The 144,179-nt window shown below is 41.7% G+C and overlaps 3 long non-coding RNA genes across 6 annotated transcripts; 2 read left to right on the top strand and 1 right to left on the bottom strand.

Moving 5' to 3' along the window:
• Positions 1 to 34,287: 34,287 nt before the first annotated feature.
• Positions 34,288 to 39,929, bottom strand: LOC141994381 (uncharacterized). Its single transcript, XR_012641114.1, has 3 exons — positions 39,857 to 39,929; positions 34,904 to 35,014; positions 34,288 to 34,621 (listed from the first exon to the last, which is right to left on the bottom strand). It is a non-coding gene; the product is annotated as an uncharacterized LOC141994381 (long non-coding RNA).
• Positions 39,930 to 60,645: 20,716 nt separating this feature from the next.
• LOC141994837 (uncharacterized) lies at positions 60,646 to 62,069 on the top strand. Its single transcript, XR_012641212.1, has 3 exons — positions 60,646 to 60,716; positions 61,452 to 61,491; positions 61,911 to 62,069. It is a non-coding gene; the product is annotated as an uncharacterized LOC141994837 (long non-coding RNA).
• Positions 62,070 to 62,232: 163 nt separating this feature from the next.
• LOC141994836 (uncharacterized) lies at positions 62,233 to 106,394 on the top strand. Of its 4 annotated transcripts, XR_012641211.1 has the most exons (5): positions 62,233 to 62,419; positions 99,521 to 99,651; positions 103,487 to 103,610; positions 104,798 to 104,924; positions 105,016 to 106,394. It is a non-coding gene; the product is annotated as an uncharacterized LOC141994836 (long non-coding RNA). The 4 variants fall into 4 exon arrangements; XR_012641208.1 differs by having other exon boundaries at positions 62,238 to 62,419; positions 104,798 to 106,393; XR_012641209.1 differs by lacking the exon at positions 62,233 to 62,419 and adding an exon at positions 62,430 to 62,653 and having other exon boundaries at positions 104,798 to 106,394.
• Positions 106,395 to 144,179: the final 37,785 nt, after the last annotated feature.

Below are 144,179 nucleotides of genomic sequence, written 5' to 3'. Positions count from 1 at the left end.
GTTTTTCCATGTGATTGGATTGTGATAAATGCCAGGGAAACCAGGTCACTTATTCACCTGATAGAAAACATTACACCCATCTTTTTTTTTTGAGGAGTTTGGGTAGAAGGATGAGGATTTAAAGTACATGGGAAGATGATGGTTAGCTATGTGGCAGCTGTTATGATTGTGATGGCTGGCTGTGATGAATAAGCATCAATATTTCAAAGGTGAAAGATACATTTTTCATATATTTGATGATTTTTATGCCTTGCCCACTTTTTTTTAGAAGCCTGGAGAACATAGGATGGCTGAATGAAATATATTTATTTATTTGGATTTTTTCAAAGACCTGCACAATGATCCTGTGACATGTGTTCTCTATTTTACACATGAGGAATTTGAGGCACGGCTCTTAAATGACGTGTCCAAGGCTACGCAATGAGTCAGTGTCAGAGATAAGCTTAGAACTCTGCAGTTCCTTATTATACAATCTCTTGAACTATCCACTAGACAGAGCATAATGCTGGGTATCAAGGAATGCAAGGGTTCTAATCCCAACTCTGCTGTTGAGTCACAGTGTAGCCTTGGACAAGTCACTTAACCTCTAGGAGTGAAATGAGGCTTAGGATATGTCTGCACTGCAATAAATGACCCACAGCATGGCTGTGGCTGGCCCGAGTCAGCTGACTTGGGCTCATGGGGTTTGGTCTGAGGGACTATAAAATTGCAGTGTAGATGTTCGAGCTCAGGCTGGAGCCTCGGCTCTGAGACTCTGCTAGGGGAGGGTCTCGGAGGCTAGGGTTTAGCCTGAGTCCGAACGTCCACATTGCTATTTTTATCCCTGCAACCTGAGCCCGAGTCAGTTGATCAGGACTTTGAGACTAGTGCCGCAGGTTTTCTATTGCAGTGAAGACATCCCTGTAGAGGAAATGTGCAAGGTGTGTATGCCCCTGCCTCTCTGAGTGGAACATAGTGATGGGTTTTCTGCAAACATGCTTGCAGTATTCTGATGTGAAAAAGACGAAAAATCACAATACATGAAAATGTGAGATTGCTTCCCGGAAGCCACTGTTTGCACTCACTTTGAAAAATGGCCCCATAAGTCACAGTTTGGTAAATTCCCTTAAGTGAAAGTTGTTCCAACAATCATTTTATTATTTAATGCTTCTTTGAGTTTTAAACAACTAGTTTTCAAAAAACAATGTAAGCTGGATTGCAGTATTCTTGCCTTTCGTTTACCTTTGGGGAGCTAATGCATTGTGTGTGTGTCTGGAGAGACCAGAGAGCCTACTTAGCATCCTCCCTAGTGGGGCCACTGAAAGAAAAGAGAATGTTTTGTTAAGTGGTACATAAATGGCAGAAATAAATTGGGGGGTCATTCAGTACCGAGGGTACAATATTAGCCTAAATGGTTGGAGTCAAATATTTCTGTAAGATGTGAGCGGGTGATCAGCCACTCATAGAGGCGTATAAGGAAAAGAACAGGAGACAAAAGGCTGAAATAAATTAGCCTGAAAGTAAAGCAAGTGAAGGAAATACACAATTGAAACCTGGGTAATTGGAGAGAGGTCCTTTGAATTGTCTGCTGCTCGCTATTCTCAGAGACATGGTGCCACTCTATTATTATTTGTGTCTCGCACTCTGTAGTCCCAGTCCAGCACAACACTTACTCACATGTTTAATCCCATCGACTTCCAAAGGGCTGTACGCAAGCCCAGGAAGTTGCCTGCATGTATGAGCTTGCAAGATCAGGATGTAGGTTTGTGTCTAAACTCATGCGATTGCTTCTGCGCACTTGGCTGTTTTGGGCCTGAACACCCATTCCGTCTATGTTCTAAGCATCCCTGGAAGTTAATGGGAGTTCGGGCCAGTCAAGTAGGGCACAATGGACTCCATTCTGAGCAGTCTCATGGTAGCAGTTGTATTTCTTTCGAGGGGGTATCTCAAAGTAGAGAATGCGCCTTTCCCTTTTCTAACTCCAGGACGCAATCTGACTCCAGCCAGGAGAAAGTAACATCTGGGAGACTTTCACACCTCTTCTTGAGCGGGGAGCCTTGGCTGGGCCTGGGGGGATTTATCTTGCCAATCTTATTCTCTTCAGTAGGGCAGCAGGCGAGGCCTGAGCTGCTTACAGCGCCAGTGGAGACAATGCTGCCAGACAGACGAGCCTCATGCTCAAGCTCAGCTATTTATCAGGGCTGGGTTGAAATTCTGGTGTGATATTTACACTCCAGTGCCACGTCATGCACAGTGTGAGCTGCTTTGTGCAGGGGTAGAATGCCCTGTCAAGATGCCCCTGTCTCTATCCTAGTCTGGCTGGGATATGTCATATCGTTCCCCTCCTCCTGTTTAACAGCTAACCTCCCTCCACTGTGTTCCCAGCTGAGCATCTTCCACCAAACACACACTAGTCTGGACATGCTCCATCTTCTCGCCTCATGTGGTGTGGCAGAACAGTCTGGGGAAGTGGATGAGGGATGGCTCACATTACAGAGAGAAGGCTAATTAAGGGTGGTTGTGCAGGGGGCTCTCAGTTTTCTTGACCTGGCCTTAGTTGTATTACAAACACCCAGCGATTTCAGCGATGATTCTCACCTTTAGGAGTCTATGCCCTGGACAGAGCTGAAAGCTTTTTCCATTACATCATATCAGAAGAGTAAATTTGTCTTGTTCTAGGACACATTTTCTGTTTGATCTTAATAAAAAGTGCAGTTAAAAACGAACAATTGTTTTCCAAAGAAAAATTCTTCCGTTCAGTTTGACATCCACTTGAAATGCAGCCCCCACCTCATGCTCGTCATTCCTTACCTACCAATTATATAGAGTCATTTAAGCAAAACCCATTATGTATTCCTAAAATGAATAGATCAGCTCTGTGCATCTATGAAACAGTCCATTGATATGGACATAATTAGATTTTTATCCATTTCAGCTAGGTGCAACCATTTCATTATAACTGACCTGGATTAGTTTCTATGTGTCTCCCTCATTAAAATCTACAGCACCTGTGCTAATGGGTTTTGTTTCTATCAAGATATCATAAGGCCTGGCATAGCGGCATATTCTCCAAGCGAACTGAGAACAGAGACAAATACTCCATTTTATTACCATCTGACAGAGACATAATGATTGCTGAGAAACTCATTACCAATGTATTATGCAATGATTTCACTTGAAATCCTTGCCATGCTGCAGCCCAGCAGCAGTAGGCTTCTTGGGAGTGTTTGAGTTTATTTGTTTGAACAGAGAGATTAGCCCCTTCATACCAGTTCTGTGCTCAATATAAATTTTATTTGTTGTTCTGATTAGGCATTGTCCTTGCTTTTGCAAGGTATCTGACTGCCTGAGGGTGCATTTCATGGTGGGATCATGCAATTTATATAGCCAGCCTTATATATCACTGATGTTTATTCACACACATGTACCCCTTGCAAGGATGTGCAAAAAGCACGGGGGTAAAAATGGTCAGAATTATTATCTTTCTCTGTACATTCTCTTCACCATCAAATTCTCCTCCCAGCGCAGTGTGCCACTTAGCCTACGTCTCCACTGGTGGGTGAGAGGGGCAGCATGTTCTTAACTCGGGTTAAAATAGCAATGAAGAGATGGTAACTTGCCTTTTAACTCAGGCTGTCAGCTCGAGTTCAGTGCCAAGGGTCGCCCTGTACTTGACCTGCTAACCCAAGTTAAAAGCCTTGTCTTCGCTGCTGGTTTAACCCGAGTTAAGAACACACCTTTTTTTTTTTTTTTTGCAGTGAAGATAAACCCGTGTTTTTTTCAAATCCCACCTCAGAACTGACTCAGAGCCCAGAGACATCAATTCCTTTCAATGCAAACCACCATGGCTGAAATGAATAGAAAGAAGTTTTCAGCTGGTAGGCTGTTTCACCAGCCCAGGAAGAGAAATAAATATCATGCCCAAGAACTTTTAAGGCACACAAATACATAACTAACGTAAACAAAGCAATTCCACTGACAACTGGGGGGGCGCGGAAAAGAGGACACACCTTTTCTCTCTGCACTTTGGGTCCGGCTTCCATTTCCTTATATATCACTAACCCTTACCAAGATGATGCTTCTCCTGATCACAGACACCCTAATGTAGGATATTCTCATCCTTAGTGTCTGTGTGTGTGTGTGGCGAGAGAGATTCTGCAGCTCTTACTCCTATGAAGTAGTATTTATTCACATGAGTAACCAACATTATTTTCAGCTGTGGGCTGCTCCTTGGCCTGTGGGAAATGAGTTTGATGGTCTCTGTGGAGAAACATCCATATCACGTAGACCATTTGTTTTCACTAATGGCATCTAAGCACTTTCAAAACTTAAATTAACATCAAGCTCGTTTCAATGAAGTTGTGATCTAGAAATGAGAGCTGTGAAAATCTCTACCAGCTCCATCTTCAAACGATGGGATGCAAATGTTTGCCAGCATTTTTCCAGGTGGGAAAATGATAATGAGCAATTGATAAAATAACCGACGTGTGCCTGAAAACAATCATGAAGCTTTTTCAGTGTTCAGTGGTTGATCATGTAAGTAATTTAGACTTATTGTGTCACGGAGTTGTAAACATATTTCACGTAGGAAAGCTCCTAGTATACAGAGCAGACTTGAGCCATATGGCGCATATGTCAAAAAGAGAAAAGGAGGTAAACCGCTCAATATGTAGAGTTAACAGATTGACTTCTAATTAAGATCAGATGGTCCCTACAATGAATCAAATACCCTAGAAGCCTATTATAAGTTGCCTAATCTTGGGTATAAAGTTGCTATATAGCCAGATTTCTCCACTAGCTCACAGTCAGTGGGGTTTCACTGATGTGAATGAATGCTGAATTTATCCCTTCGTCGACAGTGGGCGAAAGGTTTGGGGGTAGGATGCAAATCTATCTAGTGTTCTGAACATTGTGGTTTTGAACTTGGCAGGCTCAAATGTGATGAGGTCTCAGTGAAATGGCTTTTATACTGTGATATCACTCTGGCAAAGCTTTGCTGGCACTCAGAAAAGACTCAACGTGCCAGCCAAAGATGCTGGCATTTTGGAGATTGGCTCCCTGGAGCATGGAAGGCAAGAAAGGGCCAGGAAGAGCTTTGTGTTGTAGGAGCCAGTTCTGAGTACAGAAAAGGTCCTCACCTGGCTGCTCCGCTCTTGCCGTATGCTCTCCATCCCAGGGTTGGAGGTTCTAGCAGGCTGTGTGGCATTTCAGCCTAGTTCAGGCTGCTTAGTGTCTACTCTAATTGCTCTGGAAAGTGTTGTATATTGCTTTAAAAAGAGGTGTCTTGTGACTAAGTCAGTGGTGGTCTGCAGAATAAGATACTGGGAGACCCAAGCAGTGGTAGGTCAGGGAGATGGGGCCAAAAGAGTATTATTCCCTTACAAAGGGGCTTGTAGGAGAACCACTGGACTAAAAAGATGTAACTATTGATTATTATCCCCAATAATTTTCACACATAAAAGAAACATTATGTTGATCATGTTGACTAGAAAGAAATAAGGTCACTGCACAAAGAGGCTTTGGAGCATAGCTCAGTGGTTGATGTTGCAGAGGATTATGCTTTAAATAAGTCCAGGGATCATTATGGCAAAAAATATTCCACACCATTCACTTTTAGGTAAACATGCTGCTGTAACTCAGTTTAATAGGAGGGGATGTCTCTCTTCAAAACCCGTCTTATACATTGTTGCATACTAATAATAGTTCCTGCTATTTATTTCTATCCCACAGAGTGATTGAAAATGAGACAGTTAATCCCAGAAGCTTTCTGCGGTATAATTATTAAATACAATACATCAAACCCCAAACTGAGTAGCCACATAGAATCTTATTTTGGAAACATTTTCTGTGTGTTTGATGCTTCCTTATGGAGTAGGAGGTGGGAACTAAAACTTTTTAACATTATAAAAGGGAAAAAGAATAAGAATCCATGTGGTAGAAGGATGTCCAGGGAAGAGAAGTGAGAATAACTAGATGTGTTGCAAGCTATATAAACATAGGAATTGCTTGCCAGATCAGAGCAAGTATCCATCTTCTTCATCCTGTCCCTGATAGTGGCCAATACTAGATGCTTCAGAGGAAGGAGCAAGAAACCAAACAGAGGATAATTATGGAATTAACATACCCTTAGAAGAAGTCTCTTTCCAGCATCATGAGTTAGGGGGTGGTCTATGCCCTAAAGCACTTAGAGCTTATGCCCTAAAGCAAGAGTGCGTCTTGAAAAAAATGAAGCAAAAACAACTTTCCTATCAAATGTGATTATGGATGTCCTCGTTATCCATAGATATATCTAAGCTTTTTAATGGAACCCTCTATATTCTTGGCCTCAGTGATATCTTGGGGTGATGTGTTTCACAAGTTAATTATGTTTTGGGTAAAAGTACTTCCTCTGATCAATTTTAATTTTGTTGTCTTTTAATCTAAGTGGCTGTCCCCTTGTTTTAGTATAATGAGTTTTTGTATCTCCTTCTCAGTGAGTACCTATATTGGGGAATCTCTGATACAATATACCGATAACCTGAAAAGGTGAAGGACCGTGTACACTGTGAAACATGAGCTTGATTCAGTGATGTCAATGGCTTCAGTTGGCTTTGGAACTGTGAAAAATTTGTAATAAGATGAAGCTGGTTTGGGGCCTTCAGAATGAAAGGCAATATATCCAGTATTACTATTGTGCAATGATATGAGATTACAATTCGGTTTATTATTATAGTGCAGGTGGCTATAAGTTATAGAACATATTTCCTTTTGAGGCTAACAGATCTTTCAAAAATGCCATAAGAATTCTTCAGTGGGTTTCCACTAGTTTCTGTTGGGTCCTACTGCTGTGTTTTAGTAATCCTAGGGACCAGTAGACTATTAGACTTTTTGCTCAGTTCCAAAGCCAAGCTGCCAACCTTAAATAGCAGGAACCATTTGCAAATTTTCAATGGGAGTTTCCACTAGGGATAAGTGTACACATAAGGTGTTCCTTTTATGTTCCAAAAGACACCATTCTGTACAACATTATTGTGTGTGTGTGTGTGTGTGTGTGTGTGTGTGTGTGTGTGTTTAAACGATCTCTCCATAGTTTATAATATGCTTTTAGGGACTCCAAAAAATAAAATCTCCCTCCCACCATGCTTTGTCCATCTGTCAGTTTCCCTCATGTTTCTAACTGAGCTGGAAATGAATGTGGCTTTCTGTGCTCACTCCTTTGTTTGCATTCCATTATCTGTGATGTTGGTACAGCTCTGAAAATAGTGTTTGATAGTTAATTTCTGCTGCAGAGCCATCAGACGGAGCACAAGAGTAAACAGTGTTCAGATGCATAGTGCAATATACTGTGCATAAACATTGGCTATAACTAGGCTTTTTACCAGAGTTTTCAGCGATCACATAATTTAAAAAAAGGTACTTTCTCCCTGTGTCTCCTCTCTTTTGTCTCCTTTGTATAGGGGTTGTGAAAAGTGCCGGACTGACCGAGAATTATGTCCTCCACCCCACAGCACAGGTAGGGATAGTGCAAACTCCCCCTTTGCCAATGTGCCTTACCTCTGAACTGGTCAAATCACTTCTAAAGGCCAGAGGACAGTTCAGTCTCCATGCCTATTCAGGTCCTTGTCTTGTCAACTGCGGCAGCCGCCAAGTGATGGCATTTGTGGTGGCTGGCTTTAGTGATGTGGACACTTGTGCAATTGGAAGTAATGGGTATGTCTACACTGCAGTTGGGGTTTGTGATTGCAGCACCTATAGATTTGCCCACACTAGTTTTGATCCAGTTAGATAAGAATACCACAGAGGTGTTTCGATCTCCAGGTCTGTCTCCACCAGATTCTAAAAAAATATAAACTGGGTAAAATGTTGGCTGTCATCAAACTGAACCTCTACACTATTCCCTTGAAGTAAGACCCTGATTTTTCAGTTTGTTTATGTTGTAAATGTACACAGTATTGCAAGGCCCAAACATTCAAAAATCACAAATCAGGCCCCACAAACGTGAGATTGGCTTAAAAGATTTTCAGAAGATACATGCTGGTTGTATTTTTCAAGCTTATCTCCATAACTGTGAGGGCTGGAGGTTTATTTTTCTTTCTTTAAGAATGAGAGCTAAAGTTCTCATATTCACATGACTCCAAGAGCTGGCACTTTAAGTAAAACACCTAATGTTCAAAATAAAATCTTGGGAACTGGCCACACTACACCTGTCAAAATACCAAAGCATAAATATCCCACAAGATATATGATTTTTATTATATAATATTATCATTATTACTTTATAATTTCTGAAGGCTACCACAATATGCTTGGTGAAATACACAAGTAATGGCACTTTACGCTTACACATTCACAAAACAGCAGTTTGGCATTAGAAACCTTAATAACTGGAATAAAAACAAGCAAACATTTAATTACATTTTTCTCAGCGTGAACTGCGTGATAAACTGTGTTAAATTAACTAAGCAACATGGTCAAGTCAATGTGAGAGTAAATTTATTGCGTGTTCCAGGCTTCTAAGACAACTAATTTGGGAATGAAATAGAGTGTTTTGCCTTAATACAATATGTTGTTCAACATCAAAAGACGCCAGAGTGGAGATGGTAATAAAAAAAAAAAATCCCATTTATGTGTAGCATAGCAAAGCTGTTCACTAAATTTAATGCAGCGCTTATGTCGTCATTTTCATCTCCCCATCAATCTTCTTCAATCTTTCTCTGTCCATTGCTATTGCTAGATATATGCCTCATCGTGTCTTACTAGTTTGTTTGTATCCAAAGTTATCTCTAGCCATGATTTGTAAGGACTTGTCTTCACACAAAAGTTGCAGTGGTTTGACTAAAATCACTTTTAAAATTGACTTAAACTCATACAAGCTAGGACACTCTTAAATTTGTTGAACCCTGGCTTGTATCTTACGTTGTCAAGGAAAAGTGGTATAAGTCAGGTTTAGGCTGAATAAAGAGTGTCTACGTGGAGGATTACGCTGGTTTAACTACGTCACAATTAAAAACACACTCTAAAACCCCACGAAAACCCTGGTGCAATTCGGTGTCTATCAGGTCCGAGTCCTTTACTACTGGATTGAAAAACTCAGTATTTTGACTCCCATCATGTTGACTTCAGTTTTTGAGTTAGAAACTGGCCTTGACATAGAAGTACCACCAGTCGGTGAAATTGTGCTTTTTACTTTTTGTTGGGCACTAGACTCACTGGTGGAATGTACTCCCTCTTGTTTCGGAAGACAGTTTGGTTCTAGTGTGTAAGTAATGGTGCTTATGTGTCAGGCAGACAATAAGGATTTTTGGGGTGTAATCCAAAGCACTTTTAAGTCAGTTGAAAGGCTCCCATTCACTTCAGCGGACATTGGATTGAGCCCGAAATCCTTTTCTCTGTCCTGTAGTCGTAAAGGACCCGAGACAAGCTGAAGAAGTGTCTCTCTCCTGTGCAAAAGGTGAGGAACGGAAGATGGAAAGTAGTGCCCACAATTCCTCTGTGCTGTCTAGCTCTGTTATATGGGTTGGTGCATCTGTGACTTTCTGGATCCATGGGCCATTCTCTGCTACGAGAAGAATGCAATAGCTGCTGGAGATAGTGCAGAGCTAAGGCTGCTGTAGGAGTGAGTCAGCTGCTTGGGTGGAAAGACTCCTTGTCTGGTCTGCACTCTCAGAGATCCCCAGACAGACTGGCCACTTGGACTGGGAAGTGTAGTCTAAGACGGGGCCCTATGATGTTATAGCAGTTGCTGATAGTGAAAGCTATAGGCCCCTATTCTGCAATTGCATCAGCACAGACCACCTTGTGGGGGCCTATGTGGAGCCCACTCACACAGATCCAGCTGTAGGATCAAGGTGATAGTTAGCTGTGTTCAATCTTCCTCTACAAAGCCATCTCACATTTGTGTAGACTCTGTTACTGTGGATTTTAGACACACACATGCGCACACACACACACACCCTCATTCTGCAAGGAGAAGTAGTTTGTATTAAGTGTGAACCCAAGGAAACACCTTTATGATTTACTACAGTTCTGCTTAAAGTTTCATTTTAGCCTTGAAGAAACTCACCCCAGGATTCACCCTGTGCAAGAGCCTGGAGCTTCAGGAGCAGTTTTCGTGGAGTGAGCTGATCCAGGCAGAGGTGCTGTCAAGGTTCCTCCCCCACTCTGAACGCTAGGGTACAGATGTGGGGACCTGCATGAAAACCTCCTAAGCTTATCTTTACCAGCTTAGGTCAAAAAGTTCCCCAAGGTACAAAATATTCCACCCTTTGTCCTTGGATTGGCCGCTACCACCACCAAACAAATACTGGTTACTGGGGAAGAGCTGTATGGAAACGTCTTTCCCCCCAAATACTTCCCAAAACCTTGCACCCCACTTCCTGCATAAGGTTTGGTAAAAAGCCTCACCAATTTGCCTAGGTGACTACAGACCCAGACCCTTGGATCTTAAGAACAATGAACAATCCTCCCAACACTTGCACCTCCCCCCCTTTCCTGGGAAATGTTGGATAAAAAGCCTCACCAATTTGCATAGGTGACCACAGACCCAAACCCTTGGATCTGAGAACAATGAAAAAGCATTCAGTTTTCTTACAAGAAGACTTTTAATAGAAATAGGAGTAAATAGAAGTAAAGAAATCCCCTCTGTAAAATCAGGATAGTAGATACCTTACAGGGTAATTAGATTCAAAACATAGAGAATCCCTCTAGACAAAAACTTAAGTTACAAAGAAGATACACAGACAGAAATAGTTATTCTATTCAGCACAATTCTTTTCTCAGCCATTTAAAGAAATCATAATCTAACACGTACCTAGCTAGATTACTTACTAAAAGTTCTAAGACTCCATTCCTGGTCTATCCCCGGCAAAGACAGAATATAGACAGACACACAGACCCTTTGTTTCTCTCCCTCCTCCCAGCTTTTGAAAGTATCTTGTCTCCTCATTGGTCATTTTGGTCAGGTGCCAGCGAGGTTACCTTTAGCTTCTTAACCCTTTGAGGTGAGAGGAGTTTTCCTCTGGCCAGGAGGGATTTTAAAGGGGTTTACCCTTCCCTTTATATTTATGACAGGTGCATTAACTCAGTGGGCTTGAATATTCAGGACAAGATGGTCTTGGCTGAACATCAGGCATTTCTGTAACAATACTATGAATTTCCCAACTGATACCAAGTTACCCACAAAAAAGAACAAGGAGAAAAGGTTATTTCACGTTCTATTCTTTCATCTTCCAAGTGCCTAAGCCGTGTCATCAATTATCAAGTGCTTGATCCCTGCACAGAGCTGCGGTGGAAGTAGTTTTGACTTTTACTGTCAGATGGACTCACTTATCTCCAGCTAGGGATTCAAAAGGGTAAGAGCATTTCTGTGGGCCCAGGAAACTAGTGTGTGGGATGAGGAGGAGACTGCTGGAAGGAAAACACTAAAACCAGCTAGGGCTGGGGAGAAAGATTCTGTTTGGTTGTCATTTCAGTTTCCAAAAGAGCCAGTCCCCAGAAAGGGGATACATTTGGCCTATCAAAGTGGGACTCAATTCTTAGCCCCGGGATGGGTCACTTCGCTGCTGCAGAGAAATCTGTGGGAAGAGTAAACGTGGTGTAGCCAGTTCTACACTGCTGCTCTCACTGCATATGGTGTGGAGAGAGATGGGACTGGAGTGCATTACATATTGCCCAATCCTCTACCAATGCAGCAATCCCTATTGGACTGCTGCAGCCAGTGTAGCATAGAGCAGCCTAAGGTCTGCTCTAAATTATAGTGGAGGCAGTTTCTCTCCTCCATGGCCCCAGGATCTGGATGATGCAGAAAGATAGCTTACAGCCACCTCACCTAGTCACCTTAGCTATGCTGACCAACTGGCCCAGAGCATGGATGCTTTATGAGGATGGGAACTCCATCTGTTTACAGCAATAGGGTCCCTATTGTGCCAAAACTGAGGCATGAAGAGTTAAGTGATGTGCACAGTAAGCCTGTAACCGAGTTAGGATTAGAACTTGAACCTTCTTGGTTTGTCCTCCTGTGCTCACTGCACTATTAGCTTTTGTAAAAGGGACCTGCTCATTCTTATGCAGGGCCATCTTCACTCCATCACACCAGTAACGTCACTGCAACTTGGGTTTAAGTGGCCAATTTCTTAAAAGCTGCTACAGTCTTTAGGCTCCTAATGATGCCTAAAACATGAAGTGAATTCCTATTCGGTGAGATTGAAACAAAAATAAAAGAAGATGGAACAGAAAATATATCAAAGCTTTCTCCAGACTGTTTTTCTTGTCTTTTCATGGGTGAATTACTATCAAGAAAGCTATGTATCCATGGAGATATGCACTATTATTATGATAACTGGAGGGGGCTTCCTGGTGAGGAGCTAATAACCATATCCTATGTTGATTAGACTCCCAGGTTGAAAGCTCTCTCTCCATCCCCCCAGCCCTGTGATGCTCACCCTCCACAGGAGCTCTGCCAATTACTGGGGTGGGAGGGCTTGGAGGAAAAGGGAGATCTTGCTTTCCACAGCACCATCCCCTGCAGTGTGTCTGGATTTCCAAGTGGAAATCCACATCGGAGATAATAGAGCTGGGATCAGTGTTTACCTCCCACCTGGTTCCATCTGCTGCAGCTACTCAGTGTAACCTTGCCAATGACAACCTGGCTCCTGCTGCAGCTGCACTGCCCAGGTGATAGAGAGGGGGCAATGAAGCAGAGGCCATACCTGCATGATGGCTCCCGGCTCCATATGGAACGGTGTCCTCTTCAGGTAGCTCCCCATGATCTATGAGGTTTGGAGCGGCATAGCGTCCAAAAATAGCAGTCACTGTAGCTCCTTCCACCATTAGGGACTGTGTAGAGAAAATACCAAGAGTGAAATATGTGAGAGCTTTCCCTCCCCTTCACCCGTGCTATGAGAGGGGGAAATCTGAACCACAGTTGCCCTGGGAAAAAGAGCCTGGCTGGCTTGTGCATGTGGACGGGCAAATGGAGGAGGAGGCAGGTTGGAGGCCCAGTAGAAGCATGTTCAATTCTTGTAGATCACTTCTTTATTCAACAGACCCATTGTCCTGCCCTGTTGGGGGAGCTTTTAAAATTCCCTCATGTGTTTTGGTGTTTTTTGGGATTTGCTGAAGGGCGTCAAGGCTGATATGGCATTTTTGTTGGTGGCAACCCATTAAACATTTCCGAGTACCAGAGCTCATAAATGCAAATTTATGATTTCGGCCAATCGGAGAAGAGAGATTTTCATGCTGAGCATATGGTTGCTCAACAATATGATTAAGAAAAATACTGCATTCTGAGTGGCTGGCCGCAACATTTTAGTCAGAGCATGGGGTTTTGCATAACTGTGCAATGATTATACAGAGTGCAGGAAATCCTATTTTCTGAGTTATCCATCAGTAACAGTACAGCATCTCCAGATTCTGATTGGCTGAGCCAGTCTATTTTAGTGTAATTCAAAAAAGCCACACTCTGTGGCCAATCAGAATGCTCCTTCATTTAAAATTATTTGATATGAGATAAAAAAAATGCACGGTTATTCATTATCATCTTGTTTCTGTTCTAGGTAATTGATTTTTGCATTGTTGGTCTGCTCCTCTCCCTATGTTAGTGAAATTTAATTGACAATAAAAGCAGGGAGAATTAAAGAGATTTTAATCAGTCAGACCACAGTATCTGTTTTAAAAGGAAAACTGGAGTAATAGTAAAATAGGCTAGTATATAGTCTTCCTTATCCATGTTGCTATTCATTACTGAACTGATGAAAATGCCTACTTTGCATTTTTAATCATACAATTGCTTTTTAAAAAATATTTTAAAAATAAAAATCTTCCTAGGAATTTTTATGGTCAAGGTGGTCAATAAATGTTGTTTGCCTTCCAGCTGTGCTCTCAACTTTACCCAGAAGCCAACGCTATGTATAAAGAGTAGTAGTAATCTGGGGCCTGATCTAAAACCCATTGATGTCTGTAGTAAGACTCCCAGAGGCTTCAAAGGCTTTAGATCAAACCTCTTTGGACTCTTAATGTAGAAAAGCATTCCTATTCAGAAAAGCTCGTAAGTAGGTACTTTAATTTTTAAGCTCATGTTTAAATATTTTCCTGAATCAGGGCCTTAGTGCATAAAACCTGCACGGTCTAAAAGTGACGGTTATGGTTCACGATAAAATGCTTGTAAAATTAACCATGAATTATTTTTCTTTTGAAATTCTATCAGGTTTTTTTTTAATGTTAATAAATGTGCTTTATGAATATAGGCCCCTTTTGTGACCTTCATCATCATCTTGCTATCTCTAAATTCCTGCCGGGTGCTTTGAAACAACAAATGAGTTCACCTTGACGTTCTCTAGCCACATTGCTAGGAAATACAATCTCCTCATTTTAACCAAAGGTACTGAACAATTCTCATACAGTTTAAGCTTTTCTTATAGTGCAAAGCAAATAGGGATTTAAAATGACATGTTTATTGTCCCCTCTTCTTTTCCGGAATTTGCAACAACAAATAAAATCGGATGATCATGTTAAATGGCTTTGTTGAAGAAGTGAAACAGAAATTTGCTGGAAGATCTGAGCATCTGCAATTTACTACGCACTGTATAGTGGAGAACTCAAATACAAAGACATGCCAGAGACTCCATGAAGTCTGCTAGGACCTTTGCTAGAGCTAGTATGTGGAAGGTTCTTAAGCCCAGCTCCCCAAAGGTATTTAGGCACCCAACTCCCACAATAGAAGTTAGGCACCTAAGTACCTTTGCGTATCTGGGCTTTAGATGCTACAACAATAGTCATCATTATAATCTCCACAACCTGGTGGGTGGGTAGGTTTCTAGCAGTGAGAAAACAGAAGCTTTAAAGAAATGTGTTTCTAACGCTATTTTGTTCTCTCCTTTCTTTTTGTGTGATGTGCGGATGGACAAACTGCGTTAGAGACAGCAAGAACCTTTCCAAAACTTGACTGCCCCTGAACGGCTCCTTTTGTGAGGTAGGAAACACTTGGTGACATGTTTGGGTCATCTCTTCCCACCCCCACCGGTGATCCACAATCCCACGTGCTGTGAATATATTCACAGGAGGTATTCAGCTCCTTGTAGTGTGGGGCCTACAACAGACATTCTTGCACATTGCCTTTTTTTTTTTTTTTTTGAGTTAGTGTCCTTAGACATGTGTTGCAGCCAATTTTAGGTTTGACATAAGAAGTTATGTTCTCTTTGTCATCATGTCTAGGTCATAGTTCAATGCTTTGCTCACTATGGGCCTGATCCAACTCCACCGAAGTTAATGGGGGACTTTCCACCGACTTCGCTGGACTGTGGATTAGCTCTCCTGTGTGTACGTTTAGTAAATCACTTTGCACGGCTTTGAGACTATCACCGCATGGGTATAATTATGCTCATTCTAAATTTCCACCTCAGTTAAACACAGCTGGGATTTTGCAAAGCAGGAATGTAAATGGTCTTGTCCCAAATATGAAATCAAACAACTATTCTTTCTGCCCTTGCGCACAGGCTGCTGATGGACTGGAATGCAGGTTCTTTCTATCAGGCTTTCTGCCTTCACATGGAAGGTTATTTACTCTGTCATGTGATTCTGGTAGGTTTTGTTAAAGGGATACTATCTACTTGAAAATCATATTTAGAGCTAAAAAGGATTGGGCTGCCCAAGTAATACCAAAGATGGTATAAATAAAAGTGATTAGAGAGAGATTTATTTCCAGTATGTTTCCTTCAAACATTTGACTTCATCACGTTCTATATTGTCAGTATCACTGTTATGAGTATGGTCAGTTGCATTTTCTGGCTCCAAAACTAGCGTGATCACATCCTCACTTGCATGCGTTGCTTGCAGGGAGCTCGTCCGGAAGGAAGCAGAAGAGCACCACAGAATTTTTTTAAACCAGTGTTTTCCCCTCAAATATCGAGATATACTGTATAAAGAGGGCTCTGCCAGAAAACTGAAGTTTTTGAATTTGTCACTGTTGAAAAAATTAAGTAGGCAGTGCCCCTTTAAGAATGACTGACTGTTTTATAAATACACTTCCTTTGGACTGTTTGCGTTTTGGACTAATTGTGCAACTAGCTCTCCCAATATGGGTGTGCGCTGTGGCCTGCGCTATCTCAGGATCCCAAGCTTACCACAGGACGTGGAGAGAGAAAATAACAGTCCAAGGAGAGCCAGCAAATTGAATAGAGGGTGTTTTATCTCAACCCAGGCAAAAAACCCCGTAAATGGGGAAACATAGGCAATTACATAAGAGTGAAAGAAAAACAAGCTAATACTCTGCAAAGAAGGAAACTAACTATTCTCCCAGAGAGCAAGGGGAGCAAAGAGATCCAGTCCAACCTACATCTCTGTCAACATACCCCCAGCTAATGAACCTGTCACTCATGTGATATTCCCTTTAAAGATTTCTGGGTTGGATAATTCCCCAGCACCAGGTTTGAAGGTAGTGGCCCTTGTATGCCTCCAACCGTCTCGCTTTTTCCGTCTCATTCCTGTCCTGTTTCCGGACTCAATACTTTGAAAAATTTGCTGTAGGTTGACGGTGACCCATTCATCTCGAGCAGCAGCTTTCTGCAAGGCTGAGGGCTAGTCCTGATGTGAAGTCAGCGCACATCACTTGGAGCTACGGCTATTGCTCTGAAGCGTAAGAGTGAGTAGATCAGTAGAGTGGTATGGGTTTCTTTGCTGCTTTAAAGCACCATAAAGCAGACCCAAGACAGCAGGATTGGGAGCCAGGGAGGCGGCAGGACAAAGAGAGGTGTAAATTTGTACATGCAAATCCTCCGGCATTTATGCTGTTTGGAATGATCCCTGGGGGGAGCTAGATGATACTTTATTGCCAGGCATGTTATGGTGAAAAAGTTCAGGCTGCATGATTAATGAAAGACAAGTAGGTGGCATTTGCCAAAAACCCTCTGAGGAATTATTATTTATAATAATACTTAGCTCTTCGATGGCACTTTTCCTCAATAGATCTCAATGCACTTTATAAAGGAGGTTAGTATAATTCATCCACATTATAAAGAGGGGGAAACTGAGGCACAGTGAAATGAAGTGACCTGCTCAAAGCCGCCCAGCAAGTCAGGAGCAGAGCCAGGACAGAACCTGTGTCTGCTGAGTCAGTTCATTAGGCCACACTGCTCTGAAAAGAAAACAGAGGGTTTGTCCATATGTTGCCTTAGTCCAGGCTAGAGGGGTGTAAATTCTAGTGTGCACTAGCACTGCACACTAACTGGCCGTGTGGACCATGCTGGCGTGCACCAAAAGTTCCCTAGAGCATGGTAATGTAGTCCAGTTTCAAACAGCACTCTATTAACGTGCACTAGGCCAGTTCTAGTGCACACCAGCAGAGTCTCACAGGCCAGTTAGTGCCTGAAAAAGCTCGTGCACCCTAGAATTTACACCTGTCTGGTGCAGATGAATTCAAGATGTAGACAAGTCCACAGCGTAAATCCAATCCTCAGGCACTGGGTTTCTAACTGGATTAAAATGGTTTCACCTTTCAACCTGAGACCTTTCCAATGGGCTTTATTCAGCCAAGCCTCTGTCAGAGCCTTTGGCGATTTTGGCTGAGATTTTAGACTTGTGTTCAGAAGCTTTCAAAACATCCAAAGGGCCAGTATCTCTGCTTGCTATATTGGCATTTAACATTTCCATGTGTCTTCATCATTCTTGCCCTTCCTTGCTTTTCTTCGTTCCCTTTCAGCTTGTGGATGTGGAATAATCAGAGCAGTTGTCATTTGAACTCGGGGTGATAGTTTCACGAAAGCTGATCCAGCTGTAAATGCATTAACTTTTCGTAAGAGCACTGAATTCCAGGTAAATTTGCTCACCCTTCCCCAAGGGAGATGAGACAGCCAGCATTCTTCTGGCACCCAGTTTGACTCCAGATTAGTACAAATGTATACAAAGCTGTTTGACATCCCTGTCACTGGGCAGCCTGAGCAGAAAGAAAAAAATGGAACATGAGGACATAAATGGCAAAGCACTTCACTCTGTTGCAGCCACGCATTCCTTCTGTGCCTCTTCCTCATTCCTGCACCCACAACATGGCAGTCAGGGGGGTGAGCCTGGGGCAGGATGGTAAGACATCTGAGGATAGAGACAATTTGTAACAGTCTCTGCTACCGTGGTGTGTAGGGAAGAGAATATTGCATTTAAGCTAGAAGTTTGATGGAAATGAAAGGGAGGAGGGGAGAAGCAGTTTGTAGGATTTTTAAATATGCCATCCAAACCCATGCTCTGGTGACGTTTTTCCCTTGGAAAATGTCCTTATTACTGCAGAATGAAAGCTAGTTTATTTTTTCCCAAGATCCAGGCTCCTGCCCACTTACTGACTGCACAGCAATCTCCTCTTGCTGTCCTGTTGCTTCTATTAGCATTGTTTTTGTGGTCAGTGCTTCTCTGAACGTGCCCTGGGTACTCGCTTAGCAGAGGCTTTGCTCTATGTAGTGGGAGCAGAGAGCTGTGCCCCTTGTTCTGGAATACTTGTTTTCCAGCAGGAGAGAGAGGAGCACATATTTACAGTTTCCCATCATTATATTTTATGATAACCCGATGCTACTGTGAACACCATGTTGAACATAAGGAACTAATTGTATGCATCCTACTGAATAATGCAAAGCAGTAACCGTCCTTAGCCTTGTACTGTCTAAGAATTATAGAATCTCTCCATCATTTAAAGCTCATAAATTCTTAGCAGATAGAGAAACTAAATCTACATACAAGGTTGTCATTGTCTCTCTCTCTCTCTCATATTGGGAGCATAGGAATTGCTGTACTGATATACAGCAAATAGCTTGTCTAGTTAGTCTCTGTTTTCAAACTGACTAATGTCCCAAATGCGCCAAAGGAAGGAGTAAAACACCTAATGGCGGATCATTAGCTTGTAGGTTTCAGCCTTTGAAATCAATGGAGCTATGGTGATTTCTGCTAGCTAAGAATCTGGCCCCTAACTGTGCAATTCTCTGGTACCGTGGTGTAGGGAAGAGAATATTGCATTTAAGCTAGAAGTTTGATGGAAATGAAAGGGAGGAGGGGAGAAGCAGCTCTGTAGGTGGTATTTGTAGTCCTAGGTGAGCAGATTCATACAGTTGAATTGCACGCTGAAGCCAAATGTCTCCAGCGTTCAGGTGTACAGATGCAGAGTCTGGTTTGGCAAAGATCTTTTCAATCAGGGTAGGGGATTTTATCTACACAGATCATAAAACAAAAAGAATTGTCCCCCTCGGAAGAAGTTTGCCTGTGAGATAGAATTGTCTGTTCACTTAAAGGACAAAGGCAAAAATCAAGAAAGAGCAAGGAGTCAGCAGGTTGCTGATGTGATTCAGTACAGAGCTTCATAGCCTTGAAAAGTGTTTCTATGAGCTGTTAAACCTGACCATTGATTTTAAATACCTGGCCCAGACGGTGGGCATTGAACTCTCTTGACAATCTGGGCCTTACTGTGCAACAAGTCGTCATTCCAGCAGCTTAACACTCTTTGTGGAGTCATGGACAGAAAATGTATAGACCTTGGCTCAAGTCCTGCCCTCTGTTGTGCTGGTGTTTAAAAGGAGAAGCTGGGTATGGATTCATTTCTCCACTCTTTCTTTCTCATTAACCTTCCCATGCTCAAAGCAAGGCAATATTCCTCCCTGGAACACCCGCTAGGAGACATGGCCTGCTAGTATGCCTCTAGCTAGCATGTATGCTATAAAGAAGAGCAAAGTTCAGTCCCTAGTGTGTTCCTCTTCAGTACCCCGTGGAGGTGAGCCCCAGTTATCCTTATGGGTAGGCTACATCTCTGGACCCCTTTGCATCAGTGATGCTACTTGGACAGGATTCAGCCCTCGAGGTGGCATTTAAATTTGATAGGATTAGCCTCAGACCTGTAAGTGGTCCTGTTGGCATCACTCATGTCCCTGAGTATTTCTGTAGATCCATGAGTTTCATGTTGTGTGTGTTCTGACAAGTAAACAGCTGTGCTGAAATTGAAAGCCCTGAAGCAGGTAAGGGTTATTGTCACTCATGGCTAAAAGGTTCAAAGCATATAATTATTTTGCTCTGTTTGCATCAGAAGTGCCAGCTGCCAATATATAGCAATACCAGGAGCTATGGCTCACCATTGATCCTGTTTCTGTCAGTTGCAATCTTTGCAATCACCATTAAAAAGTGCAAATTGTTTGGTAAATGGCCTGGTCTGTGAAGGTCAGGTAGATTAGCCTTGTCACGGTTAGGGACAGGCAGTGGCTTTCCCAGTTTGGTATGTGATCCCTTGCCTGGTTGCATTTTCCTTATTTCCCTCCCTGAATTTGCCTGGAATAAGGGTAAGTTTATATTTTTTTAAAAAAAGGGAAAAGAGAAAAGACACCATTGCAGCCAAGTCTGCTGGTTTCCATAGATTCTTCCATTTAAGCCAAAAAATGGTCAATAAGATTTTCTTAACAGCAAAGGCAAGCTGCTGCCGTGTAGGGCAAGCTCTGGCCTTCTGTTAATGTCCCCGCGTGCAGCAGTTATTTCCCCCCGAGGTTTCCTAGCTTATTTCTTACCCTTTTGAACAAAAATTCTAGAATAACTCTCTCTGGTATAAGACAGGTTTCAGAATAGCAGCCTGTTAGTCTGTATTCACAAAAAGAAAAGGAGGACTTGTGGCACCTTAAAGACTAAGAAATTTATTTGAGCATAAGCTTTCGTAAGATGAAGTGAGCTGTAGCTCACGAAAGCTTATGCTCAAATCAATTTCTTAGTCTCTAAGGTGCCACAAGTCCTCCTTTTCTCTCTGGTATAAATAGCTTTCTGGATCATGCTAGCAGCTAATCTGGAAAGCAAATCCCCCGTTTGATAATTTCTAGATTGCTTTTCTGAACAAAAGAAGTTTCCCCTTCATTAGCAAGTTCTGAAGGTGAATATTTCAAGTCTGTTGAGTATACATTTTTAACCCTGTCCATTACGTTATTTTTAAAGGGCCACCCTGGGACATATTCAAAACACATGCTCTGTCATGCCATTCACTCTGTTACGTATCTCACTAGGTGAGGAACCTGTTAAGTTTCATAGTTTCAAACTCTGCTTTGTCAAGCAGCGTTAGCATTGGGCAGCATTTTTTTAAAAGCAAAATTTGTTGTCAAAACCTAGACTTCCTCCACAATGAAGGGATGTCATTTAATCGCCAGTGATATCCTCCCATTTAGCTTAATGTTGAAACCAGCAGCCCACTTCTTTGTGTGTCAGTTTCGTTCTCCACAATCTCTGGGCCTCCTGGGTATTGAGCTTGGGAATGAGATACTCTTTGCTCTGAGAAGCGCTGCACCCACCGCAAAGATCTGAAACAAAAGTCGTGTGCCTGTGACCTTTAGCAGCCTTCAGCATGAATTTAACAGTCCGCTCTTTCATTAGTCAAGGCTCACGTACTCCTGATCTTGGTCTCATCTACTGCACGTTCTGGTGGTTCATTCTGATTTTCTAAGCTGCAGCTCTGCTCCCTTTCTGATCTCTGTGAAGGTATGGCTACACTCAGGGTACAGACACTGGGAGGAGAGTACAAACACTGCATATCCCCCCTTCCCCTAGCTCGGGTAGAAATACCAGTATAGACCGTGAGGCTTTGCTTAGGTGAGTAGAGTACAGACATAACCTACATGGCTCTCTACATGCCCAAGCTGCGCCTCCCCGTCTACACCGCTATTTTTAGCAGCGTAGCGTCCTGCTGTTTCGCAGCTGCCGGAGCCTTTCCTCACTGCAGGGAAAGACTCTGGCACAGGAGAGGAGTGGGGAACTTCCCACTGCCAGAGCCATTCGCTGCCACTTGTAACTACACACTGCAGTGTGGACGCAGCTTGTTTTTCACTGTAGTGTGTAGCTACATGTACCCCACACATCACTGGAAGAGTAGACAAGACCTGAGTGCACCCAAGTCAGGTGTTAGGTCTCTTGCCCTTCCCTGTCTCTGGGTGGAATCTCACAATTCGTTCGGTCTTAGACTAGGACCCGGCTTCCCTACCCTGTGGGGGTACCCCCAGCGTATTACCCGACTGGTGCCACTGGGTTTCATGCCTTTGCGTTTCTTCCCTCCAGGGCCCTGTGATGAGTGATATACTGACCAGCAGCCTTAAAACAGCGTGTTTTATTTAGCAGTTGGAATAAAGCATTAGAGAGGATTTTAAAGCAGCAACCAAACCTCACTCGCTTAGGTGCTTTCAAAAATCCCACCCCGTGTCCCTGAGGAAAATGAGACTTAGGCTCGTACATCACCTTGATGCTTTTGCAGATTTTACCCATTGACTCCACTCTCTGAAAGGATGTAACCTTCAGGGTGATAAATGCTGCATTTAAAAAAAATGACAAGAGATTCTGAAAATCTAGCTTTTGAAAGGAAATAGAGCCCTAGCAGAGAAAAACAAAGATGGGAGAGAATGGATTCAGTGGACCACAGCACAACAGGTGTTAGAAAAATGGCTTGGAATGATTTATTTTGTAACAACATTCTGTAATCCTTTGGCAAGCAAAGGGTGGGACTGCAGCTTTCTGCCCTTAGCAATTGCGTGTTGTGACTTTATTGTTAAATCATAATAATTAAATATTCAACCTGGAGAAAACATTCATGCGTGCAGGAGGGCAAGAAATTGAAGGTCTTTCTAAGAAGCTGTAGAAGGCTACCTGGAAATACTTTTGGTTTTGGAAATAAAAATAACAAAGTGGATGCTTTGTAACCTGGGATCTTATGAAGGTAAAACCTCTCTTTGGATAGCTTTTGTCCTTTTGTCTTTAGCATCTCACTGTGTTACCTAAAAGATGGCCTTTTTCCTGTCAGATAATGTTGTAACCTTTTTCTGTAAGAGTTATTACTAATTTTGCCCCACATGAGTTTCCTATAGTCTTAGAGCTAAAGTGGCAATCCTTACTCATAGGAGTAACCCGATGGCCTTACTAGTGGCATAGTCACTTAAAGAGTTCTAGTAAATGGGACTGTGAGAGTGAGACTTACTCGTGTGAGTAAGGATTGCTGAAGCAATCACACAGGGAAGTGTAGATTCATCTTCCAAAGTTGGGATTCCTTCACATAACTAGGGACCTGATCCAAAGGCTAGTGAAATCAGATGAAAGGCTCCCATTGACTTTATTGGGCTTTGGATCAATGTCTATGGCCCCTGATCAGGGAAACATTTAACCATATGCTGAAGTCCATCCTTGTTCAGCAAATTACTTCAATGCATGATGAATCCCAGTGGAGACTTAAGCACGTGCCTAGAGTTAAACATGTGTTTAAGTGCTTTGCTGAACGGGAATCGAGAGCTGAAGCAGGGCCTGCGTTGAGTGTCACAGCAGCATTTTCTTCTGTAACATGGCATGAGGTGGTCCTTGGTACAAAGCCAGGAGGAGTAACTTAATGTAGACTTAAAGAGCCTGCCCCAAAGACGGGAATAAGTTGGACCTTCCAGAACTCTCCATAGAGAGGTTAAATTTAGTAAGGAAATATGCCTATGGGACTCTGTGGTGTTAACCCGCTGGCTAAATCCTGTGAAGACTTTGATTAATTACAAGCTATTTAGTTTTGAAGATGCTGGTTCTGAGCCACCTTCATCAGCTGCTGTCACAAACTCCCAGAAAAAAAGGGCTTTCAGGTGCTCGACGCTGTTGGATTGGCAGGGCTGCTGTTCAGAGACCGAGTCCTGGAGCGGTTGGACTTCCTGGTTCTGCCCAGAGTGTGGTGGAGGAAGCCAGCCAGCACCTAAGTGGTACCACAGAGATGGATTAAAAGGGGTGTAAGACGCAGTTTGCCCAGTGAGTGTGACACTTAAAAATAATCCTGTTTAGCACATCTCCCATTAATAATTCTACATAACTTTTGTCCAATCTTTCCTTAGCCACACAATAATGAACAAATGCCATCTCTATTTCATACCTGTGCAAAAGAGGAACAGAAATCTCTCTCCCTTATTAGCTGATACATCAAATGACAGTCAGATGTGTCAAAAATGGAGACATTATCTTGAAGGGATTTACTTTTGTAATTTCTGCTAAGGGATTTTTTTTTCCTACCAAACCATTAATATGTCACTTGGAGGTGGATTTTGTTCAGCTCTTTGTTTTTATTTTCCCTCTGTGGTGCTTTTCTTTGCATCGATATTTTTCTAGTATATTATCTTCATGATTGAAATCTTTTTTTCTCTCAGTGGTGTAGGAGGCAGAGTTACCTGTTGTTACATCCTTCCACTCTCTGGAGATGTCTAGTAAAATATCAATCCTCTTCTCCCTCTGAACATTTCCACCTGACAGCCACAAATCAGGCCTCTGTCATTTTTTGCTTGGTAGTTGTCAATGTCATTTCCTGTCTAGGTTCTCTTCTAAACTCTGGTGAGCATGGTGTTTGTTGCTGTTGATTTTCAGACATGTCATGTGTTGTCAGTCAAAGTCAGGAAGGATGTCTTAATCTAATTACAGCTTTTGTGAGGGAACAAACTAATCAGCGGAGCTCTAATTCCTTATTTCCAAATATAGACTTAAATATATACGTATGTATGTGTAATACGGTATTTGTACTCTGTGGTCTCTGGGATCTACCACGAATCCTACGAGAGAGGAAGCAGAGTGTAGATGTTATGCATCTTGTAGCTAGTTTATTTCTGGGGATTGACCAAAGGAAGTGGGCAGCAGGATATATGCAGTTGTTTTCCCCCTCTGCCTAACCAGACATGTTTTGACTTGCGTGTGTGTTTTTAGATAATTAAGTTACAGAGTGTTCAGTTCTCTGTACACCTACTTCTGCACCTGCTGCATGCATTCTGCTTCTTTATTCCGCCCCCCTCCTCCAGTGCCTGTGGCCTATGTACTGCTAACAAAAGCGTTGCCTGAGGTTTCTTTTTAAGCTTAAAGGTGGGCTGCCCCATGGAGATTGATTTTCCTGTTTCTCTTTATAAAGCTTCTCTGAAAATGTCAGTCTGTTCCTGTGCCACAGAGCAGATAGGTACCTCAGAGTGTACATCACACTTGGACTCTTTGAGGGCCAGATTCTGCCTGAGCTGCTCACACTGGGTAGTGCCCAACTTTTCAAGTAGGTTCTACTCAGTGTAAGTGTGGCAGAATAATGCTGGAAATTAAGAGTTATGTATTTCAACAATACTGTGTATGGTTATAAGTCTCCCACTTTATCTTTTGGGTAGGGCCATTCCAGTTCCTTAGAAATCACATACATCTCCAGTTACGCAAGCCAGCTTCTGTTCAGATGACCCCTTCCTCAGGAACAGAGAGAGAAATAAATCCATTGGGGGAAATTGTTAGTGTAGATCTGGTAGAGCAAATCACATATGATGAGCACTAAGAATTTAATAATATGAGAAAGTTGGATTAAAGGATCAAGTCAGAGCTTTCTGAAAACTCCAGTGTTTGCGAGTTCAGTCCTGATAGTGGATATTCTAACGTGACTCATTACGCAGGAGTAAATTAGAGCAAATTGTTGTTGATAAAAGTCAGCCACCAGATTACTAAATTTTATTAATTTCCAGAAAAATAAATAAACCCAGTAAATGTGTCATGCAGAACATGACTGACACAGAGGCAATCTCAGATCATTTTGATTTTTCTTTCAGTGCATATGCTCTCAGTTAAACCATGCCATTTCATTACTAGTACGCTATAATATGATGATTTTATCTGCGCCTTTTAGTGATGATGAGCTACAGCACTAAGGTTTCGAAAGGTGGAGTTGAGGGCTTTCTCATCTTTTCTGTTTGTTAGAAAAGTTGATGGATGAGTGAGCCCCCCGCACAAGACAAACACCAGCAAGGAAGGTAGTTTGCAAATTCAGATTGACTGGTTCTTTAGATTCAGTTTGCTGCCTCATCTTAGGTTCAGAAAGACATGTGCACCCACAAGGTAACTATATTCTTAGTGGACTTTTGGTCCCTTGGGGATGTTTTGGTTACTGTGTAGGTCTCCGAGTTGGAAGAGCAGCTCACACAAGGGTCCTGCAGACAACAGTTTGTCTTGCAATATTTACAGTTACCGTTCCATTAGATGGAGCTATTGAGTGAGCACAGAGCCCCATCTCAGACAGATCAGGGCCCCCTGGAAACATTACAAAATGTACACGTGAAAAAAGCAATGGCTTAGAAAAGTACATATACTTATGTTGTTTATCCGAGGAACAGTAAATTAGAGCTGATTGGCAACAGGAATCTGTTCCATGGGAGTTTCTGACATTTCGGAAAAATATTTAATTCTGAATCAGAACAAAAGTCAAAATTTCCCGCAAAATAAAAACATTCTGAAAAATGTTGATCCAGGAGTATTGCAACATTTCATTTCAATAATGTTCAATCATTTAATTTTGATGTCAAAACATTTCATTTCGATAAGGTAAAAACTTCATGTTCGACTTTATCATGTCAATTAATCTCATTTGGACTTTCATTGTATATTAAAATATTAATACAATGTACATACATATATAACATGAATAGCATCACTAATAATATAAAACTTGTGATATTATTGAAATGAAACAACAAAGTTGAAATAAACAGTCTGCAATTTACATTCAACTCACTGCTTTTATCCCAAGGAGAACTAATTCGACAAAGCTCCCTATCTACAGAGAGAACATGAGCAGTGTGGAAAGTTGATATGTACCTCAATCTTGATCTGGATGGAACCACTTCAACACATGAGGCAGCTCATTCTCCAGATGCATTTACTAACCAGAGTCGATAAAACACTTCAGCACATGCATAAGTACCACTAAAGTCAATGGGACTTAAATATGCTGAAAGTTAGGCATGTGCATTTACTTTGCTGAATAGGGAGGTTTTGCTGAATTGGGGCCTTAATCCTTGTCCTACCCTGAGATTACATAGATGCCAATTGCGTGATGCTGGTTCTCTCTTGTCCACCATTGGCTCCCTCTGTGGTACCCCAAATATTGTAACTCAGCTAGGAGGCTTTTCAGAAAGCTATGGGCATACTTTAAGCTATGAAGGCTTATTACATCCATGGAACCTACATTTCCCTCAAGTCATTATGCCGCTAAATGAAACATTTGACTAGTGAAAATTGTCCTTCCTTTTCCTCATCTTGGTAGTTTTATCTGTTTTTTCTAGTTGATTGTTCCACCAATTTCTCTTTAGCTTTCAAGGAATTGCCTTTAAGCTTTCTCTCCCCAATAATAAATCTCCCTGTGGTTTTGAAGACTGGGAATGAGGTACCATCCAAGCCAGCCAGGACCTCTAGAGTGATCCCCTGTCGGATTTTATCACAGGTAATTTCTCTCTGGCATAAGCCTCCCTCTGTTGGCTATTCCTTTGTTGTTCCAAGTGGAAAAACACATAAACAAGTTAGAGAGTGGCGGTAGATGGCGCAAAGGTTTGGGGTTACTTACTTTTCATCCACTGTAGGTTCAAATTCCGGCTAAGTGGAACATACAAAACTAGCTTTGATGGTTTCACCCTGGTGGGTAATAGAAGTAATGCAGCGGTAATTAGGCCCTGAATGTTTTGTTTTTCAGTTTACTGCTATTTCTTCAATACACTTGATAAAACTCGAACTTGATGTCATCTGCAAAGTCAACACCATATTATCTAAACGCCAAGATTTTATAAACAGCTGCCATAGATTAATCAGAAACCAACAGGACAGGAAATCATGGAATGAAAATGGAGATGGCTGATACACATGGAGGAAAGAAATGAACAACATAACAAGACAGGCATTGGACTGGATCCCCAGGGCATCAAGCGATGGGGTAGACCAAAAACAACTTGGAAATGCACAACAGAAGTAGAAAATGACATGAGAAGAAGCTAAGACTGCAGCAAGAGACTGCCAAAGATGGAAGGGTAGTGGTAAAGGCCCTCTATTATGCATGAAATAAAGAGGCATAAGTCAAGTCCTACTCTCACACATCTCCCCATCTCTACCATACCATACCATACCATACCATACCTGAGGCTCATATAACTGAAATCAGCCACGACTAGCCTCCTTTTCAACACCTGTTGTTTCAGAATTTTTGAAGACTAGATCTTCCACCAGGGAACTGGTTACTTTCCTGCGTTTTGACAAGTTGCACTTACATATTCAAGACACTTCAGTATTGAGTTTTTAACAAAATTTCATCATCCATTTCTGAGGACAAACTGATGGAGTGAAATTGTGCTCTGTTAAGCCACTCAATTCTATGGGATTTCAGCAGAATTTGGTCCTTGATTGCTATCTCTCCTTAGTCTTTGCTTTATTATCAGAGTCACAATTTGATGGTTCTTCACCAGGCTGCTTCTAATGTCAATGGTAGTTTTCTATTTAGTTCACCTGGTTTTTTACATTGCTCTCTTGAAGAATTGTAACTTTCTACCTGCCATGCTACAACCACAATGGAAAGTAACAGAGCAGAGGTCACCTCTATCACCCAATTTCTACCAGAACTCATTTATTTAATGGCATTGCTGACTGTTCTTTATGACACATAATCCACTGGATAATAGCAGGCTGCAAAATAGATAGGGGCTGGTATTGTTCTGTGTGGTGGCAGATTGTATTCCAACTGAAAAAGCATATCCTTCTAATCTGATTTTTATTAACGCTCTGAGCAGGATACGTGCAATACATCTTGTGTCCAGTGAAACTGTTCATCGAAGGCTGTGATCATAAATCAGTAATTATCAGCAGGATCTCTGGAGTTGTCGGTCTTGGGGTAGGTGTACGATGTTTTAAGGCTGATGAAAGCAATCCTCCGCATACTTGCCGGAAGACAAAGGGGCTTCTCTCAGACTGTGGTTGTTGCCAGACCAAAATCTATCAGCTGTTATGTTTATAAGTTGTTTAATCCTGTTATCTGCATTGTTTACTCTGTGCAGTTTAGAACAAAATCCTGACATTTTTCATGATGGAAAAATGTTTTTGATAAATGCGGTCGTTCAAGGGATGTGGCATCTGACATGTTTATGAAGACAAGGGAAAATCACATTTACTTGGCTGTTGGCCTGTGTAAAACATATGTACATCCTGGGCCTGGGTTACCAGTTACATTTATGTTCTTGGCGGAGGAGAAAGCAGTAACTTCCCAGCTGTGTAAGAGCTTGCTTGGGCCACTTGCAATATAACCCTAATATGAAGCAGCTGCCTATCCACACTTGGGAGAGGAGGAATTCAATCTTACAAACAACCCACTTGGTGACTAAGTTCTAGTTTAGTAAAGGTGAACCAGAAAGTTTCCCTCTATGGTTTTCTCCATCTCCTTGTTCTTGTTTTTCAGTCTGAGGAACCTCTGAGTCACCCTCTTGCTTATACATATTGTTTCCAGCTAAAATGGAACTGATATTTCCTGAAATAAGTATCAAGGAATTACTCCATCCAGAAAACTGTCTGAAGATAGCAATGGTACTATTGTACTCTTTATAAGATACGGCAGTATTTCATAATAACAGTCCAAAACACTACAGTAGTAACCTTAGTGCAAGGATAGTGAGTTGTGGCCAGGATTTTAAAAGACTGAGTACCTAAAGTTCGGCATCTAGGTCAGTGGCTTGACTTTCAAAAGCAATGAGCACCCAGCAGCTCCCATTGCCTTTAATTTCCTTACTTCAGCTTTCCCATATGTCACATGAGTATGGTACTTCCTTAGCACAGTGGGATGCGGTGTAGACTGATTTTTAAATATTTTTTTTTAACAAAGGAAGGATGGTCTCTTGGTTCAAGCACTGGACTGGAACTTGGGACATCTGGATTTAGTTCTTGGTTCTGCCATGGACTTCCTATGTGACCTTGGGCAAGTCAATTGATCTTCCTGATCCTTAGTTCCCCGTCCTTAAAATAGGGCTAATAATACTTTCTTTCTCGTACTCTTTTTTTCTGTCTGCCTCTATTCAGTTTGTAAGCTCTCCAGGGCACGAACTGTCTTTTACTATGTGTATGTACAACACTTAGTCTGACGGGTTCCTGACCTCACTTGGAGCCTGTTGTGTTAATTATTTAAGACAAAAGGCCTCTAGGTGCTACTGTAATACAAATAATAAATAATTATATTAGTTTTAAAGCACTTTGGGCTAGATGCACCACTCGCTTAAATCGATGGTAATTTTTACAGCGAAGTTGGATCAGGTCCTATGGGTGCCATGATGGAAGGCACCAGAGAAGTGAAAACTATGAGCAATGTGCTCACTGCAATTTACACATTGAAATCCCCTCTCTGGCACCCCAAATTGACTAGTATTAGGTCTCCCTGGCCTCTCCTGAACTAGTTTCTGTTGCTGGACTAAAGCTCTTCTACTTTTTTTTAGTTATTATTTCTGACTGCTAGGCTTTTCTCGAGTTCAGAATGTTCCGTTTAATTGAATTAGGCTCACATGCCTGCTGATGACCATGACAAGTGTGTTGAGTTGAAAAGACCAGCTTGTTTGCCAGGCAATGGCTGCATGACTTATTCTGAACTCAATTTTCATATTTTCCACGGCTATATTTTATTTACAGACGGCACATAAATAAGTTGCTTTGCTTTGACATTTTCCAGCTATCTAAAATAAAGCCTCTCCTTGATATTAGTTCAGTGGGCACCTTTGGCTTCCCATACTTGCTCTTCCTGCTTGTATGGTTTATGCTGATACTTTGGGTAGTCAGAATGTTTTTTCCAAGTTAAGACAGAGAATCACTTATTGACCTGACTTTTATTGCTGCTATGAGCCAAACATCTCCAATAAATGGAACATCCTCTAACTTTTATCTGAATGAAATGCTGTAAATTTTATTAAACATTTTTTGTCTCTCTCTTTCCTGCAAGAATATTAAAGTGCCATCTGACCTCAAAAGAACGGTTCCATCCTTTTATTAAATACTCTGGCCTAGTTCTTCATATCAAGCCATATTTTAAGTGAGTTTAGTTGAATAAAATAGATAGTTATGGCAGCTGGCCTTGCACAGTGGTTTAATGCACTAGCCTTCGGCCTCTGGAGACCTGGGGGCCTTCCGCTCAGACATTAAATAGCACAAAAGTACCCTTCGGCCAAACTTTGCTGTGGGCCATTGGCAGAATCATAGCACAGGGATACTACAGAGGCTCCAATGACACCCTTTTCCCAATCCCTGAATATGAGTATGACTGGTGTCCTGACACCTTGGAGACACCCAGCTGGGTCTGGTGTGATGCCCAGAAGCTTCAGAATCAAGAAGGCAAATGGCTTAATTTTATCTTTGGACAGGCCTCCCAAGTTGTGCCAGAGGCACAAAGGTGGTCTGACCTCAAAATATGAACCTTGAATTCAAATCCTGCTTCAGATATCAAGCAATATATGGTTACAGTCACCTTACTGCCTAATGGACGTTGCCCACATCACAAAAACACTGCCCAATGAGACATACTTAGGCATACCTGACAGTCTCAGCCCAGGACTGTAATATAGGGGAGTGATGGAAGTGTGAAGTGCACCGGGGGAGTTGTTTGGAGAAGCAGGTAATGCCACCAGCTTCTTTCTTGGCTTTGCTCCGCTCAGTAGTATTAATCCCTCACTTTCATGAGCATCAAATTCATATAAAGGTCTAGATTTTCGAACAAATGTTTGGTCTGATCCAGCTCCAGTTGAATGTATTGGGAATCTTTCCCTTGGCTTTAATGGGTGCTGGATCACACTGCAAGTTTGTGTGTACAATGAATATGCAGTTGTGGGCACATTCGCATGCATGTTGGGTAAGTGCATGCATCAGTATGTCCATTTGCATGCAACAAATCAAGGGGCTGCAAGGACAGTTGAACTAATCAACCTTGCTTGATAATCTGGCCTTACAAATATGTTGTTTATAATAAAGTACAACTGTTTCCTAAATGAGATATAATGAGGGAATCATTTGGATAAGATGGGGTAGAGGGAGTGGAAAATCTGATGCAGAACTATACTTGTGAAAGTATTAGTTTGCCAAGAAAAATAATCCTACACTGTAATTGTCAGGGATGAGTAAAATGATTGATAATGTTGGATTCCACTGTACTGTGATAAGTGAATCTGGATTCCACAGGGGAAGGGAAGGCTGGCGATACTGCATCAGAGAAATGCTTTGACATTCATACATTTGGCTGCTGCTATGGCGATCCTAGTATATCTAACATTTTTAGAAACCTTGTCAAAATGTGGCAGCTCATGAACCAAGTTTCCTGGGCCTAGCCTTTATTATAAAAAGACTTTCAATATTTTCCTTGCTTTCCAAAACCAAGGGGAAAAATGACTTGCCCAGGGTGAGCAGAATTTTGCAAGGCTGGCATAAAGGGGAGGTAAATAAAGTAACAACATTTCTGCTGTGCTGATACTGTAGCATGTCACTGTGCTGTCAAAGATTTGAGGAACCCCAGATCTGAAGACCTCCAAACTTTAGAAGAGTTCAGATCTGGCTCTGGTCTTCAGCACCAGTCCTTCTACTTGTTGCATGTGGGTAGATCCCAGTGCATGTGTGGAGCCCTATTGATTTCAACAGAGTTGTTTGTAGGCACAGGGATCTGCTCATGCAACGTCACTTACAGGCTCAGGGCCTGTGTGGTCAATCTCTGACTTGAATTAAAAAAAAATCCTTCCAATTATAGAATAGTCTTGAAGAACCTCCCAGTTGTCATCAGAGTAACCTCTATCACATTATGTTTGAAATTTCATTATGCTTTTGTCGAGCACTATTTCAACTAGACAGCAATAAGAGTATTAAGATTGACTTCTCAAGCAGTTTTAGTAATAAAATGTTTCCTGTCTTTGTCTGGAGAGCTTTATAGAATTAAAGAAAGCGGGGGGGGGGGGGGGGGAATGGAGATGATGAGGGCTTCATGACGCGATGAACGTTGCATGATTTTTGCACATCATCTGTTTTGCAATTTGTATCAGATTTCGTAGATAGAAGGCTAATTTTGTTACTTTTTTGGATTAATTTGTTTTGTCTGCTCCATGCAACTAGGTGATTTAAATGGCCCGCAAGTGAGCAATACCTTGGGGACAAAACTTAGTTTTATGCTGCAAATTATTCAGACTGTAAAGCTCAAAGTAATTGAATCTCTGTTCCTAGCAACGAAGATTGAGTATTTTGATTTTAAATTTAAGTGTCTATATAAACATGATGCCTCAGGGCTTTGCTGATTTATAATATATATGATTTGCAGGGTCCCTTAGTGGCTTCAGCTGAACCCTTTTCATTATGTTATTCTTTGGGAAAACGTATGCAGCCAATAATTCTTCCCTTTCCTATAGTTTAATATTACTGCTCTTTTCTGTCACAATCCTGTATAATGCTATTAGCTAAGCAGCTGTTCTATACCTCAAACACATTACAAAACACCTCAGAATATCGGCTCTTCTGGGTTCTAACGATAATTCTCTGTACAACTCTTTCTTTTGTGTTCTTCTCTCTCCTCCCCCAGACCCCCACCCCTCCTTTCTGTTAGGGTTCTTCAGCCCAATGCCCATAATGATAGAGGAGACGCTGGTTCTAAAGCTCCGTCACGCCAGGCTGCTGTTCTGCCGATGTCCGCATCATATTATTGCAAACAGTAGGATGGCTATCTCTAGATCTGAATAGGTTGTTTTGAAGGTATGCATGTGGGCAAAGTCTTAGGCATATGCGCAGTCCCATTGACTTCAGTGGGGCTCCTCCCGGGCCTAAGGTTCTGCATGGATGCTTTGGCAGGATCGGAGCCCTTTCTCTGTAGGTACCTCTCAGCTCTGAAATGACCTGCATCTTGCCAGAGCTCAAGTGTCGTGATTTTAGGCAAAGCAAGATGAAAGTGTTCACACACACACACACACACACACACACACACTCTCTCTCTCTCTCTCTCTCTCTCTCTCTCTCTCTCTCCCCCCTCCCCCGCCTGCTGTAGTCCTGTAGCCATGGATACTTAGTCTGTCACCCATGGGTAGAGATGGCATGGTCAGGGGTGGTTTGCTCTTTGCCTGTTGCTGGCAGATATTAGGATTAATCTGTGTCCTATTTTTCCAGACGCTATGAGTACCATATATCTTCTTTTTAAATTAGAAAACCCTGACAGTGCCTGAGAGAGGTGCAATTGTAGAGATGCACTGCTAGGGACCAAAAGCCTTTTAAAAAAAAATCTAGCCCATCTATTTATTTTAGATGAAAAGGTTGAAGGCTGTGCAATTCTCTGATGATATTTAGCAGTTATAATGCAAGTGCAAGTTAAGATTGTTTACATTATTAGGATTCTATGGTCTAAATCTTTATTGGATATTGATGTGTGGCATGTGTGTTTCTTAACTAGAGATCTTCCCCAAAGTGGCATAAGTCTGATTCCTGCGTTTTAACCATGAAAATAAAACACCTTAAATATGTGACTGCATCTTGACATTTGGGTAGGGGTTGACCTACTACATATTTACATAGTAATTTGAACTATGGACACTAGGGGCCAGATTGACAAATATATTTATACATCTAAAGACACAGATAGGTTAGATGCCTAACTTATTTAGGCACAAAAGTAAATCCTACTAGGTGTCCATCAGGATCTTTAGATGATTTGTAAGTTTGGCCTAGGATACTTTTTTTAAAAAAAATCTTGATGTTCATTTGCAGAAATGCAGCGTTGTATAGTATCCATCAACCAGAGAGAAGCATAGGTTGGTTTCATGGTGTTGGAAACTAACTTGATACGCTCTCACCATATTGCTCTCTCCTGATGCTGACACTTCTCATGCATCTGCCTTCCCTTCTTCTGCCGTTGGTCCTTTGGTGCACCCATGGATGATAGAGAGAGAAATTTAATTCATTAAGACTGCAGAGCTCAAGTGCCTTCTATGCTGAGTTCTAACACAATCAATTGCTATAGCACTGGAGTCTTGAAGAAGTCTACAGCAAATTTCTGTAACTATATTTAACAACCCAGTAACAAATGTGAACTCTGGATCACTTTAACTGTCTTACCAAGGAGTCATAGACAGACTAGCAAGCCCAAGGGGACTATCTTGCCATCCAGGCAAGCTGGACTTAGAGATAAATAGTCACTTACACCAAAAATCACAAAATATTCAGATTGCTCCAAGTCCCAACAGACCAGTCTCTTATTCCTCATCAATTTATACCTTGGATCTCACAGCAAAGACAATGCCTGTAGCCAGTCCTGTAATAAAATAATTAAAGTTTAATTAACTAGGAAAAAGAAATAAGCTATTTACAGGATAAAGCAGGCAACATATATGAGTTTAAAATGAGTTTCAAAAATGAGTTTGTCTGTGATTCGAAAGGTGCCAGAGATGTAGTAATCAGTCAGCATTGAATGTGTTTAAAAAAAAGAACAGAAGTACTTGTGGCACCTTAGAGACTAACAAATTTATTTGAGCATAAGCTTTCATGGGCTATAGCCCACTTCATCAGATGCATAGAATGGAACATATAGTAAGAAATATATATACATACAGAGAACATGAAAAGGTGGAAGTTTCCATACCAACTCTAAGAGGCTAATTAATTAAGATGAATGATTATCAGCAGGAGAAAAAAAAACTTTTGTAGTGATAATCAGCAACAGACTGGACTTCTACAAAGATTGCTTCCGTCGATGAGCACAGGCTGAAATTGTGGAAAAGCAGCATCATTTGTCCCATAACCTCAGCCATGCTGAACACAATGCCATCAACAGCCTCAGGAACAACTCTGACATCATAATCAAAAAGGCTGAAAAAGGAGGTGCTATCGTCACCATGAATAAGTTGGAATATGAACAAGAGGCTGCTAGGCAGCTCTCTAACTCCACATTCTAAAGGCCATTATCCTCTGATCCCACTGAGGATTACCAAAAGAAACTACACCATCTGCTCAAGAAACTCCCTGAAAAACCACAGGAACAGATCTGTGTACACACACCCCTAGAGCCCCAACCAAAGGTATTTTATTTGCTACCCAAGATCCATAAACCTGGAAATCCTGGATGCCCCATGATCTCAGGCATTGGCTCCCTAACAGCAGGATTGTCTGGCTATGTGGACTCTCTCCTCAGTCCCTACGCTACCAGCACTCCCAACTATCTTTGAGACACCACTGACTTCCTGAGGAAACTAAAGTCCATCATGATCTTCCAGAAAACACCATCCTGGCCACTATGGATGTAGAAGCCCTCTACACCAACATTCCACACAAAGATGGACTCCAAGCTGTCAGGAACAGCATCCCCGATAATGTCACGGCAAACCTGGTGGCTAAACTTTGTGACTTTGTCCTCACCCGCAACTATTTCACATTTGGGGACAATATATACCTTCAAGTCAGCGGCACTGCTATGGGTACCCGCATGGCCCCACAGTATGCCAATATTTTTATGGCTGACTTAAAACAACGCTTCCTCAGCTCGCGCCCCCTAATGCCCCTACTCTACTTGCACTACATTGATGACATCTTCATCATCTGGACCCGTGGAAAAGAAGCCCTTGAGGAATTCCACCATGATTTCAACAATTTCCATCCCACCATCAACCTCAGCCTGGACCAATCCACACAAGCGATCCATTTCCTGGACACTTCTGTGCTAATAAGCGATGGTCACATAAACACCTCCCTATACTGGAAACCTGCTGAATGCTATACTTACCTACATGTCTCAAGCTTCCATCCAGGACACACCACACAATCCATTCTCTACAGCCAAGCTCTACGATACAACCACATTTGCTCCAACCCTCAGACAGAGACAAACACCTACAAGATCTCTATCAAGCATTCCTACAACTACAATACTCACCTGCTGAAGTGAAAAAACAGATTGACAGAGTCAGAAGAGTACCCAGAAATCACCTACTATAGGACAGGCCCAACAAAGAAAATAACAGAACGCCACTAGCCATCACCTTCAGCCCCCAACTAAAGCCTCTCCAGCGCATCATCAAAGATCTACAATGTATCCTGAAAGATGATCCCTCACTTTCTGACAGATCTTGGGAGACAGACCAGTCCTCGCTTACAGACAGCCCCCCAACCTGAAGCAAATACTCACCAGCATCGACACACCACATAACAAAAACACTAACCCAGGAACCTAATCTTGCAACAAAGCCCGATGCCAACTCTGTCCACGTATCTATTCAACTGACACCATCATAGGACCTAATCACATCAGCCACGCCATCAGGGGCTCGTTCACCTGCACATGTACCAATGTGATATATGCCATCATATGCCAGCAATGCCCCTCTGCCATGTACATTGGCCAAACTGGACATTCTCTACACAAAAGAATAAATGGACACAAATCTGACATCAGGAATCATAACATTCAAAACCAGTAGGAGAACACTTCAGCATCTCTGGTCACTCAGTAACAGACTTAAAGGTGTCAATTTTGCAACAGAAAAGCTTCAAAAACAGACACCAATGAGAAACTGCTGAATTGGAATTAATTTGCAAACTAGATACCATTAACTTGGGCTTGAATAGAGACTGGGGGTGGCTGGGTCATTACACAAATTGCATCTATTTCCCTATGTTAAGTATCCTCACTCCTTCTTGTCAACTGTCTGAAATGGGCCATCTTGATTATCACTACAAAAGTTTTTTTTTCTCCTGCAGATAATAGCTCCTCCTAATTAATTAGCCTCTTAGAGTTGGTATGGCAACTTCCACCTTTTCATGTTCTCTGTATGTATATATATCTTCTTACCTTATGTTCCATTCTATGCATCTGATGAAGTGGGCTGTAGCCCATGAAAGCTTATGCTCAATAAATTTGTTAGTCTCTAAGGTGCCACAAGTACTCCTGTTCTTTTTGCGGATACAGACTAACACAGCTGCTACTCTGAAAATTGAATGGCTTGTTAGGGCTTAACCCAGGTCAACCCTGGGGATCTCTGCTTTTTGTGTCTGAGATCCAGCCCTTGTGAGAGTCCAAACAGAAAATAGAAGAAAAATCTTTGTTAGCTATTTTTATATCCCTGTTCTAGCATTCAAACCAATGTGACGAGGCCTCATGCAGGTACTTCTCCATGGGCGGATAGGAGAATTAACAAAGCTTTTGTCCTGTGATGGCCCACTTAATTTTGATAGTCCACTCTTCCCCTCTGAGTTCACAAGTTCAGAGAAGGCATTTTTGCAATTATAAAACAAACTTATATTTTACCTTGCAGTATGGAATGCAGACATTACAGTTAAGATTAATCCCTGCAGCGGCTTACATGCATTTTAAAGAGTCTAACCACATCCTTAAAAGTCTAACACCTATCTTTTGAACAATATTAACATATAGGTGAGCCGGTCTGGTTTCCAGCTAGGAATTTGTCAGTGCTCAACTGATGCCTACAGACTTGGCAAGATCTGGCACTTGGTTTACCAGCATCACACCCTACTTGGGGTTAAGGTGAGAGACACAAAGGGGAGCTCAAACATAAAAGGAATATGGGCTGTTATTTGTACCTGGCCCCGGTGGATAGGTTTGTACAGTAAAATATAGATGATGCTAGAAGACATATACATTGCACAGTAATCTCATGATAAGACCATGGCATTGCTCATAGAACTGTATTGTCTTTCATGCAGACCAGCAGTAAATTTGCTACAGGGTCAGTTCACCTTTTTGGTGACATATACCACATGCCTCATGTTGATGTAAAGTCGGTTTGGGACTTAGACGTGGGATAACATGGCCAAGAAGTCACTTTCTGGTTGGAGGTTATTTTTGTCATGCTAGCAAGGTCAGTGCTTTCATTCATCATCTGCCACGTTGGGTAAAGCACCTTCCTCCTTCTCTTTTTCACATTGATTGCAGCAACGTGCTAGGCATGAGTTAATATTTCGTCTTGGCTGGATTCTTCCCCTTTTGTAACCTGTTCCTGGCCACGGAGATATGAACACATTCCCCTTAGTGCTTATCCCGCGAGTGGCACAGCAGGAATTCCATGCTTTTTAAAAAAACAACATACTCCCTTTGTGTGAGCTATGTAGGAGAACATTCATTCCGTATAGAACTGACATGAAAATTGGTCTTAAATTGCTCATGTTATTTGAGAATAGGCTCTTCATTGTTGGTACTTGATATCACAGTAATTGGTACCTTAGAAAAAAGAAAAGGAGTACTTGTGGTACCTTAGAGACTAACCAATTTATTTGAGCTTAGAAAATCTCAAGATAGAGAGACTTAGCTGTAGATAGGATAGTATTAATGCTTTCACTGTCACTCTTTGATGCACATTCTAAATCCCCTATGTTCAAAGGAGCAGCAATTTTGCATATTTTCAGATAAACTTTTAGCTAGGCCTTGTCCCAGGCTCCCAGTGGTGCACATGTGATGACAGACCTGGGTATGTGCTTGTGCCTTCTCTTTGCTGGTGGAAACACCTATGTATGTGCTTTAAATAATTGTGTGTTTATGCACACTGGTTTTAGGATTTGCATGTATGGAACTTGTTGGGGCATCAGTTTTTCAGGTGTAAAGTCTAATGCCAGACTACACCCAGTACATGCGCAAGTGCTAGAGCCTGTAGGTGTTTGCAACTTCAAAGTGCAGGAGCAAATGTATTTATAAGCAATTTGTCAGGTGCACAGAAAGGCTGACATTTGAAAGTTGAGGCCTTTAAAACTGAATTTCTCATTCTCCAGCTTCCCACTCAGACTATTTCTATCCCTGGGCTTTACTCATCTTTTTACCTTTCCATGATGACATACTCTCCCTAAATACCCTCTGTCAAACTGTCTGGAGTGGCTCAGGAGCATGAGTTCCAATCTCAAGTCTGACTGTTACAAACCAGGGCACAAACCCCACCTTGGTTGTGAGTTCTGTGCTTAGATTTCACCAAGCAAGTATCAAGTGTGAACTCCTCAAGCACTATTACAGCTTTGACAAGGAGTCACAGACAGTCCCCTTGGGTACTTTGGTTTATCTTACCATGCAGGCAAGCTTGCCTTTGTGGTAGATGGTGTCTTACACCAACAATCACAACAATATTTGGGTTACTCCAGTCCCAAAGGACCAATCACTTACCCCAGGTCAATTGCACCTTAGATCCTCTACCAAAGACAACGCTTGTAGTCAATCCTATAATATATTAACTAAAGATTTATTAACTAAGAAGAACAAATGTTAGTTATAAGGTTAAAGTAGGAAAACGCGTACACACAAATGAGTTACAGTGTAATGGTTCAAAGGTGATAGACGGTGCTGTAATATGCAACTCGTATGTCCTCTAGGGTTAACCCAGGCTAAGCAGTTGGAGATCTCTTGCTTATGTTTAGAAATCTTGCCCTCTCAAAGTCCAACCAGCATAGAGAAATACAGTTTCTTCCTGTCAGAGATTTTTATTCCCTTCCCCCAAAGTTCAAGCTGATGGGATGAATCCACCTGGATGTCTTCTCTTCAAGGTGTGGGGGAAGCAATCAACTAAGTCTGTTATCCTCTGCTGTTTTATAATGGCTTGCCTGGTGTCTATAGGCCTTCTTTGGTTGTGCAAGAGATGACACCTCTTGTGGGAGACTAGTATTTCACACTTGGTAATGCGTCTTTCCTCACTGTGGGGGTTTATGGTTTCAGAGAAAACACTTAAATGCTACCTTATAACATGGGATACAGATATTGTAAGTGAGATTTTTGCATGTGGCAACTCACAACATTTCATAAAGTCTAAACACTAAGCACGTTTTTATAAATCTAATACCGAGTTTAACAATACTAACACCTGGGTGAGCCAGACTGCTTTCCAGCTCTGCATTTGTCAGTGTCCAGTGAGACCTAGGGGCCTTGGCATGAGCTGGCATCTGATCTGCCAGTGTCATACAGTGTCTTTACCCATACAGAAGCACCTTCATCCCTCTCTTTTCATTCCTATTTGATTTCATTGTATTATTTCCCTTCTCATTGTTTTACTTTTCATATTTCCTTAGGAACCATAGAGAGACCGTTAAAGCACAGTTCATACTTGCAATAGTTTATTCAGTTTATCAATTGCATCCTTTCTTCTAGAAACCAAACATTTTATGTACTGTTTCCAGGAGCAAAATCTTTTCCACTATGAACAAATGCAATATCTCATAACGGAAACATTTCCCTTGTGCCCCAATAAGCAAAACTGATTAAAATACGGCAGCAGTAGTTTGTAGTGCTCCTGGCAGCTATTTGGGCAGCCAGTTAGCTCTGCTATTCCCTATTATGCCAAGTCTCTGCGTGGAAGGAAAGAAAGGAACCAGTATAAATCAAGGAAATAACTGTGATGCTTGGAACATTGCAGGGCCACAAGATGAGGCAAGAAATTTAAGCACCAACATTTTGCAATTACTGTATTCAAAAAGAAAAAGAATCAGTTCAGGTTCCAGCTGAAGTCTTGTAAACTGAAAGGCTAATTCAGAAGGAAAGAAACACCAGGCCTTTTCACTGATTTTGCTTATGACAGGAGAGTAAAATAAGTTAATACAATCAGTAAGCAAAATCCAAATCTCTTCATCTTGAAGTTCAGTGCTATAATCCTTAGGTTAGGAGCCCCTCCTTACAGGGTGTACTCCCCAGCTGTGGTCTATTCTAGTCTACTCAGGTTCTTACCTTACCCTTATCACTGTGGTATATGAGCGCCTTCTGGCAGTGCATTAAAGGATGTGACTATCATCTGCCATGTGAGGTTTGTTCTTTCTCTTGCCCTCTTCCGAGGGGGAGAACTGTGCATTCACTGTGAGTCCTACTTGGATATTGGGCTTTGGCTCCACCCTACTGAGGCTCCCCCAGCCTTACTCTTTCTTTTCCTGTCAGCTGTACAGAGGTTTGGAAGAGATTGTGGTATGTGCATCTGGGCCCACCTGTTGAGAATAAAAGGAGGAAGTCCACAGCAGCCTCGCAGGGGAGCAGCTAGGCTCCAGGGCTGGAGAAACCGTGCTGGCTTACTGAACCCCAAACACGGGAGAACTTTTGTTTCAGACTTTGGTTACACACTGAAGAAGGAAGGATCTTGTTTGGGGTAGTTTACATCTAGGGACACTTCCTTAAGACCGCCTTTCCCCTCTGTCTTGCAAGCAGCCATTCTTATGGCTCGTTCCTATTCTTCTTTGTATTCCAGCTGACATTGGGGGCCAGTTGTGCTAGGGGCTGTGCATACTCGTAATAAGAAACAGTCCCCATCCCAAACAGGTTACAATCTGTATATACGAGATGGAAGTAAGTAAGTAGTAGTATCCACTTTAACAGAGGGAGAACTGAGTCCAAGAAAGGTTTAAGTGACTTGCCCAAGGTCTCTCACAAAATCTGTGCGGCAGAACTGGGACCAGAACCCAGGTGTCCTGAATCCAAGCCCATTGACTCAACAACTCGCACTCTGGGTATCTGTACAAGAAGGGGGGGAAGTTGCATTGAGTTTAATCCCTTGTTCTCTGAGTCCAAGTAGCACCCCCTGTAGACTGTCATAATCATAGTGCAAGATATCTGAGCAACTCTCTTGCCTGGAGGCAGTTATTCTTGGGGCGATTGTTTCTGCGCTCCATCCTGTGACCAGATTCTAACTGGATGGGGCTTGATCTCAGTTTGGGGAATTACCTCCTTCCCATGTCATCTGTACTCAAGGCTTGGCATGTTGGGCTCTATCAATGTATTTCTATCCCATGCTTGTGTTTATATGGCCCCCATATGAGTGCCTCGTGTTGTTAATGTATTTATTCTCACAACACATCTGAGAGGAAGGGCAGTGCTATGATCTCCATTGTACAGATGGGGAACGGAGGCTCAGAAAGACTAAGTGACTTGTCCAAGGTGTCCCAAAAAGTCTGTGGCAGAGCAGAGAATTTAACTTGGATCTCCTGAGCTTTAGGGTGGCACCATAACCACTTCCTTCAACCATTCTGCCTCCCTTTTTATCAGCTCTTCCTTCTGGCTTGTTATCCTTTTTCTTTCTTTCTTTCTTTCTTTCTTGGCTTACTTTGTTTGGCAGATTGGCAGCATTCAAGATACCCTGTGACAGGCATCTGAGGAATGAATAAAAATAAATTAATACAGTGGAAAAAGCAGTCATTTTTAAAGATTGCAATAATAAAAGATGCCAAACTGGAAAAAAAATGACACCCCAAGCCTCTTTTATAATAAAAACATCAGTATGATTGAGTTTTGACTCAACTTGGCTTTTTTACATTTGTTTTTAATGATCTCTTTGAGGAAGCAAGAAAATTGGATCAGAACTGAAATTCCAAATGACAAGTGTTTCGTGGTTTATTGGGTCCAGCTAGGAAATGTGAATATACCTCTTTAGGGCCAGCTCCTGAGCTGATGTAAATGGGCACTGCTCCATTGACTTCACTGAAGCTGCCCCCATTTACACCAGCTGGGTATCTGGCCCTTTATTCACACAAGATGTTGAGACAACAGCACTTGCTGCATCTGTGTACAAAAGCTAGTGAAGAAGGTAAACATGCTACTTTCTCATTAGTTTAGGGGCCAATTAGATGTCCTCTGTCACAGGGCGGTTCCCAGCGCTGACATACTTTCCTGGTATAAGATGATGCCAAGATGAAAATAGAACTGCTGGAAAGTACCAACGTTCATCCCACATCGGGCCAAACTGTAGAAAACAAGGTAATTACAGAGATGTGGGGGTTGCTGAACTTTCTGAACTTGGCCATTTGCTCTGTAAACACGCAGCAACCAAGAGACGCCCAAGCTCATGGTTGAAAGTAAACAGTGAGAACTCAGTGCAGAGGGGCATGTCTGTGGCTTATTCTTAACATGTTGCGAAGGAGGCAATAGCTCACAATAGGGTGTGTGTTCCTCAGCTAAAGCAAGCACACGTTGGCCATGCTGAGGTGCGGGGTTAAAGTGGGGGCGTCAGCTCCACCAGAGGCGTGCCTGCATTGGCTGGTGAATGAACACCATGATATATGTTGTACTTAGAAATGTGCTCGTGTGTGGTTGCATGTGTGTATAGGAAAAACAGTGTGTACACGTTTCAACTGAATACATTTTATTACCTCAGTTGGCACTAGAGTTGCCAACTTTCTAATCACACAAAACCAAACACCCTAGCCCCGCCCCTTCCCTGAGGCCCCACCCCCACTCACTACATTCTCCCTTCCTCAGTGGCTCACTCTCCCCCACCCTCACTCTCTTTCACTGAGCTGGGGCATGGGGTTGGGCTGCAGGAGGGGGTGAGGGCTCTGGCTGTGGGTGCAGGCTCTGGGGTGCAGGAGGGGGCTCCAGACTGGGGGTGGGGCCAAGGGATTTGGAATGTGGAAGGGGGCTGTGGGTTGAGGCAGGGGATTGGGGCATGGGAGGGGGTGTGGGCTCTGGGCTCGGGGTGTGGGCTTTGGCGTGGGGCTGGGTCTGAGGGATTCGGAGTGTGGGCTGGGGTAGGGGGTTGGGATGCAGGAGAGGGTGAGGGCTCTGGCTTGGGATGCGGGCTTTGATGTCGGGCTGGGGCTGAGGGGTTTGGAGTTGAGGAGGGGGCTCTGGAATGGGGCAGGGGGTTGGGGTGCAGGGGGGTGAGGGCTCTGGGCTGGGGGGTGCGGGTTCTGGGGTGGGGTTGGGGATGAGGGATTTGGGATGCAGGAGGGGCTCCCAGTTTGGGGGGGGCTCAGGGCAGGGGTTGGGGCTCGCGGGCGGGCTCACCTCAGGCGGCTCCCAGTCAGCGGTGCAGAGGGACTAAGGCAGGCTGCCTGCCTGTCCTGGCACTGCACTGCGCCCTGGAAGCAGCCAGCAGGTCTGGCCCCTAGGTGGAGGGGACAGGTGGCTCCACGCACTGCTCTCGCCTGCAGGCACCGCCCCCCACCCCCAGCTCCCATTGGCAGATCGTGATGGGGGCAGCATCTGGAGCCTGGTGGCCCCCCCACCTAGGAGCCAGACCTGCTGGCTGCTTCTGGAGCACAGCACGGTGCCAGGACAGGTAGGGACTAGCCTGCTTTAGCCCTGCAGCACTGCTGACCGGACTGTTAATGGCCTGGTTGGCGGTGCTGACTGGAGCCACCAGGGTCCCTTTTGACCGGGTTTTCTGGTTGAAAACTGGATACCTGCTCACCCTAGACTTGGCACCAACTGCAACCGTCACTGAGAGGGCAGAGAAAGAATGGCTTTTGAACATGAACTACTTCTCTCCTCTCCAAGAGCTGGTCTGTCCACCTCAGGTTAAGGCAAAGAAGAGGGTAAGGATTGGGAAGATTGCATTGCTGTTCCCCTTGCTGAACCTGTTCTGTGGATAAAAGAAGGATGCCAGCTCCCGGGGCTGTCACTTTGACACCTTTCCCTAATTCTAATGTCACTAGTTGAAGTATACAGCAAATACCAAGGAAAACAGTTCAGTTGTAGCTAGGGCTAGAGTTGGGCAAAATATTTCACCTTTAATTGGAAAATACATTCAATGACCCCAAAATATTTCATAAATATGTGTCAGTTTTGCCGAATTGAATGCACAAAACAGCGACAACAACAAAAAACCCAAACCCACATAGACACAAATTTAGAAAAAGCCCAAATGTTTCATTTTTGACATTTTCAAAACTAAATGTTTGTTTTTTTTAATTCCAAACAACTTTTGGTTTTGAAATTTCTTTGATTTTATTTATTTATTTATTTTTAAAGGTTCAAAATCACAATGAAACATTTGATTTTGGCCTGAACTAAACATTGCATTTGATCCAATCCATTTTTTTTTCAATTTTCTGAAAAAATCATATTTGGATCAACGCAAAAAAAAAAAAAAATTGGGGGTATTGATGGGGGGGGAAAAGCATGTGGCTTTATTCGCTCAATTTCACATATTGCCTAGGTTGATCCCTTTATCTACCTCTCATGTGACTGGCAGGATGCTGGCAGGGCCTGAACCTCTTTTGAATATTTCCCTCTTTTACACACGTTCATAGATTCATTCATACATTGTAAGGTCAGGAGGGATGATCCTGATAATCTAATTTGACCTCCACCATAACACAGGCCAAACAACCTTACCTAATCATTTCTGCATCCAGACCATAGATTCTTTTGAGTGATAGAGTATATTTTAGAAAGATATCCAGTCTTGACTTAGCGGTTACAAGTAATGGAGATTTAGTCATGTCCTTATATACCTTGTTCTCATAGTCAGGACCCTCACTGTTTAAAAAATTGTTCCCTATTTCTAGTCTGAATTTGTCTAGCTTCAACTTTCAAGTACTGGATTTTGTTATGCCTTTCCCTGCTAGATGAAAGACCTCTCTACTATCAGGAATCTGTTCCCCATGTACATACTTGTAGACTTCATCCAATCACTATAATCTTGTATTCGATAAAGTAAATCATTTGAGCTTCTTCAGTGTCTCATTAAAGGCATGATTTGCAGGCCTTGAATCATTTTTCTAGCTCTTTTTTGAACTCCTTCCAATTTTTCAACCTTTTTTCATCTGTAGAGGGAAGATATTTAATGGTGCTGACAGAATATCTCAACAATTATTCATCAATATTTACTTGAATAAAAATGCTGACTCCACTTTGGTTGTATTGGTGCCCCATATGTATTCAATTTACATGATCATCCTGGTGATCATGTTTGTGACAGGTTGGAGTGAATCTGTCAGCAAATCACATCTGATAGAGAGTAAAAATAATGTTATGAGAGAATAAGGAGGTGAGCTATGTCTCTTTAAACTCAAATTGCAAGACAACCAGTTGGATTCAGGTTAACACTGCCAGGCAGGATAATTAACATGCAAGAAGCATGGTTGTTGGGCTAGAATAAAGAACAGACAGCTCTGGGTGTAGCTGATCCTTATGTGGAAATAATATGGGGAAATGCAGCAGGGAGATACTTTGGAAAGAAGTTTAAATGTAAAAATGGTACAGGAAGGTAACTGGAAGCTATTTATCCAGCACAATGAACGCAATCCTGAATGTATATTGGGTACAGACAGTGGATTTTTCATGAAGGTCTGTCATCTCCTCCAGGAAGAGTAAATACCTTAGGAGGTGATGCCATAGAGGGAAGATCAAAGTCTACTGAAAGGTAAATCAGAGGAGGATGAATGACAATTGAGTGTCCAGCCACTACATGTCTGACATCCTGCCTGCCAGGGAGTCAGATGGAAGGAAAGGATACCTGCCCTAGAAAGGTGAGAGAGGGCTGGCTTTCTGGCAGCAACATCATGGGGACTTGATTTGGATAGATTTGTAGAGTTTGACTGGATAGGTTAAACAGACCCTTCATTTTCTTTTAATCCAATTTTGCTCTCAATATTGTTACTAAATCTGGTGTTGTTGGAAAGCAGCTGGCTTTTAGCTCCTGGAGATTTCCCACAGACTGTGAAATGACTGGAGCTGATCAAAACACTATAAAATTTTTCCATGAACAATTTTGAAGGTAATAAACATGGAATTTTGATGAGAAACCGATTTTTTTGTGAGAACAAAGATTTTCTCACCAACCCATTTGTTTTGTTGAAAAGTCATTTATTGTCCATGTGTTGTTAAAAACTTTTTAACCAACACCAGCAGTAGACTTGAACCTCTAAGGAAAGGTAATGTGAAGCTTTGTTCCATTTAGGTGTTAGTCAATAGGGCACAAACTAAGGAGGCCTCTCCCATAGACTATGCTGCTTGCAGGGCTACCCTCCTTCAGGGGCAAGAAGAATGCCTTCTTACCACGAACAAGAAGTGAGTTCCAGGGGCCAAAGGTCATAAGAATCTCCAACAGAAACGTGAGACAGAGAGGAAGTGGTGTGGGGAGGAAGAGGAGTCCAGGAGTCCTTTCCTCCTGAGGCTGAAGGACAAGACATTGCTAAGCTGAGAAGGGGACCCCAACCCTGCTGTCTGGTTGCCAGCAGATCTTGGTGATGGCAGCTTCTTACTTGTGTTGTGGCTCCTGTTCCCTCAGCAGCTGCCTGAGACTGGGGTTCATACCCCTGCTAGGTAAATTGGAGTTCTGAATTTGGCAACATGGTGGCATTTATCTTGGGGCAGTACATGGGGGGAAGAGAGTACAGCCTTGGGGAGGTGGGCTGCGCTTTATACCTGGAGGCCCCAAACCTTAATTTGAGCCCTGCCTCCAGTAAGTAACGTAACATGTTTCATTTAAATGAGGAAGATTGTGTGACAGGAGGTAGTGATGTGAGAGGTGAAGAGTTGTAACCATGGTGCTTGCATTCCTGGAAGACATTTGTATGGAGTGATGAAAGCCTCTTGTCCCAGGCAGATCTGGGCTTCCATCTCTGCCCATTTGCAACATATAGGATCTCATCGGTTTTCTATTGATGGGCACTTCTTAAAGAAGCATCAGTGTCAACTTGCACTAAAGAGACTTTTGTCATCTAGTGCTCACATGTGCACAAGTGAAAGAGCTGATTTTACAAGTATTGCATACCCATATATTCAGGTGCAGGAACAAGCCCTAAATGTATCCTGCCCTTTCCATTTTTGTCTTCAAAGACAAATCTATTTCTCTAGTGAAAGGAGTTTGCTTTTAGTGACTCATTTTGGGACATTTGCTTTGCAAATGGGAGTTTTGCTACTGACTTCAAGAGAACCAGGATTTTGATTCCCACTTCCTTTTCTTACACAATGCTTTCTAGGATCTCTTTCTGCTAACATAGTTTTCTTAATCTAATATATTTGAGTATTTGAGGAAGCCACTTTCCTTGCTGTGGTTATACAAGCTGTGGACTTTAGTTGTTTTATTGACTGTGGTTCCTAGCTTCATTCATTACATTCTTGCCCTTGGTTAAAGGGCAGGACTAAAAGATGGCTAAGTTGATAATGTAGGGTTCACTGGGCATTGTGGTTAGAAGAAGGATAACTAATGTATGGAGAAGTGCTGGTGTATTTGGAATAACCACAAAGGAGCGAATTTAGTACAGCCATTGTGGGGTAGTCTCCGTCTCTAGAAGCTTGTTTGGCTGCAATAAGATCCTTTGTTTCACTTTTTTGACAACTGACAGAAATAGCCTAACATTATTGCTAACCCTGATCCATTTGCCTGGCTCCCTTTCCATGTTAGAATTGATTGCCTTGGGCTTTCAGCTGTCCCTGGCACACTGCAAGTTCCCACATGTCTAGGTTTGTTGAATGTATATCAATACATGGCACCAACGGGGGGAGAGAGGGTGCAAGACGGGAGACAGGAAGTACTAGGAAGGCAGCTGCAAGGAGTAGAAAAGAATTGGCATAGTGGAGGAGGCCCAGGAATGTGGCCTAACAAGAATTATTCTGGCCTCTTGACAAGTCCTACTGTTGAGAGGCAATGGTATTGAGATTGTTGATATTTGAAGAGCTAGAGAATGATTACCTTCTCTTTGGGATTAACCCTTTCCCCCCGGGACTGTGAACTTTGTGATAAAGTCTTGTCTAAGAGATGGTGCATGTATAAAATAATGTTTTCTTCCTGTTTTATTCCCTTTATTTTTTAAAGTGTGTATTGTGTATGTTCCATGAGGCAAGGAGGAAACACCTTAACACGTTTAATTCACTTTTCCCAGCATGTATCAAATTAGGCCTGTTTCTGGAACTCAACGCTATCCGGGCGAGTCCTGCTCTGAGCCTGGGTGGCTGTAATTGAGGGAAAAGGGTGTCCCATAGCAAATCAATAGTCAGGATGAAATATAGCCAGATGTGTAGAGCCCACCACACAACTGCTATGGAATTGTGCATTTCATGAGTGTGTGGAGTAGCTGTCACCCCCAGACAATTTGGGTATCAGCTCTGCCGAGCCTGCTTGATGGCCCATTAAGGACCATCAGCTATACAACTGACCCATTGAGAGAAGGCAGATATACCTTATGACAGAACTCTAAGGCCTCCAAGCCATGTGCTGGGCAGCTTTTTGTTTGAAATAAAGGAAGCACAGGCTGCATTGCAAAAGACTATAAAAGGCAGCTGTATCTTCTCCATTTGGTCTTCAATCCTGCTTCTTACCTCTGGAGGAACTTTGCTACAAACTGAAGCTCTGAACAAAGGATTGAATGACTCATCCAAGCTGTGGATGTGTTCCAGAGGGACTTTCAAGCCATCAAACTCACCAATACTGCTAGGAACCTGATATATGGACTTTGAAGTCTTTGTATGTATGTGACTGTTTTACCGTTTAACATCTCTCTTCTTGTTCTTTCTTTTTTCTTTATAATAAACCTTTAGTTATAGACACTAAAGGATTGGTCGGCAGCGTGGTTTTTTGGGTAAGATACAAACATATACTGACCTAGTAATGTGGCTGACCCTTTGGGATTAGAAGAACATTTTGTATATGTGAGCAGAGTTTTTTAAATAACTTCTCACTGTACTAGACCTAGGTGCTGTCTGGGAGCCAGAGGACTAGAATGCAATAAAGGGGGCTGTGTGATTTTTTTTTCTTTTTTTTTTTCTGCTTGAAAACCAATGAGGGGTATCAGAAGCACAGTTTGTGACTGGTTCAGGAGAATAACTTCAGTGTTACCCACCAATCTTGGAAGAATCTGCTCTTCCTTTTGCAGCCTGCCCTGCCCTTGGCATTTCCAGTGAGGTCTGCCCTAGGCACCAGGGGTCATATTGGTGTAGTCAACAGGATCCACAGAACCAGAGCATTTGGGTTTTGGATCAGAACCCCACGCTATTCCAAATTTGAAATTTAAAACTGAGTGTTAAAGGTTAAAGTTAGTCACAATGCGTGACCCACAATCAAAACTGCAAGCCCTGAGAGAGATCCAGCGTCTTCAGCATGAGAGGGAGATAGCAGAACTTCAGATGCAAGAGAAGCACAGTTTGTGACTGGTTGAGGAGAATAACTTCAGTGTAACCTACCAGTCTTGGGAGTATCTGCTCTCTCTTTTGCAGCCTGCCCTGACCTTGGCATTTCCAGTGAGGGCTGCCCCGGTACCCATGGGTCACAACTCTGATAAGAGGATTCTAATTTCTATTCACCTCACCCCACTTTAGAAAATAAAAAAGCCACTTCTTCTGGTTTTTAGCATCAAAACAGCATCATTCTTCTGCTTTTGCATGACAGCACTTGCCTGGGTCATATAGATGCAAGGCTCTAATTTTGATAAACATGCTATGCTGACTAAAATTAAATGATACCACCCAGTAATTTCACATCAAGCACAGATAAAATAAAACAAGGAAAGTTTGCTAGTGAGTGATTTTCTGAGGAAAACAGCCTTTTGGGCTAATTTTGTAAGCCAGTTTCCACACTCAGCTTAAGCGGCTATAAATTCTGGATACTTGGAATGATGCTTTCCATAATTATCCTCCAAAGTTCTGTGGTTATTTTGCATGTTTTATGATGTTAAAATTATTTTCTATTCAACTCCAAAAGAGTTAATTTAACTTAGACAAATTAGGAGAAATGAAAACACAGAGTGTGACTATGACCTTAATTGCTTTCTTTTTATACAGACCCTAATAGCATAAGGAAAATCTGTGGGATATGCAATTAGCTCCACATTGAGTAGAGACTTGAAATAAGATGCTGTATAACTTACTCATCACTTTTGTCACTTCATGCTCAAGTTGTACGGTGTGAAAGCATTCTCCGGAGCTTTAGATAGCGGTAAACATCACCTTTGTACAGCTACTCACTATGGAGCCATGTCTGACAGAATATCATGCCAAGATTTGCCTGCAGAGCTATGCAGGAAATCATTTATCTGGAAAACTTTCTGAATTTCTATCCCTTGACTCATCTTTATTTACTTCATTGTATCTTGAATTTTAGGGTTTGGCGGAAGTGAAATTACTTCCAGAAATGTGTCTGCTGGCTGGTGTCTGTTTGTTCTGTAGCTATAATAATGTTGGAGGATCTGGGATGTTTAACTCTCAACCTTTTCAAAGCATAGTTTCATTTTGTAGTGTAGTTGAGAAATAACCATTTTTCCCAGTCCTTGCTAAAGTCCTCGACATCTCCAAGGCTTTAGCACCATCAGTGTCCTTCACCACCACTTGAAGTCGCATAAACCCTTTTGGACCCATGCAATTAACCTTCAACAATGCAACTTCAACCCTGATGAAGCTTGGAAAGCCGGAAGGCGTTCACAAGAAGTCATAAATAAACACCTTCTGAAAGACCCAATGCAGAAGATCCCTGGTTTTGATCTCCCACGAAGCTCATGGGCAACCCTAACCCATATCCACACAAACCATAGCAGATGCGGATACTTACTGCACAAATGGAAAATTAAAGACTCTCCATTGTGTGACTGTGGTCACCCAGAACAGACTAGGGAACATATAACAACTCAGTGCCTGATTCACAAATACGAAGGAGGCATTACAGCAATATATTCTGCTAATCCAGACACAATTATCTGGCTTCGCAATCTAAATATAAAATTATAGTTGTTGCTCTACATTTACATCAGCCATATGAAGAGAAAGCAGCACCAATTAGGGACACGATAAACGCTAGAAGGTGGACAAATCTGATGAATCGGTTGTTCCATCTTTTAAGGTTTGTCAATAATGAGAAAATACATTGTGTTGTAAAACATGTTAACTAAACGGATATTAAACCTGACTTTGTCCTTAGTGTGGACAAAGGTGGATCTGTTTGAAAACGTATTAGGTGGCCATGGTTCATAAATCACACTTTCTTGTTTCCTATATGCCTTCTGCCCATGAGTCTATTTGGTTGTTTCTTTATCGAGGAACATCACTCAAGGTTCATCACTGCTTTATTTTCTCCACAGTTTGCTCTAACAGTATCATGAATAACCCAACAGTTTTACTTTAAAGGCCATTCCACCAATTCATGATGTTTCGAATCAGGAGGTGAACAAACAAACAACATAATCCGCCAAGCAAAGAATCCTTTCTCCCAGTGTCTGCTCCCATCTTCTTAAAGTTCATTTTCCATTTGTGCACATTTGTCCTGTTGTTTGTGTGTGGATAAGAATATAACAAAGATCGACCATATCACTGTCACTTAGCGTTTGTTCAATGAATACAAACCACTATTTCTCCCTTAGACTGTGCAGTTCTGGGCTTGCAGCCTGTACTAAGAGCTTAATACCTTAAGATGTAGATCCTGAAATGAACACTGGAGCTAGCTGCTTCATGCTTTTTACCTCTAAGAAAATTCATTTTCCTTGTCTTAGTCCAGCATTGAAGTAAACATGCTTTTGCCTTTGTAGAAACACGCTGCCAATTTTGTGTGTGTGTTGTGGGGGCACTTATTTTGTGTCCTTACATTTAACTGGGTTAATGCTAATTCAGAGGCTTGGCTATTTTTAAAAATATAGTCCTAGAAACAGCAGGGGTCTGATTAACATTTCCTGGGAGAATGCAAATGGATGTGTTCCTGCATCGAGATGGATGGTGAGAAATATAGATATACCAAAGTCCAGGGAGGTGACATGCAGAAAATGATTTAGACAGGAGTGTTTTATACCTACCTTAGTGCATTGCATGTGCAGTTCTAAATGACGTTACTCTGCTTTGTTGGGTCAGATTGTACTAGAGGGAGATCAGTTTCTTAGATGTCTTTCCAAAATATCTACTCTAGTTTGAACACAAATTATTGGGCTCTATGCAGGAACGAAGGGGTGGAATTAACTGGCTTGTCATGCAGGAGGTCAGACTAGATGATCACAGTGGTCCCTTTTGATATGAATCTCAGAAGTAACCCATCTGAACATGTCTGCTAACCACAAAAAATGGTTTCAGCCCTAATTTGTTATGGGGTAGTTAACAAAGTTATGGTTTCAATGTGCGCTGCAGTCCAAAGTGGGAAACACCCCATTTAATTTATCTTTGTGTGCTTCTGGCCCAATTCTTTGCTAAATCTGACTAGGAATAATTATAGTGTGACACAAAGTCTTCTAACAAATGGTCTGTTGCTTTTTCAGATGTCATCAGCTCATCATCTGTATTAAGTCAGTGGGTTTTTTCTAAAGTATCCGCCCAAAATCCAATTAAATAGTCCCCTACGCACTGACATTTGTCTTATTGATTTATGAGCTCCTCAAGCAAGTTAAAAAGACACCCACGTACATCTCTTCTGCCATATTTTCCCACTGATGATAATTCTGAGTGCTCATATAACAGTGCTATTCTTCAAATCTCTTTACAGATTTAGGGCCTGATCCAAAGCCATAGAAGTCAATGGGAATCTTTCCATTGACTTCAAAGTGGGTTGGGTCAAGCCCATCTGGCCCACAAACGCCACATGTAGCTATTATATGTAACCTTGTGCTCCTGTTGCTGTCCCCCTTCCCCTTCACTGCCCCATTGTGCTCCACACCTACCTGTTGTGTCTTCTGTTTAGATTGCAAATTATTGGGGACAAATTGTTTTTTATCTTATGCTTGTCCAGCATGATGGAGCTGTGACTCTGGTTGCATGCCCATTTCTGATCATAGTTGTTCGGAATATGGCCAGAACTGGGGTATAAATATCGCTCCTTTTTAACCTCTCGCCTACAGGATATTTTAAATGATCTTTTTGCATGTTTCCAATCAGCTGCTAAAGGGATTGGTAAGAAAATTTAGCTCCCTCTTTGTGGAAATTCACCTGGGTTTAGAGAAGGTTGCATGATCTAATTTCTCTCCCCTCATTGGAAAGCTGCCTTCTTTGTTCCACCCCTTGGCTTCTCTTTTCAGCAAAATCCATCTGATTTCATTCAGTTGTTGAGTGCTGTAATTTTGATTCTGAGTAGATTGGTTGGTGAAATTTTTTGACTGAATTTCAGAAATTGTGACTGAAATTTTGGATTCTGAGTAGAGCTTGGTGAAATTTTTTTGACTGAAATTTTTGTTAGCTAAACATGCTGATGTGGTGACACCGAAACATTTTGCGAATTTGTGTCAGTTTTGCTGAATTATTTTGGTTTAAAAAAAAACCCCAACCAAATGAAAACAATCTGAAAAAGTCTAAACATTTCACTCTGACATTCTGAAAATGAAATCTTTTTGTTTTTTTCAATCTGCAATCACTTTTCAGTTAGAAATTATCTTTAATTACATGGAAAAAAATTAAAACGTTAAAAAATGCTCAAAATCAAAATGAAATGTTTTGTTCAGCACAAGATTTTATTTTTCCATCTTTTTGATTCACCAAAAATTTCACTTTCAGTTTGACTCAGAACAACTTTTTTTGATATTTCAGAATTGCCAGTGACCTGAAAAATCTGTTATTCACACAGCTATAACCATAAGGCCATTTTGGATGGTGGCTTCACACAGCATTGTAAATGTTTTGGGAGGACATTTAGGGAACATTCAGATAATAGATCATCCATTTTGCCACCAGCTGTAACCTCCCGTTATTTGTTTTTCCCTTAGGTTGAATCTTGCTTGAAATTAGATCCCAACCCTGCTTACTTATGTGCTTAGCTTCATGGACCTCCTCCACTCATACTTTCAATTACTCTTGTATCCTCTTGAACCACATTATCACTGAGGTTTTGCACAGTGCGGCTCTTGAAACTTTTCTCATTTTTGCCATTGCAGTTAGACAACATTACTGCCCAATTCCCTCTATTGAATTTGAGAAAAATTAGCTAATCAAGGCTCTGCCAAGGATGCTGGACTACCCCGCTCTCTTGTGCACTTTTCCCGTGAATATCTATTGCACATTCTCCTATACCCCCCACTCCTCCACCTTATACTTCACCTTCCCTGAACTGATTATTTAAACCTTGTTCTTCCTTTACATCCCTTCTGAAGTGCCATGAAGCCAGTGAGCTTCCAGAATGGGGTCCTGGTCCATGACTGGGACTCTTCAGTGCTACTGCAATACAAATAATAATTAATTAATTAAGGAAAAAGCAAACATGTATCTGGACATACTGTTTTTGCAACTATTTGGGTGTAGATCTCTCCCCTATTCTTCATCTGCTGTTTTCTCCTGAGGCCATCAGCTCTTTGGGGCAGTCTGTGTCTACCAATATATCTATACAGTGTCTAGCACATTGGGTCCAGAATCCCTAAAGCCTTTGGTTAAATGGAAGAATAGGGAGTGCATCATGGTTTTATGATGATAAACTTCTACCCAGCATGTAACAAAATGATTTTGGAAGAAAAATAGTTTAAGGCCACTTTTAAAGCTATGAAAATCATACCGTTGAGTGCAGCATTATAGACTCCTGTGCATTACTCGAATCACCACAATCTCAAATCCTTTCCTAAAGTCCTAGCATCAGTATCATTTATCTGTATTGCATGTTCAACTTTTCTTCTGGCAGCAACAAGCACTGTGCGTCGAATTTGCCTTTCATGGCTGGAACCAACACCACCCTACACAGATGTGATAAAACATCAAAAGAACAATGAAATGCCTCAGCACATAAATGCATTTGCTAAGGCTGCATAAAATAATGACTTCAGGGATATAAAACTCAACCTTCCACTTTAAAGATTTGTTTACAACAACTCTTACTCTTATTTGTTAAGGAGAGGGAGCACATTGCATGGGGAGACTGAGTTGCTTTAGATACTTGGGAATAGGATAACAGGGCCTTTTGCATCTGGGTCATGCTAACATCTAGTTGCTGTTCTTTGGCCTTTGGGTTAGGAGCTGGGCATCTCCAGTCAGTTCTTAGGGGACAGATGTCCACATGAAAATAATGCAAGCGGCAATGATTGGTACAATTGTTGAGGGACTTAGCAGAGAGACTGAAGTTTGACTGATCACAGAAATTAGACGTAGAAACGATCTCTGAGGCCCTCCAACTCATCTTGCTGCTTTACCTGTGTCTTGCCTAAATCCAAGCAATAAGGCTTTGTGATGGGGTGTTCCAGGCAAGTTTCAATCATAACAGTACAAATAAATTTTTATTGTAAATAAAAAAATCATTCAAACATTAAGAAGTCACCTGTGTATTCCAAATATTTATTTGTAAATAATAATGTTGGCAGATTTCAGAGTAACAGCCGTGTTAGTCTGTATTCGTAAAAAGAAAAGGAGTACTTGTGGCACCTTAGAGACTAACCAGTTTATTTGAGCATGAGCTTTCGTGAGCTACAGCTCACTTCATCGGATGCATAGCATATCGTGGAAACTGCAGAAGACATTATATACACACACAGACCATGAAACAAAACTTCCTCCCACCCCACTGTCCTGCTGGTAACTAACAGCTTATCTAAAGTGATCATCAAGGAGGGCCATTTCCAGCACAAATCCAGGTTTTCTCACCCTTCCCCCCCCCCCCCACAGACACACATACAAACTCATCTTTTTCTTTCTGCAGTTTACATGGCAGTCGCGGTATTGACTCCTTGTGTTTCAAAAAGCCAGAGCTGCGTCTAGTTAAAAGCTCCTGTACGTGAATTCAGGCAGCAGTCATTCTCAGTCCCTTAGACTTTAGGACCTAGATCCACAAGGGAGAGTTAGGCTTGGTGTTGCAAAGCCAAGCCTTTTAGGTGCCCTGCTGCCTAATGCAATGCAGAGCCCTTTGATAGGAGCCCATGCTCCCAATCCAATGCACGGGGAGAGTTAGACAGCTAAGAATAGGACTGACAAAAGCTGCATGCTGAGCCTAAGCTAGTCAATAGGAAATACCAAGGAGAGGAGTGCGTGCGAAAACCCTCCATTCAAAAGGATTTAAGTGCCAGTGGGAGGCGCCTATCTCCCCATGGGCTTCACAGCCATGAACCCTCTTAAGCCAGGTCAGCCCTTGCTCACAAAAAACCTTCCCTGCCCTGTAGCCAGCACGCCCACCCAGGATGTGAGAGACCCAGATTCAAATCCCAATTCTTTCTGATGTGGAGCAGAGACCTGAACCCAGGTTTCCTGCCTTCTAGGTGACTGCCCAAGCCATTGGGCTAGGGTATGTTCTGGGGTGGGTCTTTCTCCATCTTATCTGTTGAAGCTGGACCATTTTGTATCAAATACTTTACTAATCAGCCTGGGAGTGAGAATGTTTAAAGTGTCTCATACAATGTGGATCAGCTTCAATAGGGAGTCTGAAAAACCCACCCCAGAATATTCCATAGCCCAGTGTTTTGAGTGCTCCCTGAGAAAGATAGGTTCAAGTCCCTGTTCCACATCAGGTAGATTTGAACCTGCTGCCTTCATAGCATGGGTGAAAGGCCACCTCCTCCTCTGTTTTGTGTGGGGCCCAATCCAATATACTTGCTCTAATGTAGCCTCTGAGTATGCCCAGTGGCTCAGGACCTGCAAGCAAAATAGGTGGGGGTGATACCTCATTGGTGAATCATGTGAGGGCTTAGATGAGAGCTAGGTGACAGGTGTTAGGACTTAGGTGGCTGTGTGCATTCCACAGAAAGAAATGTTGGGGACCTTATTGGTGGGAATTTATTGACTTAGGCACCTACGTAATTTATGCATCTACCTGGTTAGGAGGCAACTGAGCATGAGTTTTGAGGATCTAAATTTTGGACTTAAGCATTTAAATCCCTTTGTGGCTCTAGCCCTAGAAATGTAAGGTGGTCAAGCTTAGCTGTCTTGGCCCCATTTCTGCTGCTTTATACCATTCAAGGGGCACAAAACAACTGAAAACACACCAGATCCAGCCCTCTGGGCTTCCCCTTGTGCAGAGGGAATCCTGTGGTGATGTACAGTCATCGTCACAGCCCTACACAACCTCCCCCGGCAGTGTAGGGGCATGGCTGAAGTGGGGTTACTGGCACTACCATCCTTTAGCAATCCCCGACGGCTGGAATAGCCCCGTCAGGTGGTGGCCATAAGTTAGAGCAGCGCTGGAACTGTTCTCCGTGATGCAAGGGGTCAACCCTGCCTTTAGAAAGCCCCACAACTGGGGAGATACCTTTTGGTCAGAGCAACCTCTGCACTGATCGCAGCTTGCCTGCATTGAGGATCAGTCTCAACTGACATAGGAAGAGTCCATCTTCTACTACTACTTGTTATTCCTATTTTATTGATGGGGAAACTGAGACACGGAGTGGTAAAGTGACTTGCAGTCAGTAGCAATGCTGGGTTTACTTGTTCATAGCAGGAGCCTTGGCTTCGTGATTTGTGTTGAAGCTTCTTGCTGGTCACAGCAGGAAGAAGGGATACATGGTGTGCCAAGCTTAATTTATGTTCTTACAGAATGGGCCATAGCATGGTAACTGCCTCCTGAGGTCAATAGTTTCACTGCTCTGTACTAATTAAATCTTGGAAGTAAACTATCAACTCAGTAATCACCATAATAATCACAAAACCGGCTCCAGTGAGGGGAGAGGGTCTGTTAGACAACAATTAACCAACATCAAATCTGGGATTACACTGATTTAAGAGGCAGAGAGTCCTGTGACACCTTGTAGACTAACAGACGTATTGGAGCATAAGCTTTCATGGGTGAATACCCACTTCGTCGGATGCATGTAGTGGAAATTTCCAGAGGCAGCTATAAATATGCAAGCAAGAATCAGGCTAGGGGTAATGAGGTTAGTTCAATCAGGGAGGAGGAGGCCCTCTTCTAGCAGCTGAGGTGTGAACACCAAGGGAGGAGAAACTGCTTTTGCAGTTGGCAAGCCAGTCACAGTCTTTGTTTAATCCTGAGCTGATGGTGTCAAATTTGCAAATGAACTGAAGCTCAGCAGTTTCTGTTTGAAGTCTAGTCCTGAAGTTTTTTTTGCTGCAGGGTGGCTACCTTTAAATCTGCTTGTGTGTGTCCAGGGATGTTGAAGTGTTTTCCTACAGGTTTTTGTATATTGCCATTCCTAATATCTGATTTGTGTCCTGTGATTTGAGTAACTTCATCCTGAATACCACTCTCCTTGGGGGAAACAAATGCATCTGCTTGTTGGGGCAAGTTATAGGCCAATTCTCCTATGAGGACTCGTGTGTGTGTGTGTGTGTGTGTGTGTATAAATATATATATCCAGAGGATCAGCTTTTCTTTGTCTCTTCTGAAATTGTAATTGACCTTTCATTTAAAAGCATCCCAGACAGAATTCCGAAGCATTCTTAGCATTTATGGTGACTACATGTCAGTGTGGGACATGATTTTCCTCTTATTTCAGCAGGAATTATTTGTACCACCTTGCAGTGAGTTAAGAGAAAGTGTGTAATCTGTGCTTCCCAGGAGTAGCCTCAGGAAGCATTGTAAATACACTCTGAGTCACCAGCTCCTTCTTTCCTTTTGGGGGCATGGTTAGTAATTGACTTAAACCAGCAGCAAAAGATGGAGGTGCCTCTGCACTGGCTTAGCTGCTCTAGGTAATGAGCAGGAGTGGAACCAAAACCCCTTCTTTCCCTGCCCATCTCCACTGGGGAAAGAGTGAGCAGGTGTGTAGCCCATGCAGGAGTTCAAAGGGAGGATCTTGCTAGCTCTCATTCCCCTGTGCAGGCACATCGTTCCCAACCCTCAATCTAGCCCATATATATTACAACAAAGATTGAAAGTCATAAGCACAGATAAATCATTTGGGACCTTGTCCATGACAGAGCTGAATGCTGATAAGATGATCCTTGGTCCCAGTGTTTGGATGAATGATGACGGAGTACCCAATACTGAGTGAGTGAGCACCACTTATTTCCAGGCCCATCTCCATGCTGCATTTGCTTATTTCTTAGCCATTAGACCATCTGTGCTTATCTTTGCCTGGGATGAAAATACAATTTTTTAAGATCAAAAGGCTGGGAGCGTGCTTTAGTCACTTACAGTGAGATAGCTGCCTGTGCCTGCAATGGTCTCCAGAGCTGGAAAGTGTTATTGCTCTTTGAACTGAATGGAAGGAGTAATTGATACATTAATTTTTTTTTAGCAATGTATGGCAGGTAAAATTAAAACAGTACAAATACTTGCAGTTACACTCTGGGCTAATAATGGGTCACAGGTGGTTGTTCAACACTTTAAACTAAATGGTACCCTGTGTTGGATGCATGAGCCCAGCTTTACTGACATCTATTGGAGTTGCACAGAAGTTACCTCTGACTGCATTTGACAGGATGGCTCTTGGCCATGGGCTCTGGTTCGGAAGCTGAACATTTCCAAAGTGTGAAGGTATTTGTCTGGTTTGGGCCATTTCCAAGCTCAACTAAGGTGAGTGAACAGACTGAGCATTGCCTTTTGCTGACTATTCTTATGATCCATTATTTTATTTTGGTTATTTCACTCTTTGACAATATTTAATCAACATTACAATGTGCTTGATTGTGAAATGAAAAAGGCATATCTTGTCACATATTTCTTAGTTCATTGAGGATGGCCCTTCACTTTACTTCTGGCTTTACCAGGGGCGTAGTACTTCATCAGAAATTCTTATCACATCACTTGACATGTGATTTTGTGGGGGTCACATATGATGCAAACCCAAGAAATTCACCTGACCTCATTTGATGTGATATGACACAAGTCATAAAAATTGCTCCTTTTCTGCTGCTGGTACAATCACATTGAGGGTGCATTACCTGTATTGCCCACGAACCAGCAGTTTAGCCTGTTCACTGACAATACACATTACTTTTGAGGGTTTAAGCACATTTCTAGATTCTACTGTATTTTAGTGAACTTAAAGGACTCTTGTGGGTAAATTTTCAGAGTGATTCCTGGGGATTTAGCTGCACAAGTATTGCTGCTAATGGGAGCCATGCTAATATTGCCCCATTCACTGAAAGTGGGCCACCCCAGCCATACAGTCCTATATATGTTCCGAGTAAACTTGAAGCTCCTTAAAAATTAGAAGGAAAATAGGCAAGAAATGAATCTTGACTTTCAAATCAACTGTGGCTCATTCAGATACTACATTTTAAAACTATTTTTGTTTGTTTTCAGTAGTCTTGTAGCTGTGTTGGAACCAGGATATTAGAGAGACAAGGTAGGTGAGGTTACAGTAGTCAAAACAACATTTAATAAAGTTTTTGCAAGAAAGACATGAATGCAATCTTGGCCACCCATAATATACTTACAAACTCTCTTACAGTACAAATAAAAAAACACTTGTACATGAAATATTGTTCTGTGCTCAATGGATCTTTAGTAACAATAACAATTTCTAATTTAATGGGGAATTCTCGGATACCCACTTCTTATGGCTCCTCCACCCCAAAAATACTTTTTACTATACAACTTAGATTGTAAACTCTTTGGAACTGGGTCCATCTTTTTGTTCTGTATCTGTACATTGCCTAGCACAACCAGGTCCTGGGTACTTTCATAATGCAAATAATAAATAATGTTAATAGAAAACATGAAAAAATATTCATTGCACTGTCATACTTTTCTATTTGTTACCAGCACTTGTAAGGAGGAAATTTTGTTAACCCAGTAACATGCCTAAACCACTGCCCGCAGCTTGAATACCAGTTGTTATGCTCATTGCTGAAAGCCTCTAGAAAGGCCACTTCTGAAACTTTAGCACAACTAACAGACCAGGAGAGGAGGAGGACGTGAGTGACCACGAGTAATAAGCATGACCCTGTACCCTCCTGACTCAAGGTTTTTCTGAAGCATGCAGTTTTGCAAGGTGGAAAGTCTGGCAATAGTTAACTATTGCTATGTGAAATACAGCTGGTTAACTAATGGAAAACTATAGGCTGGAAAACTCCACACTTAACTTAGCTTCTGCTTAGGAGTTTTTTTGATGAACAAGGTATATAATACTAACCAATTGGGAATCAAAAGAGGAAGAAATCTGGGCTCAGTGGAAACTTGAGCACTTGGACCCCTTTCAAGTTCCCCTGCAGATGGAAAGCTGGCCACTGGCCGTCTATAGTTACCCACTGGAGACCTCCACAAGACCTTTGGTAAATATGAATCTGGGGTGCACTGCTGACCTGTTGTGGATGTGTGTAAGACTAAATAAAGTAGAAGCTTTGAGGGAAAGCACTTTTGTTTGCCTGCTTGCATCAACTATCTATTGGCTGGATGGCCATGTCCCCATTGACTTATTTCCTGCCACCACCTCACCAAGAGTAAAGTTACCAAGAACTTTGGATTCAGCAAAACTGCGGGTACTACGCTGACTGCATCTAAGAGCGGTGAGAGTCAAGAGTATATTCATAACTCATTCAGGATTATGATGTGCGAATCTGAGTGTCACAAAACCTGACATAAATTCAACTATCAACCCAGCTCCCTTTGAAAATAGGGCCAAGTTTGCTCATATGATCTTGAGCTTTCAATCAATCCAGGCCAAATTATGACTTTGCAGAAAAAACATCAATCCAGACAAGCTTCAGGAGCATTTTAGTTTCCTGTGAACATTTTACTTGGCTCAAAACCTGATGAGATGGAGTTCAGTAGCAAGTAAATTTTTTCCTTCTGAAGTTTCTAATGAAATTTATCTATGTGGGGCCAGAGAGATAAAAGAATGTAGGCACCTAACTCCTTTTGATTTCTGATGGTTAATATATGGTAATTTTCCTTTATCATTGCTGAACTCTCACCCATCACACAACCACAGAGGCATCATATTGCCAGGACAGCCCCAGAATTGGGGATGGTGCCCCAGGCATAATTACATGTCCTGTATTTTATTTTAAAGTCAAATGGAAAAAAACGTGGTGCAGGATTCCCTGTAGCAACAACTTTGTAATGCTATTTTGAGGGACTGTGTAAGTAGAAAAGCAGGCCAATTCCTTCATGTTTTAACAGTTTAATTATGTCTATGATTACAAACAAAATAAAGGGGGCTTGTGATGAGTCATAATTAAATGACCCACTCTTATGGATTGTGTCAGCACAATACAGTGACTCCACATAAAATCTTGGCTGATGAATTTCAGCTACACTACTCGTTGCAGCAATTTTGCCTTCTCTCGCTATTGAGCCTGTGGTGGCGGTCAGTAAAATACCAGATGCAGAAACTCTGCAATGCTCCTATTTTATGTAGCACGTGTGAGTGTGGAGGAAATGCCTCTATTGAAAGAGAAATGTTGTGAGCTCTGCGATTGTATATTTATTTGTAAATTTGCTTTTGGCAAATAAGGTCCTCATTTAAAAATGGGAACTTCGTTTTGGCCACAAAATGATTGTATTTTAACAGCTAGAATTTATGCACGCCCATTCCCATCACAATGACCAAATGGGCACTAAAACGTATAGGTAGAGAAACCTGAGCACCTCCTAGATCTGAGATTTACCGACCTTTTATCTCTGCATGCCTGAAATCTCTCTTCTTCTTAATTGCAAATGTACAATTGGTTCTTGTTCTATGGTACATTGCTGGATAGGTTTCTTTTAATAATGAGCTCTCTCTTTGAGAGATAGCTTATGTACCCCATAACAGGATGCTTCTTTTGAACTTAGCTTTAATTGAATACCAGTGTCTTATAAATCCAATATGAATGTCTGGAATCTGTATCAGAAATGACCCTCGGCAATAGTCTTTGAAATACCCATACTTTGAAATGTATAATAATATATCCCTCTTTTGCGCTAAGTCCACCCCTCTCTCTTGATTTGTCAGTACCCAGGAGGTGAATAAAGGTGCAGTATGGGGTGGATGAATAAAGATTTAATGAACAGGAGAAAAGTAGATGATACTTATCATTTTTGTCTTTTTTTTTTATAGCAAAGTCCATGGAAACCATATGCAAATAAAGCAACTATTCTGTTGAATAGACTTCTTTGTGTTAACTGCAAAATAGGACAAAGCTGATGTTTGTGTCTTTAAGGGGAAATTCTATGAAACAATGCTCCCATTCCTAAGGGAATGTACAGTAATCCTAGGCAGGGGCTTGGAAGATCAAAACAATTTACAATAGGAAAATCAGTAGGGCTTTTCTCAGTGTAAACACTATTTTACAATAAACTTTGTAGCCTTAGCAACTGATTGCTACAGTGCTCTCGAGTGGTGCTCTATAATTGTCTCCATTAATACTTTGATCTTTGGTTCTGTGCATGAAAAACATTTTAAATGACCGCCTGCCCAATATGTTACTGAACATATTTTATATTCTTTATATTCTTTTATATTCTTCTTGCCCTTTCAGTAGCATTCAGTTTCCTATGAAGTTTCTTTTTATGTAAATTTCCCAGCAGAATATTTACCATATAAACCTAATGACAATAACCATCTTTTTTGGATCTGATAAATTATTAATGTGGCAGCTTTAGAAATCCAGTTGCTTGTGAAATATAATTCTAGGTTGTTGTTAAAAGAAGGATTTGAGCAGCGCGGTTGTGCAGTTCTGAGATATAATGGATCGTTGTTTTGGAGCTCCGGTTCAGAGAGAAAAGAGGTTCATACCAAATTCAAAGTTGATGATTTACTGGAAATCAAAGAACATTGTTTTAAACTGGGATTTGGAGAGCTCTGAATTTGTGAACATGTGCTAAATCCCTTGAGCCAAAATCAGCTGTGTAGTGAATTCTATGACTTCAGCAGGAAGCAATAACTGTAGTCATGTGTTTTGCATAGGGGTTATATGAATTACTTCAGAAACATTAATCCGAAATTAAGAAAGCTTATGTGTGGCAAATGTCTTGTCCACACTGAAGAGGGCAAACATTTTCTTGACCCAACAAAATTAGGGAGTTTGAAAGTGATATGTTATCAATAGAAATGGAATGGAGAAAGAAGATCTATGTTTCCTGCCAATGTGTATTCATATGCCATATGTCCTGCTACAAAGACATAAAGTGCTACAGTATTTTCCTTTATGCTGAAGTACACATTGAAGCATGTCATTGAAGTTGATGAGACTTAAATACATGATTCCCCAAATAAGGATGGACTTAAACATGTTCTGAAATGATCTCTTGAATCGGGACTGTATCTAATATATTAGAAAAGATGGGGATCATTTGCAAGTTGTTTGTTTGCATTACCATAGGGCCAAACCAAGACAAGGGCCCCATTGTGCAAACACATGGTAAGAAACAGCTCCTACATCAAATTGCTTCTATTCTAAATAGACAGGACAAAAGGTGGAAGGGTAAGAGAGGCACAAACAGGTGAAGTGACTTGCCCAAGGTCACTTCTCTCTTGCACTCTTTTTTTCCTCCCTGTTCTGTTTTATTGAAAATAAGAGTGCACTTATTTCTGTTCAGTGAATGAACTTGGACTTCTTCAAATATTCTTCCACTCATTACAGATATTCTGGGGAGAATTCTTATCTTACGGTTTCAGCAGTTGCGGGAGGTATGCTGTTGCTTCTTTTTGGAGAGAACATTTTCCTTAACTCACAACAACTCATGCAAAATACTGATACAGACTAACATGGCTACCACGCTTAACATACTGTAACATTAACAATAAAACCCCATCACAGAACAATTACAAGAGACCAGAGTATCTAAAACCCCATATACAGGTCCCATTTTAAAAATCTCTCTTTCTGTATCCAGCTTAAAAAACTCTACATTATATAGCAGTTAGGTGTGTTATGTGCAGGCCAAACTTAACGCAGAACTGCAAAAAACCAACAACCCCCAAACAAAAAAATAATATGACTAAGGGGAAACTATTTTGCTACACTCAGGGAGACACACCACAACACTAGAAGAACCGCACCATACATCTACTAGAACAAACACCAGACGCCACGGACAGTGCACCACAACCATAACGCTACTCCAGGGAGTGCTAGCCTTCCCCAAACACCCACCATTATCATCACAACTCACCCAAATCTCCTGCCTGCCATCCTTACGCACCGTTCTGGAAAAGCACATTCAGTCATATTTGGGGAGGAGTATTGCTAGAGAAGCCACCAAAAAAAAATAAAGGGTTCAAGATGGCAATCTTTTAAGGACCTATTTTAATTAGTGATAGCTCAAAAACTGATTGGCAGATTTACTTGAAAATCTACAAAAAAATCAATTGTTACTCACAGATTTTATGTTCTAAATTCGGGGACAATAGAGTGTAGCCTCCATACAGGTTGTTTCCCTGTTTTAAGTGCAAACTGGAACCCTGCCTTAGATATGGCATCCCTACTGCTCCTCCATAATCTTTCTATCCTAGTACATAACCGCATCTTCAGTTCAGTGGAAGAAGCTGATTAAAAAACCTTTCTCTTGAATTTTCAGTAGAGGCAGAAGATATGTGTTTACTTCTTCTGACTCAAAAAGTATTCTTGTTGGACACTACCATCAGCTTGACTGGAAACTGCAAGAAAGCTCTTGAAATGTATAGGAGTGGAAGAATTCTTTGGTGTCTGTGTGCACTACCCATGCTTACATCTGGGAACATATAAATGCTGTGATTCACAAAGCTGCCTGGGGGATTTGGGCACCCAGTTCCCATTAATCTGGGTGTCTCATTAGTTTTGTTGTCCAATCTGTGCCACAAGTTCTAATGCTTTTGCTTGTCTTTGTCTTGGAAGTGAAGCAATTTTTCAGTGTTGGCCCTCAGAAGAGCTGCAAGAAAGTGGCTTAGGCTGTGATGCTTCGTGGGCTCTCAAATACTATCGAGGAAGAAAAGGCTACTTCTCCTGTAAGGTCTGCAAACATCATCACGAAGAAAATTAGCATACTGCGCACTTCTGTCAATCAAAACGATGCTGGAGGAGTAGAGTGTGCTTTTTCCCCAAAGTCCTCTGCTGTTTCTGGGGTTGAGCCAACCCTCAGTGAAGTCAGTGGGAGTGACTAATCCCATTGACTTCACTGGGAGCTGAAGTAAATTCTGTATGACAACCTGTGATGGGATGGACTAGGCCCAGAGGCCTCCTGCTGGAGGTCTCAGGGTCCTGCCACACCTGTCCCAGGAAAGTAGCAGTGGAGCTAAGTCCTCCAAGTGGCCTAGAGAAGTTTCTAAGGGCTAGCCAATCAGAGAAGCTGCAGGGAGCAACCAATCAGGGCCCAGGAGGGCCATATAAAAAGGAGTTGCAGAGTCAGAGACAGGTAGTTCCTTGCTGTAGCCAGAAGAGTGCAGAGGACGCTCCTGGCTGGCCAAAGGGATTGCAGCACCTCAGGCAGCTCAGTGCTGGCAGGGAGCAGGGGAGCGAGAAAGAGCTCCTGGCTGGCTGCTGGGCCTGAACACAGAAGAGCCCTGAGTGAAGGGTGAAGTTCTGGTGAAGACTGGGGCTGCAGGGAAGTGGCTCAGGGAATTGAAGGCAGCTTCATTAAAGGGCATGGCAGTACATGGCTTCTATTCTTTGGATCCCTGGGCTGGGACCCGGAGTAGTGGGTGTGTGGGCCTGGGTCCCCTTCTCCCCCACTCCCCCAATAAGCCACTGGGGAAGTGGCCTACAATTGGACAGTGATAAACCCTGAGAAGCGGATCTGAACTGCTTAGTGGCCCAGGTGGGGCTTGAAGGGCCCAGACAGGATGACACCATTGCCTCCAGGAAGGATGCCCTGGGAGTACAGCCCGATACTAGGGCCAGGACTATTTAAAGACTGCAGACACACTTGACCAGAAGTGAACGCTCATGAGAGGTGGGTGCCACACTGTTCCACAACCACTACCCATACTATGTCCCCGTCTTGCATGTCCTTTCCCACCAAAGCAATTCTGTCCTCCATTGTCTTGGAAAGTGTTTGGAGTCCAATTTCTGAATGGAAGCCTTGACTTATGTCACAATTTGTGGTGTGCTAGATTCCATTCTTTGACCAGGGCCATGGCCATGTTTTTCTGATCCCTGGTTGCAACCTTATTGCTGATAAGACTTCTTCTGTACCTTTCTAATGATTGACCTAACCTTACAGAGGAACAGGGTGGTTCCCAGCGGGATCTTCCTGGGTGAAAACTATTCAGATAGTCACAGCAAAACAGCTTGTACAAAATGAAATTTAAAAGGGTCCTAGAACCTTTTTCTGGCCTTGTGCCCAAGGTAAATCTCACATAGAAGGATAAGTCTCCAAATTCCTTTGCAGGGCTACAGACTACACAGCAGCCTTTCAAAGAGCAGTTTAAAAGAAGGTGACCAGTCTATTATGAATAAGCTAGTTTCCACCTGGCTGAAGCTAACTTTTATCTCTGTGTAAGAGTCAATTACCCAGGAATCTGCTGTTGGGCAAAAGTTCCTCTTGATTTAATGAGAGGAATCAATTAGAAAGGCAGCTGAAAGTATCATTGTGTGTCAGATTAATTTAAACTTTGTTTTCTGCTGTTGAAAACTTTATTCTCCACTTTCTCCTCCGTGTCCTGGATGCACAAAATTATTACACTTAATTGGGTTCTCTGGACACTACTCATTTCTCAAGATTTACTGCAATTACACAATACCCATTGCTCTTTTTTTTTTGTTTCCTTGTGATTAAAATTTAAAATACTGAAACACTTCCTTTTCACCACTAATCCTTTTCTCCCCTCATCTTCTAGGCAGATTCTGTAGTCATGAATCATTAAAGCAGTGAAATAAACAGGCAGCCTTAACTGACAGTTCATTATGGAAAAACCAAGGCACAGGTTAGAAATCTTGAAGCATTTTTAATAGCTGTAAAAAAAAATCACATATGTTTTTCTTGACAATGAAACGGTTCCCTAGATGTTTTCTCTACCATCAAAAGAAAAATCAAGTTTTTACACAGGAAAGGATCATAGCAGCTACAGCCAGGAAAGACTTTTGTGCACCAGGGACATGGAGCAGCTGATCTAATAAGAGGTGATAAATGATTTTTCCCTCCATGGACTAGACCTTGATTTGGATTGTGCTCCCATTTAAAGGAATAAGAATATCCCTTATATCCTGTACCCTGGGTGAGTGCTGCCCACACATTAGATGTAAGTGTGAGTAAGTAGGCAGAGATACTCACTTGCATATTCCTTCCCTGGAGGAAGTAGGTGAGGAGGGATAGGGAATGGGTTTAGCCTTTGTTCCACCCCTCTACTTGCTGGCCAGAATAACTGAACCTGTGTAAGTTGTGAGTGGTGGCCAGTAATGTACTGATGGTGTAGGCCAGCAACAGATGACTAATTGCCTCCTCCACCTAGTTTCTGCAGCAAAGAGGAAGCAGGGGAGGAGGGATGTGTCTAGTCACAACAGCCCAAATCCTCTAAGGTATTTCGGTACATGTCTGCCAGGAGAGTTAGGCACCTAAATGCCTTTGGGGATCTCAGCCAATGCCTCTGGGGGGCACAATGGTTTATGCTCAGGGCTATGTCTAAAGTCACAATCCATCCCCATCTTTGGCTCCTTTTGAAATAGTTACGAACCTTCATTCTTCTAAAGCCAAAGTGCAGGAATCAAACAATAAACCACATACAAGGCCTTCTCTTATTGCAGCAGTTTTTAATAAAATGTGTGCATTTTTAAAACGAGTTAGTTCAACCAAGGCAAAGCCCTATGTGCATACTCTTAAACTGATTTTCAGACCTGGGATATATCTATCGATTTTTCTTTAAGGTATTGTCTAGACTGGGAAAGAAGATGTGATATTATCTATCATGTGTTATCTAACATGTTCTAAAAGTCCTAGGTGAAATGCTGACTCCATTTGACGTGAATAGAAGTTTTGCCACTCACTTAAATGGAGTGAGGATTTCACCCCTAAAGTAGACAAGGCAGTGTATGCTTTGATGTGTGCTAAACTGGCGAAGTTAAAGCAAGATTCACCCGCAGACTTTAACTCAACCAATTTAGCACACAGTAAAGACTGTTGTGTCTTCTGTACTCTAGATCCTTGAATTGTGTTAGTTAGTGTGTGTTAACTAACCTATGCTTAGCAGCACATCTTTAAACCTTAGCCTAGACAAGGCCTTAAACTGAATCAATATAAGACAGATGCAAATTGACTGAAGAGTGTTCATACCGGACTGTGTCCCACTTTAACTAAACTGGTTAAAAACAGAATCTACTTAAAGTTGTGGAACTTGTAATATAGTCAAGGGCTAAGAGAAGAAAACAAAATAGTTAATCAAATATTGCTAGGAAGAGCTACACAAATGAATATAACAACAATGACTAAATGTAACAAAACTATTGAGCTTCTTTTAGTGATAATATAAAATTAATGTAACTTAGTAATTTTTGGTTTAAAAGAATCACCTAGATAGAAATAGCTAATAAAAATACATGAACACAAGGTGGCATTCATATATTATCACTCCCTGAATATCAAAGATTAAAACATCTGAATCCAGTTCTTCACTAAGATGAAATGAGTTCTGTTTTTTAATTAAGGTGAAACTGTAACAAGTGTTTCGTGTTATCACTGCAAAAATAAGACTTATCTTTAGTAAAACAAAACTTAGTGGGAAATGATACTGAGGTTTGGAGACTCTGAGGAGAGAATGTAGATGATAAAGTTAATACTTTTTCTATGTTGATTTGGAGTTATTTTAGAGATATAAGGGAAGAAAAGTGTTTTTGGTATTAAAGATGTATTACCTTTTCATTCCCAGACCTTGCACATTAGCTGATCATTGTATGGCCAAGAAGACTGTAATATCTGTAGATACTGAAATAGTATTTAGCAAAAGAAAAGGTTTTTTTTTAAGGGTATACGATACACTTTCTGTGGGTTTTTAAAATTATTATTTTATTAAAGGAGAACCGGTGGCCCTAATGAAAAGAGAAAGATGAAATGTGAACTAATTCTCAATACCAATAGATTCAGGAATATTTAAAAAAGTGGAATATTTGTGGAATATCATAATGTGTAGATTCTGGGGATTAAGCGCATTGGGGCAGAGTCTCTGAACCTACTCAGCTAGCTGCCTTTGTGCTACTTGAGTGGAGACTAAAGGGCATGTCTACATTTAGCGGGGATCGACGCTGCTGCTTCTCTAACTTGTGCCTGATGGGTTCCCTCCTTTTTGCAGCACTTAGTGGGCACAACAGAGAACCTGGGCCATTATCTTTGACAAGTGCTGCAGTTAAAGCTTGAGTGCTATCATTCTGTACAGAGAAATCCTTAACCTTGCCATCAGTCTCATCCGATGAAGTGAGCTGTAGCTCACGAAAGCTCATGCTCAAATAAACTGGTTAGTCTCTAAGGTGCCACAAGTACTCCTTTTCTTTTTTCTTTTTACGAATACAGACTAACACGGCTGTTACTCTGAAACCTGTCGAATACCTGTAGTTGCTTTTTCTAAATTTACTATTCTATTTTAAACAGAGTGTTTTTCATTCCCCAATTTACAATCTAGTGTCCTCAGGATTTCCCATGGTTGTTTCCACTTACTCAGAAACATTTTCGTAAAGCGTTTTCACTGTTATAGAAATGAGAATGCAGTTTGTGAATAATGACTTTAGGGCACAATCCAGCAAACTATCCATGTACCTAACTGACTGTGATATTTTTATTAACCGTGTTATAAATATAGAGCTTCTAATGATGCTTGCTTTGTGTTGCCTTGCATGAGATAGATGGACTCCTTTGAGTCGCAAGTCATTAGTTGTGGTGGCTCTTGGAAAGGCATTATTTATCTTGACTCCAGTTCAAGAAGGCATCTCCTTTCAGAAGAGAGAACTCAGCACATTTTTAAGTGCTTTCCTGAATTAGTATCCTGGGTTGATTTGTCTGTCTCACACTTTCTCTCACCTTCTCATCTCTCAACATATTTATTTATATACTCTGTCAAAAGATATTTTAATTCCTCTCTGCTGAACTAAGCCACCTGTCCCCAGAGGGGAGAATACCACCAGTGCAACAAGCTGTTAGATTCTTTAATGGTATGAACTGGAGAGAATGCACTATAGCTGTCAGAAAATGGACAGTATTTATTTCTGATGATGTGGTCTCTGATAACATGCAGATTGGCTAGTGTTGTTTTCTTCCTTCCTCTGAAAACATCCACTCAATGTGCAGCAACAGTCAAAAAAGCTAATTGAATGTTGGGAATCATTAAGAAAAGGGATAGATAATAAGACAGAAAATATCATATTGCCTCTATATAAATCCATGGTACACCCACAGCTTGAATACTGAGTGCAGATGTGGTCGTCCCAACTCAAAAAAGATATATTGGAATTAGAAAAGGTTCAGAAAAGGGCAGCAAAAATTATTAGGGGTATGGAACAGCTTCTATATACAGAGAGATTAATAAGATTGGGACTTTTCAGCTTAGAAAATATGGGGGAATATGATAGAGGTCTATAAAATCATGACTGGTGTGGAGAAAGTAAATAAGGAAGTGTTATTTACTCCTTCTCATAACACAAGAACTAGGGGTCACCATATGAAATTAATAGGCAGCAAGTTTAAAACAAACAAAAGGAAGTATTTCTTCACCCAATAGTCAGTCAACCTGTGGAGTTCTTTGCCAGAGGATGTTGTGAAGGACAAGACTATAATAGGGTTCAAAAAAGAACTAGATATATTCATGGAGGATAGGTCCATCGATGGCTATTAGCCAACATGGGCAGGGATCGTGTCCCTAGCCTCTGTTTGCCAGAAGCTGGGAATGGGCGACAGGATGGATCACTTGATGATTACCTGTTCTGTTCATTCCCTCTGAAGCACCTGGCATTGGTCACTGTCAGAAGACAGGATACTGGGCTAGATGGACCTCTGGTCTGATCCAGTATGGCTGTTCTTATGTTCATTAATCCCATCAAATAGGGTCTGCTCTATGAATCCTCTTCCTCCAAAGTGCTCTGTTCAATGCCATATACTCTATCACATCACATGCTAACAAGTCTTCCTTTATGATATCCCACCACTTCTTGAACTGGCCTCTGTCTTTTACCTTCAATCTTGATCTGCTGGACTTTCCTCACGTAGTTGTCAGGACTGCACTTTCCCTGAGCAAATGGTCTGAGCCAGCACTCCCTCATTTTGTCATTTATCTATGTTACTTTAAGCATGTCTCTAACATACACATTCCTCACATGATCTTTCTTGCATACTCCACTCATCCATCTCAACATTTGCATTTCTGTTGAAGAGACCATTTGATCATGTTTCTTATTTTTTGCCCGACATTCAGCACTGTACATTAAAATTGGATGAACCACCATTTTATAGACTTTCCCTTTTAATCTTACTGGTATCGTTCTATCACATGCTACCCCACTTCTCTCTCTCCATTTGAGCCAGGCATTTATTATCCTAGCTTTAATTTCATTCTCCATTTTTCTTGGATTCTGGAACCCATGTGCTTGAAATGTCGCATCTTCAATATTATCTGCCCATCTAGTTTCAATGATAATTCCTAAGTGTTCAAGTTATTAAAATTACATACCACCACTCCGTTTTTCCTCTGCTTATTTTAACTCCATGTCTCTCCAACACATCTCTCCATTTATGAAGATCCTCTTCTAGACTAGCTTTCTCCTCAGTGCACTGATGCACTCCCACCATTACCAATAGTTTATCTGCTTCACCACTAGAAGTTCTGACTATTGACACTGCACCTACACACATGGCCTGAACAAGCCTCACATAAAGTTCCAATACCATTTTCTTCCTCATACGCCATCAGATGACTTCACTTGGAACTCGGTCAAAGGTCTTTTCCAGATCAATGAACATCATGTGAATATTTTTCCTTTTCTCTCTAAATTTTTCCACTAGCTGTCTCAGTGCAAAAATAGTTGGCCTTTCTGGCATGAAGCCATATTGATTTGCTCTAATATCCACTTCACTTCTTAGTCTCTTATTGATGACTCTCTCCCACAGTTTCATTGTATGACTCATCAGCTTTATACCTCTGTAGTTTGCACAGTTGCCCACGTCACCTTTTCCCTTGTATGTCAGCACCAAGATACTTTTTCCTCCATACATTTGGTTCTTTTACCATCTCATGGCTGAATTGAACAGGGATGTCAGCAGATATCAGACTTCAGTTCCAACCTTTTCCCATGCCTCAGTAGGGCTTCTGTCTGGACCTTATTGTTTTTCATTTCTTATACAATGTTTGCCACTGCATCTGGTGTAATAGGCTCCACTGCACCAAAATTCATCATTTTGAAGTTGCATTGCTCTCTTGGGTTTTCTTCATTCAAAAGCTGTTCAGAATACTTTTTCCATTGATCCTTTATGCAACTATCATCAGCTAACATTCTACCAGTTTCATCTTTGATACACCTTACTTCCTTTATATATATCTCTGATACTTCTGTCCCATGCTTTCGCCAGTCTGTGCTTCTTTCCTCCCTTTCTTTGTCCAAGTCTTGTAGAAATTTCCTCCAGCACCTTTGCTTTTGCAACTACATTCCTGGCCAATTTCTTTGCATCCTTGTATTCCTCCAGGTCTTGTTTGCTCTGACTCCTTTGCCAAAGTTTAAGCTTTTTTCTCTTATCTTTTATCACTTCTTTGCTTCACCACTATCAGGAACCTACAGAGCATCCAGTCTGGAAGCAGGGCCCTCAGCACAGCTAGTTTCTAGGCAACCTAACAAGTGCACCTGGCCTGTAGTAGGCTGCCTGATTGACTACACTGCCTGATTGGTTGGAAGAGTCAGCAGACTCGTTCTTAAGCCCAGCAGCAGCAGTTCAGTGGCTGCTCAACGCATTTTCCCATGGCTGCAATAGCTCCTGCTTGTTGTCCGCCTTGTTTCAGTTCTGCTCCTGTTTTGCCTCACTCCAGGTAACCTAGTTCTGCTCCTCAGCTCTGATTCCTGACCTCTGACTTTGACCCTGACACTTGGCTCTTGTATCTCACCTCTGACTCTGGTTCTGAACTGAGCTTCAAATCCTGACTCCGGCTCTGACCCTTGGCTCTGCATCTGAGTCCAGTTGTGACCCTGTGCTCTGATTCCTGGTTACTGACTCCTGTTCTAACCACTAGGCTTGATTCCAGCTCGAACCTCTATGCATGACCACCCATGTCCCAGTCATATCACAACCACCAGGTTTCTTCTGAAGAAGGGCTTTCCCTTTTGATTCACCCACAACTTCATATTTATCACCATAAAATTCCCCAATGTATCCTCTCCTTCCTCGTGAGGTGCTGACCTCATCTTTTCCTTAACCAGCTCCCTAAAGTTAGCCTTACCCTATAATTTTTGCCACCTTACTTTTGGTATTACCCTCTCTGATTTTCTCTGTACCTTCATTCTAAGAAACATATCTAAGATGAGTGGACTATGTTGATCAGTAAGAGACTCTTTCACAATCACCTTGCAGTCTTTTATATCTTTCTTTTCTGCCAGGAAACAAGGAAGTCGTCAATCTGTAGTCTAGTTCTTCCACTCTTCTAAGTAATAACATGGCAGATTGGCTAATATATACATTAATATTAGGTGATGGTACTCAGATGACTAGCACTCCAATTACCAAGCACTTCAAAGTATGCCCTCACTCACAGCTGCGCTTATTTCAGTGTTCAGCTAACAGTCAACTAGTAAGAGACATCCTAATTAGTCATATGAAGTGGAAAAATTTAATGGATTCTGTTTCCCATGCTGGTGAGGATACTGCTAAAATAAATTTGCCTTTATACGGTGTCCATTAGTAGTGTAAAAAGTTGGATACAGGATGACATGCAGTCAACCACCCCCATTTCTGCTTGGTCCAAATTCTACATGAACAGCTAAAAACATGAATGTGGGACGGAGAGGCAGGAATTCCAAACCCAGCTCTGCCGCTAACTTGTGGTGTGGCTTTAGGTAAGCCACTTAACTTTGGGTCTCAGATTCCTCATTTTTAAAATAAGTAAGCATTGTTATCCTTAGCACAGGAACAATCTTTTAATTTTACTCTCCCTAATTTTAAAAACATTAAAGCCTCTAAATGTGTATTCAGTTTTATACACAATCATTTGTATACATCAAGAGCAGGATTTATTTTTCCAGAAAACATGGATTTGCAAAGGCACCTTGAGGAGTTCCCCTTCAGCACCTTTGACAGTTTCACATTTTATCATCCAACCTCAACTTTATATAAAGGGATAAATTTCTCTAAACAATTGTATAAAATGTTCATTTTAGCAGACGATAAACTAGAGCCTCTCTCCACTTGGACAACAGGAATTCAGGAGTAGAACTGGATGAATAATTGCTTGTAAACCAAAAAATCAGTTCGGGGGGGAGGGGGAGAATGGTTTGGGTCCAACCAAAATCATATTTTTAATTTTTTTTAAAACAAATTGAGAAAAATCTGAAAACGTTTGTTTCTGGTCAAACAAAATGTGTTTTGATTTCAGGCATTTTTAACACATTTTTTTCTGAATAAATTTTTTGTCTACACAATTTCATCCAGCTCTGTTCAGGAGTGTTATTCCTTCTACCTATGAAAAAGATGAGAACATAATGGTTTGGTGCCTAATTTTTGGTATATGTCTCAAAGGTGATGTCTGTAGGAAACTAGAACTGGACTATAAAAAGGTTGGGGGGGGGGAACAGATGTTGAAATTGACAGTAAAGACAAGGAATCATGCGGGTGGAGGCTGTTTATTGTGGTTATTTAACTTTTTTTGTTTGATCACTTTGTGACTGATCACAGTACATTGTGTGCTAAGATGCTGCCTTGTCAAAGTAGTACTTGAGTGACTGAGAGGGAAGAGGGAATAGCTAATACTGTTACACTTGGCGCTTTTAGCATTGGATATAAGTAACTGACACAAATATTTTGGCAGGGAGTCAAATGTTTTCTCAGTTAAGTGTTCACATGTTCAGTGCATAGCAGAATGTAATGCATCTGGTTGATTAAAAGGTATCTCTTTCTAAGAATGAAGGCAGGTATGTAAGTTCAGTTGGTGAACTGCTAGCAAATCACTGATTGTCTTTCCCAGCTGAAATAACAGCAGAGGAATGCAAAGCAAATATTTACAATGGGTGAACTTCCTCTAGCAGTTCATGAAGTGAGCACAAACACTGGGAGGTTGGCCTATTTCCAGAAAAGAGGACTTGGGTTTTCTGTGTCATCCTATCTCCATTTGAGCTGAAGGAACTGGGAAGGTGCATCTGGTAAATAAACTTGTATTTGAAAGTGAACCAATCTCTCAGTTTACCAGTCTCCTAAACCCAGGTGAACTCTACTAACACCAATAAAGCGCTGGGATGTGCAAGTGTGGGGCTTAGAGGCATTTTGGAGAGATCATAGAATCATAGAATATCAGAGTTGGAAGGGACCTCTGGAGGTCATCTAGTCCAACCCCCTGCCCAGAGCAGGACCAATCCCAACTAAATCATCCCAGCCAGGGCTTTGTCAAGCCTGACCTTAAAAACTTCGAAGGAAGGGGATTCCACCACCTCCCTAGGTAACGCATTCCAGTGTTTCACCACCCTCCTAGTGAAAAAGTTTTTCCTAATATGCAACCTAAATCTCCCCCTCTGCAACTTGAGACCATTACTCCTTGTCCTGTCATCTGCTATCACTGAGAATAGTCTAGATCCATCCTCTTTGGATCCACCTTTCAGGTAGTTAAAAGCAGCTATCAAATCCCCCCTCATTCTTCTCTTCCACAGACTAAACAATCCCAGTTCCCTCAGCCTCTCCTCATAAGTCATGTGTTCCAGACCCCTAATCATTTTTGTTGTCCTTCGCTGGACTCTTTCCAATTTGTCCACATCCTTCTTGTAGTGTGGGGCCCAAAACTGGACACGATACTTCAGAGGAGGCCTCACCAATGTTGAATAGAGGGGAACGATCACGTCCCTCGATCTGCTGGCAATGCCCCTACGTATACACCCCAAAATGCCATTGGCCTTCTTGGCAACAAGGGCACACTGTTGACTCATATCCAGCTTCTCATCCACTGTCACCCCTAGGTCCTTCTCTGCAGAACTGCTGCCTAGCCATTCGGTCCCTAGTCTGTAGCGGTGCATTGGATTCTTCCGTCCTAAGTGCAGGACTCTGCACTTGTCCTTGTTGAACCTCATCAGATTTCTTTTGGCCCAATCCTCCAATTTGTCTAGGTCCCTCTGTATCCTATCCCTACCCTCCAGCGTATCTACCACTCCTCCCAGTTTAGTGTCATCCACAAACTTGCTGAGGGTGCAATCCACACCATCCTCCAGATCATTAATGAAGATATTGAACAAAACCGGCCTCAGGACCGACCCTTGGGGCACTCCGCTATATACCGGCTGCCAACTAGACATGGAGCCATTGATCACTACCCGTTGAGCCCGACAATCTAGCCAACTTTCTACCCACCTTGTAGTGCATCCATCCAGCCCATACTTCTTTAACTTGCTGGCAAGAATACTGTGGGAGACTGTGTCAAAAGCTTTGCTAAAGTCAAGGAATAACACGTCCACTGCTTTCCCTTCATCCACAGAACGAGTTATCTCCTCATAGAAGGCAATTAGATTAGTCAGGCATGACTTTCCCTTGGTGAATCCATGCTGAGTGTTCCTGATCACTTTCCTCTCGTCTAAGTGCTTCAGAATTGATTCCTTGAGGACATGCTCCATGATTTTTCCAGGGACTGAGGTGAGGCTGACCGGCCTGTAGTTCCCAGGATCCTCCTCCTTCCCTTGTTTAAAGATTGGCACTACATTAGCCTTTTTCCAGTCATCCGGGACTTTCCCCGATCGCCATGAGTTTTCAAAGATAATGGCCAATGGCTCCGCAATCACATCCGCCAGTTCCTTTAGCACTCTCGGATGCAACGCATCCGGCCCCATGGACTTGTGCACGTCCAGTTTCTCTAAATAGTCCCAAACCACTTCTTCCTTCACAGAGGGCTGGCCACCTCCTCCCCATGCTGTGCTGCCCAGTGCAGTAGTCTGGGAGCTGACCTTGTTTGTGAAGACAGAGGCAAAAAAAGCATTGAGTACATTAGCTTTTTCCACATCCTCTGTCACTAGGTTGCCTCCCTCATTCAGTAAGGGGCCCACACTTTCCTTGGCTTTCTTCTTGTTGCCAACATACCTGAAGAAACCCTTCTTGTTACTCTTAACATCCCTCGCTAGCTGCAACTCCAGGTGTGATTTAGCCTTCCTGATTTCATTCCTACATGCCCGAGCAATATTTATATACTCATCCCTGGTCATTTGTCCAGTCTTCCACTTCTTGTAAGCCTCTTTTTTGTGTTTAAGATCAGCAAGGATTTCACTGTTAAGCCAAGCTGGTCGCCTGCCATATTTTCTATTCTTTCTACGTATCGGGAAGGTTTGTCCCTGTAACCACAATAAGGATTCTTTAAAATACATCCAGCTCTCCTGGACTCCTTTCCCCCTCATGTTATTCTCCCAGGGGATCCTGCCCATCAGTTCCCGGAGGGAGTCAAAGTCTGCTTTTCTGAAGTCCAGGGTCCGTATTCTGCTGCTTTCCTTTCTTCCTTGTGTCAGGATCCTGAACTCGACCATCTCATGGTCACTGCCTCCCAGGTTCCCATCCACTTTTGCTTCCCCTACTAATTCTTCCCAGTTTGCGAGCAGCAGGTCAAGAAGAGCTCCGCCCCTAGTTGGTTCCTCCAGCACTTGCACCAGGAAATTGTCCCCTACAGTTTCCAAAAACTTCCTGGATTGTCTGTGCACCTCTGTATTGCTCTCCCAGCAGATATCAGGATGATTGAAGTCGCCCATGAGAACCAGGGCGTGTGATCTAGTAACTTCTGCGAGTTGCCGGAAGAAAGCCTCGTCCACCTCATCCCCCTGGTCCGGTGGTCTATAGCAGACTCCCACCACGACATCACCCTTGTTGCTCACGCTTCTAAACTTAATCCAGAGACTCTCAGGTTTTTCTGCAGTTTCATACTTGAGCTCTGAGCAGTCATACTGCTCCCTTACATACAGTGCAACTCCCCCACCTTTTCTGGCCTCCCTGTCCTTCCTGAACAGTTTATACCCATCCATGACAGTACTCCAGTCATGTGAGTTATCCCACCAAGTCTCTGTTATTCCAATCACATCATAATTCCCTGACTTTGCCAGGACCTCCAGTTCTCCCTGCTTGTTTCCCAGGCTTTGTGCATTTGTATATAGGCACTTGAGATAACCCGCTGATTGCCCCTCATTCTCAGTGTGAGGCAGGAGCCCTCCCCTCTCACACGCTCCTGCTCGTGCTTCCTCCCCGTATCCCGCTTCCCCACCTACCTCAGGGCTTTGGTCTCCTTCCCCCGGTGAACCTAGTTTAAAGCCCTCCTCACTAGGTTAGCCAGCCTGCTTGCAAAGATGCTCTTCCCTCTCTTCGTTAGGTGGAGCCCGTCTCTGCCTAGCACTCCTCCTTCTTGGAACACCATTCCATGGTCGAAGAATCCAAAGCCTTCTCTCTGACACAACCTGCGTAGCCATTCGTTGACTTCCACGATTCGATGATCCCTACCCCGGCCTTTTCCTTCCATGGGGAGGATGGACAAGAACACCACTTGCGCCTCATACTCCTTTATCCTCCTTCCCAGAGCCACGTAGTCTGCAGTGATCCGCTCAAGGTCATTCTTGGCAGTATCATTGGTGCCCACGTGGAAAAGCAGGAAGGGGTAGCGGTCCGAGGGCTTGATGAGTCTCGGCAGACTCTCCGTCACATCGCGAATCTTAGCCCCTGGCAAGCAGCAGACTTCTCTGTTTTCTCGGTCAGGGTGGCAGATAGATGACTCAGTCCCCCTGGGGAGAGAGTCCCCGACCACCACCACCCGCCTCCTTCTCTTGGGAGTGGTGGTCGTGGAACCCCCAACCTTAGGACAGTGCATCTCGTGCCTTTCAACTGGTGGAGTCTCTTCCCGCTCCCTTCCCCTAGACGTATCATCTGGGCCACTCCCAGCAATGGTACCTGTAGAGAGAACATGAAAACAGTTACTTACCTTTATCTGCGTTGCTGGTACATGGACGTTCCCCCTTCTTCTTCTGGAGGTCACATGTTGCCAAATTTCATCACCGTCCTCCTGTCCCCGCTGCGCAGCCTGCTCTGAATCTTCAGAACCTTGTGCCCGTAGAAGCATATCCTGACGTCTGTCCAGGAAATCTTCAGTTTCTCTTATGCAACGCAGGATCGATACCTGTTGCTCCAGACCTTGAACCTTCTCTTCCATTATGGAGACCAGCTTGCACTTTGTACACACAAAGTCGCTTCTGTCCTGTGGAAGAAAGACAAACATGGCACATCCAGTCGACGAGATGGTATGAAATGCTCAGTTCATGGTGGTTGTGGAACTAGTTTGTAGATGTAGATGAGCCCTCAGTACATTCCTTTCTTCTCTTTCTGAAAGCTTCTGGGAATGCACTGTCTCCTCTCTTTCTTATAGCCATCTCTTCCAATAGTCAAACAATTAATTTGGCTCAGGAACTCAGTTCATGCTTCCCTTTCTTTTCTGCTTGTCTCCATGATAAAGAATGAATCAAAGCCAAGGCAAATTAAAGCTATCCTTGTGTGAATTTTAGGAGTGGCCTTAGTTGGAAGAGTTGAGTTTCTGGTGGAAAGCTTGTTGCAGTACTTTTAAGGCTGGATCCAGCTTATGCTGAAACACTACTATTGGCTTTAATGGGAATTGAGTCAGGCCTCTTCTATGTTCTGAATCACTTTGGCTTTGTCATATGGTATTTCTTTGAGTGAATGAAAAGAATAATAAATATCTGCGTTCTATGTGTGGATTTCAGAGTGCTTTATAGAGCGTGTGGCTTTAGCTTCACAACATCCCTCTTACACCGGTACGTATTTTTCCAGAGTTATAGACAGGCATAGGAGTAGCCATTTGACTTGCCATATGCCAAGTCAGTTGGGGCACTAGACTTGTGCCGTCTTTCTCCCCATCTTTCTCCCTATCTATACTAGGACTTTGTCAGTAAGTCAGAGTTTTCTCTTTATGAGGCGTATTACAAAACAACTAAGCAATAAGTGGTGTCCTCAAACATAACTTGGCCTGACCTGTACAGACTGCAGCTCTGCATGGCTTTCAGTTTCTGTCAGTGATTGTTACAAGCCAAGGTGATCTTTTGTGCTGTGAGGCACAATTTGTTGGAAGGAAATAAAACTTGTGGATTTCAATGATTTAAGCCCTGTGTTACTGGAAACCCCACAATCTCTCCAAATTCCAGGTCCTTACTACGCTAATTTGTTCTATGATCTGCCTAGAAAGCTAGCATAAATATAGTTCACAAGCCAACTGTTGCTGAGAGCCCTCATTAAGAGAATGGTAAATTGGGTTTGTCGTACTGAATCTGATGAGCTGAATTGCCTTTGAAAAGCAGCAGACATCAGATTATACTGGTATATTGTGAAGGCTTTTGCAGACCAATGCTGTTTCAAAATAAAAATATAATCCTCTTGAGATAAAATCAAACCAGCCAAATCCAACATCCTTTAGATTTAACATGTTTATTTGTTTTGTGTTTAATTGACTATTAAATCCTGCAATGTTTTTTACATGCCTTCCTCTCCCCAAGTCTTCTCTTAAATTACAAATCGAAACTAATATCTTGTCCTCCAGAGGGTATATGAAGTCATCTAAAAATGCAAGGAAATAAATGACTTCCAGAGAGATAGCTTATCAGTTATGCATGACTCCAGTTCTGATGTCATTCACAAAGCGAGCTCTGCTGTCTGGGCCATTTCATGATTTTACTGAAATCACGAGCAAAGATCTCACTGATTTGAATGCAATCCAGATATGGCCCTGGAACAGTGGCTTGAGGCTAACCAACCCCCATTAGTTAAGAGACACACATGAGCGAGATTAGCTGTTTTTCACTATAAAGGGTGTCAGGAAGTTGTGGGGAGGGGAGATCAGGAAATTGCAGTTAGTGAGAAAGGCCTCTCCAGTGAAGACCTTGATACCAGGGGCGTTTGGGAACAGAGCCCAAGGAACAGAAGGGGCAGACCCTGATTGGGTTTGAGCCTGGAAGCTGAAGCCAGGCAGAACTCTAGCTAGGGAGAGCAGTGGGGACAGGCTGTGAGAAAAGTTTGGGACAGAAAAAGAGCTCTGGCGATGAGAGAGGCCATGAGCTAAGTATGAACTTTTGTGTAGCGATGGACTTTATTTTGGGACCCTGAGGATTGTTTAGAACAGTTTCTGTTATTAAACCAGGCCCAGATCAGTGGGGGGGTTAACCCAGAAGTCTGTGTGCAGTTCTCAAAAGGCCCTAAAGTGGGGAGAAACAGAGGTGGGGTGCTGCAGAGTGATCTCTGGCCACGAAGGGGAGCTCAGGAGGCCATTGGCCTGTGACAGGCCCATTAGGAACATCTGACTGAGAACCTGAATGTTTAGATTGGGAGCCTGCTATTGAAACTGCCGTGGCTCCCTGCAGCATTTTGAAAGGGTGACTACTCAGAGAGCCGCTGTTCATATTTGTCTTATGCAAATTTGTTCCAGGGAATAATGAGGCTAATAGACCTAAAAACTGCTTTTCCATTTCATGACTGTTAAGAGTTCCTCTCCGAGCTGGTTTTGAGCACCACTTCCTGATGACCTCAAAGGAAGAGTCTTAAATGTATTCTGTACTAGAGCTGGTCAGAAAAATTCCAACAAAACATTGTTTTGTCAGAGTCTGGTGGGGATGGAGTGTTTCATGGTGACAGATGGATTTTGCTGAAGTACAGAGAGAACCCAGGCAGGTGCCTGATCTTCCTGCCAGCTTGCCTATCTGGCCCCTTGGTTAACCCGAACTTCCCTGGCCCCGAAGCAGCCAGCCTTGTGGGCAGCCCCAGGGTTTCTAGGGTTTATTCCCTTTCATGGAGAACTTAAAAATATTTTAGTTTTTGTTCCAAATTAGAATGAAACCACACTTGGAAATATTGAAATTCTCTGTGAAATGCAATTAGCTGGCTTAGCACAGCTGTATTCTGCCCAAAGCGGCAAAAGAAATCTCCATTTTCAAAGTAAAGGAGGTGAGGTCACCGGGGAGAGAAATGGAACTTTACAAGATGGCCAGTTCAATTAAAAATGTATGAAAAATGAAACACCTGATTGTGAGACCTGAAGCTTTTGGCTGCCTGAATGTAAAATGTAGAATCAAATAATAAGAGATTAACTGCTGCTCAGAGTGGCCCGTGGGAATCTACACTAATCAATTTTTTTTTGTCAAGCTAGTGGTGGATGGTCCTCATCAGTCACTTCATTAGGATTTAAACCTTCTATTCCATAATCTCAGCTTTGTGTGTGCGCACGCCCATGTGTTTTAAGGCATTCTGGCCCCATTTCAGCAAAGCCTTTACACAAATGCTTAAATCCCATTGGAATCAATGGGATTTTTATGCACATGCTTAGTGTTAAGAATGTGCTAGAGGTCCTGATTCAGCAAAGCATCCTTATTAAGGACCGCACTTCAACACATAGAATCATAGACTATCAGGGCTGGAAGGGACCTCAGGAGGTCATCTAGTCCAACCCCCTGCTCAAAGCAGGACCAATCCCCAATTTTTACCCCAGATCCCTAAATGGCCCCCTCAAGAATTGAACTCACAACCCTGGGTTTAGCAGGCTAATGCTCAAACCACTGAGCTATCCCTCCCCCTATGCTTAACTTTAAACATGAGCCTAAATCCCATGGACTTCAATGGGATTTAAGCATATTCTTATTTTTCAGCATATGGATAAGTGTTGTCCTGAATAAGGATGGATTTAAGCACATGCTTAAATGCCTTCTAGAATTGGGGCCCAAGGCAGTGACCCTGCAAAAACTTTAAACACGGGCTGAACTTTGCATATCGTGAGTAGTACTTTGAAATCAATGATACTAATCAAATGTATAAAGATAAGCATATGGCTAAGTCTTTGGAGCATGGGGACATTTTGCCAGTGAGGGGAGGGGTGCTGAACTGGGGCCTGTACTATATAAGGAAAAGCATATGCCATAATAGACAGATGAAACAAACCAATATCCATGAAAGACAACAGTCAGCAATAGCCAGTAAATTCACACTGGTAGTTTAACAGTTCTCATTGCAATGTTCTGATGCAGATTATCCTTCATTGTCTACTGTTCAGCTGCCTACAAACATGCTGATAAATGAAGCTGAAGGTTGTCTGGGTTTCACTGTAGCTTCTATAAGTAGCTCTGTATTCTTTGGTGAAATGACAGTTTATGGAACTCATTACAGAATCACAGCAACGATAGCTCTACCTGTTACAGCACTACGGGTTTATTTTTCCTTTTCTTTAGCTGTGGAAGAACATCACTGTCACAAGTCTAATAAAATCCTCAGTTGGTGTAAACTGACATAGTTCAAAGGGGCCAAGTTGGCTTATACTAGTGGAGGATCTGGCCCTACATGTTGGCTCTAATCCTTTTCTATGATGATACAAGTCCTATACTAGAATTACTGTCTTGCCTACAAAGGACAACTGAGAAATGGGAAGTGCAAGAAAAAAAGGGGCTGATGTCAGATGCAAAAAGGGCTTGTTATGAAAAACCTGGAAAAGGAACATATACAGACTTCTGCAACACTATGGTAGCAGCAACTGGGCATGGAGAGGTCATAGGTGATGTATCTTCATGATTCATTTAACCTCTACAAAAAATGTAAGTGCTTCATCCAAGATGCTGGTTAATTCTACAAATGTCTACTGCTTGAGTGTAAGGGCTTTCAGCACCATGATCAGAAACGCCCATTTAAACTTTGGATCAGCATCCCCTATTCTAGAAGTAACTTTGTATTACAAAGCTTTATTCTTTTTCCTGGCTTCTGAAGCAATGCATTTTCCTCTGTCCACATACAGTTACCAATGCAGGATGGAAGTACATTTGCAGCCATGCTTGAAATCAAGGCACACAGCTTCCATTAACAATGATGGGAAATGCAAGTCTGACTAATGTCCATATTATCTATAGGTCTGATCCAAGACCCATTGACATCACTGCGAGTCTCTCTATTGACCCCAGTGGGCTTGACCTCACTGGGGTGCATGTGTGCTGTTCCAAGAAGGAAGACAACTCCGTGCACTGTGAAACTGCACCAAGAAGCTAAGAAAGTCAAATTTGGTTTTCTCAGAAGTTCAATTTATGACTACAAGAATTACTGAACTGATATCCTTCCCCTTTATGTAGCTGTTTATTTGCAAATGACCATCAGTGTAGGCAAGGAGTAAAGGTATGTGAAAGGGTTACATAAAAGGCAAATATGGAAATCTTAGTTTTGCTGGTTTCTACAGTACAAAAAAAAAAAAAATGTGGTGACTCCCACGACAGTTCCATAATGTCTACACTCAAATTGACTTTCAAGCCGGGAAAGTTGTCTCTTGCATTGAGGGAATGAGTATGTGCATCACAGCACAGGGGGGAGCTGAAGGATAATGGGCAAAGTTAATTTCACTCACTGTAATATGAAAAGGAGGACTTGTGGTACCTTAGACTAACACATTTATTAGAGCATAAGCTTTCGTGAGCTACAGCTCAAATATGTCTCTGAACCTAATCTCACTGAGTCAGAGTTCGCTCTCTCTCCCTCTCTCTCAGAAGTGAAAAGAAACTTGCATGGATAACAGGAGTATAATCTTTGAGGAATATATGTTACCTTAACATGTGTGAATGAGGCAAAATGTGCCCAAATTAGGATTATATCTTTTTTTTTAAACCCTCTACTTGATTCACTGCTCCGCTACTACAGTTGTACCTGTATGTAGGCTCATGTAAATCAGTGGAGTTACTCTGATGTAAAACTGGAGTAACACAATGGTGAATTGGGTCTGACTTCTTTTATTGTTACTTTGCTGCTCAGAAACAGAAGGAAAGGTAGAGAAAGGTGCTAAGGTTTTTTTTCTTCTTGTTTTGAAGAAATCTTCCACTTACTACCTCGAATACCCAGAACGCACAAATTGGAGAAAAGGAACAACCTAGAGATGATTCAGTAAAGGAACTCAAGAGCAAACTTCTAACCACACCTCTCAATTTCAAATACCCACTATATTCAAAGTCTGATCCACACTGAGGTTATAGAGCAAGATGTGTTGTAGCAGGGAGCTGTGTAAATATAGGAATTTCCTGGTTAGGGAATTTTTTTAGTTTCTGCTTAAAGTCTTTGTGTTTATGACCTCACACTACACTCACGCATACTAGGAAATTGATTGATTGTGGCAATATTGATCAGAGATGGAGCTCTGCTGCTGACTTGGTACTGAAAATAGTTTAAGTGCAAGTGTATTTGGGATTAAACTGTCCTAAAAATGTGATCAAGACTTGAAGTCTTGGTGTGGCTGCCACACATGGGTGTGCTATGTACAGTATACTTAGTGTGTGTACTTTTTCATTGGATGTTTTCTCTCTGACGTGCTCTGCTCCTTATCCCCTTCCCCTCTAGTCTTTCTTCAGCCAATTGTAAACCCAAGAATATTTGAATCCCAGATGCTCTTTCTGAATCTCTGTGTGAATTAGTCAAAATTTAAGCAGCTCAGATTTTCCCATCCCCTAGTGCAATGGAATTTGGTTTTAGTGATTGCTGCTTATAGGGCCAAATCCTGAGTTTTAGCCCAGGTTTTACTCATGGAGTTTGTTCCATTCAGGTTCATATACTTCCCTCATCACCACAAAATCTGAGTGCCTTCTGGTAATGCATTAAATTTTTGGCTCTGGTTTCTATTGTTGGACAAATAAATTCTGGTCATTCTGCTAAACTGATCAAAAACCATTTTCCAAACTCTGTTTCCATGTATTACCAATATGTTTGCCCTTTTCTTATGGTATCAGAACATTCAGATATAGGGATTAGGCTGGAAGCGATTTTTTGCCTTGTCTCTGGTTTTCCAGGTGGGAATGAACATCACACCTTTGAGGCCCATTCTGCTGCAGATTAATAAAGATACAGACAATGGGAGTACTGGAGATGATTTTAAGCTGATTGATCTGCTTTGACATTAAAATGCCTATTAGAACTTGCTCTGCCTTATCTGTTTACCCAGTCTATTTTTGTGAGGGACATTGTTTGATGGGTTTGGATTAGGGATTTTTTGATATGTTAGTGTGACGTTCTAGGGTGCAATCCAGACCAGTAATTGTGTCACTGCCTCCCTGTAACTCTGGATGCCTTAAATGCTCTGCTTCTGTGGCTCACAGCCCGGACACCAACAGTCAGCAGACAAGCATGCAGTCCCATGCGTGTCTCTGTGCCTTGCAGCTCTGGTTTAGCACTCTGACCCCAGCAGCCTGCCTACAACACAACAGCCCCGCTCTAGTGTCTGTCACCCAGTTACCTTATGCAGGGGTGACTCCAAACACACTCCAGTCCCAGATTCTCCAAAACAATCTGCCCTGAAGTGTCCAGCCCTCTCCACGGAGACTTAGAGAAGTTATTAATTTCACTCTTCCCTTTAAATAAAGAGTACATCATCAGTTTACCATCTTACTGGCATTAACAAACTTTGTGTTAATCAAAGCACTGCACTGGTTTATAGAAAATGTAACACATGTTTATTTAACAAAAGCCATAGGTTAAGTGATACCAAGTAGAAGTAATAAGGGTTAGAAGGGTAGGAAACAAAGTAGGAATACCCTTCTGAGACTAAAACTTAATCTCAGCCAGTAACAATCTTTGCCTATGCAGGTTTCTCACCTATAATCCAGAGACTTCAGACCTTGGCTGAAGGACCCATCTTTCTGAAACCTCAAATGATGGCTAACGTAGAAGTTTTCTGCCCCTCTGTCAAAGTTCATTGACCCCGTTTCAAGGGGCTAGAAGGCTTCTTGTGGATTTAATCTTCACCCCCCATCAAGATTAAGTGGTCCTCTTTCCCCACTTGTTCCTCTGATGGCTGTGTTTACCTTGCAGGTAAATATGCCTTTGTTGTCGCTGCCTGATGACAAGCCCAGTCAGATGAGCAAATACAGTTTTTTCTGATGTGGACGTGCTGACTCCCCAACTATCTTGTTAATTTTGATGGTTCTTGTGACCGGTTGGATCATGGAAAACCCCTTGGGAACTGCCAACTGATGTGATGAGACTACCCCTCACCCTGTTTCCCCTGGCAGCTTAGGACTTCAGTGCCTTGTCTGGTTTGAGCCAGACATGCTAGCCTGCTACAAACACAGACCTAGGTCTGAACTTTGTCCCACAAACTGCAGGCTTAAGTGAAAACAGCTTAAGAAGTGTTCCTGTCTCCAACACTCAGATGCCCAACTCCCAGTGAGGTCCAAACCTCAAATATATCCATTTTACTCTGTATAAAACTTGTGCAGGGTAAAATCATAAATTGTTTGCCCTCTATAGCACTGATAGAGAGAGATGCACATTTATTTGCCCCCACTCCCCCGATATTAATACATACTCTGGTTTAATTAATAAGTAAAAAGTGATTTTATTAAATAAAAAAGTAGGATTTAAGTGGTTCCAAGTAATAACAGACAGAACAAAGTCAATTACCAAATAAAATAAAATAAAACATGCAAGTCTATGCCTAATACAGTAAGAAAGTGATTACAGATGAAATCTCATCCTCAGAGATGTTCCAGTAAGCTTCTTTTACAGACTAGTCTCCTTCTAGTCTGGGTCCAGCAATCACTCCCACCCCTGTGTTTACTGTCCTTTGTTCCTGTCTCTTTCAGGTAACCTTTGATCAGAGGGGTGGAGAGGCTATCTCTTGAGCCAGCTGAAGACAAAATGGAGGGATCTCCCAGGGGCTTAAATAGACTTTCTCATGTGGGTGGAAACCCCCTCCTCTCTCCTATCCAGAATTTAGCTCCAAGATGGAGTTTTGGAGTCACATGGGCAAGTCACATGTCCATGCATGACCAAGTTCCTTACCAGCCAGGCCACATTCGTGGGAAAGCTCAGATGTGGATTGGTGTCTCCACATTCATTGTTAGCTTAAGTATTTCTTGATTGGGCACTTACTGAGAATAATCTTTTCTCAGGAAGCTGACCAACTGCTTCACTGAGGCTATTTAAAATTAAACAAGTATGTAGCCAATATTCATAACTTCAAATACAAAAATGATGCATGCATACAAATAGGATGAATATGTTCAGGAGATCATAACCTTTACAGAGATGTGTTATATGGCATACGTAGCATAAAACATATTCCAGTTATGTCATATATATATATTCATAAGCATATTTCCATAAAGCATTATGGGGTGCAATGTCACAGTTCTCTTTACCATATATGTAAATGGCAATTCCCTTGTTGCTGGTCAGCCATGCTTCATTTGTATACAAGACGGGAAGACCTGTTTTCAAATACAGGCTTTAAAATATAGTATCAGAGAACATTCATAACTCCACACATAGTATTAATATATACATTTCACAACTATATTAATCACTAGTGTGTCATTAGAATTCCAATGATGTTGCCTTTTAGATACTGACCATGACAGCAATGAGTTGGGGTACACTGGTCAGGCCAGCTGATACCAGGGATCCCCGTCCCCTTGGGGTGCTGTTAGTGTAACAGTTAATTATCATTTTAAAGAGTTGGTGGTGGTTTTGTTTTTTAAGTACACCTAGTTGTTGATGGCAAGGAGACTATGTATTGTTCTGCTGAGGGGGGATTGATCAGTCTGTTTGATGTATTGTCAAAGGTGTTGGATGCCTGGCCTATTATTTATAAAAAAACCTAAATATTTAAATGTTCTATTTCACCTGTATTTAATACATTGGTGACCTTGGATTGATTTGGGAAACCTCCAGTTTGACTGACTGTCTGACCAATCGCAATATTCCAGATCCATAAAAGATTTGACTTCTCTAATCAATTGTCCTTTGAAGCAAAATCTTCCAAATGTAAGGAGAATTGGCAAAAGGTGCTGCTGATGTAAAGTAATTTTTTTTGGAATAACTTTTGGTATTTGCTGGTCAGAGAAGGCAAAAATGAACAGTTCTCATTTAAACATCCCATTCTATAAAGCTGGATGAAAAATAAAACTAATGTTGCAGAAATGTTAACAAACATTTTGTTTTGCTAATTAACTGAAATTCAAAATTTTAATGGAAAATGTCATGACATTTTCAGCCTGCTTTAGTTATTTTAAGAACATGTTGTATGAATTCAATTTGCCATGTTAAACCATTCCCAGTGTCTTTCATAATCTTCCCCTTTTTGGCAATGCACATAGAAGAAAGACACACCTGCATATATTTTTTTTTTTGAAAGAGACCTTTCTGCACATGGCAGCTGTCTTCTGACCTGAGCCCTTGCTTTAAATAGTTATTTGTCCCTCTTATATTTTTGTCAGTGTATTAGGGGATGAAGTAAGAATCTGAATAGGAGTCAGTGAGACTATTAGTCTGCTAATTTTTTTTTAAGCACTGAAATATACTGATATATAATGAGCTCAGATAAAACTAATTGAGCAATGTGAGATGAAACACTAATGCCAACTATTTCTGACATTGACATTTGTCTTCTGAAACTCAGAGAAATCTTTGAAAATCTGTCCAAATCTTGTTAGATTGGCAATTTATGGCCACCTTTCTCTTTAAGCTTTATGCATTTATTTTTAATTTTGAGAGACAGGATGTACCGTTGATCAGTGGAATATTTTATTTCTCACTCCTGTAGCTATGGAGTTAGGCCTTTTGTTCTAATATAATTTGAATTTCTGTATAAAAATCACTTCCTCATAGATTTCAGAGTAGCAGCCATGTTAGTCTGTATTCGCAAAAAGAAAAGGAGTACTTGTGGCACCGTAGAGACTAACAAATTTATTTGAGCATAAGCTTTCGTGAGCTACAGCTCCGATGAAGTGAGCTGTAGCTCACGAAAGCTTATGCTCAGATAAATTTGTTAGTCTCTAGGGTGCCACAAGTACTCCTTTTCTTTTTCCTCATAGATGTCATTATCTCAAAAACTGGCAATGCTTGTTTAGATTACCTATAAACATCTTCCTTTTTGAACATACAGCACCTCCAATTAATGTTTTTGCCTTTGGGAAAATGTTCCTGAAGCAATTAACGGGTATTTATTGCTCAATTGGTGTAAATCTGGTAGTTCCATTACTGACATCAGATTAGTTTACACCAACTGAAAATCTGACCTGATGGTGCTCTATCTTAAAACTTTACACAGTGCTTTAAGTTCCTTGAACTGTCCATTCAAAGTCCATGCACAAGTTGCACCTTTGAGCAAGTTTGATACAAAAAGGACAGTATTAAGTAGTCTAGCAGTTATCTTTGATCTAGCATAAACCTGATGGTGAGTTCTGCTTAAAATCAATGGTACAGTATAACTCGTTATAACCTGACATGAAATATTTTCTGTATTTTTAACTGGTTTTGGTTTTAAATCTAGCACATCATTGCCAAGAAATTTAAACAAGGAAAGTAGCCTATGAAAAATTACAAAAAACAAATCTGTGGTGTGTTCCTTACCACACTACAAATGTAGTTGGGGCTCTGCTAAATTCTGAAGATATCAGATTAGGAAGCTTTTGTGAATGAAGCCACAGCACTAGGATATTAGCACATGCAGTGCCCTTGGGAATGCTATGTTAAGAAATGTCTTAAAAAACATAGTAGCATCCATGAAATTCATAACAATAGGCAGGGCAATGTTCCCATGATCAGGAGAACATGAACTTCGAGGACTTTTTTAGTTTTATCTTTGGCAATTAGGAACAACAGGGAATCCTTTGGGTACTAAAATAATCCTGGTTAGCTTTGCAGAGGTAACATTTTCTGTGCTTAATTATTTAAAGGAAGCTGTATAATGGGTTTCTGGAAGCATGTGACCCACAAATCACTTCATCCACATCTGCATAATGCATGTGTCATCAATCTTATTTCATTTCAAGATCACTTACAAAAAAAACTTGACAATCTGCTCATTGCTCCTTCGCAGCGCAAACACACACAGCTTGCAGTGTCATTTGCCGTCTGTGCTTCATAGGAGCCAGCTGCAAATGTTCCCCACAATTAGCGTTTTCTGTACATTTCTATCTTTGACTCAGATTTAAATGGAGTCTGTGACCTGCCTAGTTGGTAGCTGTTAGACATTAATGACCAGATCCGCACTGGGTGCAAGTTGGTGCAGCTCCACGGACGTCAGCGGGGCTATGCCTGTACCAGCTGAGACTCTGGGCACAAATAGAAGTCCAGTCATACAAATGGCCTCATAAACTGAATTTTTTATTACTCTTCATTTGAGCCAATATCTTTTTGTTTGGGTAGTTGGCCTCTAAACCAGATGCTTTTGTATGAATTACATAGAAAGGGAAAATTTGCAAAAATGATACTGAACTCGGGGTCCATGTCATTTACTTTCATAACCGCTTTTAATAGGGATCGAACCAAAGGCCATTGAAGCCTGTTTGGATCAGGCCCTTAAAGACTGTAGGTTTTTTTAAGTGAAATGCATGCAGAAAATAATTAACCAATACAAGTATCTGGGTATCAGAAAAATATACAGGGTCAGATTTTGGCCGAGGTATGTAGGGATATAAGGGGGTGGCCACCTCACACAAGGCAGAGCACATTAAATTAGGTTAATTAACCTAATAAACTGCACCTGGGGGAGAACCAGGGATTGAAAGGGTGGCTGTGATGGATCCCGGCTGAGAGGGAACAGGCAGGACTAGTACAAAGCCAGGAAGTTGGCACCAGAAGTGTCACAAAGGCGCCTGTAGCTACTCTCTGGATTCTAGAGAGTGAAGGAAGGAAGGAAAGCCGGGGGAGATGGAAGCCCCGAAGAAAGGGTTTAGCCAGATGGGCAGTAGAGCAGAAGTCTGAGAGAAACATAGTAGGATGTGGCAGCAAGGTGGGACATTCTAGACCTAGGCTACTGGTTAGATGGTCCCTGAGCTGGAACCCGGAACAGAGGGTAGGCCCAGGTTCCCTGCCAGCCACTGGGGACGTGGTGCAGTCTGGGTAGTGAGGGAGAAGACTGCCATTTTGGGTGGAGAGACGTAGCTAACCCCTTGAAGGGGAAAACACACACACTGACCTGGCTGGAGGACCAAGTCACAAAGAGGGAGCACAATGAGTCAGAGAAAGAGGGATGGCAGGGCATGTGAATGAGGGACACAAGGGTGCATTGGACTTGGAAGGAGCTAATCCCCAGAGTAACCTAGTGGTGAGTGAACCCCATTAGAGGAGGAATATGACCACCTCCATTCCGCTGCATTGCCACTCTAGGCTCAGGGTGGGGGTGGCATGCCCTATACTCCATCACCATATAGGTGGGTGGAGGAGGGCCGGAAAAAGGTTTGGTTCCATCCACCCTATACACCAGTCAATGGCAGTAATCCAGTAGCAGATTATTTCTACTTGGAAGTCAGGTGGGAGCAGGGAAGGAATTGTGATATTTTGAGTCACAGTTCCTTGCCTGGGCTTCTCTTGGGGCAGCACACAGCATGGGGCTGTGCTTTAGGGACCGCCTTAGATAATACCACAAGCATATTATTGTGGATTGATTGAATGTCTTTGGACAGTAAACATGGGACAAAATGGTTAAAACTCAGGTAGGATCTAATCTCATGGCTAAGCCTAAGGCTACGAGAAAATGCTGCATGTTAAAGGTTCCATGTCAACCATGTTCCAAAAACTTGTATCTCTGTGGCAAGACATTAATATAGTGGGCCCAGTGCTAATCTTGCACTGGCAATAACCCTGTTTAATGTAAGGGAGTTACTCAGGTATGACTGTCTAGAAACACAAGGATCAGATCAGAACTGGCCTCACTGAGTAATACACCTGATAAAGCAACTCTCCTCAAACAGCATCAAATATATATATAAGACCTTCCTGACCTGAGGATACCCACTGAAGCCAGTATCTGTTCAACAATGCTGAGGTTGCCAGCCTGACTTTGTGGACTTTTTGGGTCAAAGACTCTAGGGAACTTCTTTCAGTAGGAGCTATTTCATGCTATGTAATCAATGGTACAATATGGCCCTTGGATCTTGTGTTGATTTTCATAGTATTTGATTCTGCCTCTTACGAAACGCAGCCTTTTATTGCATGTTTTTTTGTTTATTATATGTCATGGTTATCAATGAGTATAGCATACATTGGCCTAATCAGTACATGTGGAGCCCAGTCCTTCAATGTATTGGGCATTCTGGCCTTCTAGCAAATTCACTCAAGCATGTGCTTAACTCATGGAACTACTTGTGCTTAAAGTTAAGCATGTATGTAAATACTCTCTCCTGAGAGAGGTCAGAATGCTTAGCACCTTGCAGGATCAAAACCTCTAATAAAGGGGGAAAAAATCACAGTGGAGTAAACTTATTTAATGTACTGAGGTCTCATGTCTGTTTATATAGCAACTTTTATAAAATACCATTAACTCTCTGCTGAGCCCCGATTATTTTAGCCAAATGCTATAAGATTTTCAATTATAAATCCAGGGTATTTTATGGACAATAATATGATTTGCAGTTAGGCAAGCTGACAATTAAAATTAATGCTGAGGATATTGTCTAATCACCACAGGGTCAGAGAGGAATTGTTTTTCTCTTTTGCACTTACAGTACTGTGCAACTGGTTAGGTGCATTAGAGGGTTTTTTGTGGCCTTCCTCTGGGACATCACATATTGGTTAATGCCAGAGGCACAGTTCATTTCAGAGGTTTGTTTTTGAAAAAGTTAGCTTTTTGCAGAGGACTTTGCCCCTCCTGTGGACCATGCCCTATTGCTTTTTTGCAAAAACAAATACAATAATACATAAAAGTGCCAAGAGGCTATGTTAGACAATTAGCCACTCAGCACATGCACTGTCTAATGGTTTTTCAAATTCTTTTTAAAGGAGCTGAATAATTTCTGCATGAGCCGTGGATAATGTAGAATATCTTTTTTTTTTTTTTTGACATTTAGCAAAATCTTGTAACCCTCTTTCCATTGAACACGTTGAAACAGACTGCAAAGACATTCAATATCAAAAAGCCAGAGATTTAGGGACTCTTCTACCTCCAGCTATTTTCTCTGCCTTGTTTTTTTTCTCCTCCTTATTTTCAGGTGGATAGTATTTGGAGGAAATTGTACCTCTTCTCTTGGTTTCCTTCAGCTATGTTTTAATAGAAAGGAAGCTTGTGCTGACAAGTTTGTGAACACCGCTGTGGCTGGATTGTGTAAACCTTGCACACCTCCAAATTTCTCACGAAGTCAATGGGGAGTCTCCATTGTGCAAGGATTGTGGCATGAGGCCCCTGGTTTCGTAAAGTCTGCTTTTTTTATTGTGGCTTTGTACTGGAGTCATCTTTGAAATGCTTAAAGCAAGTAGTGACTTGTGCATATGGCACAAATACTGTCTGACTGGGTGTTGACGATAGGTTTTTAGTTGTACTGAGGGGAGGAAGAAGTTAGTTTTCTGGACCTGGGACACTGTTTGCAGAAACTGCCTGACCCTGTTTTTTTGTTTCCTTAGTTTCACTGTTTATCTTCCTTTTGCTTTGTCTCTTACTAGGTTGTGGGGAGAAGAGCGGATTCCTTTTCTGTTTAATTTGAGGGCAATGCTGACTCTTTCCTGAAGAAACCTCTTTGTATTCTAAGACAGTGAGCCATTCCCATGGGGAAGGGTGTGATGATTTGAGCCTTGATCCTGCCTTTGGATTTCTGTGGGTGTACCCTGGTGTCTGTGCAGGGCACCAGAGCTGTATGTTGTTCGGTGGCTTTCTTGTTGTCGTACATGTCAATCTTTTCACCTTGCGTACATTTGTTTTCCGTATCATTGATTGGTTTTGCAGATTCTGTGTTTGCTCCAAGTTCTGCCCTAGCCATAAGCAAACTGAGCCTTTGCAGAGTCCTGCTATATATTTCATTCCCTTATAAAATCTCTCGTAAAGAAACATGAGGAAACCAGTAAAAAATTCTCAAGGGGGGGTTGGGGGGGGAAGAAAGAGTGCTGCAGAAAGCATGAAAACATCTTATAACAATCTCAGTAGACATGTTCATCTTCTGTTCTGCCGGATGTCATTCAAGAATACTAAAATTATTTATGGATTTAGTTTTCCTGTTTTTTTTTTAAATGTAAAAAGATGCTCATGAATTACATCCATAAGTAATTTAGGATCACCATATCCTGAATAACAGTTATGGGGGAATGTTGCATACCGAGGGACACATCGACATATGTAGTTGTGATAGCAATTTTGTTACAAACAGGAGAGTGACTCTCTTTCAGAAGATAAGGTACTTGCAGTGTCATGAAGGCCGCCCATCTAAACTCCTCTTTAGACTTCACTTGATTCCAGCAGGCACAATGTTATTCTAGGGCCTGATCTTCAAAGGGGAAAGGTCCCATTGACTTCAGAGGTCTTTGGATCCAGCCCCTAAAGCACAAGAGCTATCTTCTTCTTCTACCGTCCTTTTTAATTAGCATACGTTGAGATCACTCTGTTTAACTGTACCTTCAGAGTGAGTGCATGTCTGCCTTGGGAGACAATGAATGTACTGCAGGATCGAACCTACCGTGTGCTGTCTACATTCCTTTATGACGATTGGGGGTGGCTGAACCAGACAAAATGAGGTATGATTCCGACAGTCAAACCAAACCGAACTCTTTTGAGGTTGAACATTTGGGTAACTTAAATTGCCTCTACGCTTCTGTTTCTGTGTAATAATTATAATGCTTAGCTCTAATATAGCACTCTTCATCAGTAGATGTTAAAGCACTTTACACAAGGAAGTCAGTGCCATTGTCCCCATTTGGAAAATGAGACTCCAAGTTAAAGCGACTTGCCTGGCAGTGGCGGATGGGAATAGAACCCAGATCACCTGAGTCCCAGTGCTGTGCTCTGTTCAATGTGAATCATTCTTGCATTAGTAACTGCTTTGTCCAAAATCAAGAGGGAGGTGAAACCAATGTTCCCTCTAATTTTTTCCATCCATGTGCAGAATGATTTTTGTTATGTGCACCAATATCGAGGTGATGTGCGCCACCGGTAGAACCAAAAAAAACCTAGATATAATATATGTATTTTTAAAAGTTACCATAGGGATAATTACTCCAGCCAGGACAGGTTAGGCATTTTAGAACTTGCTACTCAAAGAATTAAATTTAAGCATAAGAGAGAGATAAAAATTATGAAATGTGTAGACTAGTCAAAAAACTAAAATAACAGCTCTTTGAAAGAATAAAATTTCAGAGATTATATGTGCATTGCAGGAAGTATCAAGAAGTAATAGCAACAATAATACAAGTATGTGTTGGGAGGAGAGTGTGAAAGACTGTGTGTGTGTGTGTGTGTGTGTGTGTGTGTGTGTGTGTGAGAGAGAGACGCGCGCTGCCCCTTTAAGTAGATCAGCACTCACCATTCTAAAGCCTGCTTGTTCAGACACAGCAGCAGCCGCCAACAAGCTCCATCCCACTCCTGAGCCCTGTTGTGTCCCTGCCCCCCACCATGTGGAGATGGGGTGGAGGGGGATATCCTGACATCAGCGCCCCCTCTCCCTTCTCCTGCTTTGCACAGCAAGCAGTAGGCTCCTGGGAGCAGCTGCTCAGGGGCTCCAAGGCAGAGGGCAAGAACAGCATGGCAGTGGTGGGAGGGGCACCTGAAGTGCATGGCACTTGATAGACTGCTGGGCAGCCACGCAGCTTAGAGGGAACTTAGGTAGAAACCTTATTCAGACTTGCAGCCTGACTACTTCTTTGAAGAGGTTTGGCATACATATGTCATTTTGGTTCCTTACATGAACTGAGCCTTTTTTTTATATTATGCCCAAATATTTCTGCAAATGTCATGCTTTCACAATAGCTTATCAATAAAGCACAACATCTGTGCTCTTTCCTATAACCACACATTTAGCGAAATGCGAAATGTTTAGCAGTTCTGGGCTGGACGAAAAGAGAGCAACAGTATGGAATGACTGGTCTAGTGGTAGAACTCAGCCACAGTGCTATGAAACTGTAATAGTTTAGTGTTTGTTTGGATATCTAGCTCTTTCACTTAAGGAATGGTCACACAGGACGAGAACTAGAAGATGGGAAATAAGGGGTCTTGGGTCATGCAGTCCATCTCCTTTCCACGGCAGGGTGATTCTCTTCATTGTAATTTTTCCTGATGTTTTGTTTAGTCTAATTTTAAATGTCTCAAGTGTTGGGCCTCCCATCACTTCCTTTGGGAGGTTATTACATAATATAATTGATCTAATTACTGAGACTTTTCCTGCATTTAGTCAAATGTTTCCTTTTTCTCAGTTTCATCCCATTCTGCCTATGTATTAATTATTATTTGTATTGCAGATTTGTATTATTGTGCTTAGGACCCCATTACACAAGATGTTGTTCAAGCACTGAGCAGAGGGATGGTCCCTGCCCCAAAGAATTTACAATCTAAGTACACCGCTTACACCACCTCTCTCTCTCTTTGGTGTTTGCAGCCTTAATGCAATGGTGGAGTAACTAGCGCCTGCAATGACTGCTTTAGAATGCTTGGTTGCGGATACTCGCTAACGAGATCTGGGTATGGTACAAATGTAGCAGTGGTTTATTTAGGCAACTGACTTATCAGGTAAGTCCTCATGTGGATCTAATTACACTAATGTTCGCTGTGAAGAGGGGAATGACAGTGAGATTTGGGGCTATTGTACAAGGTCTTGCTCTCCATTCATGGGGAAGGCCATGCAACTCTTCTGTTGAATGCAGCCCTGGGATAATCGCAGTCTGACTTTCATACAATGATTGGAAGAAAGAGGGGCAGCGGGGAAACAAAGGACCTTCCTGTTTCAGAGGGAGATTTTGAGCATGATTGTGTCAAGTGCTAAACTAAGAGGGAGTGCCAGCAAAAGTGTATAATAATTATAGATAAATGAGTCCATGCATCTGAAGAAGTGGGCTTTTTACCCACGAAAGCTTATGCCCAAATAAATTGGTTAGTCTTTAAGGTGCCACTGGACTCCTCGTTGTTTTTGTGGATACTGCTACCCTTCTGATAATAGATAAATGAGGAAGAACCTGTCAGAAGAACAGCACGCATGCACTTACATACCACTTAATTCTAATCATGAGCATTTGCACTCTTTAGCTACCTGGAAAGGTGTTAATTTATTTTAAAGGTCTGGAATCTTGTTTTTTCAGCTGGCAGTTTCATGCTACCACAGTCAGATTAAATTGCATTTACTACTTTCTTGCAAATGGTATCTGCTATGTATAGAATTATTTTATGGGGAGAGGCATCTGGTTTAAGCATCCTGTTTCATTAACATGCATTTGGCTTAAAGCGTGACCCTAATTATTAATATTTTAAATAGGGTCACTTTTTGCCCTTGATTGCCTCTGTCAACTCCCTTTGATGTAAACAGGAATTGTGCACAGGGATTGAGAGCAGCATGTGGCACAGGAAGCAGAGCAGAATTTTGATTGGGGGCCTTATCCTTGACTTACTCCATTCATCTCCTCTCCTCGGTTAATTGCACCCTATTCCAACGATCATGTTGCAGTATTAGAAGAAGAAAATTGTCTCCATAGACAGCGTGTTATCTACATCCACCCATGAAGGCATCTCATGAAAAACATGCTTTCTAAATGCATGTGATACCATCATCAGGAACACTTAATTTACATTATTACATGTTAAAGGGGTCTGGGTCTAAGGCTGCTAACTGCAGGACCAAATGGAATAAGTAAATTAAGTACATTGACTTTTATTTGTTTGGTTGTAGAGCTGAACTCACTCCTAAATCAAAGATACACAAAGAAACACCACGTTAAGATGCACATCACTCAATAAGATGCCACCATAAACAGTCACTGGGGATGCCAAGGGGATGACCTGGAAAACTAATACCTAGCAACTAGACTAAAGTTCAGATTCCAGTCTGAACATCTTCAAGTTCTGGGGATGTTTTGAATCTGGAATTCTGGATCAAGAGCGTCTCTACTGGCTACCTCTATTACAGTGGGTAAAATCCTGACCCACTGAAGTAGGAGTTTTGCCATTGATTTAGATGGGGCCAGGATTTCACCTATTATATCTAGCAGTGGCTGTAGGTGAACGTTAATGGGTTAAGAAAAATGTACTGCAGTTGTTGTTTCGTAATGCACAACATGCACACAAAATATTATAGATTTAATGATTTGTTGAATGAATGTAAAAGCTGGTTGCATAAAAGATTTATTTTTAACTGATTAATACCATCTGTCACTAGGTTTTTACTGTGCTGCAATAAAAGTGTGTTTCAGATTCTCAGCAGTTCAGTCAAATAAAAAAGGCCCTGTTTTTTCCAGTGGCATTCCCCTTGCTCTGACATTTTCATCCCTTGGATGGGCTTTGTAGACGTTGTGTGCATGTGGTTGGACATGCATGAAATGTGAGTGAAGTGCTGCTAAAAGCCTCCTAACGGAAGATTTAAAATTGCTCAGGGAGAAAAGCACATGTTAAAATTAGCTTGGTTATAGAGAATGGATAAATTCCAGCAGAGATGGTCTGCTAAGTCTTTTTTAATGTCTAACTTCTATAATTCTCTGATCTTCGTACATTATGCAACAACATGGGTTAAAATGCATGTGGAAGTCAATGAATGTTCATCACTTCCCTCCATAGTCTGGTTTCCTTCCTTAAACCTTTGGACCATGGCATAAATAGGATGTCAGTACCCTAAAGACGTGTAGGGTGCTTCTCTGACTAAACTATGGATCCCACCTCCCCTCCCTGCACTCGTGCAAAATTACATCCCTTCCATCTTTTGGGGAATCTAGCCCCCAGTGTTTAACAAATGCCTGAGCTGCCAAAATAGAGCAGAGAGGGGGAATAAGGCAGACAGCTATATATAAACTGAGCACTTTTATTAAGTGTCTCTCTCCTGACTTTGAAACTTTTGTGTTCTGCTCCCTGATCATCAAATGATATAGGAGACACACAAATATTAATGGGAGAATGCCCAGGTACTAAAACTAAGTTCTTAATGGCCTAGTTCTCTCTTGAATCAAAGACGGGGGTACAGAAAGAACATGCACACTGCAGCTGAACCATTGCCTTTGGCTAAGTTACTCACTGTGAAATCTTATTGACTTTGCAGTACAAAATTTAAAAAAACCCCGCAAAACAACCCCCACCCCCATCTTCTCTGTGCGTTCCAATAAGGCTGTATTAAGCTGCCATGTTGGTCTGTGTGGAAAACCTGAATTAGGACTGGGAATGGAGGATATGTCTACTCTGCAGGCAGAATTACTGAAAGTCCACAAACGTGTGAAGCTAGGTTCATTGGGTAGCTCTACAGAACAAGTTGGAAAAGAGCGGGTTGGCTCCTCCCTCAACCAATCTTCAGTTTCCTCATTCATTTCCCTTCATTCTCCTCTTCCATTCATTGCCCTGTATTTTCCCTCCTTCTTCTGTCCCCTTTTTTCTATCTATTACTTTTCCATTCTTTGCTCCTGCCTTGATCGCTGTCCTCTCTGCTTCAAACCTTTCTCTTTTTTCCTTTCTCGCCTCTTTCACTGTACAGATGAGGCTGACCCCAAACCCGTAAAGAGCCCTGAACTGGAGCAAGTCTGGATCAAGATCTGAATTCTGTGATTCCTATGCTGTCTAACATTTATTCAGATGAATAAGAACATCTTAAATAAACAAAAAAACATTTTGTTTCATTGATTCAAAGTCTGATAACTTTTTGGCTCCCTCTTGTTCCATCACCTTGTGGTGGCTGGCCAAAGCCCACCTGAACCTGACTCACACTCAACTCGTAATAAAGCGAGTGTTTAATGGTTGAGAATATGATTCTGTTTTAAAAAGTTTATGACTGTGCTCTCATTCCCCCCAGCCCCCAGCATTTTAAACCCCTTTAATATTAGAGGAGGAAAGGAAAGTAAAAGGAACAGTTACTCATCTCTTCAGTCCCCTCAGTATAGGCCAGGATCAGCCAGAGTAGCAATCTAAAGGATGAGGAATTTGCTAGAACCAAATGCTCATGGCGACCAGCTGTTTCCCTCCACTCATGTCCTAGGTAAACTAAATGAGAAAGCTCCAGTCTCCTACCTTAGCTTTTGGTGAATAAATAACCAAAGCCTGCCAGGGGTCAAAAATAAGTGACACCGCTATGAAGTTTGTAGTTGGTTTCTACTGGTCCTCTTGTGATTTCCCCAGTTTCCTTTTGTGTTAATAGTGCCCTAAGAAGCTGTTGTATAGTGTTGTGCTGTACTCATAAATGGCTGAGTTCCATGGTTGGATCCTTGTTTGTAGCACTGGAGTGCTTTGGGATTCTTCAGGAGGAAAGGGTCAATATAGACTCATTTAATATTTATTATTACAGTAGTCCTACACAGAGCAACCAACCACCTCCAACAGGACAAGTCGGTGAGGTATTCAGCTCCACATGTATTAATTCTTTTGTGATTTTTTCCCCTCATAGGCTGCTTTAAAGCATCATTTGGTTTCTCCCCATTTCTGCTCAGAGGCTGGCACAGCATGGTAGTCCTTCCTGAAGACACGTGCGTGGAGGAGGACACACAAACAACATTACTCCATCTGCCCAGGTAAGCAAGAGCACTTTCTAACTTACCTGATCCTCCAAAGAAAGGTCCAATTTAGATTGAATTGTGGCAACCCAGGCTCTTGATTTATAAATGGGCCTCTGAATAAAGATTTGATTGCCCCTTATTGTGATTGGGACTGGAATCTGTGCAGTGCACAGAGTGAACTCTATTACCAGAAATGCTTCTTCACTTAGCTCTGCCTCTCTAAATGCTGGGTCTGGACTAGAAGGCATTGTTGTGGGAATGAGCTAGCTTTATCTGATCATCATAGATAAAGATGGATAACTTACCCCATGCAGTCATGTAGTCCAAATCCGTTAACTCATCTGTAAGTCTTGATCCCTGGTGGCTCATATCATCTGCATGCATTACCTTCTTGGGACTAGACTCAATTTTTTTAAAAAATTGACTGTGCTGCAGAGTTTCCTGAAGCTCTCAGTGCATAGGGGTGAAATCCTGTCCCCTTTGAAGTCAATGGCAAAACTCCCATTGACTTCTGCGAGGCCAGGATGTTACCCATAAAGTTGCACTGCTTTAATTGAGTGAAGTCTATGATCCTTTACAGACTTTGTTTTTGGCTATTGTATGCCTTCTAAACTTGGTGAAGTCTCCTCTTAGCAACAGTGGCAACATTAGCTCCTGGAGAAAAATTAGTGAGATCAGAAAGGGTTACAAAAAGTGGAGGGGCGGGAATGCCCCTTTTGGGTAGTATTGATGTTCTCTGTATTCACATATATGGAAAATTCTACAGTATTGGCAATGTTTAGGTAGATGGCTTTGCCTGAACATGACTTATTCAAATATTTGTGAAATGCTATCTTAATTTAATGCACTATATACATATTTTCTGATAATCTTAATTGATTCTAGTGGTTATAAATCGTAAAGGAGATTCTACATTCTGCACTTTCTAGGCCTCCGTTAAAATTTTCAAAAGCTTCTAAGCGACTTAGGTGCCTAAGTCACTTTTGAAAGTAAGACTTTTGCCTAAGTGTCTTATAGGCTTGAAAATGTTACCCCTTGCCTTAATAGACTCAATGAAATTAGATGGAAAAGCCTGAATGGATGTCTTGTCCACCTCCAATCCCTGCTGTTAGGATTCTGATCACTTTGCAAGCAGAGATAAGAGGAATGTAAACCTTAGAGCCTGCTGTATGTGGAGCTGTATATTATTTTTTGTATTGCAGTAGCCATGTTGCGTTAGGTACTATGCAAACATCAACAAAAGAGCATCCCTACCCTGAAGAGTTTACAATCTAATTATAAGACAGGAGGCAAGAGGTGAATGCAGCTAGCAAATGTAGAAAGAACAAGGTAACAATCCGATAACTCTGCTCAGCGGGATAGGCACTGGTCACAGCACATCTACTGACATCTTAACTCTCCTTCATCTTTATCTGTCAAGTGTTTTAGGAAATCTAGATGGAAGAGGGGAGGAAACAAATGAGAAGGCTTGGAAAACAGAGTGATTAATTAAGGAGTCCAGATCTCTTTTCTGGTGTCTCCCTTAAACCACATTTATGTGAATGTTTTTGATCTTCAAGGTAAGCCACATGGGATGTGTGTTCTTCATATGAAAAGTCCCAAAGGAACACACCCAAAGAATAGTGCCTTTCATGTGAAAAATTATCACTGCCGCTACCACTTCTCAACCTGTTTAATGTAAAATGTCACTACTGCCTTAAAAGAAGTTTAATTTCCCAAATATCTCCCACTAAACATATCAGCTAGATTTCCAGATGGAGTAAATTAACATCACTCCATTAAAATTATGTCAGTTTACACCAGCTGCAGATTGGCTGTCTGTTCAGACTATCAAAATCTTTTAACTAATTTCTCTAAGAAAATGCATGGAGATGAAGGTGAGAAAAAGGAAAGGAGAGGGGAACGAGATCCTGTGAAAGGAGAAAAGTGTTAGGCAAATCATCTTCAGCCATCTCATTGACCCTAGGTAGCATCAGCATCTCAGAAATAGTGACATTTGTGACCTTTCACTCCATATTCTTTATGAAAATATGCTGATATGAATGACATAAATGAGATGTACTGTTTGCAAGATGGCTCATGTAAGATATAATTGGAAAGGTTATGATTTACTGAATGTAATTATCCAATTTGTATGCCTGTATAATTTCTGTATTTGAAGTTAGGAATACTGACTATGTATCTGTATTTCAAATGTGTTACTTTGGGTGTCTCCCAACTAGCCCATCAGGGTCCAGCTAGCCCATCAGGTACAACAATGGAAAAGCTAGACAGGACAAATGGCCCATTAGCAAAGACAATGGCCTGTGAAAGAGCTTAGTTTTCCTGTGGACGCTCCAGACAGTCTATGAGTAATGGCTGCCACAGCCCTGCAGAGACATGGTCTGAGTCACCTGGTACTGGAACCACCCCTTGGAATGCCAGTGTTCTTCCACTGGGAGACAAAGGTTCCAGCCATACACAAGAGCCATACAAGGCAGGAGAGTGACATCATCGTGGGTCTCCTCTGCCTCCCAACCCAAAGAAACACTGAAAAACACCTGAAAGCAGGAACTGAACTGAGGGGAGAAGGGTTGAACCCAGGCTGAGAGGGTGTCCAGTCTGTGAGTGGAAATACCTGAAGTCTCAAGCTGCAGGCCAGTGCAGCTGCCTTTCAAGACTTCTGTAATCTATCTATGACAATATTTAGGATGAGAAATTACTATTTGTAACCTATTTCTTTAGTGAAACAAGCTTAGTATGCATGTTTTGTTTTATTGGCTTAGTAATCTGCTTTGTTCTGTTTGCTACCTCTTTAACCACTTAAAATTCACCTTTTGTAGTTAATAAACTTATTTCTTGTTTATAATATAACCCCATTTGTCCAATTCATAATATTTGGGGTGGGGGGGAGGAGGGAAGAGGCTGTGCATACCTTCCTCCACATTGAGGGAAGAGGTGGATTTCATAATATACCTTTGGGGGACTGCACTCCAAGGGAGGTGGACACCTGGGTGCTGGGACAAGTCCCTTAAGCTGAGGCTTCTCAGAGCTGATCTCAGTATCTGTGTCGTTCTGCAGTTGGGTGTGGCCCTGCCTCTGCTGGCCCTGGAGGCGGCTTAATAGCCTGGCTCAGCAAGACAGGTAAAAAAGGTGCCCTGGCAGGCAGAACAGGTGGTTTCAGTGATATCCCAGCACATCAGGTGGCACCTTAAGGGGTCCAACCCGTCACAACATTCTCATCAGTGAAAGTTCATCATCCCGGTCTGACAGACAGTGAGGATTACTTCAAAAATTACTAAAGAGGTTGTCTAAATCTGCTTTGGAGGAACCTTTTAATGTTCCTTATTCTCTATACATATTCCATCCTGGAATACAAAGAGTTGGATGGCTCCCAAATAGGCCACTGGAACACTTGGACAGTGGCCCAGATATAATGGGCCAGATATTCAGCTGGTAGAAATGACTGTTGCTTCATTGGAGCATAAAGAGTTTATTCTGTTTGAATACTGTACAATGATTCTCAGTCCTGCTTGTTAAAATAATCTGGAGTTGGTCTAACTGGTTTGAGGTGAGATGAGATGAAATACACTTTATGTTACACAAGACATCAGCCAATGTAAGTCCATCACCAATGATAAATGTTTCTAAGCTCTAGTAGAGTATTATAGGCATATTTGTAATCTCTCTTCCTTGCCTCAAAGAAGGAATTTCCTAAATGTATATTCATCTTAATTTTCTGTCAAGAAATCCCTTGGTGAGCAGTCTGAATCTCCAGTACCTAGTATTTTTGTAACTAATAATTTTAGAGTGATGCTAGTAAAACTGAACAAATGGAATTCCCTTTGCTGTACGGTATTCAGTGGTAGTCTAGCTCCAAAACATGAATTCAGTGTTTCCTGATACGACTATGGCTTCACTAGATATGAGGATCATATTCACTTGAATGTTCTTTTTTCCTTCTGCTTCACTGACTTTGTCTCCTTGTAATCAACATCGTGCATAAGTCAAGGTTAAATAAATAGTTTAGGAATGTAGGACAAAAGAATTGCAATTTCAGCTCAGACCAGTGGAATAGCTAGTCGGATATCCTGTCTCAGACAGTGGTTGTTATGAGATGCTATAGAGGAAAGAGCAAGAAACCCCACCATCCACAATTATGCGCTAACCCGCCCACAGAGGAAGTTTTTTTCCTAACCATGTCAGTTAATAATGGTTGGCCTTATGCCTGAAGCATGAGGGTTTGTATCACATCTAATTATTTTAATCCTATCTATTGCAACTGTTGTAATTTATGTTATCCAAAGGGTTTAAGAGCTATGTAGCCCTCATGCTGAGTTTTACCACAAGTGCACTTTCTGGGAAAGTGTTTTCTTCTTTTCTTGGTTTATAGCAATTTCTCTACTTTTTTGGTGTTGTCTTCAAAATCTTCACTCACACATTGCATATCGTTCGAGCTTTATAGCCAATGACACACAGCTAGTATCTCAACAAGGGGCTCCCCCAAAATGTCATCTTTAGACCTATAAATCTATGACTATCCCCAGTACTGCAAATGCACTGGGTCATCTTGCAAAGGGCAGGGTTGAGGGACTGTGGAACCTGTTCATTTGTGTTCTCATTTAAACAATAAACCGTCACCAAGGAAGGAGGCGGCAACACAAACCTGCAAAACTTCTATTAAGGGCACTTTACTGGAAATGTGTATCATTTGTTACTAAAAATAACTGGGTCTGTTGGTAGAATAGCCTTATATGCGATTTGAAGTAAATGTGTATCTTACATGTGAGGGAGACCTGTAGCAGAGAAATACAGGGATATCTTCCTCACTAAAAATATCTGATGTGTTCTAAAGGCAACAAATTTGCTCTACAGAAGTTCTTTTGTTAGCGACGGAAGAAGCCATCCTAGGGATGATGTAGTAGTAGTCAGAAAGGGCGTGACCATCATCAGAGACAGGGAAATCATCCCAACCCTCCCTTTAGATTCCTAGTGAAGTTTTATCATGGGGCTTCCACCAGAGCTTCCGTCAATGTGCTGAGTAACAATTGATGTTTATACTGATTATATTTGGTGGTGATGCTTAACCTGGTGCAGAGAAGTTCTCACAAGGCCCAGGCACCCCTAAGTCCCACTTATGGCCTCAAATAGGATTTAAGTGGCGCATAAACTCTCTGAAAAGGGGTAAAATTGAGAATAACTTGTTTATGAATGTACATTAAGAGGACTAGATTGTGCAGCTCTTCTGCATCCTGCTATTGATGATGGTCATGCTAAACACATAAGTAAAAATCTCTAGCTCACTTTTCTAAAATGTGTACATGAGGATACTGTGGCAGCTATGGAAATTATTACCAGTAATCCAGAGGAAAGCAATTGCTTTGTAATATTTGACCCATCATGCCCTAGCTCAGCTATAAGTAATGGGCTTGATTGGGCAGTAATGGGCAGAAATCACTTGGTAAAAGTCTATGGTTTGTAATGAGGAGGAGATCAGACTAGATGATCACAATGGTCTTTTCTGGCCTTAAAAATCTATGAATCCAGGATTATGGCAGCCACTGTGACTACTGCATTCTTCTGTTGAGCAAACTGACATTAGGAGGAAGGCCAAGAAGCCCTTGAATAACTGTTGAAATATTGCTGAATGACTCCCTACACCTAACAGTTCTTTCAGACTTCTTCTAATGAGTAAAATCGTACACTTCTGTCATGAACTGATTGCATAAATACAAGAATTTTGGAATTAAGACTCTGCTGAGTCAGATGCTCTTGTATTGATAAAAGTTCTTCTAATGTCCCACTGGAACAGTTAGCATCAAAGTTTCGTGTCTTGATTATGGACTTGATAAAACCATTAATTTCAAGCACTGGATCTCTGTAGTTGAAGGACTGAAAAAGCCAAATGAAAAAAAATGCAGGCTAAGTGCAAACTTCAGATTTTGTACAGATCCCCTTAGGACTCAAAGCTTTCTGGGAGCAGCAGCAGTGAGTGATTAAGTAGCATTCTGCCAGATGAGCCCCTGATGGCTTATTTAAAAATGTTTGCAAATACCATCATTTGTCCATTGGGCATGTATTCAGCTTGAACCTCAATGCTGTGTGTCTCATTGCCTTAATTAGGTATGAGAGAGTGAAAGAGAGCATTGGGACAGATTGACACAGTAAAGAAGAGGTGAGGGGGGCGGGGGGAAAGGTGAAGTAGTTCTAATTTATATTAGTTTGTATGGCAACATATGGGCTGTTCTGCAGCCCAGAATAGGTGGACCACAAAGTAAACTGGCTGCTCCCCCTCTGCAAACTCCCAACAGATCTCCCACCCTGTGTCAGCATGTCCTTAAGCTGTGTGTTGCACATGAGGGCAGTAGAAAGCTGCCTACATCAGTTCTGTCATGGCTGCACTGGGGAAATTCTGCAGTGGGTCATGGTGTGTAACCTCTTTACATCACTGGAATAGCATAAATAGGCCACAACAGGGACCAGAAGCTGGCCCATTGACTATTACTAGAAGCAGGGGTAGTAATAGTACAGTTACTACTACTAATTATTTGCATTGAGGCCCTGACCAAAGACCCAGTCATGATTGGTGCTAAGAGCCTCAACACAATTCTTGTCTACCAAACAGAATGTGACGAGGCTGAGTTCTGAACTGGCAGTACAAGTGATCCAGTGGAAATCTCGAGAGATGTCTTCAATAAGTTATGAAAGACAGATGCCATGTCGACTCGAGAATGAAAATAAAGTCATGGGTCTATTGCCATTGAAGCCGTGAGCATGGGAACAGCTCTCACTTTTATTTTGCAATGCTACAAAATGTCCTTCTACCACATATCTTGATCACTTCTTTCTTTTAATACAGCAAAAAAGATAAACACTTTGAGGCAAGAGTGAATTAAATAGATAGCGGGGATGTTGGAAATCATTTTGGATAAAATAACCACCTGGAACCTCTTTGCCCAGCATTCACAGAAATGGAAAAGTAGGCTTTTGCAGTGATATTTGGGTTGTCTGAGTTAGCAGCCAAAGCAACAATAGCGTATTGCCTTAGAGAGCAATTGTCTGAATTGGAAGAAACTTAGACCTCCTTTCTAGATACATTTGGGATAAATATTGAGATGTATCAGAATGTCAGACCTCACGCTTCCTGCCCTCCGCCAGCTCCCGCATTCTCTCCTCTCCCCATTCATGTATGTCTTCTCCTACTTTATTCCTGTTACCCCCACCCTAACATGTTAAGTCTATGTAATATTGTCTGGGTTTGTATGGTCTGGTCTTGCAGCTTTAAGAAGTTAGAAAATTGCATAATTTTATTGGTGATCCTATGAAGCGTGTGGCACTGGGAACATATAAGCTGTAAATTTACCTTTTTGTACTTTCCATTGTTTCTTTATGAAAATTAATAAAAATAATGAAAGGTGGAACTCTTCTGCCCATGTGAATTTTAAGGAACCTCTGCACTTGCCAATTTTGGAAGGAGAAAAGGAAACAGAAATGCTAAAAAATCCTAATTTCTCAGGAGATCTTACATCGAAGTGAATTAACATCTACTAGGAATCAAGCAATGTTTTAAGTTTTGCTTTCCCTCTTGTCTACACCTGGATTTTTCAACTGGTTCAGGTTGGTGACCTCTTATTTGAAGTCAAATGTTCATGGCCCTCTTTCATTTACTGTTAAAGTAAAGAATAAGAGAGTAAAAATATATAATTGATAGCAATGCTAAGCCTATGTTTGTGTGTGCATTTTGAAAGCTTGTCAGAGAATACCTGATGTTGAAGGGTTAGGGTGTGAGGAGGTGGGGGAGGGAGAGAGTGTGATTCTTTGCTTTAGATTGTAATAAAATGATCAGTGCCTGAGTCATCATAACCCCCCTACCAATTATCCTTTGTGACCCTTGTACGTGTCATGAACCACTGGTTGTGAGAGAGGCTGGTCTAGCTGAAGCATTTTGTGTACTTTATGTTTATATATGTTTATATTTTGGTACTTAAATAGTGCTTTACATGCATTCATTAATTGTCACAGTGTCCCTGTGATGACAGATGGGGAAATCAAGACTAAAAGGCTAAAGCAGGGATTTTTTTTCAGGCTTGAATAAAGCCAGAAGATTCTGGTTTGGCATGGAACAAGGGAATTCTGGGAACTGTAGTTCCCTGAAGGATATCTGGGAGTTGTAGGCTGGTCTGCAATGCATGATGGGTGAGGAAATAAGATATAAGAAAGCTTTCCTTAGCGTGGAAGGAGAGGAATGGAGTACTTTCAGAAAGGGGAAAGGCCTATGGGGAGCGAAGATGTAGCTGGACCCTGGAGAGGGATAAAATAAGAGAATGAAAAATGCAGTGATACAATATAGCACTGTTGTGAGTAGAGACAGACTGTAGGCACTGATCTCTGTTAAGAGTTAGGGCTTCCAGAAACAGTGGGAAGAAACCCCTTAATAAAGTGGGGAGATGAGGACAGGCCCTTGTAGAAAGACTGGCTTGTTCTGGGTGGATTCCTATTGATCTGGCTAGAGGCTCAAATCATTCTACCAGTCTGGGGAAGACCAGCAGCAAGAGGGAAACTGAGGCACCAGCTGCAACCTGATGCTGGCACAAGGTGAGTTGCCTTACAGTACTATGTGATGGGAGTTAACTTCTGATCCTTATCAGTAGGAAGAAAGGCTTTTGTATAAAAAAATACTTCAGGGAAAACTGCTGACTCGAAAACTCTTTATCACTTGTCATAATCTTGTGTTTAGCTCATTAGCTTTTCTATTGTATTGGCAAATTCCTTTTCATGAATGCAGCACAAATATTATAGTGCAAAGCCTACCTGCTAAGAACATCTGTATCACTTTTTGTGTGTGCATGTTTTAGAAAAAAAACTAACAAATTTCTTCCTTTAGATGATATTCATTACAAGAGGCCTTATTTTATGACGTACAATTTGTATTGGGACAGTGTCTGTTGACAGATCTGTGAAATTAGCAGCTCTTTGACACTGGATTTTACTCTTTGTTCTATATATTAGTCAATTTCTTTCATTGCCACTGATGTCCTTTGAGGGAAGGAAATGTGTTTGCATGAGATGGTATGGGGGCAGAGGGTTGTCACTGGCTCTCAGTGTCTATTAAAAGAGAATTTCAAGGAGTAGACTGACCAGACCTCAAGGAGGGCTCCTGAACAACCAATTTTAGGGGGAAGACAGAGCTGTCAGAACTCTGACTTTTCTAATTCCTAAACAGCCATTAATTTGTTTGGCTGTGTGATCTACTGGGAGTAGAAATGACACTCCACTCACAGGACCTCTGGTGTCAGTCATTATGGGATCCATCTGCATTTATATTGTCAATGTGCAAACTTTCTTTACTTCCTGAAGCATGAAATCACCTTTCAGAAGTAAGAAATATAACCCCTGTTCTCGAGAGACGTAGCTGCTCTCTCTAAGGCTTCAGTGACACAGAAAAATATTTAAACATTCTAGTCTGACTTAAGCAGCATCAAACAGTCTCATGGAATGGTGTCTGCTTTGCAAGTGCAAGTTTCATCACTTTTTAAAGAGAGATCTGTTCATGTTGATAGGGATTGATCCTCCACCATTGAAGTCAATGGCAGTTTTGTCCCTGGCTTCAATAATAGCAGGTTAGGATCCATAGTACCTTGTTATCATTTCCCTTTTAGCTCTGTGACAGAAATGTGTAGCACGTGTAAAATTGTAGGAAATTACATTCATGTAAGTATTTGGCAAAATTTACCGATTCTTCCTCTCTCTCTATTGCAGTATGCCCCCAAATCTTAACATGGTGATGTAACAGTGGGAAAAGCCAGTGGCTGACTGAGCACTCTGATTATTTAAGTATTAATTAGCTCCACCAGGAAAGGCCTGATGGAGGAGGAGAGTACTTAATGCCTAAGCAGCCTGGGGGCTGATGAGCTAAGGTGCTAACTATCCCACCAGCTGGGGAGGCTAGTTAAAAGAACAGGAAGGAAGTATAAAGAGGGGGAAGGCTAGCAGAGGCCAGAGGAAGAAGGACCCCAGTGCTAAATAAAGGGCTAGGAGATGCTGTAAATGTGCCACGCAGGTGGTGGTGGTTTAGGGAAGGTAGTAAATGAAACTCTGAAGTCACAACCAACCAAAAAAAGGCATCAAAGACTGTTTGTTTGTGAGGAACTCCCAAGGTGGGAATGGAGTCTTCTGTCCTGTTACAGGTGTAAACCACTGTAGCTGCATTGAAGGCAGTGGAGCTAGGCCTACTTGTATAATTAAGGACCTGGCCGCATGCATCTTTCCCTTCTGATTAGGGACCAGTTATTCACAAGGTTCATAATAGCTCCTTGATGCTTCGCCCACTCTTTTTCTGTAACTTCTCCCTTGCTTGACCCTATTTGTTCAGATGCCTTCATAAAACTAACTCTCTTCCACCGGACCTGTTTGTGCTAAGCCACTTGAATAAAAATACTGTTGCCCACCCCTTTAAAAAAAATAAAAATTGCAGCTTTGGTGTGGGGTTGTCCAGTGCATTTTTGTGCTAATTTATCTGTTCTCACCCTAGTTCTGCAATTGGATCAAACCAGGTGAATCTGTTGTGTTATCATTAAGTCAGCAGCATTCCATCTGGGTGCAAGGGCACACAGATTTGATTGCAAGTTTTTACCTTAGATTGTAAACTCTACCTTGGGGCAGAGGCCATGTATTCCTTTGTCTCTGTATAGTATACGTTGTTTTGCTACTAACAATGGCAGTGTTACTCTCCACTGTAAATTTCGAATTTCCATAATGGCTCAAAAATCCTCTGATCCTATGAGGAAATAGGTATTTTATTACCTTCTAAAATGAGTTTAGCTTTAATTTTTAAAGTTAATTAAGTTACAAAGGTTTAACCTTAACTAATCTTGTTTAAAGTACAAAGTATCTTTCTTTACCCTAAAATGTGCCAGTTCGAAGCACAAGCTTAAACTTTAATAAAGTGTATCTTATGTAACTTTATATTGCAGTCTACTGACTACTTATATCTATCTATCTATCTATCTATCTATCTATCTATCTATCTATCTATCTATCTATCTATCACAAAGTCAAATTCTACATTCCAGCTACAGTTTTTCCCATATTTTCTAGTGAGAGACTGCATATCTTTTAAAACCAAATATGGGACCAAGAAAACACCTTTCATTTTTCATCTTTAAAGAGAGGGTCGGAGAAAAGTCTGCTTCATTCTTTAAACTTTAAAATTGTGAACCATAATATGTTTCTGTGCAATTTTATTACACGGCCCTGTTGTAAAAGCAACATGGTATAGAATGAGGTAAAATACCTCCTCAGGATTCATTAAACCCACTGAAATGGAACCAGCAAATCAGCTCCAGTTCATAAGTTTCTGAGTTCGTTCAAACTTTCTGGTGAGCTACTGCTCTAGTTTCATTTTTTTAAAAAAACATACAGTGCATAAGGGATGGTCAGGAAAAGGGTGGCAAAAGTTTAGACTATTTAGAGCTTTCCTCCCACATAGGTAGGTGTGTGAGAGAGCAGGATGGGGGGCTGGTGTTAAGCTGGGTGAGCCCTCTTCAGGTTGACCCATCTCTCAAGTCCATTCAATACAGCTACCCCACTGCATCAATCAAGGAGCCTTCAAAGCAAGCACAGAGCATAAGGAAATATATATATTTTGCTTAAAATGGGGTGGAAACTGCTCTTGATCAGTTGAGCCTGCTGTGTTGAAGTGGGGTTGAGTTTTAAAATATGGTTACAGTCAGAAAAGTGGCTGCTTGAGTAAAGATACAGTTTTTACAATCTGCTTTCTCTGTGTGAAAGTCAGCTAGTTTGGCTTATGTTCGAGACAAAATCCACGTTTTTTCTATTTCGTTTAGCCCTGTAGAGACAGTGAGGCTGAGAATGAGCTGGCTGCTTCTTCCAGCTCACACATCCACAGCATTGTTAATTGAAGCCCAGAGGCTCCTCATTCTGTGCTACAAGGGCTGTCACAGCACAGCAATGAATTAGAAACAACCCAGGCTGGTCTCCGTCGCTGTCTCTGATCTGAGAACCACTCCCTTTCTTGTGCTATTAACACAGCACAGGAACATTGAATGGCCACATTATAAATAGGTATCTTCACAGGGAGCAACACTCCACAAACCATGCTTCTCCTCCTCAATCTTAGCCACCTTTCTGCCTGCATGACTTAGCCATATGGGGAGTTGGTGTCACAAGAGAACACAGACAGCGGGCTCTGATTATTGCCCACGACCACCCCCGAATCACGATAGCAGAGAGTCTGCAGCTACAGGTTCTGAGACACTTCCATGCGTGGGGGCAGGGAGTTCAGCTGCAGCTAAGCAGTAGCCAAGGGTTGGGTCCCTGGGGTGTTTAAACAGGAAAAGGAAGTGGAGGGGAAGGAGAATGGATTTTTTTTTTTGCTCCAGTCAATGCGGGAGTGGAGCAGAAAGCTTTCAGAGCAAGCTTGAGTAAGAGGCCGGCAGACTGCTTCCTCTCTGCCAGAGGACTGCACTCTGCTTGAAGGGGCCTGCAGATACGTCTGTTTGGTTTCTCATTTGTCTTTTTAGAAGGACTGACAGGAACCTGCCAGGGGGTTGGTACTAGGCTCTTTAAAGACCCACAGCTGAGAGAAACCCAACTCCCTCTTCCCAGAAACAGGCCAGGGCCTTAAAGGGACAGGGATATAATTGGAGACTGAAGCCTTAATGAGACACTTTTTTTCTTTCTATTCCAAGCCTGATGCTATAGTTGCAGGCTAGCCTTGCACAGGGTTCCAGACCCTGGGCCACCCGTTTTGTTACTTTGTTCCCTTCCGTGTCATGGAGTGCAGGATGGGAACATACAGGTAACTGTTATAGTGTTAATCATGATGTGATGTGTTAGTCAGGAAGAATGCATCTTGGCTTTTCAGAATTGAGCATGCCCTTTCAGCAGGGTGGATGATGTTTTGTTTTAACAAACTCTGCTGATCTGAGCTGGGGTCTTTCAGAGACTATGGACATGGAACCTTGCAATGCCACTCTTAGAATGGATTTTCAGAGTGTAACTGCAGGTCCAGGGTTAATTTAGAGGACCAACTCTACTCATAATTATTCTAAGTGTCTCATCCGGTGTGACATGCTTTTGACAGCTCTGTCTGTGTTCCTGAATCTTGTGTGTACAGCGGCACTGCAGCCAGGAGCTAGTTCCTTCCCCCTGTTGGCCGCTATATGCTGATGAAAATCTCAGACGTATACAAGCACCCTAAACACCCAGCATACATCCCTCTACCCCAATATCTCCAGCCCGCAATCTAACAGCTCCCATGTTTTGTGCAGCTCCATGTCCTAACCCAACCTTTGCTTTGGAAAGGTTATTAACAATAAGCAGAAATGTATGGCCATATGCAAATTAGCTCATTAAGTATTTACTTAAAGTGTCACATGAAGCAGTGCAAAACTGCAGATGTATCCATTGGCTTCAACTTAAGATCTGAATTTAAGCTTTGAAGGTTTAAACTTATCCCTGAGCATGTTTATTATATTCCACACCAAACTCAGCAAAACATCAAAGCAGCCATTTCCTGTGAGATCTTAGTTTAGATACAACTTTGGAAGCTAAAACAATGGAGTCCAGCCAAGTTACTTCATGCTGAGGAGTCATCACTCACTTTCCCTTGAGTGAAGACTCCTTCTCTGGCCACTCATTCTTAAGAAGCAGGAATCTTTCAACCCAAGCTGGAAGTGCAAGTTGGTGATTCTCCCCCCCCCCCCCTTCTCTTCTATACACCAATATCATCTGTTACTTTTTAAATCCACTTTACAACCCAAGTAGTTACTTTGCTCCTTTGACTTCCTACTAATCTTCTCAGTAAGCAGGGCATCTTTGATCCCAAGAAACAATGTAGCCTTTTTCCATACCCTGACCTTAAAACTCAGACATCCCACCGTGAACTCTTCTTCTTCTTAGAATAATGAGTGGCACCCTTTACTATGTTTAATGCCTAGTGCTCTTTAGCTGTGCAGATTGCTCTGGTTTGCAGCATGAGCCGTACCAGGGGGAGATGACATGAGGAGTGAATCCTTGTGGAGAAGCGTCCTCTTGGGGAGATAAGCTGCACAATATACAAGGGTTAACTAATATATGAGGGTGGCACACTGTTTTTCTTAGTCTTTTTATTTTGTACAGATATTGGGGGAATGTAGTACTAGCCCTTTAAAATTCCTCTTGTCTTGCACGGTGAGTTCCATTGTGTACCTTGCAGTTACTTGGGAGGAGGTGAGGGGGAAACACTTCTTACAGAACAGCAGAAATTATAAAGGGCCAAGACTGTGCACCAGAAATAGAGTAGGGTGACCAGAGAGCAAGTGTGAAAAATCGGGGTGGGGGGTAATAGGCACCTATAGAAGACAAAGCCTCAAATATGGGACTGCCCCTATAAAATTGTGACATCTGGTCACCTTAAAATAGAGGGAGGGGGGAATTCCTATTAATGCACCATGGCGCAGAACTGAGTTCAAATGAGAATGAAGATGAGCTAAGAAACCAGAAATAAACGGATGGGACCTAAGCTCTCTAGTATAATTTTTCTGGTAATTGTCATGCACAACTTTCTTAGCTCTACTAGTGATAGAAAAGATGGTACAAACAGGCTTGACTTGCAGTAAATGTCCATGATCACTATGTTCAGAGGTATGTTACCTGTCATGTCACAACAGAGGTTCAAATGGGTTCAACAGACTCACTCCAAGGACGCAGACATTCCCACGGCACCTGACTAGTTCCCACTCTAGTGATGCAGTGACAGCTGATTCTAATTATCGTTAGGTTTCAGAGTAGCAGCCGTGTTAGTCTGTGTTCGCAAAAAGAAAAGGAGTACTAGTGGCACCTTAGAGACTAACCAATTTATTTGAGCATAAGTTTTCGTGAGCTACAGCTCACTTCATCGGATGCGTTCGATGAAGTGAGCTGTTGCTCACGAAAGCTTATGCTCAAATAAATTGGTTAGTATCTAAGGTGCCACTAGTACTCCTTTTCTTTTTTTTAATTATCGTTAGATCATCCCAGAACAAGTATGATTTATACAGTAGCAGAGGTATGCATTGTACTTTGAAGGCCTAAGGCACAGTTCCTAGTCCAAAGAGTTTATAGTTTAAGGGCCCAATCCTGCCAAGGCTTACTCCTATGTATAATCCCTATTGACGTGAGAAGTCCCATTGAACACTATACATATGAGTAAGGATTGCTCATTTGAGTAAGAGTTTGCAGGATCAAGCCCTTACATGATCAAAGATACTATGATCTTGAAGTCCAGGGGAGATGAATCATGCCACAAAGAGGAAAGAGAGAGAGGTGTGACAGAGAATCATATAATTGTTTATGTTGTGGCAATGCTGAAGTGCCCCAGTTAGGACTGGGCCCCAGATATGTTGGGCGCTGTACAAACACAGAAGAAACAATTACTACTCTGAAGAGCTTACGGTCTAAAGACACAAAACATAAAGAGTAGGGCCTGGATATACAAGCGAATGACCCTGGTGAAGAATTGGCCCAGCTTTGTTGGTCATATGGATTGTATCTTTAAGTGTGGGTAGAAGTGGGGAGAAAAAGAAGGTGGAAGGGAAAGAATAGTCACAACTTGTTGTCTGCCTAGTAATGATCAGGACTGGATTTTGTAAGCGTCATGGCAGAAGTGAGCCTTGCAGGAAGGTTGGTTCCAGATGCCTTTTTATTAAAGGACTGAAAGAACAATATTAGAAGAGAGCTCCTATGTAGCATAGTGCAGCGGTTCTCAAACTATGGGTCGGGACTCCAAAGTGGGTCATGATCCCATTTTAATTGGGTTGCCAGGGTTGGCTTAGGTTTGCTGGGGCCTGGGGCCAAGCCCCGAGCCTTACTGCCTAGGGCAGCGGGCGCAGGTTACAGGCCCCCTGACTCAGGCTTTGCCCCCCATCCATGGTGGTGGGGCTCGGGCTTTGGCCCCTGCACCTGGGGCGGCGGGACTAGGGTGGGCTTTTTTGTTGATTATTTGTGGGTTTTTGGGGGAGAGGACAGAGAAGGGAGAGAAACTACACTGTGGATGATTCGGAGAATGACATGCTATTATAACCAGTAATAAAGCCTCCCATTTGTGTCAATTGAAAGAGTAAAGACTTTTGTAAACATGTATGCACATGCTTAACTTTATCCATGTGATTAGTTACACTGAAGGCTCTAGAACTGCTGATTGACAAATGTATGTTATTGGGCATTGCTTGGCTCATGAATATCTCCATTTACTGGAGGCTGAGCTTAGTGTCTCACCCCAGAAGAAAACATGTTTTTACTAAACAAAAAATTCTTTTCACTGTAAGAGCTGCTGTAGCATCCTCTCCCACCACCTCCTGCAAAGCCATGAACTATCTTAGTCACTTTTGCTCTTCACGTCAAATGTCAAAGCTTTTTCTAAGAGAGCAAACACATTGCAGGAACCGGCTGGTGCCATCAGAGGATTCCCATGTCAGTTTTACTAGTTCAGATTTAACAGTCAGGTTTCATATATGTCAGCTTTCCTAATGCCAGGTGAAGGGCTTCACATATCAGCTGGAGGGAAGTGAAGGAGATATAGTTGTTGGTGCTTGTTAGACCACAGAAGTACAGTACACTGGGTTTGCAGGGGGTGAAGACTTTTGCAACATGGTCAATTTTTATGGAGGACCGGGTCAGATGTGTGTACGGAAGCCAGACAGTCTGTAGCCCTAGAAGACTTGCCTTCTTTGATCACAAATTTTTAAAAAGTGTGTAGCAGAAATCTCTGGAGAGAGAATGCTCAGTTTATAGCTTTTTCTTTTTTAAATGAACAGCCTATATTGTGTGTTTATTATAATGTTCATTGATGAGCTAAAAACATTTCACAGGCTCCAGATGGCTGCTTGTCTTTATAACTTGCTGTAGGGTATAGGCTTTGACTTTATATATTCTGATAATCTATCCTGTTTATTCAACTAATACACATCATTCCTTCCAGCCTGAAACAATGCCCTTTGAGAAACTGCAGCATATGGTTGGGATGGGAAATCTCAAGGTTAAGAAAATCTTCAACTGATGTCTCCAGTTTCTTTATTCCCCATTCCCTTAAGGCTAGAACCTGTCAGTCCTTAAAGGTTTTCCTCTTAATGTTTCACTGTGACAAGATTCTCATTCCAGAAATAGGTTTTTGGGGTTGGGAAGAAATTCAGACCGTCCCCTAGTCTTTAGCCGTCTCTTCTAAAGCCCCATCCAGCATCTGGAATCAAGTTCTAAATCAAAATAAAATATGCATGGAGGAAAAAAAAAGCATGAAAGGACCAAGTTGCCTGAAGTGCTCAGTTTGCATTGGAGAAAGGGGTGAAAGTGGAGGATTTAAGTCACCGAAGTGTCATTGAGTGAGATTACCAGGTTGATCGCTATGCAGGCAGGATGTGATGTAGGATAATTGCAATAACCTCTGAATCAGAATGGCATTATCACTGAAGGGTACCCCAGGGGTGCCAGGATGAAAAAAATAATTGTACAGAAAGGAGGATATTGATTTTTCGAAGGCTGGCATTTATATTTCATACCTTTCCCTCCTCTCTAGTTTAAAACTGCTCCACCAAATGTAAATATTTGGAAATTAGTTTTGTCTGCAGACACATTTTTCTAATTATAATAGCGCATGACCCCATGGGTGCAAAGCAAGCAGCACAGAACTGCTATCTCCATGGAAACTTGTCACACTGCTTGAAGCCTTACTGTTTCTCTGAGACATTCTCGTGCAACACACTGTATTTTGAAAGGGAGTAATTCCTCCTCCTTCTGTGCGACATACACACACTCATGCTATGTCTTTTCCTAGCTCATCCATGGGCCACCAGAAAGCCCTTTACAGCATTTAAGACTGACTTTCAGGAAGCATGTATGATCTTCTTAATTAATGCCTTCTGAGTACCTGCTGCCTTACTAGCAAATGCCAAAGTTGAAAAAGGGGTGACGTGTTGCTGTGTCTGACAAAACACAGGTCTAGGTATGGTCCTCATCAAACTAATGAGACCCTAGATACACATCCCCCTTGACGACCTTACCCTGGCAGTTGGGAGACTAACCTTGAGGCCCCATAGTAGAGCTGTCATGTATGACTTTCATTCTGTACTGAGGGGTCTCTGTTTGAGTTGGTCAGCCTTTTTTCCAATCAAAAAATATGGTTTTGTCAAAATGGAAATGTATTGTTTGGAAGCATAGGCGCCGACTCTGTGGGTGCTCCAGCCCTGGAGCACCCACAAGGAAAAATTAATGGGTGCTCTGCACCCACCAGCAGCCAAGCTCCACTTCTCCTCTGCCCCTCCTCCTCCTCCTCCTCCCCACCAAGCGCGCCGTGTCCCTGCTGCTCTGCCTACCTCCCAGCGTTTCCCACCCGGCTGCTGCCAAACAGCTGTTTGCATGCTCCGGGGTGGGGTGGGGGGAGCGGAAATGTGGCGTGCTCAGGGGAGGAGGTGGGGCCGGGGTGGAGATTTGGGGAAGGAGTTGGAATAGGGGCAGGGACGGGGCGGAGTTGGGGTGTGGACTTTGGGGAAGGGGTTGGAATGGGGGCGGGGAAGGGATGGGAAGAGGTGGGGCAAGGGTGGGGCCGCATGGAAGAGGTGGAGTGGGGGTGGGGCCGGGGGCAGAACAGGGGGTCGAGCACCCAGGGAAAAGAGGGGAAGTCGGCACCTATGTTTGGAAGGTTTCTTGGGTCTAGGATGGGGTGGAAGGAGAGAGATGCCGCAGCATAGCCAATGAGCCTGCTGGTAAGGGCGTTTACCTGAGACCTGGGAGACATAGGTTTGAGTCCCTGTCCAAATCAGATAGAGCAGGGACTTGAACCTGGGTTTCCTGCATCCCAGATTCATGTCCTAATTATTGGTTAATCTAGGATGAGTTGATCTCTCTTTTCTTCCTTCCCCCTCCCTTTGGTCGGAGTCTGCCTTTTTTCCCCAAAAATGTTTTGAAATGTCTAGTTTCTGTTCCATATCTGAGTGGACACACACTTTGAAGCCTCAAAATTTTTCACAAAAAAGAACTGTTTTCCAACCAGCCCTAGCCTATGAACCACGTAGGCTCTCAAAATAGGGCTGGAGTGCTGCATACCTCTTGTGGTGGCCCTCTGCACACACAGCAAATTTTCACTCCTTCCGGAGTCCGGTTCCTATCTTGCTTTATCAGTTGTTTAAACACGTGACACTGTGCTGCTGCGCTGTGAAGAATTAAGCCCTAAGATTATGTACAGTTCAGATTTTCCCTAGGGTTTTAATTCTACTTTAAAGACATTCTGCCCATGAATCTAGTAAAGTTAAGAAACAACCCCAAAGTTACAGTCCTGAAACATCACCTGGCTGGCTGTAGTGCATCAGCAACTTCTGCCTCATTTTCCCCGACTGTTGTTTGGCTTACCCCAGTGTAGGAGTGTTGGGGCCCTCCAGCCTTTGCAGAGTCCTGCCCCTTCTAGGGCCACAGAGTCCTTTTACCAAAGTGTAGAAAAAATATAAACAATCAAACCTTCAGGTCAGCTGGCAGCCACCTCTGTGTAGGTGTTCCTCAGCTGCTCTATACTGACCTCCTGCATAACCACAGGCTTTTGAGCCTCAAGCAAACCCATAACGGAGGGGCTGGCACATCCTTTCCCTCACTCAGGGGTTCAGGTAGGCTACAGCTCCTCAGCATTCCTGCCTCCAGTCAGGCTTTCAGCTCATCCCTGAAGTCGTTCGCCGGCTCTGCTTCTCAGCCTTCTTTCAGGCGGCTTCCCAGAGAGAGGGAATGCTCAACCTCCTCTCCTCTGGGTCTCGTCCTGCAACTGGGTTCACCCAGCTCTTTATGGCCACAAGCCTTGCTCTCCCTTTGCTAGGCTTTATTTCTAATAAGGTCTGGCCCCTAATTGGCCCCTGAGATCCCTATTAACCCTCTCATGGCATGTGTGGGGTAAACATCCCATCCCATGCAGCTATTCATGCAGAATTTGTGAAATATAAATATTTAACATTTTGTATGAAGGCTGCTGAAAATGTGTATGTACTAACTCTGTCCAAAGCTAACAGGTAGTCAGCTTTTCACTGTTTCTCTTTTCAAAACAACTTGCTCCAGAATATGTGCTAGTAATTCCTATCCAATTTTTGACACTTCTTTTGCTTTAGTTTGTTACAACAATCATAAAAAACCCAACTTCAAGTATTATGTGCCAATCCAAATTCTTAGTAATATATATATATTGATGGCTTGGTAACAGAAAACCACAGTAGGAGCATTCAATCTAGACTTCTTTCGGAAAAATGGAGTGGAGAAAACGAGGTATGTGCAAATATAGCCCTTTTTCTTCAGCGTTTTTAATTTTTTTAAACCACTGTTTAGTTGGGCAGTTTGTCAAAGGAATCTAAAAATAACGTGATTATGATTAGCTGGTGAACTGGGTATGTGAGAAATGGGCCATATAAATATTTTGCCACCAGCTTGGTATTTATGCAGCAGAATAAACTTGCTGAACCTCTGAAATGTCACATTGAGTACAGAGGAACTTTATGAGAGCTCCCAGGTGGTCACTGTTTCTGTTGGGGAAACTACTTCTGTAGTATCTATGTTTTCCAGCGTTTCTGCCTGGTTTCTAAAGATATAGTGAAAAGAGGAATTATTTATTTAAATGGAAACATAAAGGAAAAACAATAAATATGTGCGCCAGATCCTGCTTAACTATCCTCAAGGGGTCATCTTGACCATGAAAAATCAGCAGGACTGCTTACTTGGGGTGAAATTCATCCTCTGTTGTAGAGGGCCTGCAGAAGGCATTCTGCATCATTTAAGTCCCATTTAAGCTGAAGTGGTGTGAAATCCTTGCTAGTTCTCCATGCAGGGTAAATTTAGTTATGAGAGGAAGTGAACGAGACTGCTCCTGTGACTAGGATGACCAAGATTTGGCCAAATGACAACAACAGGGTTGGGAAATTGGTCTCTAACAAGAAATAAGAACATTGGCTTGGGAAAATGCAAAATCATGTCCCAAGAGTTAAAATAGGGGGGTCTTGCACCCCCATGGAGTGTCTATAATTGTCTGTGTCTGGTATCTTAGCTCAGATTTTCTACCTCTGCTTTAAAATTTAAAAAGCTTGTAAATATGTAAACATCACCATTAATCCAGATAAAATGTACATTATTCAGGCCAATCTGTAGTAACCTCTTTCATGTGTGTTGTTGGGACTACTTGGTGAGTCTGCTGACCAGGATTTGGTTCTCTGTAATCGTATTTCTTTTGCTGTAAGGATGTTCATGCATGAAAAGGTTGTGAGGAATATTGGCCTCAAACTTCCAAGATTGTGACCACTAACCTTGAAGTTGCTGAACTCCCACTGGAGTTAGTGGGGGGGATCAGGCTGGGTGGTTCTCTGCAGGCTTAGACTCCAAATCTATGAGGATAATGCAGTAGCAAAATGACTTGCATGACTTCTGAAGTGGGCATACACTCTTGAATGACATGCTCTCATCATTAGAGAGGATCTGTGTGGGAAAATAACAGTATGATATTGAACTTTAATATCATAGTCACTGTGTATTAGGATTGTGCGCTTTGGTTCCACAGGAGCCCAAAAGTTAAAATCTTGATATTTAGGGAAGTCTCAATGGCAGGTATCTTGTAATTTGTTTTTAGCTCTTCTCATGAGCTTTTTATTGCGTCAAAATGTCATCTGAAATAAAACAAGAAGTCCATATCTTGCATAATTTTGGAACCATGAATGAGAGTCTCTATAAAATGTAAACCCACACAGGCCTCATTCTGCAAAATGCTGCTTCCCCCCTGTGTTTCCCAGTGACTTTGGGATACTCAATGCAGCCCAAATACTTGCAATACAAATGTAAATCGTAATCCTCCTCTCACTTCCACCAGTTCTACATTGAGTTAGTGCCACCGAAGTCAGACTTAAACTGGTGTATATGGAAGAAGAGACGAGTCCTTAAATTACGGGTCCTATGTTTCCTACTGTGCCAGCTTGGTTTGATATTCCTATAATCAGAATGCAAATGCTATGTGTACTTACCCCGAATGGCTTATTTATAGTCCTCAATGCACTTCTTGTGCCTTCAGAAAAGAGAACCCATGAGCAAATTCTAAATGAGCATGCAATGCACTTGATTGACTTATGTGTTCAGTTTAATGCCTGGCACTTTCTCTTTCTCGCCGTTAGTATTCACTTCACAAATGAAAGATTTAAAATGTTTAAATTAAATGAGGCAGATTTTTTTTTAAATTGATTGGGATTAAAAAGAAAATCTTTCTTACTAAAAGGTTTTGGCTCTTTTATATTAGTGACTGTGCTATATATTGACATTTACTCTAATGAAGAGCCTGTGATGTTTCCTGAATGCTGCCCTACAAGCACCGTCCTGATAGTTTCCATTTATCCAGCAACACAAGGAGCCCACAGTCTCTGCCTCTCCATGAAATTAACCAAGGACACAGAGGGGAAATTACTATTCTGAAATCAGATGCCTTTTACGCCTGTAAAACCAAACACATTGCCCAGAGAAGTAGACCTTAGGATTGGAGATCAAGCCTAGACTGACCAAGGCTCTGTGTTCATGCCACTTAAGTGAGACTTTTCTGCGTTAAGAGTGAAACATCAGATGGACACAGTTGTAAGCTGCATCTACTGTAGGGGTCAAAGCACATGAAGCAATGAGCCCTTTTCATTATCTGGGCTCACCTGGGTGAGAGGAACTGCTTTATTCACATAAATTAGCCTTTAAATTTTACCTTCCTTATTGTGGCAAACTCCACAACTCAAATTCTTAATTTGTCATTCTTCTTTAACGGACGTAAAAAGATAGACCACTCCTTTCACAAAACCTCAGTCTTTTTGCTCTGCTAGTGTCAGTCCAGGATCACAGCCATTGATGAGGTTGTCAAAAGAAACAGCAGACACAGGAAAGCCACACTGAGTCTTTCTCTAGAAGAAACACTGGAGAAGAAGATAATGTCTGCCTACTGAAAGAGGAGAAGCTAATAAGGAAAGTAAAAGTTACTTTTATTTAGCCAGCATGGCAGGAGCCCTTACTCAGGTGAGTAAATTCCGTTGGCTCCAAAGTAGTCCAGTTTCCAGGCCCTAAAACCATCATCATATTCCAGAATGTACTTGTATCAAGAATTCTCTGCATCTACGCTCTGGAGCACCTTTCATCCAATACCTGTACAAGTATTAATTAAATTTCACTAACTCCCTGTGAGGTGGGTATTCTACCCAATTTACAGAAAATTAAACTGGGGCAAAGAGAAGTTTACAATCTCTCCCCCACTCCCAACTTGTCACTGATTTTGGCTTTAAAAAACAAAACAGTCAAGCCTCCCTCTCCCGAGACACATACAACCTGTGACCACTTTTGAAAATGTTCATCTGGATTATTTTAGACAAGTCACTTAAGATATGGGTAGCCAGATGAAGAATCAAATCTATGTATCTGGCCTCCCAGCCCTTGTGCTCATCGCACTTCCAATGAAGACTAAATTTTCTCTCTATGCTTTGAATTTTCTCCTTTGTCATGTTTAAGACTGAACACTCATTAGGTTAAACAACAACATTTTCTCAAATTATATTTTCTTGACCATTTGGTAATGGATTCCATAGTCCGTACCAATATATATATTTTTATTGGCCAGTTAAAGCTCCTATGAGCTGTTAAATATTTAAAAACCACCAATAGTCCTCTCTGATTAAAAATAATCGATTGAATAGGAAATTAGTTTTATCCCTTCATGAGAAGTCATTTAAAAAAAATAAACAATGCCAAAATGAAAAAATAACGTAAGCTACATAAACATTATTTGCATATATTTTCAGAATTAGTCATTCTTTTATTATGTTGCAGAAGACATAGTTCATAAAGTTTCTCTGAGTGGTGCTAAAGTTTCCATTTAGACTGCTGCTTCATAAATATTTGGATTAGGTCATTAGGAATGGAAATATTTAGAGATTTGAGTTTTACAAGTTTGACTGGACATCGTGTTAACATTCCTGCTTTATTAAGAATGGGAAACAACAGCAGGCACTTTAGCTGTATTCTCTCCCCTGCCCCCCCCCCAAAGTTTTTCATGGATGTCTATTTCTTTGCCAAGGACAAACTATGAGAAGAAATCTTTGTATGTTCAGTTCAATTCTTCACACAGGGTCAAAAATCTGCCACAGTTGGACCTCTGTATTCATTCCATTCTAACTGAAACTTGGGCAGTATTCTACAACATGCGCATGGCCTGGTCAGTAAGAACAGCGCTACTGTACATGCAAGGTGATCTGTAATTTGAATTGAACCGAAAGAACACTGTATAAAAATGTGCAAAATTCCAGCCCCCCTGCATTTTAAAATAAATGACAGCTTCAAACGCAAGATCATATTTTAGATGGAGGATCAATCAAACTTTCTGTGCACTTTAGAAAATGCACACTGTTGGTAGAAATAAAAGTAACGCTGATTGCGTTATATTGTTAAAAGAGAACACTACCAACACATTTGGCATAATGTCCTGTTTGCATATGTTGATAATGCCAGTATGTCCTACGGCGTATCCAGTATAGGAAAGAACATAGACAATGACTACATCAAATTGGTACAATACAAGAAACAGCAGGAACAGGTTCTGGAAATATTGGCAGAAATCCCTGGAGATGAGCCCGCTATCTATATAGTTGCTTCATGTACTGCGATAAAGTGTTGCAAGCTAGCTCTCAGTTCAGCAGAGTGATAGGAAAAGGTTGCTATTGTGCTGTATGTCGACCATAACATGGTTTTCCAGATGCTAAGGCTCTTTGCTTCTCAAATATACTGTCAGTACATTATACTGTTTGAATGACTGTAAGCAAACTTAAACAATCTCTAAAAAGGCAACAGTTCGCCATAATCATCCCGCACAGATATTTCCCAGAGTTGAAAACCTGCTCCTTTTTGGGTCAAAAACTGTCAGGAAGAGTTGCCAGCACCCTGTTTTCTCTCCAGCTGACTTGGCAGTAGCCCCTGGTTGCCAGTTTTGCTGTATAGCGGTTCTTGGGTTTTGGAGAAGGCCTGGTATGGTGATGAATGAAGAGAGCTCGATAACATTGTTTAATGCTGGAACCACAGAGATGATGCTAGAGATTCCATCACATTAGTTGTTATTGGTGTTCAATGTTTATCTTTGGGTAGCACAAAAGGCCATAAACCGGTTGGGATCCTTTGTGCTCTACAAACTTATTAAGAACTTGTGTTTTGGTGTGTGGTCTTATTTCACTATATTGGCATTAGCTGTGATGACCTTAGAAACAAATGACTATTAGCACTGAAGAAAAATATTAATGCAAAAGTGTTTTTTTGTTTGGAGTTTTTTTTTGTTTTTTTCCCCCATGGAAAAACTTGAGCCTGGATTTCCAGAATTCGACAGTTTTGTTTCAAATTCTACTTTGAATCTCCAATTATATGCACCGTAATTCCTGTAAAATTCCTTGATAAGACGCAATGAGGATTTGAATGTGTTTGGGGTAGGAAAATACAGGCAGCTGGGGGGAGTTTAACCAGAGCCGGTGTATACCAGAGTATGGCAACAATCAGGCTGCTCGAATCAGAGTTGCTGGTTGAGAAAAGAAGAATGAGGAAGACCTGATAAGTCTTCAAATATGTTAAAGGCTATTATAAAGCGGATGGTGACCAATTGTTCTCCATGTCCACTGAAGGTAGGACATGAAGAAATAGGCTTAATGTTTAGCAAGGGAGATTTAGGTTAGATATTAGTAAAAACTTTCTAACTAGAAGGGTAGTTAAACTCTGGAATAGGCTTCCAACAGATGTTATGGAATCCCTGTCTTTAGACATTTTTAAGAACATATTAGACAAGCACCTGTCAGGGATCATCTTGGTATACTTGGTCCTGCCTCAGTGCAGGGTCCCTTCCAGCCCTACATTTCTATGCAAACCATGAGTTGCTGCAGCTCGAGCTAAAACTATCTAGCTGGGGCTATGAGGGACCCGTCTTCTGCAGCTAGAGCACAGAGGGACCTCGACAGTGGGTTACTCATGCGCCTAGGGGGCTCTCTGTATGCAGATCTTCTCACCTGGAAAGGAGGCCCAGGCACTTCTTCATCCCCATAGGCCTCTCCACAATTCTGAGAGGGGTGTTGTGGGGGGATGGGCTGGGGCAGGGCTATACACCTCATTTCTTCTCTAGCCCTGTGGAGTAATCAGTAGCACCACCTTACTGCTACTCAGATCTGACTGCTACCATCAGACTACATACATTTGAGCTGGGAGGTGTGATTTCCAGCTCACCTAGGTGTAACTGCGCTAGCTCTCTAAAATAGCAGGGTGGCTGGGATAGTGTGGGCAGCGGCCCGGGCTAGCTGCCTGAGTACATAGCCAGAGGGTCCCGGTAGCCAGCTAGCCTGAGCTGCCACACATGCTGCCCTGGCTGCATTGCTATTTTTAGGCACTAGCTTGAGCAGAGCTAGCGCAGGTACATCTACGTGAGTTGAGACTTGCACCGCCCAGCTCAAATGTAGATGTAGCCTTAGTGCCACAGAAGCAAAGGGGTCGTATTGTTCCTTAGTGCATAGAGCACTTAGATTCTTGCCATACCTAATACACAATAAATAACCGTCAAGATATAGCAAATGTATCTTTATACAGAGACGTGATTACATTGCTCTAAAAAGTTGAGCTTTCAAAGCTTACTGGTGATCTTCTGAGGAGCAAGTCTATTCTTTTGAAGTGTTTGAAAGAGGATAATTTGACAGTACCGGCCGGTGCTTGTTGCAGCCAATGCTGTGTATTTAAATACCATACCTACATACTTGTACTCTTCAGGTTATTACGGTGCGGTCCTCAGGAAATGGCATATGAGGAATTTTCTCTTCCTGCAGTATGAATTGTATGGTATCTGGTTATCCCGTAATCAATTAGTTTATCCCTAAAGTATACTTCTTTTCAAGCACAAACTAACATTCGAGTTATTTGAGAGACAAGTTGGGTGAGGTAATACCTTTTATTGGACCAACTTCTGTTGGTCCAATAAACCCACCTTGTCTCTCTGATATCCCAGGATTGACACAGCTACAACACCACTTAATATTCCAGTTATATGGCTAAATCAAGGCTCCCATTCCCAGAATGCTCTCCTGCCCCCCTGCCTCCCAGAAAATTCCATTTGATTGAATGCCTTTACAGAAAATCAATGGAAAGCAATTGTTGCCTTTTTGACCAACTTAAATCTAAATCAATGCTGAATATCATTAGGAATTTAATACCAATTAGTTCAGATTTTGTTAATCTCTCAAGGCAAAATCCTGTTTACCTTGTTTATGCAAGTGAATCCCATTGAATTCAGAGAGACGCCTCTTGTTAGCATGGTAAGCAGCTGTAGGATCTAGTTCTCTGTCTGCTTAATTTGTTAGCTACTATAGATCTTGTAAAGATCAAGAAGCCTATTTTGGCTACTAAACTCTGTGACTGGATAAGATTTCATTAGTAATTTCTGCAGTGTATCTATATCCATGGTTCTCAGACTGGTGACCCCTTTTCACACAGCAAGCCTCTGAGTGTGACCCCCTTATACATTAAAAACACTTTTTTATATATTTTTAACACCATTATAAATGCTGGAGGCAAAGCGGGGTTTGGGATGGAGGCTGACTGCTCCTGATCCCCGCAGTAATAACCTCACAACCCCCTAAGGGGTCCTGACTCCCAGTTTGAGAACCCCTGATCTATATAATATGTATATATTTAGCCAGGCTTTATTAGCAGTTCAGTTAGCTCTTCCATAATTTTATACCTCTTTTCAGCAAGCCTGAACTCTATAGCAACTTTGCTGAAAGTGACAGATGATTTATCCTTGCAGCTAGAAGCTGTTGAAATTGCTCATTAACTGATATTGATACCATAGCACTTTTTGAAATAACTGATCCAGACTTTCTTTTAGGTTATTAATTTTTTTTTCTTGGTCTCTCAGTAGCCCAATCAAAATAGCTTCATCAATACTTTGGGGTCTCAGATGGGATTTTTGTAATAATTTGTCCCATTTTTCTTTATTTACTTGAACGTCTATTGTAATCAAAATAACTATTTCCCTGTTTTAGTCTGCTGGAGAAAATCTTTCAAAAAGCCCTAGTGACACTTTTCAGCATCTAGAACAGTTGGTTAAAATATCTTTTGTTTCTTGGATAACTTTTTAAATTCCTTCTTTCTTTTGGTTCCTGGGTTACTATAAAATACATCTGACAGTCAGTGTACAGCAACTATGTAGGGCCCAGTCCCACATTATTTGCACATCCAAAATCAATATTTAAGACAATGCTATGTTGGGTATGCAAGGAGTGCAGATTTGATCCTGAGGATAATTTTAGATGAATAGGCTTACACAACACAATTTCCTTACAACCAGCACCTATCTCATCCCCTCTAAAAAGGAAAGAATAAAAGAAAACACAAATTGATACACTGGTAATTGATACAAGCTTCCATTAGAAAGGCAAGACAAAGGAACGTTTCCATTGATTTAACAAAAGAATTTTCAAAATAAATAAATGTGCAACTAATATTGTAATAAGCTGTTAGAATTAGGGCTTGTTGTATTGTTTGGCTGTATTACAAAATCTGAAAAGATTAATTTCCTTTTTATATTTTTTGTGAAAATTTTGTTTTTATGAAACATTTCATTTTGAAACTTGTTTTTGGAGGAAAAAATTCCACTTTCTCTCTTTAAAAGCCTCCCTCTCCCCCATCCATTGCTAAAAGTGAGTGAGGAATAAAAAAGTGAAACCAAGTACATATTAAAACTCAATTTTCTCTCACTTTTCAACACATTTTCCACTTCGGAGTGAGAGAAAACACACTGATTGTATTTTTCTCTCTCCCACTAGAAAAAGCATATTTAAAAGTGTTGCTTTGTGTTTTCTCGCACTTTATGAAAGAAAGTTTTAAAACTGGGAGAGCATTACTTGTGCTCTTTGGTTTATTTTCCCTCTACATTTTAAAATGCCCCCCCTCCCACTTTTCTTGTGGAAGGGAGGGGCAAAAGGGGTAAAAAGAAAAATCTGAGAGAAGATAGGGATTTTCCCAAAATTTCTAAACAAAAAATTTCAAAAATAACAAACTTCATTTTTCCCTCCCAAAAGTTTTTTTTGATTATTTTTAAAAATAAAAACCTAAATTCCATCAATTCCCTCTGTTTTTTTGTTTTCTTTCAGGGAAACCCATATTTTTGATCCAATTGGTCACTGGTTCAAATGCTTTCTTGGTAGTCACTTTGTTAGAAGAAGTAGTTTGTGAATAAAATAGTGTGCGAGAAATAAGCTCTTATGTTCTGTGATATATTAATTCTAGGTATGGCAGTCTGAAGGAGTGATGTAATGTCCCTTTAAATAAAATCTTATCAGTAGCACTTTAAACTACTTCAGGTAGAGACACTTCTCTAACTTTACCTTGCTGCCATAGAGCCCCTCGCTATCTTTTCCCAGTTATATTTCTTTAATTAGGGATATTTATCTGTATAAAGTTAATAGCCCTAAAACCCCAACTCCTCAACAAGTGGTAATAAAAATGTTGTGGATGAATGTACTCAATTTATAGCCTGGGAGTCTCTATGTTCACCTTGTAAAATTTATTTCACCCTTTTAAAAATGTTTTTTGGTTCTTGTTATTAAATAAGCCCTGAAACTATCACACCTCTGGATAAGTGCTGGCTGCAACTTGCAATGGCTTGCTTCAGACTACATACATTCCTCACTTGCGTTGGAATCTCAGCAGCTCTGCCAGGTTTTATATTCATTGAACTAGTGCTGAGTTAAACAAAACAAGTTCTAACATGGGAATTGGTTAATGAGGGAAAGCATCAAGCTGAGCTTTCTATTCGTGTGGCCAACATCGGGTACATCGTTGGAGGGCCAGGGGTACAGGGGAAGTGAGAGGGCATGGCCACATTCTACCTGAATCAGGGCAGTCCTTGACTACCAGATTGGCTGCATTGAGCATGTTGGCAACCAGAATAATTGTAAAGTAGCCCTCCAGTTTACCTGCCTCATAGCAGGGGAATCAGCCTGGCACACAGCCAGTCTACTGTAATGGGGAGACATAAAAGTGGCATGGCCTTTATATGTCTGACTAGCAGTTGCACTGTGCACTTTTTAGTTGCAGTTGAAGAATCAGGATTCTAATTCTATCAGATAACAAGATCCTTTTGATAGTCAGACACTGCTCGTCTGTCAGTAGGTCATAATGGCCAGAGATGAGCATTCAAAACCCTAATAAGGCTGACTAAATTGCTCATTACCATCCGATATTTGAAAAAGAGGAAGACCTGTGATTTTTATGCTATGAAATATTAAAATGCTCTGTAATCTAACCAATGAAATATTAAAATGGTTCTCGACTGCCCTGATGAATATTGTTTCCCGTTGCTATCTTCCTCTGTTATGCATTGTCCTTGTTTTCTTTTTTTCTTGGAATAAGCTGATAATAGATTATTTTCCTACTAAGGAAAATTGCTTGAATGAAATTACATTCCATTATTGACAGAACTGTGTGGTGGTGGGGGTAGGATTTTTTTTTTACAGTCTTTTTGGATTCAACCTTATAATTAAATATCTGTGACTTAGAATACTAGGCTTTGCCCATCTATAGTTTCTTATATCTAAGATTTGCAAAGAGTTTTACAAACAGGATGTAAAGCAGGTGGTGTTCCCATCCTCCCTTGAACATTCTGTGCACACACACTATTCAGTCTGTTTACCCTCCTCCCAGAATTTGGCTTTACTGGTAACATAAGGACCCTCAGGGAGCTATGCCGACATCTCCCATTTAATTTCAGTGGGACATTGGCACCCAGCTCTCTCAGGCTCCTTTGAAAATCTCACCCTTAAATAATAACAATGCAACAAATTTCAGACTAAACTTTCTAGCCAAGATGGGCGGCACCTAAAGCTTTCCCTAGAGAACCCCATCTGTCCTAGATCTTACTTCCATCTGTCCCTGACATCTGAGAGACCTGAAGATCAGCTTGGTTATTGGTGTTTAAATGTGGATGTACGTGCCACAGTTTAGGCACCCAGGACTGAAATTTTACTTTCTGACTTGCTTTAGTCAGAGACTAAAATAGGTGAGTCTCTACTGCAGAGCCAAGACTAGAACACACATCTTCTTCCTCCCAGCCCTGTGTTTTACTTACTTGAGATTGCTACAATATTCTCCTTTCTGGAAAGTTGTTATAAAAAAGGTTTGGGTATTTTTTTCCCCTAGTGGTGTCAAAATAGTGCTTAGAAGGTTTATCCAACAGACTGTGAACTGAGGGTATATTCACTGACCCGAACTTCTTTCCACTTAATGTCAATGATTGAAACAAGAGAGATCAAGCAAACATTTTTTTCCTGATCTCTGAAAAGCTGCCAAAACTGAAGAGAGATTCAAGTCGTTTGGGAGAAAGGGAAAATTTTGTTTTTCTACCTCTTACAGCTTACTAGGTTTTGGATGGCACTCAGTTATTGCATAAAAATACAAAATGATTCTGCATCAGATCCCTGTGAACCTGCCTTTCTTGGTATAATACCAACCATAAAGCATGTGTATACCTATCTGTGTATCTGGGATATTTACCAAAAAAAAAAAAAAGGTAAACATACATATAAGATACATAGTCTTTTGGGGAAACCAGCTGTCTGCAACTTCTTTCTCTGGTAACTAAAGATGGTCCTAACCTAAAATCCTGATCCAAACATCCCTAAATTTTGGGAAGTAAGAGGTGCATTTTAAAATATGAATCTGAATTTTGTGGCTTGAGCGCATCCATGGTGGCAACCTGGTTGCTGAAATTTAAAAATGTAGATGGAAATATTCGGGTATGCCTACACTGCAATGGAAGTCCCAGGTTAGTAGAACTCAAGTTAGCAGACCATGGATTTGTGAATTTAGAGCTTGAACATCTATACTCATTTGTAACTCCAGGTTGGGAATTGTTGAACCCTGGATCCCAACCTGGGGCTCCAGCATCTACACTGCATTATTTGGGCCCAAGTCCAACCACCCATATCCCAAACTTCCTAGCATCCTCCCAAAATGTGGCTGCTCTAGCCCTTTGTTCATGATGCACTGTAGGAAAACCTGACAATCCACCTAACTTGATTGTCCAGAGGACAAAGAAAGTCAGCCTGTGGGATTGTGGGATACTCTTGGCCGACTCTAAGAGCATGAGTCCAGTGGGGCTGCATCTATAGTGTAAAGCAATAGGGCTTGAGTCCTGGGTCTCAGACCCTCCACTCCCATGGCAAACTGGGAACCTGGGTCGGAGTCCCAGGTTAGCGCAATTTGTGTATCGATGGAAGGAGGGTGGTTAGGGTTGAGTCTGAGCCCAAATAATGGGCTTAAATTGCAGTGTAGACAAACTTCCGGCATGTCTACACTTACCTCCAGAGCGATCAATCCAGCGGGGGTCAATTTATCGTGTCTAGTGAAGACGCAATAAATCAACTGCCGAGTGCTCTCCCATCAACTCTGGTACTCCACCGGAGCAAGAAGCGTAGGTGGAGTCAACAGGGGAGCAGCAGAAGTCGACCTACCACAGTGAAGACACTGCAGTAAGTAGCTCTAAGTACGTCAACTTCTGCTACGCTGTTTTCCTACTGAAGTTGTGTAACTTAGACCGACTTTGCTCACCCTCCCACCCCACCCAAGTGTAGACCAGGCCTTATTTGCATCCTTACTCCTAGAACTCTGGGGTAGAGGCCCACGCTCACTGATTAACAACTCTGCACAATCCATGTGGCACTGTTTGCAGAATGTTCTCTCATTCTTCCTGTAAATCTGAATCAGAGAAAAAACCTTAAAGCAAAGCCATTCCTCTTAAAGGGTCATTAAAGAACCCCAGCACTGTGTAATAGTTTTCATGCAGTGAAAGTAGGTAGTTGCTACTATTTAATTGACACTAATTACAGGTTAAAGAGCAAATGTACTTGCCCAATCCTGTAAGTAGCTGAGCATCTTCAGCACAGGTTGTCTGCAGTGGGACTTCACAGTGACTTTGCTGGTGCTTGTGGTCCCCCTAGCACTTATCAGGGTAAGATGGTACATTACAAGAGGACTTCTACTGAGACTGAAAGGAGATTCAGTTTAACATCTTCACTGGTTGTTTATCTACTCTCGGTGCACTAGTGAATGTGGCCCAGAATATTTTCTTAACTGCATTACAACTAAAAATTTAAAACATAATAATAGAGTGAGCCTGATCTTGCAAACTTGACTCAATTATGGGTCTGATTCAGCAAACATTTCTTAGACGAACAACCTCATTGATATAATGTTATTTCATCATGTAAGATCTTCAGCTGATGAGAAATGAAATGATTAAGTATGTTGTGTTTTGGGGACAATTGCACAAAATGTGTAAATCCCTGTGGTTGAGAATGACAGATTCAGCTAATAGGAGGTTTGTCCTGTACATTTAGTAGAAAAGAAATGTTTCTTTTGTGACTTTTAAAAAAATATCATCAGAAAAACTTTCACAGAGACCTCCAGGCATGCACTTTGACAAGTTATTTATAGAAGGTGGCTGAGTGTGAATACTAATAGGACAAAATGTTACACTAACACACTCAGATATAATGTGACATTGTATCCTTTATAAAAGGATCTTAAAGGGGTTTATAATCTGGATAAAAAAATATATCCTGGATCAAAATTTGGCACAAAGAATAAAAACCCAGGAGTAATTTTGTTAACCAACCAAATCTGGCATAATTTTTTTGTCTGTAGGATTCTCTTCTCTCATTGGAGCCCCTCTGAATTTCAGGGGAAGGGCCTTTTGAGTTTGAATCTGGGAACGAGAACCCACCCTGGTGGGTTTGGTACGTGGTCAGATCTCAAACTGGAATGGACCTGCATGAGAGGTTAGAGAAGGCTGGAGGAGGCATAACTTTTGGTTTGGTTTCATGGCAGCCTGACAGACAAATGGCAGAAAACTTACAAATTAAAACACTATTTTCCTCAGCTCACCAGGGAGCTCAGCAGGCTGCAACTCTAAAATTAACATTCAGAAAGCAATGCTGGAAATAATGCTAATAGGCTGATCGAAATCCTTTTGATTTCATAGATTTAAAGGTAAATCTAAGATTCTATCCTTAAATTGCCCTATCAGGCTCACGTGTTGCAGCAGCACATTCTCTGCCTAACACGATGTAGAGTTCTCCAGAAGCTACTTAGGAACAATAGGGGTTCTTGTGGACGATCACAGAGCCACTATATAAATCCATGGTGCACCCACACCTTGAATACGGTTTCCAGTTCTGGTTGCCCTACCTCCAAAAGGATATAGCGGAACTGGAAAAGGTTCAGAGAATGGCAACAAAGAGATCAAGGCTATGGAATGGCTTCCATATAAGGTGAGACTAAAAAGATTAGGGCTGTTCATCTTAGAAAAGAGATGACTCGGGATATGATAGAGGTGCATGAAATCAGGAATGGTGTGGGGAAAAAAGTGAATAGAAAAGTGCTATTTACTCCTTCCCACAATACAAAATCCAGGGGTCATCAGACGACATTAATATGCAGGAAGTTTAATACAAACAAGAGGAAGTACTTTTTCAAACCATGCACAGTTAACCTATGGAACTCCTTGCCATGGGATGTTGTGATGGCCAGAGGTATAACTGAGTTCAAAAAAGTACTACATAGGTCCATCAATGACTTTTAGCCAAGGTGGTCAGGGATTCAACCTCATGCGACACTAAGCCTTCGACTGTCAAAAGCCAGGAGGGGAATATGGTTATATCACTCTAACTGCCCTGTTCTGTATATACTCCCAGAAGCTCTGATACTGGTCACATTATCCTTGAAGACAGGATACTGGGCTAGACTGACTATTGATCTGACCCACTATGGCATTTTTTATGTTCTTATGACTAAGAATAAAAGTCCTAACACTGAATTTCCTTGCTCTGTGGGTTTGTCAGACCTTTTATTGTTCCTTTAAATATATTAGCACACACACAAAACTATGTTAAGGGACAGGATGAATGCTGTTATGAAATTGGCTACATTCATCATAAAATGCCTTACTGAAGTCTGTAAAGGTATTAGTTATTATTTGGTGCAAGAAACATTTTTCATTCAGCATAGACAGAGCACATTGCCAAAAAGAAATCATTTGAAAAGAGGGGACTATGTTAGAAATCTGATAAAATGCCTCTTTAAATTGAAACTGAGGAAGTTATTGAATAAACACCTATCAATTATTTATATCTTGTATGATCAGTGTGTAACTTCTGTAAACTGTGTGTGGAAAAAATAATGGACCAGATTCTCTCAATCTCTCTTGGGCAGCAGGTTAAAACAAATAAAAGGAAGTTCTTCTTCTCAGAGTGCACAGTCAACCTGTGGAACTCCTTGCCTGAGGAGGTTTTGAATGCTAGGACTATAACAGGGTTTAAAAGAGAACTAGATAAATTCATGGAGGTTAAGTCCATTAATGGCTATTAGCCAGGATGGGTAAGGAATGGTGTCCCTAGCCTCTGTTTATCAGAGGGTGGAGATGGATGGCAGGAGAGAGATCACTTGATCATTACTTGTTCGGTTCACTCCCTCTGGGGCACCTGGCATTGGCCACTGTCGGCAGACAGGATACTGGGTTGGGTAGACCTTTGGTCTGACACAGTATGGCCATTCTTATGTTCTTATATTATGTTATGTTCTTCCCTGCCCCCTTTCCCTTCCCCTTCATTCTGGCTCCCTTGTGCCAGTTCAGATCCCACTACAAAGGAGCTAGAATCTGCTCCTAATGTCCAGTCGAGAATTTGTCCAGCATACGGGTCTCTCAGAGAGAATAAAGCCAACGTGTATTAGAGACCTAGGCTAGGATATATCATGAGTATAATAGGTAGATTTTTGGAGGGGTTGGAATATTAGTGAATAAACTATGCTTATTCCTATTTATCATCTTTAAAATTTGATTGAATGTTTTGCGCTATAATGACTGAAATAAATTACTTGTAACAAAACACACTTAAAAGCATTATTTATGACAAACCCTGTGAGCATCCTGGATATAACTTAGATGATTATCCTTAGAATAGTTTATGAAGGGGAAGACTTTCAAAGGTGCAGAGGTCCCAACCTTCACTGAAATTCTAGTATCATAAAAGAATAATAGACTTTCAACATAAGTTGGGCCATTTGTGCCTTTGAAAGTCTTCTCCTAAAATTCTAAACTAGTACATTAAGTATAGTACTTATTTATTCATTAACATTTGAAAAAAACAAATCACCTACACATTTCTAGGGATAAGCAAACTAGTTGGGATAAGTATTAGAACTGATCTTACTCTTCACCATGAGGTATGGGAGTCCGGAAAGCTGGATTCCATTCTCACCTCTGCTGAAGACTTTCTCTATGACCTTAGGCTAAGTTGTGGAGTATCTCAGTTTCTGCCATCTGTAAGATGAAGATAATATATACCTTTATAGAGTATTAGTTTATTAAAGATAAAAAGTGCAGCGGAAGTGGTGGTCTAATATTATTAATTCACTCTGAATTTGGAGCAAACTTTTTCATGAAGTTTCAGAAAGTTTTGCTCAGCTATTTTTTCATTGTTTAATTTTCCAACACTTCTGGCTGTATCCAGATGCAGAAGTACTGAATATACAGAGGAAATCAGTTCTGATATTTCCAGCCAGACTGGCAATAAGAAAAAATAGGATGAATCTATTGATTAGGGCTTTGCCCTGCTGCTGTAGTTGAAGTCCCTAGTGGATTCATATTGTAAAAGAAAACCTTTTCTCATGAGATTGCTAGTCCAATTTTGCAAATTGAAGAGATTCAAATAGGTCTGTTTTTTCTTGTCTTTAAAGCTAACATTTGAGACAATGTGGGTCAGACTCTGTTGATGCTGTTTCTTATTGTTTGTATTGTGGTAGTGCCTAAAAGACCCTAGCCAGGGTTGTGCTAAGTGCTGTAGAGAAATTGAATACAGCGCTCTGTGGAGTGCTCACAATCGCAAAGACAAGACAGACACACTGTGACTTTGACTTTGACTTGTGTTCTCTCTGTGCAGTACAATAGAACCCAGTCAAATCTACGGGGCTTTTTCTGGTGGTACTGTAACACAAATAAATAATAGGTCAAATTCTCCAAACACTCCTATGACTCATAAATCTGGCCTGCATAGTAAACTGTCCTTGGTGGAAAGCAGGTAAGGTCGAGCAAGCTGGAGGCAATAATATGCTATCTTGTTTCTGGAGCACCAGAAGGCAGTTTAAAAAGGGAGTCTCTGGATGTTTACGCATTTAAGAGACAAGATACCAACATTATCCATGAGTATAGCTAATATTCATACTTCTCTTCATGGCACCATTATCCATAATCACCTGCTATTTCTCCGGTGTTCTCCTCCCTGTGTCCATTGCCACCATCACTTTCCATTTTCTAGCTATGCTCTTACTTTATCTGACAAAGCAAATATAGTTGCGTAAGAAGGCAGAACCAACTTACTCCTTCATCCAATGCCTGGCATATGTTTGCAAATACAATTATTTCGCCACTGTTTGTTGCTCAGCTTGGGAGCCACATAACAGCACTGAGCTATCAGTATATTTTCTCTTTGAAGGACAATGCTGTTGTTAAAAACCCCTGGCTGAAGGACAGTTTTGTTAATCATTGTGCCAGCGGGTCCCAAATATAGTTGGCTGAATACCCCAGTAATGCTTTAATACTCTATGATCTGTCCAGCTATCTTTTTACAGCAGACTTTGCTTTCTAATACGGAGGATGATTGCTCTTCTGACAGCCTAATTACTGCACAAGTGACTTCTTGACTTGCAGGCTAGAGATCCTTCAGGGAAATACCTGAAAATGCCAGAAAACAGCCAGTGTGACTCTCTGTCTCCTCTCATTTGCCCTGTGCTGCTTTTTTCCATGTCCTGACAAACTGGTGAGGTAAGGAAACCCATACAACAGGTAGCTTCTCTCTGGCTAAGTAAATTTTAAGGTGGTTGTGCAGTGAAATGAAAGCCTCTTTTATGTTGCCAAATGTATTTATTTTCCTCTAGTACAATATTACAGACCTTCTAGAAATACTGTGTTCAACCGGTGACCAAAGGTTAATTCACTTGTAGTAACAGGTCATTTTTTCTTTTTTTTATTGTTTACACTTGTGCATTGTTGACTTATTTTCTACCAGTTAAATGTCAGGTTACCTTCCAGTGGCTCCTTTGATGAGGAAATATGGAGCCTGAGTAGGAATCAGGAGTGTAGGGGGCTGCAGAGCCAGGCATATCATTAGAAGTGTGTTGATTGCCAGTGTTTCACTGCCCCACTGAGCTGGCTCTTCTTTGGCTTTCAAAGGACTGGTATTCTATGTAGTTAGAACTCGTGGTATCAAACAAAAGCCGCTTTCTATAGCATGCAGACTGAAAAAAACAGCATAGTTTATCTAAATGTTTCATGGCTCAGTTCTGTTCATCTGCTACAAAAAAGCTGGTAAAACTGGCTAGACTTAAAGCTTGAGAGGTTTTTCTTATGACAGTAAGGACTGAATGGCATGGGTGTAGCTGACGGTAGATGTGGTGGTGGTAGTTTATATCTGTTGAGCACCAACAATGCGCTGGGTTTTGTGCCAATCTGGCCAACATTTTCAAGGACTAGTAACTTTGGGTTCTCAATGTTTGGGGTGACCAACTTGAGACATCTCGAAGGGGTCTAATTTGCAGGGGGCTGAGTTCCCAGCATTTTCTAAAAATCCCATGTCTTTTTAAGGTGTCCCAAGTTGAGTACCTCAAAAACGAAGGAAAGCAGCCAAGATAACTAGTTGTTTCTGAAAGGTCACAGCCCGAAGGAGCTGAAAATTGAAGGCCCAGATATAGATACCATATAGAATAGAAAGAGCTGCAGTATACTGTAGGGGTGGATGTTTAAGTAAATGCTGTACTTGGTGATTCACTTTTGAAAGGCCTCATGGATGAAAGGAACTTGAAATAAGAGTAGGTGGCCAGTTGGCCTACAAAGGCAGAAAGCTTGTTCTAAGGTAAGGTAAGACTAGGTAAGAACCCAGCTTCCACATCCTGCATAGCCTTTTCCACCCAGCCCTCTGTGATGTTAGGCCTAATTCTCCTCTTACTCACACGAGTGGAATGCCATTATCGGAGGCATTACTCCTATTTTATGCTGTGTAAGTGAGAGCAGAATCAGACCTATGGTGTTGTCCTAGTCTTCCTGCTCCTGAGTCTCTTGATCTTCCTTCCAAGCAGATGAAGTCTTTCAGTCACTTGTCTTTAAGTGGGCTACCTGACCTGCTCCAGCAGATGGAGTTAAACAGATGGTCACACTGGACACCAACCTCCACTCTCTGTATTGATCTCGTATTTTTGTTTAGGAAGAGAATTGTGTCAGCTGATGTATGTGAGGTAAAAAGTAACTACAGGTATTTGAGGTTGATGATCTGTATCTGAGATTATAAATTCTTTGGGGGTAGGGACTGTGTTTTTGTTCTGTGGGTCTATGCTTGGGGCTCTTAGGTTCGACCACAACACAAATAATTAATCATCACAGTAGGTGAGTCAACAGTGAAGCTTATCTCAAAACATTAAGCAAAATTGTACTTCTTCATGAAATCCCTTTATAAATAGCTTTTTCCTTCCCCACTGTTCTCCCTAAACATCTAAATATACAGATTTGCAGTAGGACTAAAAACTAATTTTATTGGCTGTCATGAGCGATTGTGCAACAGATCCCTTGGTTGGGTTCCAAGCAGTGTTGGTTATACATGGTGACTTGTGGTGTCATTCTACCTCCTGGAAAAATAAATAAATCAGTGAAAACATCAGGCACTGAGATTCAGGAGATTTGAGTATAATTCCCAGCTCTGCTACAGACTTCCTGTGTGACCTTAGCAAGTCATTTAATTTCTCTTAAATTCTCAGTTTCCCAACTATAAAATGGGAGTAAAAGATACTCCCTTAGATATGAAGGACAACCTGGAGTGTAAGCTCTTCATGGCAAGGATTGTCTCTCACTATATGTCTGTACAGCACCTAACTAATTAGGCACCTCAGTTCTCTTTGGGCCTTTAGTTACTACTATGATACAAATAGGCTAGGATTTTCAAATGAGCTTATGGGATTTAGGTTCCCAATTCCACTTTGAGTTCAATGGACTTTGGCCATCTAGCTCCCTGAGCCTTTAAAACGCCTAGCCATAATTGATAACTTCATCATCCCCCTTTTAATAAGGGCAGAATGTAACACAGAGCAGCTGTGATTTGAACAGGGTCGCCCAATGAGTCAGACAAAGAATCCAGGAGTTTACACCTTCCAATTCAGTCCACTAGACCAGGGGTTCTCAAACTGGGGGGTCGGGACTCCTCAGGGGGTCACGAAGTTATTACATGGGGGGGTCGCAAGCTGTCAGCCTCCACCCCAAACCCCGCTTTGCCTCCAGCATTTATAATGATGTTTAAATATATAAAAAAGTGTTTTTAATGTATAAGGAGGGTCGCACTCAGAGGCTTGGTATGTGAAAGGGGTCACCAGTACAAAAGTCTGAGAACCCCTGCACTAGACCACACTGAGTCCCCTGCTGTGTGCTGCAACAGCAAGGCACAGCAGGGTGAGTTGAGGACAGAACGTCAACCTGGATTCTTTTCAACT

This window comes from Natator depressus, chromosome 10 (genome assembly GCF_965152275.1).
Source record: "Natator depressus isolate rNatDep1 chromosome 10, rNatDep2.hap1, whole genome shotgun sequence".
Lineage (NCBI taxonomy): Eukaryota > Metazoa > Chordata > Testudines > Cheloniidae > Natator > Natator depressus.
Note: the sequence above shows the minus strand (reverse complement) of the source record. Positions and strands in the feature narration are given on the sequence as shown.